Below are 144,179 nucleotides of genomic sequence, written 5' to 3' on the forward strand. Positions count from 1 at the left end.
CGACTTGGGGATTTCCACATTTTGTAGCTATACATATATACTAGAATTCATAAACAGGAACGTCACTCAAGCTGAGGCTATAAAAAGATAGTGGGATTTTCCAAAGGAAAAACCCACAAGTTGGAGCTATAAATAGATAGTGGGATTTCATAGGAATTTCAGCTGATTATAGATACATAGGTATTTATTCACGATCGTCACAGAAGTTGATATTGTAAGTAGTTACTAATTTTATCCATTTTAGTCTAAACCATTGTAACTTAATTTTCGGGGATATGTTTATTTTCCTTTAAATTCTGGGACAATTTCGTCATTTTAGCGTTACTTTTAGTCACATCCATTTTGTCGTTGAGCATTTCCTTGATTATAGCTATTTATAGCATCATTACAATTATGCAAATTTTTGAACACCCCAGCAAGATTTCAGGTCTTCGTAATGCTTTATATATAAATCCCACGCTTGTACTAGTGTATGTATGTTTCTGTCTCTGTTGTGTTTGACCCTCTACCATCATTGTCCCTAGATAGTCCCACCATGTTCAATTCCCCTTGACGCTATACAGATCCACCATGTTCAATTTCCATATGTTAAATTCCCTTGAGGCTATATCCCCCAGGGGTTTCCGTAATGTTAAATTTCCCATTGTCCCTAGACAGTCCCACGATCTATTCCCCATGTTAAATTTCCCATTGTCCCTAGACAGTCCCACGATCTATTCCCCATGTTAAATTCCCATTGTCCCTAGACAGACCCACACTATAGTCCCCTGTTCCATTCCCCTTGTCCCTAGACAAGCCCAAACTCTATTCCTCATGTTAATTTCCCTTGTCCCTAGACAAGCCCAAACTCTATGTTAAATTCCCATTGTCCCTAGAGTGGCCCAGCGTTTTTCTCCATGTTAAATTTCCATTGTCCCTATAGTGGCCCAGGGGGGTCTGTAATGCTAATTCCCATTGTCCCTATGGTGGCCCACTTAACTACTGTAGACCATAATCAATATTTTGATCACGTCCCGTGAATGTCATCAAACGATGATATGCACGTGCTTCATGATTATTCTCAAAATACAATAATATATCTTCGGATGGTTCTTGATGTCCATTTATTCTCAGTGAAACTTCAGTAATACTAAGTTTGTCAAATATTATTATACTGTGTGTTTGTTAATTTATTCGTTCAGTATTTTGGAAAGCAACAAATATATGTCGTGGCGCAGAAACACATTGCTGCCATGGTATTTGCCATGTGAATAAACCATTAGTGGTACTTTGAACACTCTCTGTGGTCATCGACAACCATGATAATGTTGATTTACCACCTGAGTCCATAAAAGAGAATAGCCATTGTTCTTCAGTGAGCGATGGTATCATTATTGCCATCCACAATGAGAGTTTTGTCAGTATTGCTTAACAACATCACCAGCAGTACCACCAGGGTGCCAGACTACATCATCTTTAGTAGCCTTTCGTACAATTACAACTGTATGCTTGGCTCCGAAAACGACTTTTCTGACATTTCTGCAAAATCCAAACATGTGAGACAGTGGAATTGCACATGAAAATCTTGTACACTTATCTTTCAGCATTGATCGACGTGCTGCGAATCCTAAGTTGAAATTTGGATTAGTACCATGAACCACCGGCCACACATCAGCGACAGCACCATCGACGGTGTTTCTTGGTCGTCTTATATTATACGGTCCGTTGTCAGGGTGGTTAGAAGTATCTATCATTGATGGACCAGCTGATCTTGAATGATCATTGGAATATCTTGCTAGACCCAATATCGTCATGGCAACGTCGACGTCTTTCTGAATTGATTCAATATTTCTTCCGTCGATGATATACGGAGCACTGTCGAACAACGCCATAATGCCATTATTAACAAAACCAACACTAACATCATCTCCACATTCAGTATTATCTATTTTTAAAATGTCACCTTCTACTTCAATAAATGCCTCAGCGGGTAAGAAATATCTGCTTGTATCCTGAACTTACAGCTCAAATCGCCCACGCTGATTTGGCTGTCGTGCGTCATAAGAATAATATTGATAATCACGCACAAATTCACCTTTGAGAATTGGTACGTCTATGTCAGATGTTAGATCAGATACACGTTAAAACATTTTATTGTAATTGTTATCGTCTAACACGAAGGCCACTTCCTGCTATCAGACTAGCAGTTATATATTTTTTTTCTGACAGAGGTACACCAGCCAGCTCTGCTAGTGTTTTATTTGCGGCTTGATTTATTATTTTACTGACATTTGAAGGCATACCTTTAGTGCTGGGTAATTTTACTGGCTGCGGTTTTCGTTGTATTAATCGTGCTAGTCTATCCTTGATTGCTGAGAATGCTTTGCTGGCAACAACACCATCAGCAACAATACCCTTATCACGAGCAACATCAATAGCTTTCACTGATAATTGTTTTGCAATCGGTATTGCGTTTGGGGCTATCCTTTTAAATAGACCCTGAACAACATCACCGAGTCCATCGCCGTAGATCCTCCACTTTTTTCTTTCTAACACTGTTTAATCTTATCCTCCTGCCAAACTGATCCATGCACTGTCTGCCATCAGCAGCAAAAAATAAGTGCAATCGCATTTTTAGAAGCAAGTCTCAGTGAAGTGCTACGATGGTTTTTCTTTGACGGCACATGAAATATTTCAAGGTATTATTTACATTTTACATCAACTGAAAGGTTTTTTGAAAAGCAAAAAGTAGCGTTGTCACTATTGCCCGATCCATGAAGGTATGCGCAAATGAGTTTGAAACGTGGTGGAAGTGTATCACCTAAGAGGTCTCATTATTCGTTCTCAGGTTTGATTGGATCATAATACCGAAATTAAAAGAAAAAATCTACTAAGATGTGTCTTTATTCGTTCGCTTTTAAATTAGGATCCTAGAAGAAGAAATTAGCCAAAAGAAGCACAAAATTACAAAGAAGCAAAGTCCAAAACGAAAAAGGAACTTTTTACTTGCCTGAGTTTCAATAAGTTACTAAGAAAGAAGATGGTGTGTTCGAAATCGAAAGCTAGCAAACGCCTAGCTAAAGAGATTAAAAGGCGTTAGGAAGTATATCTATTTACTACCAAAAGTAACAACAACAGTAGGTTAATATAAACGCCAGTCACCACAAAAATTCTTCCAGTGACAACAAGATTAGCTCTCATTTGGTACATTTGGAAAATCATTCTCTTTGACAACTAGTTTTAACATTAACGTATGACATTTCTATAGAGCTTCTTCTCAATAACACTTTATATTATTTCACAACCAAATTACTACAATCTTACAATTGGATCACGATGCTCATTTGGAAGTAGATTTGGTGGAAATCATTCATACTCTTGTCCTGAATATTCACGCGGGTCAAAAACTTCATCATCGATATCTTGAAAGAACTCGCTCAAGAACATTTGGAAGAAATGCTTATAGCTTTACGAATCCAAGCAACCTTCACCAACCAATAGTATATTAATTTAATGCTCAACATCTCTTGGAAATGACTGCAACTATTTTTAAAGGATCTGTATGACAAAGTCAGATGGATTACTATAAAATGTCTCATCGTTTTAAAATATTGATCGCGGTACAGTACCCCTTACCTGGTTTGATTGATATTTTAGGAAAATACCCGGCTCTCATTCCGATCAAAACATTTACAACCGCGATCGATTCACTTCATTGTCGAATGAAATGATGGACTGAATTTAGTATTTGTGTAATAAGATGTGGTCGAGTGCAACGTGGTGGGAAATATAGCTGTTAAATTACTGAACGTCATTTCTTTCAAATTGGATTCCGCCATAGATGCTTAAAATGAGGAAGGAAACATGTATCATGATCACTGAAAATTTAAACAACCTCATTTTATTCCTATCAGTAAAATGTATTTTAACAGTGTCAATAAGAGTATACAAGGAGATCTTAGAAAAAAATTCTTTCCTTCAAAGAAAAGGTCACGTTGAGACTATATTTTCGAAAACGATTCTATAGCGAATTGTAACAAATGTATACAGTGTACCAGTCGACAACGAGGACATGTTTTAAAAGATAAGTTAAAATGAGCTTTTCGTACATCTCAAAACCGATTACACGCTTTAACAGAGGCAGCTCTGGGGGCGCTCATCAGTTATTATGTACTTTCTAGAAAGAGATGTATGTAAGGTGAAGTTGTTTGCATTTAAAACACGCACAGTGGAGAGAATGTTGGCATACCTCTCTGCTACTTTTATGTAATGTGGCTGACATTTCTTGGATATTGTACTTTTGGAAATTATATATGATCTAAACACACTGCTAGCCAAAATGTCTGTTTCCGTGTGCGGAAAAAATCTGACTGAATTAATTTTAAAGGACACTATTTAGCAGCTATAAAAATAAGGAAAATGAATTTGCTAGACTAGGCAATACCAGCCTCTAAAAGAGCGATGAATGAATTATCAAATATATAAAATCTAATAAAAAAGTTAAAGGCTCTTTTTACAATAAAACTCTGAAGTTCAGGCAGTGAAAATGACCAAGTGGAGCTAACCCTTTTTTAAAAAGGTGAACATATGGAGTAAGGCCAAGCTGTATACTCTATATCCCATATTACACCCATCAATCATACACCAAAATAAAGGAAATTAAAGGTTCTTTGAACTATACCAAAGATATACAAGGTCTTTTTTTAAATAACCAGTATAACCAGTGAGAAAACCCAGGGAAATTATTTTTCTTTAAATTTCAAACCCTATGCAAAATACGAAACTGTAGAACGCCATCTTAGAAAGAGTATGGAGACTACCCATTCATGGACCTTCTTGATCGATCGTTTCAAGGAAAACGTCATTTGTGAATTAATGACTTATCACTACCTATGAAACCAATGTATACTTGGGAACTTAATTACCTTCTGACGCACATTTTGTACACATAGTGTTGGAATCCTGTTATAACTAAAATATAAAGGTGTTCAAGCCTATATCACGAACAGAGACAATAGGTATCATCCAGAAACCAACTGGGTAGCCACCTCCTTTCCCTCCAAGGCCATGTGCTGTGGTGAGTTTAATGAACGATAACATCCAGGACCACTCGCCAAGGAAAACGACCTGCCCTTTTGAGGTCTTTCAGATCTCAAACAAATGCTAGCCATTTACCAATGTGTTTGTTTATGTTCTTGCGTATATTTGTGTATGTCTCTGTCTTTATCCCTAAAACTCTAAAACTTTAAACCCCTTTTCTTACAATAATGTGTGTTTATAGGGTACATTGTGTTAGCCTGGGCATAGGTTGTGTTTATAAACGCTCCATTACTCTTGTGTAGTCCCATAAAAGATCTTTATTTCTGCACGGTTTCTTCTCCATTTGTATTCTGTGTGAGGGTTGTATTCATAAGAAGGGGTGTTTTCCTTCAAGTCCGTGTTTAGGCATGTAAAGCAGTGCGTTCGGAAGTCGAACTAGTCAGCTCGTATTAACTAAGAATGACTATCTGGAACATTCAAGTGGGAAAGCTGACAAAAGATAATTTGTTGGAGAGAGTGGAGAACCTCCTGAACTGGGTCGAAGAAATAGACATGTAAAGCAGTGCGTTCGGAAGCCGAACTAGCCAGCTCGTATTAACTAAGAATGACTATCTGGAACATTCAAGTGGGAAAGCTGACAAAAGATAATTTGTTGGAGAGAGTGGAGAACCTCCTGAACTGGGTCGAAGAAATAGACGTATATCTCATAAGCGTCATCTGAAGAGCGAGACAAACGTAATGACTATCAGAATGTTACAAATCCGTACCACAATGATAAATTACCACAAAAAAACCAAGTGTCATATAATTTTTATATATGGGCTAATGTTTATTCCATATAGACCCCAATCGCCATGCATTATTACTCATGAAACATGCCATAAAACTAATAACAAACAAACAAGCAAACAAACAAACAAAAACTTGACAGTATTATCTTTTAAGGCATCATTTGAAAACCACATAATAACAAGCTATGTGGATGCGTTCACGCGTTATTAGCGCGAGTAATCGACTTCTTTCAGGACAAAATGCACAGAAGGATCTTTATAATTTGAATACTAGCCATAAGGCTTTGAATACTAGCCATAATGCTTTGAATAATAGCCATAAAGTTTTGAATACTAGCCATAAGGCTTTGAATACTAGCCATAAAGCTTTGAATATTAGCCATAAAGGTTTGAATACTAGTCATAATGCTTTGAATACTAACCATAAAGCACTGAATACTATCCATAAGGCTTTGAATACTAGCCATATGGCTTTGAATAATAGCCATAAGGCTTGACTACTATCCATAAATGTGTTCAACGCATCTTCTCCCGAAGACCAAAAGTTAGCAATAACGGAGTTCTTATAATAAAACCAGTCATAAAGTTATTTAAATTCAACGAAACAGTTGCTGTTACAAAATACCCATTCACTAAACTGGAATCGATTTTTTTAAAACGAAATTTAAAACTTTATTAAAGCAAAGTTTATGCTGTGAAATGTTCAAATCAAGAACAATCAGTATATATATATATATATATATATATATATATATATATATATATATATATATATATATATATATATATATATATATATATACATACATACATACATACATACATACATACACAGATTAGAGCTGGGTCCCGAGAAAACACTTGTAACATTAAAAATATTTCTGACCATAACAAATACGAATCTCGGTATACCAAAATTACAGCATAGTTCGTGGCTATCAATTTTAATGTTATCGGACAGGATCATGGCACATATTTCGTTTCATATTTTCCTCCATCAATAATAGAAACTATTCTGCTCTGATTCACAGAAAAAAGATCATATTATATTCATTATATTGTTTTGATTAAAATAATTATCTTGAAATAAAGAAGAGAAACTGTATCAGCTCAAAACTAAAGTGCAATACCCACCCTATTGATAAAAAAACGATCAGCACCGTATAGTAGACGAATTTGCTATGTTACTATTAAATGTTGTATAAGCTGCAATCTAAAACTGCAACAAGAGTTTGATGATTAAGCTTATATTATAGTTGACACCCTGTGAAAGACGTGATATATAATATAATAGAGCTTGTTGATAGAAATAGAAAGTGTTGACACTGCATAATACAATTTAATAGCTATACTAGTGATGCCATAAGAATTTTGAGTTGGATGTCATCATCTGGGCAAGATATGTATCACAGAGGGCCAGTAAACATACAACACACTTACTCAACAAAGGGCCAGTAAACATAAAACACGATTACTCAACAGAGCATCAGTAAACAATCAACACACTTACTCAATAAAGGGACAGTAAACATAAAACACACTTACTCAAAAGAGGGCCAGTAAACATAAAATACACTTACTCAACAAAGGGGAAGTAAACATTAAACACACTTACTCAACAAAGGGACAGTAAACATAAAACACAATTACTCAAAAGAGGGCCAGTAAACATAAAATACACTTACTCAACAGAGGGCCAGTAGACATAAAACACACTTTGCAAAAGTGGGCCAGTAAACGTACAACACACTTACTCAACAGACTAGAAATATTTAGCTCACTTAATAAATTATGTAAACTTCAAACAGAAAACAACTGCTCTTCAAAATATCTTAGATGTTTCTCAGTCTTACAAAGGAATGCATGTACATATCATAATGACATTTTTTAAAAATCCGAATTTTTTCTCAAAATTTGGATTTTTGCAAGGATCTCTTTCACATTTCATCTGGCCACCACGCTGGCATATATAACACGTGTCAATAATGTGATTAAAGGATCAATAATTTAATTATGTTTGCAATATTTGAAATAAATTTGTCATAAATACAATTATTTTCTTTAAAACATTTTTTTACTTTTTCGAATTATTTTTGATGAAAAATGAAAACATACTGTTAATATAAATTAATTCATAATAAAATTACTTGGGTTTTTCCGTACATTCCATATTGACGTAAACCACTGAAGTACAGTATTACGTAGCACTGGAAATTTTTTAAAAAATGTGTGTGTGTGTGTGTGTGTAAATATGACGTTCGTGCTCTAATTGACACACGAATGAGCTATTAAAATGTTATTTTCATTCATGACGAACAAGAATCAAACATAAATGTAATTATCGGCATATCTATTGACAGGATCGTTGTTTGATGGTGTAGATAGATCGTTGTTTGATGGTGCAATGAGGTATATATAGTAGACAATTTTCACAGTGAATCGGAAGTTAAATCCATTCATACTTGCAAGATAAACTATTATTTGAATCATTGAAACCTTGTACGTTTTGAGTCACTATCTCGGAATATGTCCTTCATGTACGAAAGACATAAGTCGAATGGCTTCGGTTCTAGACATTCCAAATTCCCTAACTAGAATTTCTTCATTTAACTTGGACAAAATTCTTCCATCAACCATCTGTTGATCAAATGTTTTAAAGTGCTTCTGAAGTCTTAACTCTTTCAATATCTGTTCGACTTCCTTCATTGTATAGGAGGAGACGGAAGACTTCGTCTTTGATAAAATTGCTGTACCATTCGGGTCAGTAGAAACTTGGTATTCTGATAATTTTGGGAGCGGTCTATTGCGGCTTTCTTTGAAATCGTTCTGTTGAGATGAATATTTTACTCCTTCCTTTTTGAAAGATTTCGGTGGAATTGGTGGAGGTGATGTATTTTGCAATGTCCTATCGGTTGTGGTTTCCGATACTGTTTGCAGCGGGTGATTTGAGATTTCTTTGTAATCACTAGGTTGAGACGGAGATTTTACTTCGTTCTTAACAACACTTGGCGAAGCATTTAGCATTTTCTGATCGGTTGTGGTTTTCAATAATTCATTTCGCTTATTGTTGCCGATGCTAAAAGCTTCATCGATAGTATGGAATGACATCGGTTGTGTTATTAAATAATCTGCGCCAATACGTTCATATTCTGGATTGCCCACAGCTACAACTGCAACAATTGAGGCAATGCATGGTAAAAGAAGAATGGAATAACAAATTGAATGTGTTATATAATGTAAATAATTTATAATATGAATAATGTAAACTCACTAATTTTGACTAGAAGAACAGGCTTAAATACTTAATAATGTTTTCTTTCTTAATTATTGTGAGCATTTTATTTTGTTTTGTAATTACATGCTGTTTATTATTGTAAGCTTGTCATTGTAAACGTTTTTATGTGTTATCTAATATAAGCCCTTAGAACTTATAGCTTCTAAACATTATGTTCTTTACTAAGTCTACATTATTATTATTATTATTATTACTCTGGAATTGAACCTCCAAGAGTCTGGATTTTGATAGCAAAACGTTTCTTTACTTGGATGAAAGATCCGAACAAGTTTATCTGGTAAATTTTAAAGGCAATACGATATATGTATAGTAAGTATGGTTTATCTTTAATATACCAATATTTGTATAATTTTTCATTAAAATCAGACTCTGCAAGTCTTGTTTTCTTTTAATGAAAAATATGTACATCTCGATCTAAATCAATTATACAGCACGCGCACGCACGCACACACGCACACACACGCAAATACATTGATACATACATACATACATACATACATACATACATACATATACACAGACAGACATACATACATGAGAGAGAGAGAGAGAGAGAGAGAGAGAGAAAGAGACCTCTGTGTCTGTCTCGGACAGTTTTTAGTGATGGCGTTATGTCAAGTCCTTCGCAGTATACCTCGAACTCATCTTTGGAGTGATTTTTGAGCCCCGTTATCGGCATCAACCTCAGGCCATTCAGGTACAATGGCACTTCGATTTCTTTGGAATCAAGTTTGCCTAGAGCGCAAACAAGAGATTTTGACTTTTAATAAATGAACTACAACAATACAAATTATCCTATTTAAACTATTTAAACTATTTAGTAGTATACGGAGAGATGAACAAACGACATATAAATGTGTGTACGCTCATGTGTTTTCTATTTTGTATTCAACCTCTGTAATTTTAAAAGTTCATCTTACCGCAATTTACGTAGTTTCCTATCATGTAGACCACGTGGTGCACAGATGTAAGATTCATGAATCTGCAGTGACGATATTCTGGAACTAAGAACTTGCTTGGAAACTCTACAACAACTGGCGGTTTATAACAACTTAGAATGCCTGTCAGAGGAATTTCGTCTCCAGCTATAGGTAGGATATGGAATAGAAAATATCAGCATGTTCAGAAAGAAAGACAGGCCACGATTTAATGAGATTTGTTTTTGTTGTTTTTTTAATTTGAAAAAGACACATTGCACTTTCATAAATAAATAGATGTCTTTTTGCAGTGTTGCAGACATCTTTATTTTTATTCCCTCCATCTCCACGTAATTCACACTGTATACAATTTAAATATATAAGAGTAGATACAATGTAGACATCTTAGTATCAAGCAAATTTGTGCTATTTTCATACGGGTTGTCAAAAGTGGGGTTTGATACATGAACTCTTTTATGCAATACAAGTCACTGTGTAAGTTACAAAACAGCGCCTGCAAATTATAAACAAATTCTTTGACTTCTGTCTTCATGGAAATATTATGAGCATCGGAAGGAATTCGTGTTTATTCTAGTTTATCCTAATTATATTTGTTTACATTTTTAAGGATACAAATACAGGTTTTGTACCCTGAGTAAGCTTGGTCTCGTCCAGTATGTTCTTAGGGTGTAAAACGATTGGATACAATGACGGATTCCCAATATGCTTAAAATTTACATTTAATCACGTGACGTGTTGATGAGACCAAGGGATTCTTTAAATGATAATTGCTATAATAACAGCAATATAATATTGAACAAATAGCCCAATCCTGACATAAAATGTGTAACTCCAATTATGAAACCTGCTTGGTGTGATGGTAGAAAATAAACCCAGAAAATAATACATAAATATGAAGTACATAACGCAGCACAAAGCCGTGAGTAAAATAGTCTACATGGTGCTGGACGATCCTACCAGTACTTTAGCTACTGTGTCAGTATAGTATAATTTACTTGTAGACTCCATTTACCCTGAGCATAATGCGCACCCATCTCCGAAAAGCGTAAACCAGAACTGTCGGCATATAATACCGCATCGCTTGATAAGACTGGAGTCGATCTCTTTAATAGGACTAAATCTGCTGTGTTAGTCCATTTGTCAGTCACATTATGCCGTCTTCGCCAACACGATCACGTCAGGCTATTCCAGATACCATGCTGCTGACCAATCGTCTGCTCTCACGTGACTTCCATGATATTTTCAAACGCATTCCACTAGCAGCATTTATTCCGTATTCTGGACAGTGGCTGCTTTACAGAAAATGATGCGATTCTTAAAAAGGGTCCAAAACATGAGGAGAATAGTGTATTCTGGATCAAGAAGAAGAATATAATATTTAAGAATTTTTTTGTGTGTCTAGGATGAGATGAGTTCATATATTCTGTTTTTCTTCTTGATCCAGAATACGCATTCGACTGAATAAATGCTGCTACTGGTAAGCTTTTGATAAATCATGCAAACCACGTGAGAGTGAATGATTGGTCAGTATCGCGTTGTCTTGAATAGCCTGACACGATCGTTTGCGTGAGGAGGGTGAAACGTGCCAACTAAAAACAGCCTCACGTGATCGTTTACGTGAGGATGGTGTAGCGTGCAAACTGATAAATAGAGCGGCACAGTAGACTAAGTTCGTATCGAAGACACTGGCGCCAGTAATATCGGGTGGCATCTTTAAGCGTTAGCTGCGTATTGGTGCGCGCATGTACATGGGGATATAAAGCCCTAATGTATTAGGCTGGCAATTTACCCACACAATCCCCACTTGCAGTGTTTCGATTTTGAGAGTATTGAAGGACTTATCATAAAAGATTTTGTTTTCTTCTGAAAAGATCCTGTCTAAACGTTATCCAAGAAAACTGCCAAATGTGTGCAAACGTATTCAATATGCGACACCAGTCCACCATTTGTATTACAGCAGGACAAGAAAATCCCATCTGAGGATCACATATTGTGCACAGATCGAGGACTTGGGGTATAAAAACTTCTATCTGAGGATCAAATAATGTGCACAGACCGAGGACTTGGAGTATAAAAACTCCCATCTGAGGACCACATATTGTGCACGGATCGGGGACTTGGGGTATAAAAAGTCCTATCTGAGGATCAAGAAGATTTTAAAGGGAACGCGGCTTTTTCGATTCCACATCAACGCATAATGATGGATTATTTTCCACTTTTTTCTTACAACAGTACGAACAATGTGAGCTTTATACGAGGCGTTGACTTACCTATATTCCTAAATTGTTTTCTTGAACGTTGTGTATTATTTTACATTAGCAAACATATGCTCTTAAACAATTTATAGACGTCGAATGGAATTTACACTTAACAAAAATTACAAATATAAAATAAGAACTGCAGTAAAGGTGCACGAAATAAATGGGCATGTAAAAGAAAAAGCGTTACCTGTTTTCAAGTTGATGTCGACAGGAACAACTCTGATATCTTTGTCCAACGGGATACTCCAGCATTCCTGGGAATGTTCTGCGTCCAGACTCACTGGATATCCAACTACACGTTTCTTCACTATGCTGGATGTCAGACGCAAAACCTGTGAAGAAAGGCCAGATTTATGTTAGCCTGATTTATTTTACAGGAAATATCTATGGAAATAAAACCTGGCACTTATGATCCCATTCTTTTATTTTCCCTTGCTCTATGAGTCTCTCTATTGTAAACAGAGCACAAATAAAAGAACCTGTCAGAAAAGTGAAATACTCATCACTATTTGAAATTTTTTCACACACACACACACACACACACACACACACACTGGATTTCTAAGTTGAATAAATTTGTTTTGAGAGTATGAACTGGAGAGTGTTTAATTTTCAGATATATTTAAATGCGATATCGTGGAATTCAAAATCATTATTGACTATACCACACGTGTCCTACGGCAACTCTGGACAGGACATCTTTTAGCGGAAATAGATTACCAGATGTTAAAACTTATACCATAATAACAATATTACTCATCATACGGTACACCGTGTAACGAGTTATAGGAATCGCATGTCGAGGGACACAAAGCGGCACTCCCAAGACGCGTATGTCAATATACATATATTTTCATTGCGCATGCTTAAAAAATTCTTCCGTTGATATTTAATAGCAAAATCAAAACAAAGTTGAGCGTAGGGAAAATATTGTATGACAACTTTCAGATTTTCAGACTCAAGAAATTGTCACATTTTTACCAAAGGAAGATAAAGGCAGAAGACACATTCAGCATTGGAGATAATGTTAATCGCGAGCTATTTGCAGTTACGATTTGAAATGTTGTTCCATCAAACATCAATTATACTCAGAAGAGAACTATGAAGGGTATATTCAGTGGAGAAACATCGTGTTATTATACAATATCATGGATAAAATAGAGGGCAAAAATATATATGGTTTACAGATGACAGTAGACCTTGAAAAAAAAAACGCTCCGGTGGCCTAAGTGGTTACGGATTCTGCCTCAGATAGGGGAGGTCGAGGGATTCGTACCCTGCCGAGTCATACGAAAGACTTATACAAATTGTACTTGCAGCTGCCTCGCTTGGCTCTCAGCATTAAGAGTTAGTGTTAGGACTAGTCGACCTGGTGTCAGGATAATGTGACTAGGTGGGACATGATTCTACAAGTCTGCGGCATGATGTTATGGTGTCCCAGTGCTAGACATCACGATAATCTGCCACAATGCATACATCGCAGCGATATGACTGGAAACGTTTTTAAAGCTCCTTTAGACTCCAAATCACACTCACACACAGACCTTGAAAAAAAGTCTTTGACTCAAATAACAGAAGCGTTTAGGACCAATTTTGCAATCTTTCTTTGACTCCAATAACTGAAGCGTTTAGGACAAATTTTTACAATCTTTTAAATTTGGTGATCCTGTTTGTAAGTAGGTTAAATTGTTTTGTATTTAAATGCGAAAGCTGTGGCATCAATAATCAAAATATGTCATTTTTGGGGGATTTGAGAAAGGATATCGGCAGGGATATTCCCATGAGTCTTATCAGTGGTTAAGATTTTAGAGGAAACTTTAAATCATAATATGATGTAAGGGGACTGATTGTTGAGGTTGGTGAGTATGTATTGTATTATCATTCTGATGACACTTTTATCCTTTTTGATGGACCTCAGTGGTTTTTTTTTTTGGTTTTTTTACAGTAATTTTTTTTACAGTAACCAGACAGCAACTGTAAGTATATTGCATTTTTGGTCTTGCTTTCAGTTACCTGGACTTAAATACAAGATAACAAACCAATTGCTATTTGGAATGGAAATAATAAAGGATATGTCCCGATGTGTACCTAATTTCCTATTTTTTTCTGACTTTACGCTCATTGTCATTGATTTTCTCTACATTTACAATATACGTGGAAATTAATTATAGGAGGAAGTTACTAAATGAAAAAAGCAACAACCCCCCCCCAAACCCCCCCCCCCAAAAAAAAACCCCCGACAACCTGGAAGGAAAGACGTGTTCCAATAGTTTGTAAGGTAATTTGCAGTATTTATTGTCCTGCTGATATTAAACGTCTTTTTCGGCACTTTGAAATCAAATAGAAACAGCTGAAGCAAAACATATTCGTCCCTTATTTCAGCTTGTCTGGGGTTGTTAAGGCGAGAGATGTAAGCGTGACATCCTAGTATCTCCTGACAAGAATAAGGGCTAAATGTAATTAATTAATATTTATTCAAGCATTAGGTACATACAGGTAAAATAGGTTGAAGCGTTTCTCGAGTATGAGGATGGTTGTACCATTATTTAATCAATACAACCGTTTTAAGAAATATAAAGGAGATTTTAAATATAAAAAGTTCATTAAAAACAATTTTTCGAGATATCATTTTTACAATATCTAACTGGGAAGGGGAACTGCATAGTACAAATGAGTATTTATCCCATAGTATTTTAAACTTTGTCATACTAGAAGGTTCTTTCAATACAAATCCCTGAGAGAAGACAATACTGAAATTCTTAATGATTTAGTAGATGATCACAGTAATTTAATACCTTTTGATTTGATGAAACGAACAAAAAGAAACAAAGTTTTCTTGAAATACTCTTCCTTAATATCCGAAATAATAAAATCATGACAAAGCGTCAACAAACATCATATGAACAAAATGCATTGCAATTTGTGAGTAAAAGGACATTTATTAAACGGTGAGAAGTGGTCTGAGATTTATATTCGGGCAGAAATTAGTACTAAGGAATAAACATTTACTAATATTTGTCACAATCACATATTCAATAATGCCAAACGTGCTTTCTGTAAGTGGGAATACAAAAGTATTGAACATCTGTGACTGGGATATTGAACATCTGTGACTGGGATATTTCTTAAAAGTTTTGGTAGTGTTTTATTAAAATTTTGCACATTTTTTGACTGAATATTATACATTTATCAAAGAATAGGAAACATTTTAGGAAGTGGATAATTGGAAATAATTATAATTTCTTTCTTATTTGAGCAAATATTTTTTATATACATTTTTAGATTTAATATGAAAAATCCTTCCAAGTATGCTTTGAAACAAATAGTTGAAATGCACACTAACGTTAAAATTTTCACTGCTAAATTAAATTTAAAAAAAGAATAAAAATTTTCATCAAATATGTATATAATCATAAACATATGACTTGAGTAAGAATCCTTTATCTTCTTTCAATTAGTTACTTTTGTTTATATTTGACAATAAGACCAGAACAAAGTACTGTAATGTCACCTAGGTCGATACCATCTAGACACCGTATACTTGTGTTTGCATATCTAAACTGAATATCTAGAGACTGCATGCTATATGTATGTGTGTGAGAGCTTTTTCCTTTTCTCTCTCTCTGTGTGTGTGTGTGTGTGATTTGGATTTTTAACGTAGCTTTAACAATTGTTCAGTCATATCGCTACAATGTCTGCAGTATGACAGTTTATAGTGATGTCTAGCACTGGAGCATCATGTCGCAGACATTTACCTTCATGCACCCCCCACCCCCACATTATCCTGACACCAGGCCAACCAGTCTTGACACTAACCTCCTAACGCTGGGCGCCAAGCGAGGCATCATCTGTTGGTACCATTTTTGTAAGCCTTTGGTATGACTCGGCTCCTTTCCTGTTATACATATAATATTTATTCTTCCTAGATTATCTGAAAACCAGAAATTTTATATTGTAAGGTGGCTTTGGGTAAATGTTTCCGATGAGTGTGATCATCTATTATGATAATTTAAAAAAGTAACAACTTTTCGATAGATCGAATGAACACGAGACACAGAGGTTTCACATACTTGGCCTTTGTCGAATGTTGTTTCCAGGAGAGATCCATGCCAGCCTTGTGTTACAACGACTAGAACTGGAAACTGGGAAGAATATCTTGTGTAAAAGTCACTCACACTGAAGTCATTATGTGAAACTATGAACTCCATTCCTAACGAGAGCAATTATTTTCTCAAAATAGCTTACTATATGCTTTATTTTAATGTCATGCTTGGTTTTCTTGAACAAGGAAGTTATTAACCGTTAACTATAAATTATATGTATTGATTTTCCCCCTTGTCGAAAGAATCACATATAACATTGATATACATGCATCTATCCACAGGTTTCTACCTAGTATAGATAACGGGTAAGTATTGATTTTGTGCACATTTATCGTGGTATGGATAACCCTAGTCCTACATGTAAGACCTGACACTGATATTTATGTTGTGCACCTAAACCAAATGAACATGTGCTATGTCTTACATGTTGGACTAGGAAAACCCGGGACTTTCCCCAAAGGTGACGTTCTCTATCTCTCCCTCTCAAATGCACACACTCATTCGCACGTAGGCAACCAAAACAAATGCCTTCACACTGAGAGACAGTAGATAACGACATTTTGTCTCTTATAGTCTGCATATACTTCCCAGTTTGTTAGTAACCCCTACCGATTTCAATAACGGAAATCACTGAATGCGACAATAGGTGCACAAGACTTAGTTAATTAATTCATTTGTATATATAATTTCTAACCTCACTGTGACCAGAGTAGTCCAAGCATTGCCATCATATGCGTCTTTCATGCTAAACGGACTCTCCATACTGACAAGGCGCCAAATTGCATGCACTATGGTCAAGTTTATTTTCCTTGGACAACAAATTGGCGTATTTCATCCTATTCGGTAACTGCCATATATAATTCCGCAAATTACCATAATACTGAGAGTTTAGAGTTGTATCCCTTCCCCCCACGAGCATAGAAATTACACTGTTTGTTAAATCCACTTGAAAGGCAAAGTTGAAGTTGTCAGTCTTTTCCTTTGTTTGATTCGACATTGTAAATACCGGAAACAGACGACGTAGTATCTTCCTTCAATGTACATACATGTATAGTCGTGAATACACCCCTTTCCTGAAAATGGACTTGTCCAGGAAATAGAAATGACTGGCGAACAGGGTCGTCTTTCACACTGAAACCTTCCATTTGGAATGAAACGTGCAGACAATAACGGTGTTAGAGACCACCAGGGCAAATCAGGTTTGAAATTGTAAATCAATAAATGAAGTACATTCTGTTCATCGTTTATCTCATTTGTTCTTTTCTTTTTTTAATCGGTGGTGGTGGGGTTTACAAACAAACAGGGAAGTATATTCAGACTATAGTATAGTTCGACTGGGAATGAATAATACATTGTATTATCCATAAAAAATAAAAACCTATCATATTTTCATTTTTCACTCGCTCCTTACATACATACATACATACATACATACATACATACGACCAATCTAGTGGCCTAATGGTTAGTGCTTCCGCCTCGGATGCGTGAGGTTCGTGGGCTCGAACCCTGACCGAGCCATACCAAAGACTTATACAAATAGTACTAGCAACTTCCTCGCTTAAAGCTCAGCATTAAGTGGTTAGTGTTAGGACTAGCCGGCCTGGTGTCAGGATAATATGACTGGGTGGGACATCATGCTACATGTCTGCGGCATTATGCCCCAGTGCTGGACATTACAATAAACTGCCACACTGAAGACATATGATATGACAAAATATTGTTAAAGCTATGTTAAAGCACACACACACACGTACATACGTACGTGCATACATACATACATACTTTCATACATGCATGCATGCATACATGCATACATACATACATACATACACTGATACATACATCATATTGTCTTGGGATTTTATCAGTATTTATATTTAGAACCCACTTTCGCTAGAGCACAAGAAACAATCACTGGTGAAAGTGATTTACTCTTAGGTCAAGCATGACTGATTGTTTGGTTGATTACTGTTTAACAGACATCAACAAATTCAAAGTTGTATCATTTGAAGCAATTGGAATAAAGTGTCAGCCCAGAGATGCAATGTGGCGGCTGACCCGATTAGGTATGGGCAGGATTCAAACTCGAATCTCTCTAGTTTCCAATCTGGGGAAGCTAACAATTAAGTCACCATGGCATGATTCGTATTTGTATGTTTTAATGGCACTTTAACCACATTATTAGATACATCAGACAAAGGAAATGAGGGATACGTGCCTTTTCCAAGGACACGGGAAGGCAGCTGGCCAGGTCGATACTGGTTGTTTTAAACCCGCAACTACTATATTACGAGTCAGACGCGCTACCAGCTGAGCTACTGCGGCATGATGTAAGGTTAAAAAATAAACCGCTATCTATCGCCTTGTCCAAAACTATGTCAGTTATTTAATTTTGATTAATTGCCAGGTTTAAATCAATCCATTTGTGTTCCTCTTTCCTCCATTTTTGTCGATAGTTTGCATAAAACGTATGCGTATCACTTATTACCAAATATGTCGTGATCTTTTTTCCTAAGTTTAATACATTGTTAAGTTTTTGTCCTTGATTTTTGCCATCTGTAACAGTCTTTACCAGATGTTTAACACTCTTACTTCCCAGTTTGTATTATTTCTTACTTTTTTCACTTCAATGTTGCCAGTTATATCACTCAGTACTTTTAAATAGCTATTACCATGTGTATCACACATTACCAATGTGAGGGATATTATCATTTGTATCACACATTACCAGTGTGACGGATATTACCATTTGTATCACAAATTACCAGTGTGAGGGATATCACTATTTGTATCACACATTACCAGTGTGAGGGATATTACCATTTGTATCACACATTACCAGTGTGAGGACAATTGCCACTTGTATCACACATTACCAGTGTGATGGATATTACCGTTTGTGTCACACATTACCAATTTGAGGTCTATTAACATTTGTATCACACATTACCAGTGTGAGGGCTATCACCATTTGTATCACACATTACAAGTGTGATGGATATTACCATTTGTATCACACATTACCAATTGGAGGTCTATTAACATTTGTATCACACTTTACCAGTGTGAGGGCTATCACCATTTGTATCACATATTACCAGTGAGGGCTATTACCATTCATATCACACATTACCAGTGTTCGGGCAATTATCATTTGTATCACACATTACAAGTTTGAGGGTAATTACCATTTGTATCGCACATTACAAGTGTGAGGGCTATTTCCATTTTTATCTCACATTACCAGTGTTCAAATAAACTATATATTAGGTAAAGAATGTGATTATTCGTCTACCGTTGAATGGTAATTATCGCACTTTTCAAATAATCTATTAGTATGTGTAGTATCTACTGTCGATTTTAAATGGTATAACCCAACGAAAAGAAACATAACAACATTTTTTTCAGTGAATGAGACATTTTTCCATCACTGTTCATGGTAAAGTATTTGGCTACAGTGTCATTGTGCTTTTAATATTCCATCCAGCAAAACAATGGAAAGCAAATCAATACATGGCAGGCAAAAACCATAGATATTAATAGTGGCTGCAATGAGAATTTTTTTCTAAGTAATAATGAATTAGTGTGTTTACTATAATGATACAGTATATAAATCTGAGGTTTCTGTGAAAGATGTATGTTGACGGAGTGGTAGGTTGCTAAATGATTTCAGCGATGCAGTATTTGCCTGATATCGTAATTTTCTTTAGAGGAGTATTTGCCTGATATCAAAATTTTCTTTTGAGGAATATTGGCTGATATCATAATTTTCTTTTGAGGAGTATTTGCCTGATATCATTATTTTCTTTTGAGGAGTATTTGCCTGATATCATAATTTCTTTTGGGGAGTATTTGCCTGATATCATAATTTCTGCTGAGGAGTATTTGCCTGATATCATAATTTGTTTTGAGGAGTAATTGCCTGATATCATAATTTCTTTTGAGGAGTATTTGCCTGATATCATAATTTCTTTTGAGGAGTATTTGTCTGATATCATTTGTTTTTGTTTGCCTGATATCATAATTTTCTTTTGAGGAATATTTGCCTGATATCAAAATTTTCTTTTGAGGAATATTTGCCTGATATCATAATTTTCTTTTGAGGAGTATTTGCCTGATATCATAACTTTCTTTTGAGGACTATTTGCCTAATACCATAATTTCTTTTGAGGAATATTTGCCTGATGTCATAATTTGATTTGAGAAGTATTTGCCTTATAATCATAATTTCTTTTGAGGAATATTTCCTTTATATCATTATTTCTTTTGAGAAGTATTTACCTGATATCATAATTTTAGTATTTGCCTGATATCATAATTTTCTTTTGAGGAGTACTGGACTGATATCATAGGTTTCTTTTGATGACTATTTGCCTGATATCATAATTTGCTTTTGCGGAGTATTTGCCTGATATCATAATTTCTTTTGATGAGTATTTGCCTGATATCATAATTTCTTTTGATGAGTATTTACCTGATATCATAATTTCTTTTGAGGAGTATTTGCCTGATATCATAATTTCTTTTGAGGAGTATTTCCCTTATATCATTATTTCTTTTGAGAAGTATTTGCGTGATATCATAATTTCTTTTGCGGAGTATTTGCCTGATATCATAATTTCTTTTGATGAGTATTTACCTGATATCATAATTTCTTTTGAGGAGTATTTGCCCGATATAATTTTCTTTTGAGGAATATTTGTCTTATATCATAATTTCTTTTGAGAAGTATTTGCCTTATTATCATAATTTCTTTTGAGGAGTATTTCCCTTATATCATTATTTCTTTAGAGAAGTATTTGCCTGATATCATAATTTTCTTTTGAGGAGATTTTGCCTAATATCATAATTTTCTTTAGAGGAGTATTTGCCTGATATCATAATTTCTTTTGGGAGTATTTGCCTGATATCATAATTTTCTTTTGAGGAGTATTTGCCTTATATCATAGTTTCTTTTGAGAAGTATTTGCCTTGTATAATACTTTCTTTTGAGGAGTATTTACCTGATATCATAATTTTCTTTTGAGGAGGTTTTGCCTAATATTATAATTTTCTTTAGAGGAGTATTTGCCTGATATCATAATTTTCTTTTGAGGAGCATTTGCCTGATATCATAATTTTCATTTGAGGAGTATTTGCCTGATATCATTATTTTCTTTTGAGGAGTATTTGCCTGATATCATAATTTTCTTTTGGCGAGTATTTGCCTGATATCATAATTTCTTTTGAGAAGTATTTGCCTTTTTATCATAATTTCTTTTGAGGAGTATTTCCCTTATATCATTATTTCTTTTGAGAAGTATTTGCCTGATATCATAAGTTTCTTTTGAGGAGTATTTGCCTGATATCATAATTTCTTTTGAGGAGTATTTGCCTGATATCATAATTTTCTTTTCAGGAGTATTTGCTTGAAATCATAATTTTCTTTTGAGTAGTATTTGCCTAATATCATAATTTCTTTTAAGAAGTATTTGCCTTGTATAATAATTTCTTTTGAGGAGTATTTACCTGATATCATAATTTTCTTTTGAGGAGGTTTTGCCTAATATCATAATTTTCTTTAGAGGAGTATTTGCCTGATATTATAATTTTCTTTTGAGGAGCATTTGCCTGATATCATAATTTTCATTTGAGGAATATTTGCCTGATATCATTATTTTCTTTTGAGGAGAATTTGCCTGATATCATAATTTTCTTTTGGCGAGTATTTGCCTGATATCATAATTTCTTTTGAGAAGTATTTGCATGATATCATAATTTTCTTGACATCATATGCAAGTACCATCACACTGCAGACATCGTAGCCATATGACTGAAAAATGGTTAAAGCTACGTTAAAAAATCTAAATCTAAATAAAAAAGTTTCATTGTCCAATGTATAACTGTATGTATACAGGTGTGAAACGCCTGAGTCAATGAATAATATATTTGTATGTTCAAATGGAAGCAGGACATTACACCCCTGTCAATTACCCCCTCAGTATATGACCCCAGTTTATTAACCCCTGCCATTACCATCATTTTCAAATACAGATACAAAATCGAACTAAATCAAATTCAGTGATGATGACAAGCGACGATGAATTTAATTGTTAATTGATATTGTGATGGCTTTACCACAATAAGATTCTATCCAGTCAATTCAAGTGTAAGAAATATCGTGACTGCAATGCTCGGATTATGAACACTGTTAATGACTTTGATAACAGAGAGCACTTTGAATAATTGCGAGGGATCGCACATAACATTTAGCTGTTATCAATATAAAATATTTTATGGTACTATAACATTATATGATGAATTCAATATTGAATATTCCAGGACAAGTATATGTTTTCAAGGCTGAGGTTAATTAGCCAAAATAAAATTTACAATAAAATCTTTTGAATATTTTAAAATTTATTATTTATTATGGGGGTATAACAATTATATAGTAATAGACTGGGATGGGTGTGTAACATAATGGGGGGTAATAAACAATGGGGTAATATATGGGTGGGGTGGGGTGGGGTGGGGGTAATAGCAGGGAGGTAGTGACAGGGGGGTAATGTCCTAGACTTGTTCAAATATATCCACTTCTCCAGAGTGAAGGTGTTGGATTAACTCCACACTCTTACTTATTACCAAAGACATATTTAATGGTTGAGATTACTGAATACCATTCTGCATTCAGTGTCTGTTCATACATTTAAAAAATATACTTCCAACCTCGTGATGACTTTCTGGTCACCTAACCCTCGGTGAATTTTTGATAACAGGTTCCAAACAAAAATGACTTGAAACTAAATAATTACTACAAGAAGCTATAAGAAGAATGTAGCAGTGTTTGAGTGTTGAGCTTCCCCAAAAAGTCTGTTACAACGGCAGAGTTATGTGCTGGTGTCTTGTCATGGAGTAGATGAATACGTTGGGTACTGATGCATGAACCATTGGCTCCACGACTTTTGGCAATTCTTTAGGCATGAAAATGTCCACTAACACTATGAGTGCTAAAGTTTGGCTCCCTAAACGACCGCATCTTTTGCACTGAAATAAGTTGTGTATCAAACTATCATGACAGACCGAATATGTCGCTTTGTCCGATCCAAACTTTACTTTGTCCTCCTCGTTCAGGTTCGAAAATGTAAATTCATGTTTCATCACATGTGACCATCTTATTCAAACGTCCCTGATTGCTTTTTTTTTATATCTGCCTAGTAGCTATTTGGCGATTCTAACCCGAGTCAATTTTAAACAATCGTCAACAAATGCAGGTCCTATTTTACACAAAACTTCTGGGCTTCAAATGATTCTTCAATATATTAAAAACAGCTGAGGAACTGATGACCATGATAACAGAACTGGGTATCATTCATCACATTTCCCCTTTACAACAGTTACATTCACCACACCAATCGCAGGCATCGGTCTTCCAGAATGCAAGTCATCTTCCATGCATTAGCGACCATCTTTGGAATGAGAAAACCACTATGTTTTCACAGTCTTTTTTCTTAACTTTGCTGTTGTTGTGAATTTAGCCTGCCACTCATAAAATATAGTTTTAAAAAATTTGATGATTGGGCATAGACACAAAACAATTTGCATTATCAAAGAGATCTGATTATGGGCATAGACATAAAGCAATTTTGCATCATGAAAGGGATCTGACGATTGGGCACATACACAAAGCAGTTTGCATTATCAGAAAGATCTGATGATTGGGCATAGACGCAAAACAATTTGCGTGATCATAGAGATCTGATACCTTGGCATAGACACAAGGCAATTTTGCATTATCACAAAGAGATATGACAACTGAATATAGGTACAAAGTAATCTGCATTATTAAAGACATGGCAATTACGTATAGACACAAATCGAGTTGCATTATCAAAGAGATCTGACAACTGGAAATAGACACAAAGCTAACTGCATTATCAAAGAGTTATGGTGATTAAGCATAAACTCATGCAATTTTGCATGATCAAAGAGATTTTTCTACTGGGTATAGACACAACGTAATCTGCATTATCAAAGAGACCTGGCACAGGCACAAAGGAATCTGCATTAACAAAAGATCTTCATAATGCCTGCACCAGCTAATACGAGGTACTGAATCAATGCTGTCTTATTATTATTACTCGAACTTCTGCCATTCTTTAAGTTTTGGCTGACGTATATATATTCGATTATCAATTCAGGATTTCTATAGATTGCCTCTGTGAAGTCAGATTTAACTTTACTTATTGTCATTTGTAGATAGCGACCGCAATATTATTTAATCAGCCTTGAATGTATCTTCATTGCTGTGTTTATTTGCAGTATATGATGCCAATTTGTATGCGGTATGCAAATTATATGAAGCATGCTTATTGTATGCAGCATATGATGACAATTTGTATGCGGCAAGCAAATTATATGAAGCATGCTTATTGTATGCAGTATAAGACAGCAATTTGTATGCGGTATGCAAATTATATGAAGCATTCTTATTGTATGCAGTATATGACGGCAATTTGTATGCGGCATGCAAATTATATGAAGCATGCTTATTGTATGCAGCATATGATGACAAGGTTCAGTTCCATTTCATTGTAATTTATATGATTAGCAGCATGAGTAGACAGATATAATGCGGTCATGGTGTGGCTCCCGAACTTTCATATACATGTATATTTCTTGTGCACAAAATAAATCTTTTTTAAAAGTATGAAAAAAATGTAAAAACTTTATTATCATCTTGGGGAAGAGATCACGTATGAATAATACAAGACAATTGTGGCGTGGCTCCTGAAATTTTGTGTGTATTTTTCTCATACACGAAAAGGTATTTTTTTCTTCTTAAAATTACGAAAAATGCCGCATAAAAGGTTTATTCGCTAATGTCGCAAATTTGGATGTTTTTTCCTTGTTGGCGGCAAAACATACCATGTGGCAATTTTTTTATTGGCGACATTGATAGCTGTTTTACTTTTATATACAACCATTGGTTTGGAGTGCAGAAATTCAGAGGCCCCATGAAAGGAAGCCGCAAATTGGATATAAAATGCACTGAAATTTATCTATTGTTACATAAACAAATTCTTTGTCCATATTGACAAACCATCTCAACAGTGCATTGTTATATCATAATCTGCTTATGTTGACATCTAGCATGAGTACTTATGTTGTGAAATATCCGCTTTTTTGTTGTTGACATTTCTGGTAACGGAGATCAACAGGACGAGGTATTATCTCATAATCTATCTTTCATCGGATTTTCGGCCGCTCGCTAATAATTAATATATTTGCAATGACTGACATTTGTATGTGGATGGCAAGTAAAATCATCTTCTTTTCACTCAGAATTAAATCCTTCAGAACACTCACATTTTCTGTAATAATCCCTGTCATTAAACCGGAACACCTGCATCTCTATCACCCATTGACCCTTTCTTTTTCAGACGCATGCGTCGAAGGCAGCATCACGCTTCTACCACAAATATTTAAAAAAACTTTATAAAAAAATACATCTTACTTATTGGTTGATTCAATAGGCATGGAGGGACAGTAACTAGAATAGTCCAAACGACGGCGAATTCCTTTATAAAAATTTACCCAGATAAAATAGTTTGCTGAAATTTCAAAGGAAACAAATTACCTTTGAGGTACCGATTGTTATGAAAACATACTCAGCAAATGGAAAGAAAAGATATCGGTCTCAGTCATCAAATACAATTATTTGATGTTGCCACTGCAATAAGAAATGGGCATTTGTTTGCTTCTCCAAAGCTCTCCTTTAGCAGTGACTTCAATAACGCATGCACCCTTCATCAAAGAAAGTTGACTACAATCTTTCAATAAAAACAAAGAACTTTTCATCAAAGGAAGTCAGTACCAAACTTAAATGAAAGTGATGGAATCTGATGGAATTTTGCATCTTCCAACGTGACTAGAACACGTTACCTGTGCCCTGAAAACATTCTTTTTGTAGGGAAGAAGTTTATGCTTACGAAAGGTACTAAAGGCGGCTTAAAACGCAAACTAGGCCCATCTTTTACCGACTTGGGACATACTGAAAAGCAAATGTGCTTCGTCATTCGTTACATGATTGTGCTATATTTTTCCACTGAATTCAGACCAATATGACCTGTGACAAAATTATTGCACATTTTAAAGCTGTGTGTGTGCATATTTTCTTTGGAATCACTTGTATTGTGGATTCAATGTATATGATGAGGTTCGCGGGAGAGTACATGGTGTTGATACTATTTATGCTATACATTAGACATGTATATATAAACAGTATTCACGTATATGTACCAATTAGTGGTTCTCTAAATAAAGTAAACTATTATATGTCTTCTCTGTTTTCACTACAGGTGTATTTTTCATTTAATATGCATGGATTTAAGAAGGTAACTGTGCCGATGAAGCACGTATTTTACCACCCGCATTTATTACCTACACCCCCTCCCCACAATTTTTTGGGGGTACATGCATAATTTTCTGCAGCTAACTGACCTGGTTGCTTATAACACGGTTCGGTCTAAAACACGGTCGGGTTCTATGGCTCCCAACTAACGTGTTATAGCTGGGTCACACTGTATTTATATATTTCTCATATTCATAAACATATCTCATATACATATGTATGTGATACTTATAATTAGCAAACTAAACAGTAAAATGTACACTTCTCAGCTGATGAGCTGATTGGTTGATTAATTAGTTAATATAACTGGCAATTGATCTTACGGCTACGACGAAGCTTACACTGATCATTTCAGTAACATAAATATTAACATGTGAACATAAAATAATGTCCATGCTTTCATTATACATATTTAATTAATCGCCGGGAAAAGAATAAAAATGTAAAGTCTCTTATATCATGGATATACAATACAGGAGGTTTTAGGTAAACCATGCCTTAGGTTTAAAAAAGGCACACACACATACACACACACACACAACTGACTTTTAAAATTCACTAAGCATGAAATACTTTCACAAGGTGTACAGTTTGTTGTTTTGAAGAAAATTGTGAAATATTTCTAATACCATTTGTCGAGAAATGAAGTCTATCTGTGAAATTATTCAGAACAAAAATAAGAAAATGAATAACCTAAAATTACCACCCCCAAAACAGTTCTGAAAAAGTGAATGTAATACCTGAAATTAACATAGGCAAAATAGTTCAGAGCAAAATGAGACATATAAAACAATTAAAATTAGTAGATAAACTGGAAGATCAATAAATATTGGGTTAAAAAGAATGCAATGAAACATGTGCTAAAATCTTCTGTTTCAGATGACCGTACAATCAGATTCTATATTGAATACTGAAATGATTACAAACTGGCATTAAAGTATCACCAGTCTTCAAATATCGTTTATTTTGAGTTCCTGTGATCTCTTTGAAAATGTTCTACAGTGTAACGTATGAAAACTCAGGACCAAGGTTTGTAACAGATACATTCACTTTACGTTTCTTGTTATATTATCGTTAGACCCTACAGAAGTCTACAGGCTTGTAAAGTCTCTAGGTAAGGTTGGTTTGTCTATGTGTTCATCAGATCGACCATACATATCATCAGATACGACAGTATTACTATCTCCAGGTTTGCTACGTTTTGGGTATTCAATCATCACCTTGTCATTTTCCTCGTCCAGCTCTTCTACCTTAAAGCAACATCTCTCCCTCTCTATTTCAATAAAAGTGGGCATAACTGGGATGTACTTGGTCCATCTCCATTTCCGTATGAACCTCATTCCGATTGGAAAATCGTATGTTTTTATGCTTAAAGGAGAATTCTCATCCGGATCAGCGTCATCAATTTTCGTCTTTCGCCATAACAGAATGCCCCTCTCTTCCGCTGTACCTGACAAAGATATAAAAGTGTGTATGTTTAACATGCTTTGGTTAAAAAAGTATAGTTCTTCCAGCAGTCTTATTAGGTGCTATACAAGGGTCTTGGATCTATAACATATCTAGCAATTACTTATCACAAACCAGTGACACAACTGATACAAACTGAACCCTAACTTTTATTTTTTTCACAAATCGTTTACATATTTGTATATTTATCAACCAACACAAAATGCCGTGTTTTAATGTTCATATTTTTTTGTATGCTAATAAGATTTATTTATAGATATGCGACGTATGGAGATTATGGAATATTATAGACAGTATTCTAACAAAATATGTCTTTAAATGTCTCACTAAAGATTAATATGTGTCTTCCATGTACAGGCATGGAAAAGAAACTCGTACGGATGTCCATTATGGGCATATTTTGTGGTCGTATTGTCAAGAACCAATTACTTTAAATCTGAAGGCCTGGCCATTGAGCATGACGAGAAGATAGTTGGCTGGTTGGCATTTAATGGCACGTCCAACACATTCCCCTATGTCCGGGAGCTGATAAATAAGTGTTTTTCCCAAGGACATCCAAAGGCAGCCAGCCTGAGCTGACCATGATGGGTATGAAAACTACGATTCTTGGATTACTAGGCTGACACTCTATCAAGTGAGCCATCATGGCTAAAAAAAGATGACAATGATGCTGCTGCTGTTGATGACAGTTCATCCAGTATAGACAAACATTTTAAATACCAAAATAACATACATACATATATTCATGCATGCAGGCATACATACATGCACACACACACACACACACACACACACACACACACACACACACACACACACACACATACATACATACATACATACAGGCATGCATTCTATCTCGGAGTTAAAGGAAAACTGTGGAGATTGATTAAAAATTCTTTTCGAGAAGTTAAGGCCCTTGTTCTGCTCAACGGGCGTCATTCGAAACCATACTCAGTCAATTAAGGGGTAGAACAAGGAAGAACGCTATCAGCATGGCTATTCTTAGTCATGATAAATGACCTAATATCTTTGCTGGAGTCAACAAAATCTGGAATACAAGTAGGTACCTTAAGTATCCCCTGTGTTTTACTAGCGGATGACACGTCCTTGCTATCTTTGTCATTTAATGGTATGTGTGTTTTACTTCGCAACCTCCATGACTATGCATCGAAGTGGAGACTCCGGTATAATGAGGATAAAAGCAATATTGTCATATTTTCGAAGAAAAAAATCAGGCAAGAATATAAGTTCATGCTCGGAGATAAAAGGATTCCTATAGTCTCTTCTAGAACCTATGCTGGGGTTACTCTCTCCACAGATCTTTCTAATACTGCTGCAGTGAAAAATGCTTGTGATAAAGGAAGATCAGTATTTTATTCCCTTGTTGGGACTGGCTTTGGAAAGGATGGAATGAATCCAATTAATAGTTCTAAAATATGGTCAAAAATAGTACTACCTTCAATGACATATAGATGCGAATTATGGTCCAACTTGAGCCAGTCACAGGTATATGATCTAGAAGTATGTCAAAGAAAAGCTGCAAGAAGAATTATAGGGCTTGATCAGCGCTCTTCTACAGAAGCAACAATTAGCAGTCTTGGACTGTGGTCAGTAGAGGGATATGTAGATAAAATCAAATTATGTTTCTTCAATAAAATCTGCGGAGCTAATGGTTCACTAGCATGGAAAACTATATTCAACAGAAGAATTCTTGACTTCCTGATGCACGAGAACGAGAGCGTAGGTTTTGTTAAAGATATATATCGTGTTCTTTTGAAATACCAGCTTGGCGGTTTTTTCCACCTATACGTAAACACCCTATATTCTGTCACGAAACCAGTCTGGAGGAGGAATACTGAAACGTCAGTTCACTGATGTGAAGAATGATTGTGGAGATCTAAACTTGAAATGAGACCTGAACTTTTACATTATGCAAGTGTCCATACTAGTCTTCAACCACTGGCTGTCTGGAAGCCTGATAAATGTTTTCCTAATAAAACTTGGACTTTCGCTAACATTGCCTATTTAACTATGTTTTCAATTTCAGCAGAGAATGAATATAAATGTAAACTCTGCAAAATATTAACTACAGACAGAGCCAAGCATATGTTACTATACTGCCAAGCCCTAAACAACGAACGTAATACTATGTTTGAAGAACTAATAGATGCAATGGACATTCTAGACTCGCACTGGCTTTTTGGTCAGAACAATGACTCATTACTTCATATCCTTTTGGGCAAGAGAGTGGGCATCTTTGATTCTATGGATGATCAATCATGGCAGGCATTCATGTGTGTGGTGGCTGATGGAATAGACACAATGTACAGAAGAACAAATGACCTTGAAAACGATATATGATACTATGCTTGTTCAGTAAATTAGGGAAATGGACCCATTTCATTTCGATCTTATAAATTATCAACATGTGTTCAAAGTGAGAGAGAACATGATAATCCATTTAAATCGTTACAGTCGAATGTAAATAATTCCAATTCCTTTATTTTCCTCTCTTAATCTATGTTGCATATATATCTTGTTTGCAATGAGTTCTCTCACTCATGTGTTTAGATATTGCGTTTTCTTTACGTTTCTTTACATTTTTATATATATGGGTATGTGTGTATATATATGTGTGTATGTATGTGCATGTATGTATATGTACATATGTGCATGTATATATATATATATATATATATATATATATATATATATATATATATATATATATGTGTATGTGTATGTACATGTATATATATGTATATGTATGTATATATGTATATGTGTATGTATGTCTATATGTGTGTATAAGTGTATATATGTATATATATATATGTATGTGCATGTATGTGTGTATGTATGTGTGTATATATATATGTATGTGTGTATGTGTATAATGTGTATATATGTATATGCATATATGTGTGTATATGCATATGTGTATGCATGTATGTGCGCGTATGTATGTATATATGTGTATGTGTTTACATATGCTTATATTTTTGTATATGTGTATATGTGTTTATATATGTATGTATGTATATATATGTGTGTATGTATGTGCGTATGAATATGTGTTTATATATATGTGTATGTATGTGTGTAGATGTGTGTATGTACTCATATATATGTATAGTGTACTGTAAGTCCATTAATGTCAAGCTATCTTCCTAACATTTCTGTATTAACGAAAAATTAACTGAATGAAATCTCTTCTGAAGAGGAAATAAAGAAAGTCAGTCAGTCAGTCGGTCATACATACATACATACATACATACATACATACATACAGACATGCATACACACATACATACATACAAAGACATACAAACATACATACATGCATACACACATACATACATACAGGCATGCATACACACATACATACATACATGACATACATACACACATACATACATACATACATACATACATACAGGCATGCATACACACATACATACATACATACAAAGACATACATACATACATACAGGCATGCATACACACATACATACATACATGATATACATATATACATACTTACATGCATACATACATACATACATACATACATACATACATACATACATACATACAGGCATGCATACATACATACATACATACATACATACATACATACATACATACATACATACATACACACATGCATACATACATACATACGTACATACATACATACATACAGGCATGCATACACACATACATACATACAAAGACATACATACATACATACATTGATACATACATACATACATACATACATACAGGCATGCATGCATTAACACATTCTTGCAGAAAGACGACAGTTACATCAACAGCTGCATCCTATAACGTATTTTTTAGGCAAAGATTTTTGAGCAAACATTTAAGGACATAACTGCAATATATAGAGCTTTTCAGACAGATTGATTAATTACACAAATACTTTGGTATTTATGTTAATAAAATATTTAAATATTTTTGTGCATAATGTATGCACATATATGTAATAAAACTCTATGACACGGGTAACATCATGGCTTGTACATCGCAAACGCACTATGTCCAGGGAATTAAATATAAAATCTGTGATACTCTAGTGCGATTTTGTGATAAAAATAATCTCAACCAAAACTGCTGAACTGTTCTGTAAATATCTTTTTAAAATGAGCAATTGTGTAAGATATTCTACTTATACCTGGAATCATGTTATCGAGACATCATACCTGGAATCACGTTATCAAGAATTCATACCTGGAATCATTTTATCGAGAAAACATACCTGGAATCGTGTCAACGAGACATCATACATGAAATCACGTTGTCAAGAATTCATACCTGGAACCACACTACTGAGAATTCATACCTGGAATCATGTTATCGAGAATTCATATCTGGAATCATGTTATCGAGACATCATACCTGGAATCACGTTATCAAGAATTCATACCTGGAATCATGTTATCGAGAAATCATACCTGAAATCACGTTATCGAGAATTCATACCTGGAATCAGGTTATCAAGAATTCATACCTGGAATCACACTACTGAGAATTCATACCTGGAATCATGTTATCGAGAATTCATATCTGAAATCATGTTATTAAGAATTCATACCTTGAATCAGGTTATCAAGAATTCATACCTGGAATCAGGTTATCAAAAATTCATACCTGGAATCACACCACTGAGAATTCATACCTTGAATCACATTATCGAGAATTCATACCTGGAATCATGTTATCGAGACATCATACCTGGAATCACGTTATCAAGAATTCATGCCTGGAATCATGTTCTCGAGACATCATACATGGAATCACGTTATCAAGAATTCATACCTGGAATCACACTACTGAGAATTCATACCTGGAATCATGTTATCGAGAATTCATACCTGGAATCATGTTATCGAGAATTCATACCTGGAATCATGTTATCGAGACATCATACATGGAATCACGTTATCAAGAATTCATACCTGGAATCACACTACTGAGAATTCATACCTGGAATCATGTTATCGAGAATTCATATCTGGAATCATGTTATCGAGACATCATACCTGGAATCACGTTATCAAGAATTCATACCTGGAATCATGTTATCGAGAAAACATACCTGGAATCGTGTTATCGAGACATCATACATGAAATCACGTTGTCAAGAATTCATACCTGGAACCACACTACTGAGAATTCATACCTGGAATCATGTTATCGAGAATTCATATCTGGAATCATGTTATCGAGACATCATACCTGGAATCACGTTATCAAGAATTCATACCTGGAATCATGTTATCGAGAAATCATACCTGAAATCACGTTATCGAGAATTCATACCTGGAATCAGGTTATCAAGAATTCATACCTGGAATCACACTACTGAGAATTCATACCTGGAATCATGTTATCGAGAATTCATATCTGGAATCATGTTATCGAGACATCATACCTTGAATCAGGTTATCAAGAATTCATACCTGGAATCAGGTTATCAAAAATTCATACCTGGAATCACACCACTGAGAATTCATACCTTGAATCACATTATCGAGAATTCATACCTGGAATCATGTTATCGAGACATCATACCTGGAATCACGTTATCAAGAATTCATGCCTGGAATCATGTTCTCTTGACATCATACATGGAATCACGTTATCAAGAATTCATACCTGGAATCACACTACTGAGAATTCATACCTGGAATCATGTTATCGAGAATTCATACCTGGAATCATGTTATCGAGAATTCATACCTGGAATCATGTTATCGAGACATCATACATGGAATCACGTTATCAAGAATTCATACCTGGAATCACACTACTGAGAATTCATACCTGGAATCATGTTATCGAGAATTCATATCTGGAATCATGTTATCGAGACATCATACCTGGAATCACGTTATCAAGAATTCATACCTGGAATCATGTTATCGAGAAATCATACCTGAAATCACGTTATCGAGAATTCATACCTGGAATCAGGTTATCAAGAATTCATACCTGGAATCACACTACTGAGAATTCATACCTGGAATCATGTTATCAAGAATTCATACCTTGAATCAGGTTATCAAGAATTCATATCTGGAATCAGGTTATCAAAAATTCATACCTGGAATCACACCACTGAGAATTCATACCTTGAATCACATTATCGAGAATTCATACCTGGAATCACGTTATCAAGAATTCATGCCTGGAATCATGTTCTCGAGACATCATACATGGAATCACGTTATCAAGAATTCATACCTGGAATCACACTACTGAGAATTCATACCTGGAATCATGTTATCGAGACATCATACCTGGAATCATGTTATCGAGAATTCATACCTGGAATCATGTTATCGAGACATCATACATGGAATCACGTTATCAAGAATTCATACCTGGAATCACACTACTGAGAATTCATACCTGGAATCATGTTATCGAGAATTCATACCTGGAATCATGTTATCGAGACATCATACATGGAATCACGTTATCAAGAATTCATTCCTGGAATCATGCTATCGAGAAAATATACTTGGAATCATGTTATCGAGAATTCATACCTGGAATCATGTTATTGCTAATTTCTTCATGGATTTATGTTATCAAGAATTCATTCCTGGAATAATGCTATTGAGAACCCATACCTGGAATCACGCTATCAAGAATTCATACCTGGAATCACGTTATCGAGAATTCATACCGGGAATCACGTTATCGCTAATTCATACCTGGAATCATGTTATCAAGAATTCATTCCTGGAATCATGCTATGGAGAATTCAAAACTGGAATCTTGTTATCAAGAATTCATACCTGGAATCACGTTATCGAGAATTAGGGCCGAAAAGCATCCCATGAACATGTTGTTTCCCAGAAGCGCTGTTATGACCTGGTCTATGTCGTCGTTGCCTTTGAGAGAAAATAGCAGATATTTAATATACTTACTTATCAAAGGATAAAACTGGGGTGGGGGTAGGGTGGCATTTTATTAAATTTATCAAAATTTAGTGGTTGGACTTAATGTTAGGCAAGTATATCTTTAATATATACTTGCAATTTTTTTGTTCAAATATACACTGTTACGTAGATATATGCTAAGCATAGAACTGACTCACACGGCAACATTGTATTTTATCCAATGAAAAGATCTTGCTGAATGAGGGTACACAAAATTTTAAGTTCTTAACCTGGTAGCCGAAACGACATCATCTACAGCCTAAATGAAGAACATAATAGCAAACAATGAACGAAATGCCTGTACACACGTTAACACGAGTTTTAGAAACTTAAATGGACAAGACGTTCAGTTGATGTTCCTTGCTTGTCATGACCACACAGTGAAGCAAAACGTATATTGCTAATTCAGTTTCTTTGTCTGGCAGATTCTACTGCACGGGGTGGGGTGGGGGTGATGGTATTGAAACTTGATATATTTAAGACCCGATTTTAATTGGTCACAAAGCTGTGGTTTAGTAACCTTTATGAATGGATTACGAAATAGGAAACATAGTAAGTCCAGAAAGTTCATGTTATGTAATAACAGCATAGTACATTCGGTTTATTTATTTTGCGTACTGACCCCAAGACAAACTTTAGCATATAAAATTAATGTTACCATCGTTCCAAAGCAGTTTTTCTTTATATGAGATATTATCCAGTGTCGCTTGTAATTTCACGAGACATTATTCATTGTCCATTGTAATTTCATATGACATTATCGATTGACCTTGGAAATTTCATGAAGCAATCTAATGCATTATCCATGTATATCAAATGTTTGGTTTCGAAATGATACTATGATAAATTAATAAATTTTCCAAAGCTAATACATTTTGAAAAATGTAAATGTTTCTCAGTAGGCTGTAAATGACAAGAAAAAAGGTAGAGAAGCTATCGATCGTAATTTACCACTTCTAATTAAATGTTCATTTTTGGCAACCCATCCAGGAAAGCTCAGTCCCAAGAACAGAGACATTCCAAAGCACAAAAGATTCCGCGAAGAGTTTAAATCCACATATTGAAGATTAGAGACGCCAACTGCAGCAAGAACTCCTGAAAAACCCAAAGAATCAAGAAATATTATGCTGTTAGAAAAAAGTGCACACACACGCACACACACACACATGCAAACATGCACATGCGCACACACTAAGAACTGAGAGTATTTTATACAATGTCACACTTGTCGCATTACCATAGAATTTTAACCCAACCTTGCCACAGTAAGAGGATAGTTAATAGTTTTTCTGCTCTTCCATATTGCTAACCTGGTGAATCTTTGGATTTTGATTCAGAGTAGTATTTTTATGTATATTTAATTTGCATTGTTTATTAGTTGGCGTTTTTTAATTTTTTTTAATATATTTCATTATATGCTGTTCTAATGTAACATTGTATGTTGGATGTGGGTATGTGAGAAAGCTTGCCAGTAGCTTCTTGTAGGTCGGTGGTTCTTTCCGGAGTTTTCCAGGGTTCTTCCTAAACCATTAATACTGGTTGCCATGTATAGCCTATCGTGTGCTGAAAAATGGTGTTAAACCCCACAACAACAACAACAACAAAGTGTCCTAATCTTCTACTTGACCTGAATTTATGAAATTTTAATTCTGTAAACAACTACCTAACTAAAATATTCTCTATGTATATGGGGTTAATTTCAGGGCTATTATTAACAGAATTAAACATGTTTATTTGGGTCTGGATCTAGACAATTGGAATTCCACTACAATCTACCTTGTGTTTCTGGTATAGTCCAGGTTATATATTAATTTTAAGAACAAAATTTTAAATAATAATTAACATTTCATATTGTAATCATTAAGAACTTTCAAGAAGGTTATTTTTCATCAGGTAATGGGTTTTTACTTTGAAAAAGGTTAATTGTGCCCTGGGTCAAGTAGAAGACTATAATCTTGTTACTGGAAAGATTATTCATTCATGCTTTAAGATTAAGCAGAATCAGTTTTGTGATATTGTCGTGTCCAAAAGTTCATTTGAGCCAGAATTTATTTATTTCTGCAAATTATTTATTTCAGTGTTTATTTTCATTGGAAATACAGAGTGCTCATAAAACATAATATTCTTGGACAGAGACATTCATGGGGGCTTTCATGAATTCAATCCTGGAATTATATTACCGTGTTTTAACAAAAGACTGTTGGTACAACAACACGATACATTTTTGACAGAGTTACTGGAAAAAAGAATACGTAATATTGTCCATATATTCTGACAAGGTCATGAAAGGTTATACAAGGCTCTAAAATATAATGTGGAAATGAGTAGAATGTATTGACTAAACATATCATGGATACAATACCACCTGTCTAAACATATTATGAATACAATACCACCTGTCTAAACATATAATAGATACAATACCACCTGTCTAAACATATAATGGATACAATATCACCTGTCTAAACATATCATGGATACAATACCACCTGTCTAAACATATTATGGATACAATACCACTAGTCTAAACATATGGATACAATACCACCTGTCTAAACATATTATGGATACAATACCACCTGTCTAAACATATAATGGATACAATACCACCTCTCTAAACATATAATGGATACAATACCACTAGTCTAAACATATAATGAATACAATACCACCTGTGTAAACATATAATGGATACAATACCACCTGTCTAAACATATAATGAATACAATGCCACCTGTCTAAACATATAAAGAATACAATACCACTTGTCTAACATATTATGGATACAATATCACCTGTCCAGAGCCAGAAGCAGGACACTTAAGGAAAAGATAGTTTTCAAATCTGTATGAACATTTTTCTTTATTTGAGAACTGAATTATTTGGAACAACTAAATCAAAAATAGGTCAAACAGTTCATGTCTCAAAATGGAAGATTATTATTAAAGTGAAACCAATTTTCCCTAGTAAAATATGTTTCTTCAAGAATACTTACCATAATATCATATAAGAAATACCACGACCTCGCTAATGCAGCCCACCCAGATACTACTTTTAGTTAATGGGAGTTAAAAGTTGCTTGCCAGCCTGTGATAATCAGGCAGAGTGATCTCCCCTAGAGACATGGCGGCAAAAGGTAAAAACTTTTCAGTTACTACTGGAGCAGAAGGCACAATCTCTATGGATGTAACTGTGGGAAGGCTGGAAGAATGTATGTGTATTATGATTGGGCAAGTACTCTTGAAAAAAAAACACCCCACATTTTACTAGGAAAAATTAGTTTCTTCTTCAAATAGTTTACCCAATCATCATACCTTAGAAACATAGGTAAGAGGTGGAGGGAGGTAAATCCCCTTACCCCAGAGATCTCATCTCCAGTCCCCTAAGGTACGTGAGACATCTTCACGGTAACCCAACTAGAGGGGACTCCATCTGTCAGGGTGCAGCTTCGAAATGGCCTCTCCCCTGCAACTTCAGCGGACGTAGCGAAGCCGCGTGTTAAGATGCTGTCAATCGATCCAGAATTGGGCACTGTTGAGCTGTAGACATAAGTCCTACCAGATTGAATTGGGCCCTTTGGGATGACAGATCTTGGAGATAAAAGTTATAAAATGTGGACTCCCTCCCACAGCCTAAATGATGTCAGTTATTGAACAGTTCCGGTCTGATGCTTGGTTTACGGCCCGAACCTCATGAGCCAAAGTGTGTAATAAATTCATTTGAGCTGGGGTTATATAGCTATGTGCTGGCAAATAACCTCCTTACTCGATGATGAGATAGTCTGTTCTGATAAGATCCTCCTGTCCTTTTATGAGAAGATGAAAGAAGCGTGATCTCCCTCGACGCAATGGCTCTGTTCTATTGAGGCACAATATGAAAGCCCAGTCTGCAGAACTGAAGTTTCGTGGCATGAAGGTGGTTCTTGATGATGAAAGATATGCCATCATGAGAAAGACTGACCCATCTTCTCGGAGCTTGCATGTAATTCGTGTCTGCTGATAGCGCATGCATTTCACGAATTCTGCCTGCCATCGCTAATGCCATCTAGAAGCAGGTCTTGTAGGAAAAAGGGAATTAGTTCAAAAGGTCTCTCGTCCAGCCAGTTTAATACCCAGTACAAGTTCCGCTTTGGCCGAAGGGTTAAAGCTTCTGGCCAAGTATGAACAGAGTTGGCGAGAAGGTCAGATTAGTCATGGGTTTGTCAGACATCCTCTCTCCCATGATGACGAAAAGTGTCATATAACATGGAGCGATAACCTTAATTGTACTCGGTGCTAACGTTCTGTCTTCGAAGAGCCAGAGATGGAAATTAGCTAGCTATATATGCCTTGAGAGGCAGGATATGTTCGTTTGCGCACCCCTGGGTGAATATATGTCATTTGCCTTCATATGCTTTCAGAGTGGAAGTGCGTCACACCTAAGCAATTCTCTCCATGACTGGTTGCGAGAATTTTTCAAGTATGTGGATCTGTTTGATATGATCTAGCTGTGCAAGTTAGGAAGGTCTGGAGAAGGATGAAACCACCGCCATTGTGAGTAGATGAAGGAAAATCCAAATTTTACACAGTGTTTCTGAGGCAAGTTTAATGAGGTTGTTGATCCACAACTCGTCCCATTGGAATGCTGTGATGAGGATGAGATGACAAGCTGATTCCCTTGCTTTCTGTAGCACTTTTGGAATCGGAGGTGTTTGGAGGGTAGGTGTATATGTTCAGGTTGGTCCAATTCAATGATAGGGCATCGACTACAGAAGCTTTTGGTTCCAGGACAGGAGAGACAAAGGACAGTAGTATGGCATTCTACCTTGTCGCAAACAGACCCACCAACGGTTGGTCCCATTGGGTACAGATCTGAGAGAAAATGGAGGGAAGGAGAGACCATTCCTTCTGTACTAATTGATTGTTCCATGACAAAGAGTCAGCCAGTATGTTGAGATGTCGCAGGATATGTCGATAATGTATGTGGCTTTGTTGATGACAACACCACTTCAGCAAGTCCTACACCATGATGCAAAGGTCTGGGTACTGGGGTCCTCCTTTTTGCTGGAGATAAATCACCATTGAAGGATTGGGTTCCTCCTTGTTGTTGTAGATAAGTCATCACTACAGAGTTGTCGGACAGAATGAGAACTCCCTTGCCAAGCAAATATTTCTGCCACCGATGAAAGGCTTTCACTATGGCCAACCTCTCCAGAATTACTGATATGAAGATGTTGTTCTTAGGGACAGCATGCACTGCTGGCGTTCTGAACAGATGGTAGTAGGTGGGCTCCCCAGTCTTCCATATTCGCATCGGTAGACACTGTAGTCTCGAGCGGGTGGACGTGTAGATGTATACATGTTGCGAGCAAAGTTAAGTTGCTCCCAATTGCACAGATGGTGACTCAATTGGGTGCCAGTAGTGAGAGGATGGTCCATTGGGCAAACTTGTTGACACCATTTGTGCAGAGGACACAGAAGCAACGCAGTATGAGGCGATCTAGGACCATGAGATCTTCTGTTACATCGAACAAGATTCCTCGAAAGTAAGGTGTACCATGGGTCGTTTCAATGCCCGATCCTGAAGGAGACGAAATATGCTGCCTGTGCATTGAACTCCATATCTAGGTGAACAAACGGATTGGTGGTATTAGGTCAGGTTTGTCCTTGTTGATGAGAAGACCAAAGTGTTAAGAAGGTTTATCATGTCTCATTAAGTCACTGATGCTGCTGCAGGATGTCATCCAGGTAATTTGATGTTTCGGCCAAGAAACGGTCTGGACACGGGCAATTGCTTGATTAGTCAGATGAGTTAAGATCCATGTGCCAACATGGAGTACAATGAACTGGTATAAGATATTGTAAGTGAATCGCTGGAACGAACCTTGTGAACAGAGACATGAAAGTATGTGAATCTAAGTCCACAGTGATAGCAATGTCTTCTTCATGGATAGCGTTCCAAATGCGCTGTGGTTTACCAGTGGAAAACATGGGGCGTGGTTGAATGGATTTGAGGGCGATTAGGCAGATGATCATACATAGAGAGTCATTTGATGTTGGGACCAAGAAAAGGTGTGGAACAAACGCTAAAACTCTCTCGGTCCTATACCACTTGATATGCGAAAAAATGTGACTTTCGATGAGTGGAGCTTCGATAGAACGGTTTTCACAGGTTCGTGTCCTATGAGATACCCTTAGGTCCTTTTTTTGATTCTCCGCACTGTCCCTGTATTGACGCTGTGGTTGTGGGAGGGAGGGAAATATGTCTTCTTGATTTATTTTCTTGTGGACTTCATCCATTGGGACCTTAAACATAATGTTAGAGGATAAAGTATGTGCTCGTAGCTTAGCCGTATAGTGATTCTTCAAGTAAGTGCAAGCAGAGCGCACTGAATTGTGTCCCACCAACAGGAATGGCAGCTGCGTTACGGCATTGGCCAACATGTCTTGAATGGCTCTGTTCAGTACCCAGGCTATTCTTGAGGCTGACATGTATGCATGTTCTGAGGTATTCGGAGTAGGAGAAGATAAGCTGTGTTCTGTCAGCTGGAAGATAGCCAGAGAGAATGAAAGTCCAACAACGAAGTCAAGACAACAATATAGCACACTAACTGCCATGTGTCAACAAAAACCATATGGAGTGTGGCTGTAACATCTGCAAAGCAGCGATATCACTGTCAACTGGTGAGATTCTGAATGAAAGACTGGGGATGGGGGCAAAGGTAGAACCGCCGACAAACTGATGCTGAAAGTGGGTCAGAATGTCCATAACACTCCCAGACTGCGAAAATGACTGAAGTCAGAATCTTCTGTTCCATCATAAAATCAACATATACTGCAGCTCTGATGCAATATTTTTGATGGAGTAGGAGGAGGAGGACAAAGCCCCTCAATAGAGGCTGAGAAGGATGCGCCGTTAGATAGTGAATTCTAGATGACAGTACTGGAGAACAAGCAACATCATCTTGGTTGTGTGGGGTGAGGCTACGGTCCCCTGTAATGCCTAAAACTTACCTGTTGAAAAGTGACGAGGTCTGTTGATCACTAAACTCGTTGAACACCCTGAATTACAAACCGTGACTTCAGAACAGTCACAGAGTAAGAGGCTTTCCTCGTAGCAAAGTGTAGATAAATTGAGAAGCGACATCTGTGGCGTGAGGAACTATTCACGGTATCATGTCGAATGAGTGTGTCCAGGAGGTATGAGCTAGACTGGTCCCTGTACATGTCTGCAAAAGTTGGGTACGGCTTAATGGAAGCCGGGCTGTTACTCATTGAACCCGTAATATTGATGCTTGGCCCTTTGTGTTTCCTAGTACATGGCTTAGGCCAGTCACAATGCGAATATACATCTCTCATGACAGAAAGATAAATTGAGAAGCAACATCTGTGGTATGAGGAACTACTCATGGCCTTTTGTGATCCCTAGTATATAGCTTAGGCCAGTCACAACGCAAATACATAATCATTGTGAGGATATCATTAGGATCATCAGTATGGAACGAGTTATGGTATATTTGATCCATCTAACCTGTCTGTATGTGTGTCGAATGAGAGGGACTTAACTGTTTGTTAGCTCTGTCCCTTGCTGTTCCGTAAGAGGAATCAAGTTGGACCCCAAGGACGCAAAGTAAATGGAGTTCCAAAAAATGATGAGTCCTGTGGTTTTGACTTTGCTGCCGGAGATGTTTCCATTCGTGTGAACGTCTGGCGTTTCGTGGCTGAACGGAAAGTTGATTTATCTCCCTTGTTTCCATGAAGATCCCACACCGCTCCGGTGGCCTAGTGGTTAGAGTGTCCGCCTCGGATGCGGGAGGTCGTGGGTTCGATCCCCGGCTGAGTCATACCAAAGACTTACAAAAATGGTACTAACAGCTGCCTCACTTGGCGCTCAGCATTAAGAGATTAGTGTTAGGACTGGTCGGCCCGGTGTCAGGATGATGTGACTGGATGGGACATCATGCTACATGTCTGCGGCATGATGCCCCAGTGCTAGACATCACTATAAACTGCCACATTGCAGACATCGTAGCGATATGACTGAAAAATTGTTAAAGCTACATTAAAAATCCAGATCACAACACATCCATGAACATCCACACTGAGGAAGGAGCATGCAGACTGTTGACGTCTTCGTTCTGATCTGTGTGTTGTTTGCTCTTTGCCAATAATTCTAATCTGTAAGACAAAATAGAGCAAATGTATAAAGCTGTAGCCCTGCACCTGTCCTTAGAACACAATGTCCGTGCATAGTGAAAGCATGAAAAGGTTGACCCAGAAATTGAAAACAGTCTAATAATGCACTGAAGCATATAGGTGAAATTATAATGACAATACTGCCTGCACGAGGGAGAAGTTATAACCTTGTGGGCCTGCACACGAAGTTTGAATACTGTGTGGGCACCGAGCTATAACAGATGAAAGTAGTATCTGGGAGAGCTGGATTTGCGAGTTAGTAGTAGTTCTCCTAAGGCATTATGATTCGGAAACGTATTTGAAGATAAAATAAGTGATAATAGATGACCTTGTTTTCTACAAATTGGAATATTTAAAGGAGAAAATATTGAAAGTATATTTTAAGAGGGAAATTTGTCCCTCTCTACACCAAGAAAGATGACATGTACAAAGTTAAGTTGATTTTAAAGACTAAAATCTGAAACGGTAAAAATATATGATGGAGAAATTCAAATGGACCATGATTCTTTTAACAGCTGAGAACCTTATGAAAACATTGCATAGCCTAAATAAGTGGAAAAACCACTAGGTCAGAGAGAAGATACACAAACGATACAAATTTTAAAGAACCACCTAAAACAAAGTAAAGTCCATCACTATAGTAGATAAGTATTTCAATATTTTGTATGAATAAATTTAAACAATCAATCACCATTCTTAAAATACTTGTTGTTATTGCTAATATCACTATCTTTCAAATCGTGACCAATAACCAAAACATGCTGTGTTCTCTTTTTCTTCTATGTTCTGATATTTGTAAACAGATTTGATAGGTTTTGGAAAAATATAATGAATAATGTTGAAGAAAACAGATTTAACCATTTTCCACTGTATTTATTTAACAATTATGAAGGGACAAATATAACAAGAATCACTGATGACTTTAAGAAAAAGAGACTCAGTGATACTGATGGTACGTTCATTTTAGAAAATAACTTCAACTTAACATTATCTGTATAAGTTACGGGCAACACAAATGAGTACAATTAAAAACCAATAGGTCAATAACAATCAACATTTATAGAACGAGGATAAACATTTACAGAGTTCTGAAATAGTTTCCTTTCGGTAAAAGTGCATACAATATTCCTAAGAACAATAAATATTAAATAATACATAATGAGATGGATATTATGCCTAAAATATGGCTCCAAAGTACAATATTGAAACTAGCACCATATGTTAACAGTTGCCTTTCTAATTTATTGTCACTTTGAAAGCAATGGTAGGTTTTTACTAATCATTTCCAGGCTATAACTGTAACCAAACAGATAACAACAGAAATTTCATCTATATAGCGGTGCTGTTCATAATTAATGTGATTTAAATTGCAAGCATAGTAAGGCCGTACACATTGATGATATAATTTACAGTGTTAGTTTAATGAAAGACTGGATCAGTGAACGTTAATGAAATCATTTTTCCAAAAGAAGATTAAACATTATAATTCAAACACCATTGTCATTGTTTGTGAAATGGAGACACATTCATAGAAGACTACAATGCCATTAATAACAACAAACAACAACAAAGAGATAACTGCTAAATATAGAGGTCCTGCTTATAATGAAAGTAATATAAAACACAGATATTCACAGAATCAATAATGTATTATTGATTTCAGCTACTCACCAAATAGCACTAGAAATGATGCCCCGATGATAGGATCCGGCATACTGACCACGAGGGCACTAAATTTACCAAGACAACCGAATACGGTCATGAAGGCACCTGCTACCAACAGTACACGTCTGCTGCCAACCTTAATATCGTGAAGAAATTTACAACAATCGACATTTATTTTTCTTTATAATAATAATAATAATAATAATAATAATAATAATAATAATAATAATAAAGCCACCCCTGATAAGGAAATCTTTAATGTGATTAAAAAATGCATAATACTTATTAATTTCATTCATTGATTTATAATTTCTAACCTGACTGTGACCAGAGTGACCCTAACACAGTCTTAGTCTATGCTTTTCATAATGAATGAAGTTTCCATACTAACAAACATACAATGGATGTACATACCTGACCTTGTGGTATACATACAATGGGTTTGCATACCTGACCTTGACCCCATTCATTCATTTTCAAGTCAGCAGATCAAGTAAGATCATTATCTAAACACTTGTGTTGACCAAACTAAATTCACCAGAAGTGGTTAAAGTAGACGTTTTAAGGAACAGCAGCAGAGAGGGTGAACCGACTCTAACTGGTTCACTCTCCGTTTCGCAAAATAAGCCTTCTTGAAATCGCAAAAAAAAAATCTCGATATCCAGTACAAGACGACCCTGTCAACGAATTGACTTACCCAGCCTATCGCTGATCGCGAAAAATCGCAGCGATCACGTCGGTGCCAAGTTTGAGACAGCACCCTCTCTGCTCCTATTATACAAAAATTGTATCAAGACCGACTCTGTATCGTGTTCGAGGAATGTGTAGGTTTATTGTTATAAAACCATGCGGTGTTAACTGAGCCTGACTAAATAAATTTCTAAACTTGATTACGTCACCGCTACACCAGGTCTGATGAATATTTTTTCAGCGTGTGTGTATCAACTCAGTTAAACACAGCAAGAATATTACAATTATCCCTGATCACTTTAGGAATTTGTGTATATCGCTGGGTTACATAAATCACATTAGTGTTTTTGTGTCTACCTCGAGAAAATATTCTAGCTGGATTGGACTGTTTGTCCAGCATTACATCATCGTACACGACTAAACTGGTAATAATCCTGTCAATATCATTAACACGCTTCATCGATATCAGTGATAAATTCAACATCGTCTTCGTTTTCATTTTAACGATTTTGCATTTTCATTAAAATTCTTGAGTACATCATAGCACCGCTGGTCATCTACAGACGGAACAATCAAATACAACTTATCCCACCTGAGCCATCTCATTATCAAATTAAGTAACAGTTGCGTCTTCCAGATGGAATTATGATAATCATACGGACAGAATTTGATAGCGCTGCATAATGCTTGACCGGTTCTTGTTTTCTTGTTGCAGAAAAATCAATTACTTTCATGTTATATAAATAAATTATGGATATATATTGTGTGAAATGCAGGACGCGTACCTCAACAGGTGATTTAACAACTATTGCAACAAAAAATAACAAATCGGCAGTTACGGGTAAGTGTGAACGATGAGGTACAAAGAAATTTAAATTTATTCCCGCACAGTCGGGTTTTTAAAAAAACGAGGAGATGATATTGCAGCAAAATTAACAAAGTTACCCGGGACTCCGTGGGCTAAATACCCAGGAGAAAAACACCTCCCAGGATATAATTATTGTGGCCCTGGAACCAGACTTGATATGAGGCTTGATAACGAAGACCAGTCAAAACCAGGTGAGTATCCAATAAACGCTATTGATAAAGCGTGTCATGCTCATGATGTAGCTTATAAAAGTAAAGATCTACAGCATAGGGATATCGCAGATGTAAAATTAATTCATGCGCTAAATTCCATTACAAATAAATCTTTCAAGGAATCATTGCTAATTGGTTGGTGAGATCTGTAATGAAAGGTAAACTAGTGCTTGGAAGTGGAACTTCCAGCGCTGGTAATTAATCAACCGATTATTATTATAACGGAATCGATTTAATATTCCCCAAGAGGATATTGGAAAGGTAACGCAGCGATTAGTAAACTCGCCGAAGCAGCAATAGTTACACGTGCCACTGCTGAAGCGTGGTTAGCACGACAAGCAATATGGCCAATTTATCTACCACCAACTAAGCGAATTCACTTTGCACATTTTGATGTTGGAGTTCCTAATGAAGTTCATCAAGCTGATTTATTATTTTTACTACATGATACTATTAACATCCGAAGACGTCAAATAACATATAAATACGCGTTAACTGTCGTTGATGTTGCAAGTAGATATAAAGAAGTAGAGCCGTTGTCAACAAAGACAGCAACTGAAGTTGCTTCTGTGTTTAAAGGAATTTATCAACGTGGACCCTTGCAATGGCCACAGCTGTTACAAGTTGATCCTGGCAAAGAATTTCAGGGTGCAGTATCATCGTTGATGAAGCAACATAATGTCACCATCAGACGAGGACATACTGCAATTCGTCGTGATCAGGCAATTGTTGAACGATTTAGTCAAACACTTGCTGAGCGGTTATTTGGATATCAGCACGCGAAGGAATTCATTCAAGACGAGAGATTACGCGAATGGGTTGCAAGATTACCAGGTGTGATAGCCGCGCTAGATAATGAAATAACTGGAACAACCAACATGAAACCCATTAGCGCAGTCACAAAAAAACATATACCCTTACAACGACGTGATTTTTCAAAACAACCAGTACTGGGCAATGTGACTGTAAAATATTGATATGAGCCCGGGGAACTTGAAGGTGGTAAAAAAAGCAACTGATCCGGTCTGGAGTATAACGTCACACAAAAGTTCCAACGTGGTAAGATCCGCCGGTAGACCCGCAAGCTACAGACTGGATTCAACTGCTCCTCAACGTGGATTCACACGTGAACAATTACAAGTAATTCCCGAAGCCACACAATTACCGCCGCGATCACTTAACTAGCACCAAAGGCGCTAGCACCTCGACGTCGGTTACATTCAAGACAGGTCAGCATCGTATTTTTGCGTGTATGACCACGACTGTTATCTTTTCTATTCACGGTAAATTGTCCTGGATTATTACTCGAATACTGTCATAACATTATACAATTACAACTTGCACAATGATTATTCTGCTGCTGCTTCAGTGTCATGATAAATTCAGCATCAATATCAAAATCTCGATTATTTTTGTTTTCACTTTGTTTATAACCGGTTAATTCTTTTCTTATTATATCGTTGTCAGTATCATCATTAATGGTTTCTGACTCGTGCAAGACAATTCTTGCAGCTGAGATATTTTTCTAACTCGAGATACTGCGAGATAATATAAGTTTGACCATTCGATACGATCATCAACAATCCAAACAACTGTATCAGTAATAGTTAACCCCTGAGATGAGTAAATTTTCATTGCTTATCCTAGCGTCCACGGAGATTCGTCAGGCGATAATGCATTCTCTACAACATTGACATCAACTAAAACAATATCACTCAACACCAGATTTTGTTTCTCGGTTTGTCCCAGTATGACAACGTCGATATTCTGTCGCCGTGTATCAGTTGGTCTATAACACAGCGGTGTTGGTAACGCTGAGAATTTCTCCTTGTGTAACTGAAACAACTTCCGTTGAAGTGTGTCTCTAACTATATTTCTACTTGCCACTATCAAATCATTTGGTTTCCACGTTTCCCAAAAGTCATTCATGGAAGTTCCTGGAATTACCCCGCGCATTATTTCACATTGAATTTTATTCGGTATAGTCTGATTAATTTTTTAAAATTCTCTTAATTCTGCATCAAGTGAAATATGATCATCGGTTATTTCTTCATAGTAATCTACAAAATCCTTTAGCCGGTAATGTGGAGATGGTCCAACAAACGGTGGTGGTTGACCGTGATCGCCGGACATTATCACAGCTGTGTTTTTCAGTAACAGCCAGCCGAGAAACATTTTTAATATATCTAGCGACACTGTGCATATCTCATCCCAAATGATGATACCAGGAATATATTTCTCTACCATTTTACCGGGAGTCCATGCGTCACCCTTCCACCGAAAGAAGTTATGATAAGTACAAGAATTACTCCTCGTTGTTTCATTTCCCTGGCAAGTCTGTGTGTTGGTGTTAGCACAATTATGTCATCGTGTTTCCATCGATATAATACAATAACTCGAGTTGTCATACCAGAACATCCCGGTCCGCTTAAATAAACGGTTTTGTGTCTGGATACTGGATCACATACGGATGGTTCCGACGATAATTCTGATATCTGATTATTTTTATAATAATTATCTTTAACCGAAACATCTGCAGATTTGCAATAATCACGTAAATTTTCTATTTTTAGCTCCATGATGCATCAGTGGTTGTAAAACGAGCCAGTAATTCTAAATATTTTTTATCGATATAAAATGAATCCGTGGCAACTCTGGCTGCGGTGCGAGGAAATTTATTTATCATCGATAACAGGTTTATAGACACATAAGCGAGCATTGAAGATCTTAAATGAGTATACTGAGGAGATTCTCCACTGATAAAACTAACAATTGTACCCAACCGTGTTCCGTCAGATAAGTAAGCGTCTTCCCGATTACAAAATATATTTTTCGCTGCTGCATCAGCGACCACGAATTCATATTCGGCGGGATCCATAATCAATCTTGCACAATGCCGTTGATGATCATATGCACCACCCTGAGTAAATTCACCGATTATTTTACTACCGAGATCCTTTGCTGTTTTTTCACTGTTGCTGAGTTTAATCTTGAGAATATTAGGAGCATCATCAACGATGACATCAATAGGAGTATTTGGACATTTCTGCTTATATTCTTCGATGACCTCATCTACACTGATACGCTCCGGCGTTGGTAACCAAACTTCAGTCTGCGTCCGATACGATATAATTGCCTCGCTGACCGTCAGTGATATTAATACACTACTGTCGAGCATATATCGTAATAACACTATTGGCGCCCAGCGTTTTTCCGAGAAGTGTCTACCAAACCAAACATAACATCACGGATGAAGATCCTTAGCGAATTCGAAAGACAACACATGAGCGAATCCTGTCAGATCAAAATCGGGTAGTGGTCCATTAATTGCCACTCTTGTCATCTCGTGCGTGGGATGTCCAAATCTTTTAAAATATCCAGAACACTCTCCCATCCCTAAAAAACTCCCCGGATAACACGCAATCATATCTACGGATATCATGTCGTTGCGATCATACCTAGTATTACACAAACCGCCATGTCCGTATTCGACACAACTAGCTTGAACATCCTCGAGAAATCGAGTTCGTGTTGGTTTGCACGAATTCTTTTCTCGGGCAAAATGAGCCGCAACTGACGGAACTGTTAAACAATTACTCAGCAAGTTAATGTTTTCCATTGAGAATCTTTCCGCGAGTTTTCTCATCGCGCCATGAAGAGATTCCCGACGATATAAATCACCGTTAGGTCGTACAAATTGATCATATCCTTCATCAGAACTTGAAAATAACCACACTGACACAGGATCTTTTTACTTAACGCGTGGATAGAATCAATCATATTTTCCGACTAGCAAAATCTTTCAGTTCGGTCTCGTGGAAATATTGTGACTGCGCTAGTCCACGCGTGCGCATTGTGATCAATAATTTAAATTGGTGTTCCCATCGACTTATTCGCTGATTCATATAAAACTTATCCGGTTAACGTTTTCTACCATTGGAAATTTTAATTTACTTGATAACTCGGCAACATTATTTATTGTAGCTCTGGTATCCTTAACCGATTCAGCCCATTTGGTTATTTTTTCACGTCGCTGATCAGTCAAATCATTTCCACGCTTCGCATTTGTAAAATATTCCATTACTCGTTCGGCTACACAATTCAACCTTGAAAATCTCATTGGTGCAAGATCATCGATGTTGGATTTATCATTTAGCTGATAAATTCCATAAACAACCGCGGTCACAGGATACGCTCGAGCAAAATATGGTCTGTCAAAACCACTCAGTGTTCCTGGCTTGGAATTGTTACTTAACAAAACGGGTTTTCCACCAGCAAGGACAGGGTCACGTTTGTCACGGATAATCCAATTATCGGAATCTTCTGCTAGCACAATAAACTTTATTCTGAAAAAATATTTCTGATCACTTTGATGAAGGTAATCAATAATCGTTTTCGCTTGTGTATCGTTCATTGTAGCATCAATGACGTCATTGACACCTTTGTCGATGACTTTGTCGACACCTTTGTCGACAGCTTTGGTGTTGCGTATAATTTTAAATGTAGACCACGTGCGAGATGCACCATCATCATGAAATTCTTTTTTTAGCATCCCTGATAATATCAATCAGATCAGTCAGAGCTCGCCTCCGCGAGTCAGTGGTTAGTCTGTCAAGATCGAATCTAGACGTTTTCCAGGGCTTGATTCTGGATAACCTATCAAACTCATCCATGCTATATTTCAGACAAGTATTTAAATAAAAAATATTATATATAATGAATCAGTGTACATGGCTTATGGTAGGATCTTCAACTCCATGTGGCAAATCATGTGTAAATGTATTCTGCGGACAGTATTCGCAAAGTGTGAGGAAAGGCAGTCTTGGTCCACAACCGTGTTTAAGATGTGGTGTCGGAGTTAGAGGTAAAACACAGCTGTGCGCGAGAAGTTGTGGTAAACGGTATAGAGAGTTAAAACGTTATTATGACAAGAAAAATAACAACCTTGACTCGGTCAAGGACAAACTTATAAGAACTCCTGAATAATTTATAGCAAGATTTAAAGATAAATCATAATTTAGACAAACACATTACATATAAATGGAGCAAAAAGAATTTGTTCAACATCCCACCATTAAAAATTATGAAGCATCTCGTGATGGTACAATTAGTGCAACGGTGGAGAAAGGAGCATGTATGAATCTTACATCGAAGAGCAAATAATTACAAGAATATAACAATCATTGACAGATAGCATACTAGTTTAAGTAGTGTTTGTATAGGGAAGCACTACATTTTGTTTCATACCTTGTATTATAGGGTTGTTTACCCTCTTAGAATTAATCCTTTTCTGAGTAGCTAGTGAGTGGTTGAGTACAACTCACTGTATAATTGACACAGTTAACCGCCATTTTTATTTAGTATTTGGCGAATTTTGTTGCACCTTATTTAAATATTTGTGTGAGACCTCACTTCAATACATATAATAGGTGACCAATGCTCAAATAATCAACAAAATGTATCAGGAAATGCCAACTGAGACTGATGGTGTGCATACGCAACCAGCTAGATCCAAGATGAGTACATACTTTCAGACGAGTGTAGAAGAACGTATACTCTTAGCTTTCCACCCCCGGGTTGTCAGATCTTAGACTTCGGAAGCGACATTGTTGCACCGAGACAGTCGGAAATACTTACAGCTCTAAATGCGGCTGGATTAGATCTGGGAAAAATCGATGGGCTACAAAATGCTGGCTTCAATAAACATATATTGTATCCAAAACAGCTAGACAAACCTTTCTTGGAAACACAGACAGTCGAAGTGCAAGGACAACAAGCGATGATAAAAACAGCGCAGCCATTTGCTAGAGAGATAGAGGCCAAAACGGTAGAGGTTTTTGTATCTGGCCTTCCTCTAGAAATAGACACATGCGAACTTGTCACAAAAATAGAAGGGAAACTTAAAACCAAAATCAAGTATTCCAAAATGGTTACAATATGGGGATTTGGGGGAATAAAATCTGGAGTTAGGATTGTTTCAGTGGCCAAAGAGGATGCCAAAAAGGTTGCGACATTCTTCTATGTCTTGGGATTCAGGCTAAAGAGCTGGTACCGGAGAAGTGAATGGGATAGGACATGCCCAAAATGTGGTAAAACAGGACACAGCCCAAAAGAGTGCACAAACCCGCCTGTAACGTCGACTTATGCCAGCATAGCGGCAATTAACCCACAAAATCAAGTCATAAAAGACATACAAACACAAATAGGAAAACGTATTGAAGAAATTAGGAAAGACAGTGAAAGAGCAGATGAAAACAATGAAATGGGAGAAGAGAAAGAGAGAGTGGAATCAAAAGACAGGACTACATTAACAAACCTAGACATAACAGAAATCAGGAAAGACAACTCGCAAATTACCCCTGAATGGGAAAATATACTGAGTCCTAACAAAACGGGCAAATTTCCAACACCGTTCAAACAGGGACATATTATTTTAACAAACAGGTTTTATTCATTACAAGAAGAAGAGAAGAATTTAGAAGAGGGGGTAGGAGAGATAGAATGGAGAACCTTAGATATGTTAGGGCTACAACCGTTAACCTCCACGCCCATGCCCAAGGAAAAACACAAAAAGGAAGGCTTTATCAAGCTCATCACAGGGTAGTGTCATAAATGAGACGGAAACCGACACCCCACAGACGGCACATAACAAAAATGAAGCAAAGATCAGGACAATGAAAAAACTAAGACAAAATCAAGAAAGGGACACTGAGACAGAAAGTGAACATGAAACGACAAATGACAGTAAAGAGGAGAGTGAAGACGAGGGGGGAGACAAGTACGGAACACGAGACAGATACGGAATACGAGAGTGACACCAGACAAACGACGGACATGGAAACGGAAATAGAAACAGAAAACACAACAAACAGAACTGAAAATATCACGACTGACGAAGAAACTCCGACAGAAAGTAGATCCAGTGCCCCCTAAAGGTTATGAAAAATTAACTAAATCAACTTCTGTATAGCCTCTGTTATTGTAAATGGAATAAACAAAGAAAAACTAACTAAATTATTTAGCGAAACTAAATATGACTTAATTTTTATGCAAGAGACCCATAACAAATCTACCAAAGACCTGATAACTCTATGTGAAGAGAAATTAGATGGTATAGTGGTTTTAAATGATTTTAAAGCGAATGATTTAAGGGGGGAGGGGAGTAGCAACTTTTAAACATAAAAAGGGAGTAAATTGGAAAAGGAGAACTGAGAGAGATTTTTTTAGCGGGAGACTTTTACTTATTGTGATAGAAGATACCCATTTTATGAATATATATGTACCAGCAAATAAGTATAAAAAATAACAATTCATGGAAAACATAACCAAATACATTGAAAAATATACAATGGATAACTTTATTCTAGGAGGGGACTTTAATTGGGTGGGAGAAAATATAGATAGGGGTGGGGAATTAACTACTGATGATTTAAGTTTTAAAAAGAAATGGAATGGTTTTTGAAAAACCATAAATTGACATATATATAGGCGTCTAAACATGATAAGAAGAGAGTTTACATATGACTATAAAATAAAAAAGGTAGCAGATTATAAAAATTCTACGGTACAAATATACAAAATGATATCTATAAACTTACAGGGATTTCAAACATAAAATTGTCAGACCATAAACTTATATATTTAGAAATACAATTAAAGGAAAAATACAAATGGGGGAAAGGGAAATGGAAAATGAATAATCAAATTTTTGAAGAACCTGAATTTATAGCAGAAATCAAAACTGATATTAAAAATTTCATAGACAACATGAACATAGACATAATCACAGAATGAGATAAATTAAAAGAGAATTTTCAAAAAAAGCGATAAGATTTTCCAAGATAAGAAGGGAAAAACAGAATAGACAAAAACGAGATAAAAATACAATTTGATAAAGGGACAGGGGGAAAAAAGGACAAATTACTAAATGATAGATTAAATAAACTAATAGAGGAAGAAAAAAGGGGAAGAGAGATAAGAGCTGGGAAATTCACAAAGATATATAAAAAAGGGGAAGGGCTATATAAAAGGGAAGAACTAAGAAGAGGCGGGGGAGTATAGAAAAACAGAAAATTAGAGATAATACAGAAACTAGAGAAAAGAAGGTAATCCTAGAATATATTGAAACATTTTACAGAGATTTATATACATCACAGGAAATAGATAATACAACGATTGAGGAATAATTAAAAGGGACATAATGTGAGATGATCTCACAGGACATAAAACCTTATGTGATGATTTCATCTCGACAGAGGAAGTAATAAACAGCATAAACAAGCAAACAAAAGGAAAATCCCCAGGTGGAGATGGACTCACCACGGACTTCTATATAAAGTTCAGTGGTGAGTTGTCGATCATCCTAGAATGGTTATATAATAACATTTTCTTGAGGAATGACACAATGACAAAAACAATGAGGGAGGGAATAATAACTCTAATATATAAGGAGAAGGGTGATAGAGAAGACTTAGAAAATTGGAGACCCATCTCCCTCCTAAATACTGATTATAAAATTATAAGTAAAATATTAGTGGAGATAATGAAACAAGGAATGGAAAAAATAGTTAATGCAAATCAAACATGCGTGGGTAAAGGAAGGGATATACAGAATAATATACTCAGCATAAAAACAATAATAGATTATATACAAGAATGTGGTCTGAAAGGTGCTATGGTACTTTTTGACCAGGAAAAAGCATTTGACAGATTAGAACACAACTATATACAAAAAGTACTGGAAAAGTTTGGTTTTGGAAACAACTTCCTAAAATGGACCAAAATACTGTACAACACAGTAATTGCAGGCGTACAGGTAAACGGAGCTAACACGGGAAAATTTGAAATTAAAAGATTAGTAAGGCAAGGCTGCTCACTATCTATGCTATCATACGTAATAGCAAATGAAATTCTAAGTATAAGAATAAGACTAAATAGGAAGATTGAAGGTATTAAAGTTCCAAATAGAAAAGTCGAAATAAAAATGCTACAGCATGCAGACGATTGTACGAACTTTATTAAAGACCAAAATTCCTTTAAACACCTAGAGAAGGAATTTGAAAAATTTGGCAAAGCCTCTGGGTCAAAAATAAATCATGAAAAAACTGAAATACTGAAAATAAGGAACTGGAGAGGAAATCACTCAGGATTACCACCACACCTAATTAAAGAAAGAGTGAAAGCATTGGGCATTTATTTTGGGATAAAAGAAGAACAAGAAAACGATAAAAATATCAAACAGAAAATGGAAACGAATGTGAACACCTGGGCACTTACGTCATTATGTGTAATGGAACGGGACCAAGTGGCAAAAACGTACAAGTACGCGAATATAAATTTTATTACCAAGTCTACTGACATAGAAAACAAAAATTTAGAAAAATTAGATAAGGAGATTATTAACTACATATGGGATTTTAAGACCCACTACGTCAGAGGGAAACTTTATATAGAGCACAAGAGAGGGGGGACTAGCACTCCCCAACCCCTTTTGGATAAAGACTGCAAGTATTATAAATAGATTTAAAAAGATTAAAACAATACTAACATCACCGTGGGAGGGAATATACATCTAGTGGTTTGGGTTCACAATGAGAAATAGCGGGGACATTTATAAAATAATAAACTTGTAAAAAAAACTAGAAATACCAAGACAATTTAGACATATCAAAGAAATACTAACCAAATATAGGGATATAAAGTTTATGGCACCAGGAGGAAAAACTAACATATAGATACATTAGAGAGGAAATAACAAAAAAAGACCCTAAAAGTAAAGTAGAACAGGAGAACATAGAGATTAACTGGAAAAGAGCATGGGGGCACTGGACCAAATCACGCTCCCTAAAAATACAAAGCCTCTGCTTCAAATACATGCACAATCCATGGTTGACATGAGAGATAGCAGTCAGACGGCACATGGTCAAAGTACCGCCAAAATGTCCACTGTGTATAAAAAGCCCCTTTTAGTAAACTACACACATTGATACTGTGCGAGAGCAGGAAAACATGTAGATTGAAATTGATAGAAGAAATAAACAAAGGGGGGGGGGAGATTTCAAAATGCAATTATATTATACATGGATGGAGACTTCAATAAAAAAAAAAATTAATACAGAATTTACAGAGTACATAGGAGACACCATGATGGCCTGTGGGCAAATAATTGTGATAAAGAAGTAAAGAGAAGTATAAGGGGGAAAAAGAGGGATTATTAATATATTTTATTTTTTTTAATTTTTTTATTTTTTCTCTCTTTCTCTTTCTCTCCCTCCCTCCCTCTCTCTCTCTCTCTCTCTCTCTCTCTCTCTCTATATATATATATATATATATATATATATGTGTGTGTGTGTGTGTGTATATGTATGTGTATATGTATGTATATGTATATATGTGTGTATATATTTTTAAAAAAATACAATTCTTACCTAACTTAGAACACTTATAGACAAAATATACATACATACAGGGAACCTACATTGGGAAAGTAAAGACTATGACATCATGGGGCTAAGTCACATGGCGCTACGCGAAGTGGACAGGCCCATGAAAGAGTTTTGAAAAAATACTCCATGTAGAACATAAACAGACCAAACACAGACATAAAACACAAACAGGGGCTAATTCATAGTTTAATATTGTACTGACTCTTTATCTATCTTAAAATCATACAGCTCCCGTACTGCACGGTTTTACCAACCCACATGTGGAAAATAAACAATTTTGGATTCTTTCTAATACAATATTTAGATAAATTAATAAAAGGAGGCCTAACTCGACTCAGGAGAAAAACAATGAAAATAAAGAAGTGTGGACCTTGAATCGAGCGTAACCTGCCTATTGATACTCCTAGAACTACCACGAGGAACGACACATATGAGCACTCGATTAAAACAATAGGAAATTTTTTACCCAAAAAAAACCAAAAAACAATTGTAAACCGTTCCATCGTCACAATTAAAAAACCAAAACTATTTAATCGAATATAACTTAATAGAATACATCGGATCCTAAATCCAAATTAGTAGAACAGAAATACAACTGGGAAAAAGAACACTGGAACTAAAAGTGCTGTCTCAAACATATATATATATATATATATATATATATATATATATATATATATATATATATATATATATATATATATATATATATATATATATATATATATATATATATATATAATAGCATACACACAATATAGCACCACTAACTATTGCGTGCACTGAGACCTAGGCGACCTCTAGCAAAGGTCACAAAAAAATACAAGGGAAGGAACTTCGAGCAAGGTGAAAAAACCCAGGCTCGGACGAACAACTTTCTAGATAACACTAAGGAAACATAAATACCCCATCAAAAATTCTAAGACTATATTTTTGATATAAAATTCTATTTTAAATAAAACATACTCCATATCTGAGGGGGAAACACAAAAACATAAAATACCTTTTTATTTTTTGGGAAATGGGAGGGCATCTGTCTGCTACCCCCCCCCCCCGAAAAAAGGAATAATAATTTTTATGTTAACTAAAATTCAGTTGTATTTTGTAATCCAACTGAGAAATGTTACCTGTTAACTCTATAATCCGTTGACGGTTAACTATATAATAATTTTTGAATTATATACCAGTAGATTGGAACCATGGCGCAGTGGTAGAGTGGCTGATTCTCGTTCTGGTAGTAAGGGGTTCGAATCTCGTAACGGGCATATTGTCGACGGTACCGGTAATAGGATTTTTCTATATAGTGGAGCGCCAGCAGCCCAAAAAACGTTCATGTACATCTCTCGCATCACGTCAAACACGTTGTGAGTGCGTTTTGCACTACCAAAACCAAATTATTTTGGGAGCGTCACAAACATACCTCCAGTGAAACGAAATGTTAGAATATTCAGAAGGTTGTCTGTGCATTTCAGTTCACGTACACCCCCCCCCCATCAAACCGGGGTTTGATCTGGGGGGTGTACATGAACTGAAATGCACAGACAACCTTCTGAATATTCTAACATTTCGTTTCGCTGGAGGTATGTTTGTGACGCTTCCAAAATAAACAGTAGCGTGGATATATAAGCTCTAAATCACATGGGTACCACACAAAAAAAAAAAAAACATTCAGAAAGAATGTTGGCCAAAAGAGACGGTCATAGGGTCCGAGAAGACCATAAGAAAGGTTTATAGAAAAGACAAAAGTCTCAAGAAAAAGGAATCCTATGAAAGACACACAGGCCAGTGTTTGTTTTTGGTCTAAAATATTTTTATTTTCTTTTAAATATATAATATAATGAATTACGAAAATATCAATGATATTATTATTTCTCATTTTGATAAAAAGAATATGGAGCATATACTCTGCCGTCTGAATATCGATTCGTAAAGACGATTCAGACAGCAATGTGTCAGTCACTAGCTACAATAGAAGAAACGCGGGTAAAAGAATTTGTCAGTCTCTCTCGTGCAATCGAAAAAATTAGATCAAAATTATCTCGTGAATTTGAGGCAAAAAAAGACAATTAATACTCCTGTGAGGCAACTAAGAAAAATTATTTCAAGTACTGAAAATGATAGTTAGACGCCTTCATGGAAATAAAAGTGAAAGTAGTATGTCAGTCCACCTCGCTGATACAAGGACAAGGACGGAGAATTATTTTTTGGTGCTATTGTCAGTAAAAACAATAAAAATTATATATTTTTTTAAATCCGACGATTTACCATGATTTTGACTACCTTATTACTTTCCGAATTAACAAATCAGTCTGAAAACAAATTTCTTGTGAAATCTAAAGAGTATTTGTCAATCCGCTTGTTGACTTTATCCTTGATTTTATCAAGAGGAGAATGGAGAATTATATTTTGTGTTGTTTTTTTTTGTTTTGAAAATCGTAGATTTGAAGATTGAAAATCTTTGCGATTGAAAATTTCTGAAAATCGTAGATTTTTACCATTTTACATATAATTTTATATTTGCAGTCTTATTTCTTAAATCCAGCAAGTGGCCGGACTGGTCAGTTAGTTTGAAATTTATTCTTGATAACAGACGATTATGACATCGTAGATAGACCGGATTGATCGGTTCTTGTACAATCGAAAATCCGGGTAGTTCTTTCGGTGTGAACCAATACAGAATAAATCCTTGCTGCGCTTGATTTGATATTGTTGTGTCCGTGCTGTAGCTCCCATCAATTACATCACACACAAGATTGACCGCGACCGTCGGAGTTATATTTAAGATTTACGGGGATACATGTCGTCCTTGCCCTTGTGGATCATTATTGTATCGGAGAATAGTTGCCGGTGGTAGTGTTTCTTTGTACCGTGTAAGTATATCAGGAAAGAACTCATCGATGATATTGTTGACGGATTTTCTTAACTCGACTGCGTTATACCCAGGAAATTTAAAATCTGGCAGCGACGCTTCTGTTATCGAATATGCAGTTAAAAATTGTTGTTTATATCTATTTATATCGTTACTGTAATTAACTGTTGCCTGAATTACTCGCTGGTGAAAATATTCCATGTCGGATACAAGCCGATTTAATATTTCTATTTGCTTTTTTTATTTCGCTGCGTGAGCTTGTTATATCAAAAAGATGTTCTTGGAAACTTTGCTGTAGTCGCTGTAGTTGTGTTTTATGTTCTTGATTAATGATTTTAAAATATTCAATAATTCGACTTAGGTCAACAATAACAGATTTAGTTCCTCCTCTTGGAATTTGTTCATAAATAAAAAAAACACCGAATAAAGTCCTTACCGTATAAACCACAATGACTACCCAAAGTTGCATATTTTATGTTAAGTAAATGTTGTTTGTATGGCGGGGTAACATCGTGGTATGATTGTTTGTCCGTTGTATAATCAGACTTTTCTGGTTCAGGTGGTATCGGTTTCTCAGGTGGTGGAATTTCAGGCCATCCCAACACTGTTCTGATCGAACTCTGATATATATCCACGGCGTGGTCGGGAGAGTTTATCTTGATATGAGATGACAGCGTTGGTTCGTGAGCTGTTATTGCTATTTTGGATTCTTTTACTGTGATATTTTTTATTCGACGTTGTAATTCCTCATTGATTTCTTCGATTTGATAGCACCCGGTTGGTATTCCAATAACGTTCCAGTCGGGTGTACCCATCTGGTCGGTTTTTATTTGCAAACACAAACGAATTATTTGCTGGTAATCCACCAAATGATTTTGATCTGATATTTGGCCAGCTGTGGTATACTCGCAACTGTGCTAGCGCGATCTCGCTTACCGGAATCGCAGTTGGAAAATTAATACTGAATTCAGGCTTGGTTGAGCTTATTGTTATCATCGTGGTTTTCACCGGACTTGTATTTGTGGCTATCTGCTGAAGTAGTTCTGTCATTATTTTTTCTTCTTTCAAATGGAAGACTTCATTGTATGTGTTAACCATTAACGCGAATTTGGAATCTGATATGGTTGTATCGTCGATGCTTGATGATATCAGCGACGATAATTTAGAATATGCGCCCATGGCTGTGTTTAATCGCGCAACCGCGTCGTGGTATTTTGTGCTCGCGCACGTGGATATCTTTTTCGCGATAATATTAAAAACACCTGCGATTGCAGTCGATGATGAAACGCATATTGTTACCACGATTGCAGTTGTTACTGTCGTTAACGCTGCCATTAGTACTCCGGTGGACGCAACTACCGCGGATACTGAATAAACTATCGCATCCAGCATGATTACATGGTCGCCGATATTTTTTTACTTTCAACGTATACTCGTTGATGATATTTTTTAACTCTGATTGCCATTCGCGTATTTGATCGTATCTATATTGTTGTGCATCTAACGTTGTTGTTGACGCTGTCAGTCACATTATTATTTTACGCAGTAACCAACTGAGATGTCTCAGCTGAAAATTCTAGACACTACCAGTAAGATGTTGCGGTAAATTTCTTATCAGCTGCTTCCAGCATAAATGTTTCTTCGGTTCTGCTATTTAATATGATAGACACAACTCCAGAAAACTTATCGGTGGAATGCCGCCATGGATACGTTGTAAATATCTCAAATTTTGCAGCACTGAACACAGACAGCCTATACACACCAATAACTGTTGTGGCATGTTTGATAGCATTATTTTGTTTTGACCATGTTGCGAATCCAGATGATACCGTGTATACTATGTTCTTAACATGCCCGGGAGTTACTCCGGGTGGGATTTTAATCAGATTAATTTTGTTAACAATCTCAGGAATCGCACTTACGACATCTTCGAGTGTTTTTTTGATCGTGTTAATGTTAGTTTTGATATCAGAGAATTTTGTGTCAACGGTGCGCGGTGTACCAAAAAATTCCTCTGCGGTTTCATCAATTTTTCTAAAGTTTCTACTGAGATTTGTAAATATGCTGACGTGAACATCATACTCGGCCCGCAATGTAGATAATTTACCATCAACGTTGCTGTAGTTAACGTTAACATATTTTTTTTGTTGCGGCATCTTCGTCGGATGTTGGATCTCTTGACACCACTATTTTATTTCCGTTCATGTTGAGTTCACCCGTCATTGTGTCACTGGTATTTTTTAAACGATTAGCAACTCTCTGTATGATTTCATCTCTGATGGTTATAAACAATATATTTGAGTCTCTGATTTTTCCGCTCTCAGTAAACACAGGGATGTTATCCGTGACAGCACCGAGTACTCGACAAACTATGTCTTTCCATTTGATATTACCTGTTTTTATCTTGCCATATCTGTCTTGAAAAATAACAACCTCATCTGGGTCTATCCCAGATAGGTTTAAAAGATTGTCGACGTCATCTTTAGTCGCATATTTTGATAAATCTACATCGTCGAGTTTTTACTTTTACTCGTGCTGAGAGATCTTCCGTAAATATCAACCATTATTCTTTAGGGAATGTTTATAATGATAAATCTTGCTGCGGTATACTCGTGCACGACTTTGTGAGGTGGTTTGGTTGATTTTGATAACGCGTCAAGGACATTAATTACTTCACGGCCACATATCGGAGGATCAGTTAGTGTTTGTGTTGGTAGCGTTGAGTACCAAACTGGAATTTTCGTGGGAGTGAGAGTGCGTTGTACTCCATGTTCGTATTTTAGAAATTCAACTGGAGGTGCTAACCCGTACGAATCGAAATAAACAATTCCACGTGGATCAGTCGCGTAAGCAACCCAATGAGTTTCTGGACCATCGCTGTTATCAAGATTAATAATTCCAGTTTCGCTGGCATTCGGTTGGCTCGGTAACTGATCTCGCATAAAAACACCTCTAAAATATTTTATATTTAATTGTTTAGCGGCATCGATTAAATCAAAATTTGACATTGGCTTGAGACGCGTTGTCTTTTCTCCGCGGCGTTTGGGGTACCATGAGGGTGGAGTTCCTGGTAGTCTTAGACCCTTTCCGTACCATGAGGGTGGAGTTCCTGGTAGTCTTAGACCCGCTCCTTTTTTAATATCCTTTTCCAGTTGCTTTCTGTAATGTCATTCCAGCAGCGGTTCTAACAGCACCTAATGCGGCTGCTTTTGCAACAGCTGGGGCAGCAGCAGCAATTAATGTTGGCATTGCTGCGAGAAGTGGAAATATACCACCGGTTTTAATCATGTCGCTGATGGCTTTTGGAGCGAAATCAAGTTGAACTCCGGTTTTTGCTTGCTGCGCTTTATTGAAATGTTTTAGTTGAGTTTTAGTCAACGATAGCTTGTTTGGGCCACCATTAGCAATTTGATCCCGCCGTAATGTTATTTTTTCCCCAGTTGCGCTCGCGTTTTTTGATTGTAATTTTTTCATATGACATTCTTATAATTAAAGCGATTAATCTAATTGTCTACATGTTTTCTACTGGTACATCAACAACTCTCATTCGACCACTACCACCTTCAAGTGCCATTGTTTTGTCACTGAGTATGACCGCGATTGCTCTATAACCAGCGTCGGCACCAGCCGGCCGGTCACCAACACGAGCTCGAAAATGTATATCAACGACAGATTGTTCGGATAAATCAAGATGCTCCAGCGGAAAGTAATACATTGGATACAGATTTGTAAAATCTAACTGTGATATTTGCAAACCAGTATCTATATTTAGATTACGCGCCAGGAATGTCAGTAAACGATGATATGCGCGTGCCACATGATTATGTGCGAATTTTAATGATATATCTTCGGATGGTTCTTGTCCGTTTATTCTCAACGAAACCTCAGTAACGTCAAATTGGTCAAATATCATATGTGAACGTTCCTGACTATTCAACCTATTTTTATTTTGCAGCGCAACAAAAATATGTCGTGTTGCCGAAACACCTTGTTGTGATGCTATATGCCAAGTAAATATATCTTTGACAGAACGTTGGACGGTGTCTGTGGTTACTGTAAACCACGATAGCAATGATTTACCACCTTGATCCATAGAAGACAATAATGTTTGTTCTTCTGTGAATGATGGAGTTGATATTGGCATCCACAGTGAGTTTTGTTATATTTACTTTACCAGCATCAGCAACACCAGCCCCTCGCCAGATCGCATCATTGTCATCACCTTTTCTTACGAGTACAACTGTGTGTCTAGTTTCAAAGATAACTTTTCTAACATCTCTGCAAAATCCGAACATGTGAGACAGTGGAATCGCACATGAAAAACTTGTTCTATTTTCTGACAACATTGTTCGGCGTGTTGAAAATCCCAAGTTATAATTTCCATTAATACCTTTTATAATATCAAATGCACCAGCTGGTCTATCTTCGTATCCAGGGTGAGCTGGTTGTGGATCAGCTGCAGTATCTCGTGGTATTTGTAACCTAATATTTTGAATATGATCAGCGTAGTTGGTAATATCCTTAGCAAACATCACTGATGGACCAGCTGATCTTGTGTAATCATTAGAATATCTTGCTAGACCAATTACTGTTGTAGCAACATCGACATCCTTCTGAATCGATTCGATATTTCTTCTATCAATCATGTATTTGGCGCTATCAAACAAGGCCATAATCCCATTATTTACAAAACCAACTCGTGAATTGGCATCGTATGCAGAATTATCCGCCTTTACAAGTTCACCTTCTACTTCAATAAATTCCCACAGGGTAAGAAATATCTACTCGTATCATGAACTTGAAGTTCGATACGTCCCCGTTGATTTGGTTGGTTTGCATCATAGGAATAAAATTGATAATCACTTACTGATTTATCTTTGGAGACCGGTTCATTTATGTCAAATGCTGTGTCGGATATACGTTTGAACATTTTATTATAATTGTTTTTTTTCCAAATGGTGATCTAAATTATCGTCGTCTGACACGAAGACCACATCCTGCTATCAAATTTGCAGTAATATTTCTTTGTATTTGTTCAGATCCCTAATCAATCAAGCTGCTAGTTTTTTATTTGCGGCTTGATTTATTATTTTACTGACGCCTGTAGGCATATCTTCAGTGCTTGGTAATTTTACTGGTGGTGATTTTCGTCCCATTAGTCGTGCTAGTCTTTCTTTGATTGCCGAGAACGCCTTACCAGCAACATCGACGATTGCACCAGGAGCTTTTTCACCAACAACATTAATAGCTTTCATCGATAATTGTTTTGCAAGAGGTCCCGCTTTTGGTGCTAACCCCGCAAATAACCCCTAAACAACGTCACCAAGTCCATCTCCGTAAGTTGCTCTATAGATTGGTAATCGTGAGTTTACTGCTCTGACCTGTACGGGTCTATAATGTCTATTGTACATGATCATTTTATTTTACTTACCATTTATCTAACAACTAGTCACTATGATAATCATCAACGAGCTCATCAATAAATTCTCGGTAAATATTAGTATCCATAAAACCACCTTGAAGTAATCGTCGACAAATATCAGCTGCTTCATTAATTATTTCTGGTGAGTTATTTCCATATCGTTTTCCTCCTATGAGAACTTCTAACCGTAGTACATCATTGAGGATATTATCAGGACAAACAAAATTATTTCCCAAACCAATACCAGTAGCACCAGGCGAATCGTGGAATTCTTCTTCTGGTTCTTCATGTGTTTTCGTTTGTTGCAATGGAGGAGGAAGCTGATAGGAAGGATCTTTCTGGTGTTTTGTCGTCGTTTTTGTTTCTGTTATCGCTTTTCTTGTTCTTTTTGTTTCTGTTCTTGCATAGTTCTAAATATGTGGCATAAAATATTTCTCGTCTGTTTATCTGATCAATATTTCGATTTATTTTAAACACCCAATTAATCCATGTATCACGACTAACATCGTTAACATATTCGGATTTTAAAAAACTTCTTCTTGAAAGATAGCTTCTAGCACCAAACTCACCAAAATCGATTACTTCACCAGATTTCATTGGTTGAATTCTTTTTATTATTTGTATACCGTCTTCAGTAAATTTCTCCATAAAACCAGTTCCTTTTTTCCCTTTTTTGGTTCTTCACCAGCAGCACCTTTAGGTGCTTTTTCTTCTTCTTTAGGTTGAGGTTGTGCGGCGGCTATCTTAGCCGGAAGTTCCTGTAAAATTTGTTCTGTTCGTTTTAATACTGGAAGAATGCCCTCCTTCTTTTCCTCAATATCCCCCATTACAACTTTTTCAGTAATTGTGTAACGGATTTAAATAACTGTTTTGTACCAGTAGCAAATTCAACTTGTGCTTCTTGCCGCGCCTGTAGGTTTTGTCTGAACTTGTATCTGACAGGAATAAAAGTTTTGATTGCTTCTAGTCGTTCTCGAGCTAGCCTAGCTGTGTAGGATTCTAGATAACATAATGATTTAATTTATAGCAGCAACGAGGGCGCTGGTACCAACGCGATCGCTGAGATTTTTCGCGATCAGCGATAGGCTGGGTAAGTCAACTCGCTGACAGGGTTGTCTTGTACTGGATATCGCGATTTTTTTGCGATTTCAAGAAGGCTTATTTTGCTAAACGGAGAGTGAACCAATTAGAGCCGGTTCACCCTCTCTGCTGCTGGAACAAATTCCACGATTTTATAGCTGTAATTTAATTTTAAAACTACGGGTGTTGTTGTGAACATAGGACTACGTATGGTAACGTAGAACAGAACACAAACCTTTGTGAGGCTGATAACTCCTATGTTCTGGCTGCATGAAGTGACTCCAAACCCTGCTCCCACGGCTGCTGCGAGGATACAGTCAATGCCCTCTATGAAAATACCTAAAAGGAGCAAACTCTTGATAATACTCCATATATTATTGAGATCTTTGAGGTTGTTGATTGGTCACTGAAAGAACCACACAAACTTATTTCATTGATTTGTCATTTATAAATCCATACAATCTTCATCAAAATGAGTTGTGAAAAGATGCGTAGGATTGTTGTCAATGATGAAGACTTGATGCTCTGAAGCAACGAAATTCTGACATTAGGTCAATTAAATTAATGTTTGTGAATTTTAATTCTAAATTAGTGATTTATTCATGTAAAGAAGACAGACAGCAAGATCACCAACAAATGTAGCATCCATAAAAGGTGTAGTGGATAAAGCTATAATTAGCTAGACAATTGAGTTGGAAATAAATCGGTGTCATTTGCGACACAAAGGAAAATAGATTTAACAAAAGAGTAGGAAAATTAAATAAATAAAGACTGACCTCTATTGATTGCAGATGGAGGAGGAGGTAATGCTCCCGCCAGTCTTGCGCATGTGTAATAATCCCCGATGCTTTCTATAACTGACGTTACAACTCCAGCTATCATCCCAACAAACATGGCGGAGCTGAATGACGGCATTCCCCAATAACCTTCAAATAGAATTGCATTATAATATGGACCTTGCGTTTTTTTTTTCTGGCACAAGTTTTTGTGTTGAAGATTGAACCTGATGGTCAATGTCAATGCACCCTAAGGGATTCGGCTAACAATCATACAGAATTTTAAAATAATTTTTAAAAGAATTACAGATGCAGTTCAAAGTGTAACCAGTGAAATCGCAGGTTCGGTACATTGCCTTTATAATTGTTTCTTTTCAAGGTCGACATGCTTTTTTTAATTAAATGTTGTAAAATAACAACCTGTCCATGTACATAAAGCTGTTATAGTGTCATTCTATGTGGTTTATATAGACCTAACAGTAAATTGACTTATCTCCCTTGAGAGGGAAGATCTACCGCGGTGACAACCACTTCAAGGGACTATGCAATCAACCATGGCGTTCTTTGATAAAGGAATCTTTGAAACTGATAATGCATATACAGATAAGTCTTCACACGATAGGATGTTATGATGTATGGTTTAATGTCGTGATTAACACAAGCAAGATTGGTTATATGTTGTAGAAAAATCCTCCAAAGGACAAAGTGTTACAATTTATGGGTATTCAACTGGAAGAATATTTTTAAATAATCCATTTTAAAATATACTTAAATGTCTTACAAGTTATGATGTCATACCATAAATTACCTGGTGAAACTTGTCAATGGAATAAAATTTCACATGAAGAAAGAAGTGTATCAAAATTTAAAATAATGTTTTGTGATGAAATCCAATACCTCACTGAGTGTGAATTCTTCAAGGAGGCTAGAGTGAATATGATTAAGAAATAGAATTACATACGAGCGAATATCTTTAAATATCAACATTTAATGAAAATGATAACAAAATACAAGTGAAAAATGTAAGGATATTTGTTAGAAAAATTATGAACAAATCATAAGTGGACTGAACAGCTACCTGTGCTGATTTCACTACTTCACTTTCCAACCATTTGTGATTCTTTTGAATATTAAATGTAACATATCAAAAACGTTTTTATTTAAATCATTGATATTATTTCTTTAGATAAAAGCTTGACTTGTGAGATCTGGAATGTCCATTCTCTCTCTCTCTCTCTCTCTCTCTCTCTCCTGATATAAGGAAGTAAAATGGTAAATGTCTAAAAACTCAGAGTGTTGAGCTTCCTTTAATTTGCGTAAGGTTTTACAAATGATTCATCAACGTCAATTCTTCCCCAGAAGATTGTTAGTTACAAACTAGCATACGAATCATGTACCTGGATAGGGTACTCGGAACCATTCGGCATCTTTAATAGCGTTTGTTCTGATGTCCGTTCGAGCCTGGTATCCGTACCCCGATTTTGGATTGTCTGGCAGTGCGCCAGCCACGGTCAAAATATAGCTCAGAAACCACATGATGCAAACAGATATGATTACCTGTGTGAAAGGACAATAATATGAGACGTGAAGATAACATAGAGAAAGATTGATTTGGGACAGAACAATAGCCATAAAATTGCCTTCAGGATTGTCCCTGGGTAGGGAATATACACTCTAAATGATGTAAAAACGGTGGAACGGGGGGAAGTTTGTTTGAGGCCAGCATCAAATAATGAACAATGCCATACATGTGTTAGACAAAAAATGTACTAACAATAGCCAAACGAGATTACTTACTGTCCTAATGATAATGAGATTACCTACTGTCCTAATGATAACGAGACTTCCTACTGTCCTAAGGTGGCGCTATACAGTTTCGCATTTTGCATAGGTTAGGATTTTAAAGAAAAAGAATTTCCCCGGCTCTCCTCACTGGTTATTCTGGCTATTTAAAAAAGACCTTGTATATCTTAGGTATAATGCAAAGAACCTTTAATTCCCTTTATTTTGGTGTATAATTGATGGGTGTACTATGGGTTATAGAGTATACAGCTTGGCCTTACTTCAAATGTGCACCTTTCAAAAAAGTGCTAGCTCTACTTGGTCATTTTCACTTCCTGAACTTCAGAGGTCATTTGTATAAAAAAGAGCCAATAACTTTTTTTTACATTTTATATATTTGTAATTCATTCATTGCACTTTCAGAAGCTGGTATTGTCTAGTCTGGCAAAATTCATTTTCCCTATTTTAATAGCTGCTATGTATAGTGCACTTTAGACTAATTCAGACTGATTTTTTAACACAAGGGAGCAGTCATTTTAGTTAGCAGTGTGCTTAAATCATGTAAAATTTCCAAAAGTACAATATCCAAAAGAAATATCATCCACATTACATTAATGTAGCATAGAGATATGCCAACATTCTCTCCACTGTGCATGTTTTAAATGCGAACTACTTCACCTTACATACGTCACTCTCTCAAAAGTACATATTATCTGGTGAGCTCCACCTAATGATAACGAGATAACCTATTGTCCTAATGATCACGAGATTTCCTACCATCCCAGTGACATCTGATTTCATAATGTCCTAATGATATCTGACATCCAATTGACCTAACGATACCTGATTCAGCTGGAATTTATTATTTCACTACTCCTTGTTAATGGATGAAAATTAAATTATAATGTAAACACCGAAATCGATGAAAATCATCTGCGCACTAAGTAGAATTTCTATATCCAGCTTTATATACATCTATGTCCAAAGACTTACAGAGAATATTTTGTGAACCACGCACTCGATTCTCCATGACCCCTTTCTGTTGAACGGATTTCTCATCATGAAGGTTGGGATACATTCTGACAATACTACAATCAGAATAATTGTGCTGAAACAAGACAGATATAACAATTTAAATAAAATCAACATGCAATCTATTTCTCTTAGTTACAAAGTGAACATTTTAGAGACACTTTGAACATTTTGTCCAAAAGTATAGAATGTTCCAAATGAATTCCAATAGCCTTAAATGACCTGGTATACCAATATGATGATATCCAGATTGTCTTTGAATAAATTCTCAATGATTACAATGTCAATTAGCATTTGGTAAAGTCCAGTGAATAAATAAATGATTCCTCTCGAATCACAACAAAACTGTAAATCATTCCCATAGATTGATCTTAAAACGTGAATGAATTATTTGTTTATCAATCCCAATTTATATAATTTTCACTTGACCTATAAATAATAGCATGTGAAGATTTCTAACAGAAAATCTAGTCCAACTGTAAATAAAACTGACATTGAACTCTTTTCATGCAAACAAGTAATTGTTTACAACTTACAATTATAGTAAAAATGTAGCTTTGTAAGCAGGTTGTTTACAATAAACAGCAATGTTGTCACTGTCAGATCTACATGTATAACACTGGAGATCTGATTTTAATCAGATTGGAGGATGGGTGTACACAGTTCAATGGTTGAGGATGGGTGTACACAATCCAATATTTGAGGATGGTTGTACACAGTTCAAGGTTTGAGGATGGGTGTACACAATCCAATATTTGAGGATGGTTGTACACAGTTCAAGGTTTGAGGATGGGTTTACACAATCCAATATTTGAGGATGGTTGTACACAGTTCAAGGTTTGAGGATGGGTGTACACATGAATTTGTAGCAGTGCTTAATTTCCCTCCACCTACACAACAGCAACCTTTAACTGTTACAGTAGATCCAACAGAAAATCAGAAATCTAGGATAGAAGCAATGATTGTGACAAAGAAGTGTCTTGGAATAAAAACACATCATCTGTGTGTGGATACAAATCTATTCATAAAATGAAAGCTTAGATTACTGTAAGAAATGAGAAATATACCGGTATCAAGGGTTGATGATCTCCCCTTCCATATATTCATTACTCCTGAATACCATCATAGGTAAATTGTAGGGCTTGGGAATACTTTATGAAGCTATTCGAGCGGCTTGATTCACTCCCATACAGACAGATCGGAAAATTATGCTTCCCACCGTGTATGAACCACTCCTTGGTGCAAAAAGGAGACCAGATAATGGATTGGTCTATCAAACATGTTCTTTTAAAGAAATTGATTGAATAAATCCACCTCCTTTGTACTTGTAAAGGTCACCACACAGTATGCATACTTCACACGATCACGCCGTCATTCCAGCCCGGGACGCCTACCAGAATGGATCGATGAGGAGAACCAGCCGTATGCAGTAAGCCAACAACCTGTTCACAATTTACCGTGACAGCAAAGATGGGACATGCCGAGATGCCGGCAACCGAGACCATTATAAACCCTGGAGTAGGAACACTGGCTTGTGGGGACCACTTAAACTGAAACAAGTCCCAATGTCCTCCGGTAGAGTAATAGCAGTGAAGCCTATAAGGAGATGAGTACTGGAATGAGTACTCATCAGAACAGAGCTGCACTTGGGGAAACACTAAGGATGACTGGCAAAATTTTAATGTCTCGATTTCAGTCTGGTCTGCGAGAACCCAGTTTTGGCTATAACTTTCGCTATTTAGTTTGCCTAATTTATCTGCAGACAGTATGCAAGACAGGAAACAAGACGTAAGTAGTACGTCATCCATACCCGATTAAAGTCACAAATACAAAAGCAATAGGCAACGTTTGCTTCATATTTGTGCACTTTCGGCCGCTTATGTTTTTGATTGGTACAAGACTTGATATAGGCATGGAAAAGGAAAATCAAGATACTGCATACGGCTTACGCATTTTGGCATAATTTTACAAAACACTTTATGGCATCTGTGGCTGATAGCAAAATTTATTGGTGAGCAAAAGCGCACACAGTAGTAGCCATAAATGCCTTATAGGCGAAAACTTCACACAATGACATACGCTCGTACCTAGTATCATGAAGAACGAGATTACACCACAGCATGGGATGTACATTTTCCTATCTTAATTAAAGAGAGCCAGATTATTTTTCATAAAAAATTTTGATTGGCTAATCGATATTTGTATGTCATCTTTAGCATATTTATGTAAAACGAGGTTTTTCCAGCCAAAATACATAGGGCATATGATTAACATATTTTAGTGTCATGGAGAATTGTAACATTATATGAGGTAAATGGACTGCAAACAGCGATAGAAAATATATCGACGTAAATAACTTAAACTTAAAAAGGAGGGATTCTAACTTCGATCTATTGTAGTTGGGAAAAGGAGGGGATAGCGTATTAAGTTTTCCCGACACATGTCATATCTGGGGGGGGGGAGTTCCATCCACACACACACACACACTATATATATATATATATATATATATATATATATATATATATATATATATATATATATATATATATATATACGTGTCGTGTTAATAATACAGAAGCTCGTCGTCGTTGACAGTCTCAACTTAGGTAAGAGAGACATGTTGTGTTTTGCTATTGTTTCACTCGAGGTCTAAAATTAAGTAACAGAAAGAAAATGAAACCAACAATTTTAAATAAAATTAAAAACCAACTTATTTCTCAATGTAAATTTAAGAGTTACATACAGTTTTGTGAAATTAATCCCAAATAATCCTATATGTCTTATCACAAGTCCAAAACTATAGTGTGTTATCTAATGAATTTCAATAATCATGAATGTCATGATTTATCAAAATGATGCAATCCAAAATGCCTTTGAATGAGTTCTCAAAAAATGAAAAAAAAATAATGTGTCAATCCAAAATCAATAAGTACTTAGTAATTCCAATGAATAATTTAAATACATATTAACTCTCGAGCAATATCTGAATACAACTCGAAACTCTGAATATACATTCCCACAGACCGATATAAATAAGGATCATGTAGTTGTGTTCGAGGTTCATATATAAATACATTCCCACAGACCGATATAAATAGGGATCATGTAGTTGTGTTCGAAGTCCATATATAAATACATTTCCACTTGATCTAAATGTGAGTCATTCCTATGGAAAAAAATTTAAAAAGCCTATTGTTAGAATATTTCTAACTAAAAAAAATATCAACATCTCATTTACATCTTGCAATCACTGATAAACGTTAGCTTCGACGGCATGTTCTTTATAAATGACCATTATCTTAAAGTACAATCAACAATTATGGACAAAGATTCAGCACAATATCAATATATATATATATATATATATATATATATATATATATATATATATATATATATATATATATATATATATATATATATGTGTGTATATATATATGTATATATATATATATATATATATATATATATATATATATATATATATATATATATATATATATTCTCAATAAGTGAGAATTTTATTACATATATTATCATAATTTTAAAAGTTTAATAGGCAACTTCTTGTCTGTAGAGGTAACCCATTCTGCGTACCCACCATTGATGGTAGGTAGGAGTTTCTAAACAATGATGTACGAAATTTAACGAGACTGTTATAGTTTCTGTGAATACGGATTACTTTGTCTCGTAAATAGGATGGAATCACATCTTTATTATAAACTGGATGTGACTACAGTTTCGGATTCACTACATCATGACAACACTTTATATTCACTATATCATGGCTACACATTATATTCACTACATCATGACACCGCTCCGGTGGCCTAGTGGTTAGAGCGTCCAACTCGGATGCGGGAGGTCGTGGGTTCGATCCCCGGCCCAGTCATACAAAGACTTATAAAAATGGTACCAACAGCTGGCTCACATGGCGCTCAGCATTAATAGTTAGTGTTAGTTCTGGTCGCCCTGGTGTCAGGATAATGTGACAAGGTGAGACATCATGCTACATGTCTGTGGCATGATTCCCCAGTGCTAGACGTCACTATAAACTGCTACACTGCAGACATCGTAGCGATACGACTGAAAAATTGTTAAAGCTATGTTAAAAATCCAAACCACACACACACACGCACACACACACACACACACTACATCATGGCTACACTTTATATTCACTACATCATGGCACACTTTATACTCACTGCACCATGGCTTCAGTTTATATTCACTATATCGTGGCTATACTACATTCATATTCAAAAACTGGGTTAAAGCAAGTTAAATAAATACTTTCCGAAAGTGTGAGTTAACATTTCTTACGATGACCATTGCAACACAAGTCAAATTTTATTATAGGTTTTAAATATTTCATCGACATAAACGCGTGGCAGATTTTGCTCATATATTGCATTATTTATGGAAAGATGAACGTAGGGAATCAGAGTTCACTGGTCCTTTACATCTAAGGATGAAAATAAAAATGGCATATTTTTAGACAAAAAAGCAAGTGTGTTTATAACAACAAAGAAAGTGAGGAATATAATACTAGTGCATGGTTACCTATTTATTTAAGTTAACCAAAGGCTATAGACTTTACACACATAGTACATGTGGATTGTATATTGGTATCAGTGTAAGAATTTAATAATATAAACCTAAAATGAAAGTATCTAAGGCTTTAATCAACTCAATGTAAACCATTTTATATTTTCCTACCCCACAGCAATTCCCCAGTGCTTTCCAGCTTGCTCAAATCCGGTCTCAGCTACTGAAAGCCCCATAAGCATAATAGTGGGCGCCACCGTCATAGGACCAATGAATCTCATCAGTACGCTGATAATACCACTGGCTCCGATCACAATCTCAAGGATCGCCGCCACCATTATAGAACCTGTCAACTGCATGTAATGTATGGAGTCAAATGACGCATTATGAGTAATCCATAAAAAGGTGTATGCAAGATGAACTTTGAAATACTTGATATTTATATTAAACCAAGACAGTAAACATCAACTCACGATTCTAACAAATAGTTTATCCTTTGTTTATCCTGAATCTGACTTCTGCATTGGACGTTATTCTTGTCCAAAATATCTTTGATATTTTTCAATGGAATGGAAAAAGGTAAACCTCAACTGAAAATGTATAAAAACTAAACACGAAAGGCTACAGTTTGAGTGATACAATATAATGTTTGCAAAACAAGAGTCCCTAGAAAGGGCTGTTTACGAGACAAAAAGAATTTCCATGAATCCAAGGATGTTTCTGTACAATGTCAGAGAACTCACTATCCAACTGATCATTCAAACGCAATGACATACGAACGACTAGTCAAATTTTCTCTGTATATGTATGAATTGCTGTGCATATTAAAGAGGGACAAAAACGCAAGCAATGACCTTTAACATAATTCTAAGTTATGTTAGGTTTAATTTTCAAATCCCTTTACAGACGCTATTGTCACTCAGAGCCACTTACAGAGTAATAAGTGATTTAATAACGTACCGTATCAATTTCAACGCACTTGCAAGAGTAGTGATAATAAGAATCCCGAGATGACCACTGTTGGTCAGTGGTCACTGTTGGCCGTGTTGGTGGTCAGATGAGCAACATTTTCATTCCGAACCAGCTAAATATTTCTACAGTGCTTTAGTGAAAACCCCATGTCGAATCAAACATGCTTCCAGAAGAAGTATCCACATGGAGATCTTCAGCATGGCAGACGATCCAGTCGTATTGAAGGTTCGGTCAGGCTTGCCATTAAAATAGCCATGTTGGAAGTTCGATCAACATGGATGTTTTCAGCAATCATATCGAAAGTTTGGTCAGCATCATTTCAGCAGGGAAACAACTATATATCGCAGAAAAACGTGTTGCTAGTATTAAACAAGTGAATGTCTTCATGGCCGTTCACACTGGAAAGGAAACTTTAGCGAGATCTGTCACGTTTTGGGAAGTCACATTGGCATTAGTTTCATTTAGGACTAGCTACATGTACTCTGAACTGTTCTAGTAACATCGCCATGTCAATACGACCATCCCGTATAAAAAGAGCAGTGATACTAAGATTTTAATGATTTCATTGATGAGTGCCATATACAGCATCGTGGAAGTCTGATCATCAATATTTTCATTTAGGACCAACTAGATATCAAAAGAAGTCTTTCAAAGAGATTGCAATGTCTGTATGACGATCTGTTCCTGAGAAGTTTTAATAATGCTTGTTTCAAGATATCTACCATTTAGACGATATTGGAAGTCCAATAGGCAACGATTTCATTCAGAATGTACTACTTATTATACGAAGACTTCGAGTAAAAACTCCATTACAACACCACCAGCCAGCAGGGATAACACGATTTTCAATGTGGTCGCCAAGACGACCATTTTGAAGATCAAATATTTGTATTTAACACACCAACTAGAGATAAGAAAAATTCTTTAAATGAAATAACCATCCGCTCCTCGGGAGGAATACCGATTGAAATATTCATAAGAAGACCGTTATCGAAGCCATTTGAAAGCTGACTGCTACCTTTTCATTTAGGTCCAGCTAGAACTTTAGTTAGAAATATCTGATTAGTTTCACGGTAATCCTATTATAGCTTAGGAGGACTGCCGATAAGAAACGCGTTCTATAACAACACGATTTTCAAGATGGCCTTGGTGTCATCCATGTTAAGTGTCATACCCGCACCATTTCAATTACAACCAACATGTCTCAAAAAAGGAATATCCGTATATGATGAGTATGATAAAAAGATTTTCAAGATGGTCGCCATGGCTACCATATTGAATGTCTGATGGCCACATTATCATTTATGACTAAATAGTCATTGGAATGAATGTGTTGCTAAAGTTTCATGACAATATTCTCAGTAGTTTGGGAGTAGTGATAACAAAATCAGGGACAGACAGACAAAGGGTCATCAAATAAACTCTCTTTATCTTTGATTATTGCAGCTCATAACATTTTCATAAACTCCTTTGTTCAAAACGCTAGCGAAAAACTAGCCATGACATTTCGACACCTTAATTGGACACAGAATACATACTGATGTCATTGTCCCAATTCTGTATACCTTGTAAAGAATGAGAGAACCAATATACGATTACCATGTTCATGCGTTCAATATAAAGTGCTTCCCGGTCCACAGCCTGTGTAATAGTTGTGTTCAAGGCTGAAAATCAGAAAGCCGTTGTATAAATGTTTTTTTTTTTTTTAAAGGAAACGAGGTATATATATATATATATATATATATATATATATATATATATATATACAATTAAAAGTGTAATACAGCACTTATTAGTGAAATCATTTTTTCGTTTCTGTATTTTCACACACACACACACACACACACACACACACATATATATACCACCATGTCATGCGATGACAGTACTCATACATGAAGCAACAAAAACTTGCAGTTTTTGAGCTAATACAAATAAATGGAAAGTACATTACAATTCAGACATGGAAATCAATTTTGTGCCGAAGAATGTTGACTGTACTGCGTTCGCGACTTTATGAAGTATTTATTGCTTCCTTGGCAACACATAAACCTGTTGTGATGCAGTGCTGAATCGGATATACTTTGTGGTCAGATAGAGTAAAATAGTGCACAAAAATGTCACAAAAAACGTAATGTACTGCGATACATTAGGTCAGTGGCTCACAAGTATTTTTTTCTTTCTTTCTCAGACGACTTAAACATTGCTGAGGATCTCGGCTGGTCACTTAATGATCCTTCCTATTGTTGATTGTACCATTATTGTAAAGCGCTACATACATATAACCATTACTTAAAAAGAATATACATTTTTGTTCTTTAAATAAAAGCACACAACCGATATTTTAATATGATTAGATTTTTTTTCTCCTAATGAGTCTATTTTTTATATAGCAGAGTTCAGGTTCTCAATTGATCCTCAACATTTCCGTTTGATAAACCTCTGCATTCGATCATCCCAATCAAACTACTCTCTTAAGTTAAGCTGATGTTCTTAATTCTCAGTATATGAAAATAAAATGAATTTACGACAGGGAGGTGCTGGGGTATTGTATTGGAAAGTGAATTTAATATTCTGTGTGTCGATTATGTAACAAGTTTTCTTTTCCTCCCTAAACACCGGATATATTTCATATTTTCGTTAGGAAAACTATATATTTATAAATATAATGTGGTAAATACGATGAAAAATATCCGATATTAACGTTAGAAAGAAACTATCCCATATATATATATATATATATATATATATATATATATATATATATATATATATATATATATATATATATATTCTCACAGAGGGGGCCCACTGCCGTAGAGAATTTTTTTTTTAATTCATAGGGTCCCACTGAAGTATTCTTCCTGGAGTCCACAAATCTTATCCACAGCCCTAGATCTACAGGTCATACTATTTGAAGTTCAACAAGAAGGCCAGAGTCTGCACGTCGGACTAGTTGTAACAAAAAGGCCAGGATCTGCATGTTGGACTAGTAGTAGTTCAACAAGAAGGCCAGAGTCTGCATGTCAGACTACTAGTAACAAAAAGGCCAGGATCTGCATGTTGGACTAGTAGTAGTTCAACAAGAAGGCCAGAGTCTGCACGTCGGACTAGTAGTAGTTCAACAAGAAGGTCAGGATCTGCATGTCGGACTACTAGTAACAAAAAGGCCAGGATCTGCATGTTGGACTAGTAGTAGTTCAACAAGAAGGCCAGGATCTGCATGTTGGACTAGTAGTAGTTCAACAAGAAGGTCAGGATCTGCATGTCGGACTACTAGTAACAAAAAGGCCAGGATCTGCATGTTGGACTAGTAGTAGTTCAACAAGAAGGCCAGAGTCTGCATGTCGGACTAGTTGTAGTTCAACCTGGGATCAAATCATTGGTGGAAAACGTGTGATCTTAAACATAAACGGATGAAAAATCATATTGCAGACATAATCGCATTAGCTTCATAATGATGTATCACTAATGTGAAGATAACAACAAAAGGGTTTAGGAAATACAGCTATGTAAAAGCTTTAACCAAAATCTGGAAACACATTTTCTAACAGCGAGACCAGGACCCTATGCCATGCATGATGGGGATTTATCAAGGAGTTTAGGAAATATTAATAAATTACGAAATTGAACCAAAACCTCAACACAAGTATTTTATGACTGGTACCGTTGACATATATTTCCACTGACTTGGTCTATTCGTTCAAGACACGTATGAAAATAAGCTCGTATTCTTAAAAAACTACTAACAAATTAAAAATGTTCCGCATTTCGGATCTACTTATATTGCAGATTATACGTTTCATTTTATTTATGTTCAATCTATTTCCACAATACATATTTATATACTTACTTGGTTGCAATTACTGGATCATGTTTTATTAAATATTCCTGTCAAAAACTAGGAATGAAAGAGCAAGCCAAATATAGACGGATGTGTACAAGTAAATTATATTTTCTAGGGAACTCACCAATCACTCTTTTCAGTTCCTAAATGGCACTAGCATGATATGGCGTTTCAAAATCAGATTTCTGTTCTGAAACTTATGCCCACGAGAGAAGACAAAATGAAAGCACAAAATCGATGGAACACACAGTCTTCCTCACTTATAACGTGTGACTAAGTACTTGAAATTTTAGCATCAACCTTGGAACAGATTTGTTTTTCATAGAATTGACGGCTATATTTTTTGGACGAATCTGCTGCAAAACGTAAAACGGAAGAAAGTATAAGAGTGTTGTTGTTACTACAGCATTTATCGAACCGATTATTTACCAAATTTTCATCAACATAGCAACGATAACAGTTGTAACGTGATATTACAGCAAAGCGTTTAACAATCTGTTCAAAACCATTGTTCATTGTTCATGCCAATGCGTGAACCATAATAAAGAAGTAATTTTAATATATATATATATATATATATATATATATATATATATATATATATATATATATATATATATATATATATATATATATATATATATATATAATAACGAGAGGCATTTAGATTATAATCAATATCTATGCAGATTGTTTCTCCACTGTAAAATAAAGGATCTTATATATTACTATCGGATGTGATATTTCCAGTTGTTTGGGTGGTGTCGGGGCACTTCCATCTATCACTTTTTGATAATGCAAGCATCGGGACGATGTATGCAAAAGCTGGACACTGCACTATAGGCAATCTGAAATAGAGTAAACGCGATATATATATATATATATATATATATATATATATATATATATATATATATATATATATATATATATTTCACCCAATGAAATATATCAGTAACTCACTGTGAATTATATAATAAACTGGTTATATTCTGTAAACTGGATACTTCCTGGAAATCTCTTCACATGTGCAAATGGATGACATCAGTATGAATATCATAAAGGCATCCCAAATAGCCAAGTACTTACTATGATAATCCAGGTAAAATCAAAATACAGGTATCAATAAAACATCGGCACACACCATGCAACTGATAAATTCACTCAATGCTCGAGAAACGGCAAACCTAATTTGTAAAGGTAATTCTTAGAATATTTTGAAATAGCATTCTACAAACAGAACTCTCCATGTGTGTGTGTGTGTGTGTGTGTGTGTGTGATTTCATTGCGAATGAAAATCAAATTTAGAATTAATTGCATAATCGCCTGTCCAGAAATGAGTAAAGAAGGCAAACTTTTGTGGGGGATATTTAAAAAATCTGTTTCTTCAAGAATTCAATTCGTAGAAATCTTTAATTTTGTAACTCATATACAATTAAACAAATGTCAACTGGATTTTAAATTATTTTTCATATGTTCTTCTGAGAAATAATGTCTCACCTAACTCCGATGTAAGTTTGTATTAGAGTACAAATTCCACAGGCAAACAGCATATTTCCGAGAAGAATGGAATTGACATGCGCATTACCCACTGCACATATAATTGACGCCATCATGCCAGGAGTCGCTAGGTTGGAACCAAGAAGCATTAGATAGTGCTGTAAAATGTTATATATATATATATATATATATATATATATATATATATATATATATATATATATATATATATATATATATATACTTTAAAAATAACATGGCATTTAAAGAGTTGGTATAAAGCATATTGATATAACAGTACTATTTGTATATCAAATTGTGATCCGCCCATGGCGCAGTAATACGAATATATAAACGTTCTTTCAACATGAATATATAAACATTCTTTTAACTGCGGGCCTAAAATTCAGTGATGAATTTTCACTCATTAATCAATGATGACGTATGAAAATAATGATAAACAGTAATACTAATCCCCGTTTTCTATTTATTTCACATGGTACACAAATTCATCGCAGTCCTTTCTTTTTTCCGTTACCCTCTCCCCTATCATGCATAAGGGGCAGCATACCCAGAAATATGGAGTGAGAGAGAAAAACAATTTGTGTTGGATTGAAACTTGCATCAAGTAACTGGTACAAGTTCAGTTTTAATGTTTTCGTCCAGTGCAATATGTTTATCTCTCACTCCAGATTCTTGCTTATGTTGTCCCTTACGCACGAGAGGGGAGAGGGGAAGGGAAAAAAGAAAGGATTCCGATGAAATTGTGTACCGTATTAATTTCATTTAGAAAACCGGGGCTATTATTAGTTTTTATCGTTATTTTCATATGTCATTTCTATTTAATGATCATTGATCTATTGGCCTGCAGTTGGCCTGTAGTTGGCCTGCAGTTGGCCTGTAGTTGGCCTGCAGTTGCCTGCAGTTGAAAGATTGCATCATGGGCGGATTACAATTTGCATTCTACCCACACTTTAAAGGCCATGTTATTTTTAATGTCATTTTTTTTACCATCACTGATAGGTACACACACACACACACACACACACACACACAGATATATATATATATATATATATATATATATATATATATATATATATATATATATATATATATATATATAAAGAGAGAGAGAAGTGAATCGTCGCGGTCTCTATTCAATCATTATAATGTATGTGGTCTCAGGTGTGTTTTATCTGGCTAATGGAAAAGAGGTTGTGACCAAACATGTTATAACCTTAATTAGTAATGATTCGATTATTTAACATTGGTTCAGGTATATTTCTTAAATAATAGATTCTCCTTCTACGTTGATCAAGGTCATCGGCACACCTGGAGAAACAATATAAGGAGAAACAATCTTCTGGTTGCATTGCCAAAACACTCCCAACAATTTTTTACTTATCTTACCTGTAGTGAAAATCGACAACCTTTTCAGTAATTGTGCCATTTGGAATAAAATATAAGTAATTATAAATCATCATCCCATCCAAGCAATAATTATTAAATTACTTAGATATTTTATGTAATCTAAACTGTCAGAGCTGGAGATTTTTGGCATCAAAAATAAAATAAAATATGTAGACATTTGATTTCAACTTTTCAAAAAAATGTATTCTAAGTCTTTAAATTGTAAGGAATTCAAACCTCGATCCTTCATTTTGTTACTGAATCAAATTTAACTGTATATACGGTATGCAAACATGTGAGCACGTTAGATATAAGGCATACAACTTGAGACGACATACCCCACATGTTAATTTCTTCTAAAGTATATTAACTAGAATTGGTTCTAAATACAAACATGCTTCAAAGCTCTATGTGGAAAGTGTCAACCTAAAACTCGCAAATATATCATGCAATGAGAACGAATTAGTGCCATAGCTCTTTGATGCGTAAAAATAAAAGGGAAACAACATTGGAAGTTTATTGACAGCACAAGTGGGTCTTACATGTACATGTATTGCTAGATCAACTGAAATGTTGACGACGCTAGTTGAAATAATTTTGTCTTAACAAGCCTTGGGAATCAATGATTGAAATTATTCTACGAGTTTCCTTGATGTCACTAAAGCAGCATGAACGGGTCATGGAACAGATCTCAAACAAAAAAGACCGCCATCAAGGTGACATTTTAAAAACAAGTTTTGTAAAATTCACGCTCAGATGATTCACAGAAGCGGAGGCACGTACTCTGTTATTGAGTGCAGAATAAGAGAGAAGGCAAAGTGTCTGTTGTGTTTGCTTCGGAAATCCGTGCAGGCAAAGATTTGATGAAGAAAAGTAAGTGAAACAGAAAGAAAATATTAGGCCTGACTGACAACAGAAACATTACAAGCGCAATTGTTTTGTTTTTCTTTCAGTTTTTGTTTTTGTTTTGTTTAGTTTTTGTTTTCTTTGTATTTTAAAAAAATAGAAAATACAGGCAAATGGTACACCAGTTATCTACTCGTGTCACGTGCAAAAGAAAGCGAGGGAAATATAAAGCAGGCACGGGACCTGAACTTATTAACCCAGAAGTTGCAAAGGGCTGTGGTTATTTAAGAGAGAATCAACAGAAAGCGGGCGATTTATGTACAAATTGCAAAAATTGAGACCAAGGAGCTGTAAGTAGAGGCAAATGCGCTTGCGCAACAGCAATCAGCAATAAAAAGAAGATAATATTATATATTTTATATATTATAGAAGCAGAGGAGGTGCACAGACCTTTTGCTAGAACGTCATTTTTGAAAAAATAAAGCTTCCTACGAAAACGAAACATATAAGCGTAATCACCCCCAACCGAAGCCTCTAACTTACCGAGAGTTTCTCTAATTGGGTTAGTTTGTTTTTTGTTACTTTATCTTTGTCGTTTGTGTTTTTCTAAATTTATATGTGTGTTTTGTTTACCCGCCAGACGTTTCATTGAGGTCGCACCTCCTCTGCTGCTATAAATGTGTGAGTAATTAAATCATTATTATATCAATAATGGAATCTTACACTAGTAGACTAGCTAGAGAAAGATTAGTTGCAATTAGAAGATATCTTCCTGTTCGTGATGCTCTCAAATTAAACAACAAGAAGCACAAGTTGAAAATGTGGAAGATAAAGAATGATTTTCTAAACCTGTTACAACGGTTACTGAAGGAGTTGGAGAAGCTACCGAAATGCTTCTTCCAACCTTAAAACAAATTGATGAGTAAACTGTAAAAATAGCAAAAAGAACTAAACAAACAAAAAAAATGATTTTAAGAGATCTTCCAACTGAAATAGCTGCTACGCAATCTTCCCCCATAGATGAAAAATATTAAAAGGTATTAGTGAAATAAAAACGATCGTGCACCAAAACCTAAAGTAAAAAAAGAAAATGTTGAATTGATTAAAACATTTAGAGAAGATTTTATTGAACAATTTAAAAATCTTAAAGAAAAAGATTGCCTAGAGAGACATTTGAAGCTATTTTTGAAAAGACAAAATTTTTTAAACTTAATTATGCTACTGTAAGTGATGATAATTTCGTTAAGTGGGTACATCGTATATATTACGACAAAAAAACAAAACAAACAAACCAGGGATAATGATCTAAAATATAGAAGTTTTGTTAATGAAATAAAAAGATTTTATGATAAGACGCTAGAACAAATTTTTCAACAAAAACCTTCCCCATCGTAACATCCTAAGCAAGAACCTTCATATCAACTTTCTCCACCGCAGCAACAAATAGAACCACAATCACAAAAGCCACAATCTTCTTCACAAATTCATCGACCACAACAACAAAACCCACAATCTCCTGAAGAACCTCCAGAACTAATTAATATTAAAAATAGATTTACAAGTAAAGGTAATGATCTTATAAAAAAAATTATGATGATGCAGTAAAAAATTGCCGCATGGGGATATAATGAAACAGCAAAATATGCAAAACATAATTTTGTTGGATCTTGGGAAAATGAAGATGATTGGATTAAAGATGTATATTCTATACTCAAAAATAGACCGTTTAAGGATGACCGTGATTATCGTGAATTTTCCAGTGATGTAAAAGACAAAAAGAAGGTATCCTTGAATCATTATTAACCTAAAAAACCTGTTAAAGAAAAATATGTTCTTGGTCCATTATTAAGCCTATATACTTCTGAAGAAGAATTTTATGACATAAAATCTGACACGTCTTCCGTTGCTAATGTAAGTGGTCTTATTACTTGCCCTGAAAGTGTTCTTGCCGATGTTGAACGATTAGAAGTTTTGATCGGAGGACAACGCGTAGGAAATAATTCTCCAGAAATTATTAATGAAATATCTAATATTTGTCGAAGGCTGTTTACAGGCTGTACTATGGATCGTAATATTTATCATTCTCTCATTAATGAAATTGCTGATGATTATCACAGCGACTGAAAACATTGCATTAATCAGCATGTAATTTAAAAATGATTATACACACTGCTCAACATGGGCCTATAATAGTCAGGGTAGTAAACTCATGATTACCAACTTACAAAGCGATTTACGGAGATGGACTTGGTGGTGTTCAAGGTTTATTTAAGAGAATAGGAACAAAAGCAGTACCGATTGCAAAACAATTACGAATGAAAGCTATTGACGTTATTCGCGATAAAGGTATTAGTGATTTTGGTAATGTTGCCGGTAAAGCATTTTCAGCGATCAGAGAAAGATTAGCTCGATTAGTACGAAGAAAACCACAGCCAGTAAAATTACCCAGCACCGAAGTTATGCCCACAAATATCAGTAAAATAATAAATCAAGCTGCAAAGTTGGCTAATATACCCTAGTCAGAAAAAGAAAACAATATAACGGCAAGTTTAATAGCAGGAAGTGGTCTTCGTGTTAGACGATAACAATTATAGTAAAATGTTCAAACGTGTACCCGATCCATCCTTTGAAATAGACGCACCAATTCTCAAAGATGAATCTATACGCGATTATCAATATTATTCTTATGACGCACGACAACCAGATCAACGTGGTCGAATTGAATTACAAGTTCAAGATACAGGCATATATTTCTTTACATGCTGAAGCGTTTATTGAAGTAGAATGTAGAATTTTGCAAGATGATGGTATTTTAGCGTTGTTTGACAGCGCTACGTACATGATTGATGGAAGAAATATTGAAATAATTCAAAAAGATGTTGCAATAACAATACTTGGTCTTGCAAGATATACAGATGATTATACAAGAACAGCCAGCCCATCAATGATGTTTGCTAAAGATACATCTAATCATCCTGAACAGATAAACTTAAGAATGAATGCAGCTGGATCTCAAGTTGCATCGATGAACGAAAATTTCAACTTTGGCTTTGCTACACGTCGATCATTGTTAAATGATGAAGAAGCTTTTCATGCGCAATTCCACTATTTCATATCATTGGATTTTGTAGAAATGCCAGAAAAGTTATTTTTGGAGCTAAACATACAATTGTACTTGTAAGAAAAACTACTGACAATGATGCAATCTGTCGTCCTGCTGCTATTCACAATCGAATGGTAGGATTAACAAAAACTTTCAATCTGGATGCCAGTAATGACTCCAACAATTGCTGAAGAAGAAAAGTTAATTAGTTTTAAGAATTCAGGTAGAACATGATCGCTATCATGGTTAACAATGACCACAGATAGCACTCAGAGTAATGTTGCTGGGTTATTTACATGCCATATAGCATCACAACAAGGAGTTTCTGCACCGAGGCATATATTTATTGGTTTACAAAATGCTGATCGACTAGATTCACAAGAACGTAATCATATCTTATTTGACACACTTTAGTGAAGTTTCTTTGTTAAAGTTTGACCGTAATCATGTAGCACGTGCATATCATCGTTTAATGACATTTATGGGACGTGATCAAAATATAGATATTGGTTTACAAATATCAGAGCGGGATTTTACAACACTATATCCGATCTATTATTTTTCATTGGAGCATATAGAGTTGTTCAATCCGTTGTTGATATTCACTTTCGAGCTCGTGTAAACCACATTGGTGCTAATTTTAAAGCAAATGCAGTTATACTCGGCGAAAAAGCAATGTTACTTGAAGGCACAAGCGGGAGAATGCGGGTTATTGGCGCACCGATAGAACATATGTAACATTTTCAGTTGAAAATAACATATTACTTATAAAAATATCATTATGTTAGTGTTAGTCTGACAACTGGTCAGATTAAAAAACTTCAATCATGTTCAGAAAAGAACTGCGAAATAGAAATATCACTTAAAAAGTTCAGATCACAGGTGGTCAAAATAAAATATCATTGTCAGAACGTCAACGTAGGCATTTCAATAGCGCCAAAAAATCAAAAGGAGGCGTCAAACTCAATCTTTCTGTCGGTGCGGTTAAAGACTCAATTAAAACAGGCGGCATATTTCCACTCCTTGCAGCTATACCAGCGTTAACAGCCTCTGCAGCCCAAGCTGTTGCAAAAGCAGCTGCACCTGGTGCTCTTGAAACTGCTGCTGGAATGGCATTAAAGAAAGCAACAGGACAAGCATTTAAAAAAGAGGAACGGGTCAAGATTACCAGGAACTCCTTATCGATACAGAAAGGTCTGAGACGTCCAGGAACAGTTCGTTAATCTGTCCAATGTCAAATTTTGATTTACTTGATGCTATTAAAAATTAAAAATAAAAAATTTCAGAGGTGTTTTTATGCGTGATCAATTACCAAATTTGAATTTTTATGCTGTCTTTTTTTAATTATTTAATTGTAGAAATAATATCATTAATATTTTCGTAATTCATTATATATATATATATATATATATATATATATATATATATATATATATATATATATATATATATATATATATATATATATATATATATATATATAATAAAAAATATTTACATATTTATTGCATTAAGCATATTTACAGCAATGTACCCTACTAACAGCGGAATCTCACATTTATAAAACATCCAGAATATAAGAATGGACCAGTAATCATTATTTAGATAAATTCGTCGTATCGCTATTTACACCGTATGTAGTAGCATATTTACAGCATTGTATTAAGCGTATATACAATCTTAATTCTACTGCACAATACATACAGCACATTTACAACATTGTATTAAGCTATTTACAGCGTATATACAATCTTAATTCTACTGCACAATACATACAGCACATTTACAACATTGTATTAAGCTATTTACAGCGTATATACAATCTTAATTCTAAGGACGACACAATACATACAATCCTAATTCTAAGGACGGCACAATACATACAATCTTAATTCTAAGGACGACACAGTACATATAATCTTAATTCTAAGGTCATTCTAAGGACGACACAATACACATAATCTTAATTTTAAGGTCTGCACAATACATATACGGGAGCGTTCTCTACGTTCATCATATTTTTCACACACACACACACACACACACACACACACACACCCAACAGTCAACTCCGGAAGAGTGCAAAAGAGCACCTAGCACGTGGTGACATGGTGAGAAAGTGTATTTTTTTCTGCTGAAGTTCGAGTTTATATATATATCTGCCTTGACAAAGTCAGGGTTGAAATACAGCCATTTACCTAGAGATCTAAAACTAGATTACCTGTATTGATTATAAGCTGGGTGTGTGTGACTTGTTTTGTTCCTTGGTTTTGTCGATAAGCTAGAAAGTACAAATATTCTTCTACTAATTTGAAATATTATATAATTCTGTTACTCCACTGAGGTTAGCTATCACACAGATCGTTAATAATTAATTAAGATGATAAAAAATTAAGCTCTACCGGAGAAAGATATGATGCAGAGTTATCTCTCTTCTTGAGATCAATACATAGTAACAAGCAAGGTAAATACTGAATTACTCTACCGGAGAGAGCTTTAGCTTGACAGAATTATCTCCCTTCAACAATGGAATTCTCAAAATGATAAAATAAACTGTTGTATCTTGATATTTTAAGAGGCGCTCACCAGTTATTCTGCACTTTTGAGCGAATGACGTATGCAAGGTGATGTCGTTTTGTTACGTATATCTGACTGAATATATATTTATTTTAATTTAATTTGTTTGTTCGTCAATTTTAATTTTTTTTTTACATGCTATTTTAATAAAAATTTATTCACTGGAGATGATATTTTTCCAGAAAATTGGCTGACCTGAACCATTCATTTTATAAACACCATGTGTTGTCCTGGATGCTGACCTTGATTCAAAATTAGTAATCACAGTTCTATTTTATTTTAAAATGATTGGTTGTTGTCAAGGTCAGGATAGGGCTTTGGGTTTAAGATGTAAACAACTTTTTTTATTATTTCTTAGAGAAAATTATTGGTCTAATCAAGGCCATATTCTGTGTACGTGATATAAACATGATCACGTGCCCCCCCCCCCAATTTCGCAACTTGGGGGAATTTCGAAACTGCGTCTTATGATACAATATAACCTTTATTTTACAGAGATCTCAGTTTTGGGGCTTTTACACCTGGTATCAAGTTTTTTTTCTTTGTTGTTGCCATATTTTGAGTTAATTATCTTCAGATCGTTCGGATTTCAACAAGAATAATTCTATATTCTCTGAAAATATTTTGAGGAGTGTTCACATATAAATTTTGGAAAGACATTGCTTACAAATTTAACTTGGATTTCCAACACCGGAGTGCCATTATTTGTATTTCTATAAGGAACTGTAGATAAGCACAGTACTGACTACAGCATAAGTTATCGTCATCCATCTTGGATTTTCCATCAGGATTCGAACTTGAAATTATTAGAGCATTTATTACTAGGACTTTCGTAATTTAATTCGTGGTTTATTCTTAGATTATTTTTGGATTTGATTCTTGAAACCGTAAATTATTCTCCTTTTTCATTTTTATAGATTTCTCCAGGAAAATAAATTATTTGTTAAATTTTTAAAAGCTTGTTGTTTTCACTCTTTTTGTTTTACTGTTTATTCGAGCCTAAACACGTAACAGTTTGCATTTAAAATATGCACAATAGAGAGAATGTTGGCATACCTCTATGCTACATTAATATAATGTGGATGATATTTCTTTGGATATTGTACTTTTGGAAATTGTACATGATCTACGAACACTGCTAACTAAAATGACTACTCCCTTGTGCTAAAGAATCAGCCTGAATTAGTCTAAAGTACACTATCTGTAGTAGCTATTAAAATAGTCAAAATTAATTTTGCCAGACTAGACAATACCAGCTTCTGAAAGTGCAATGAATGAATTACCAAATATATAAAATGTAAAAAAGTTATTGGCTCTTTTTTTATACAATTTACCTCTGAGTTTCAGGAAGTGAATATGACCAAATGGAGCTAGCACGTTTTTGAAAGGTGCACATCTGGAGTAAGGCCAAGCTGTATATTCTATAACCCATATTACACCGATCAATCATCCACCAAATTAAAGGTTCTTTGAACAATACCTAACATATACAAGGTCTTTGTTAAATAGCCAGTATAACCAGTGAGGAAAGCAGGGGAAATTCTTTTTAAAAAAAATTCAAACCCTATGCAAAATACAGAACTGTAGAGCGCCACCTTACTTAACATAAAAAAACACCTCACATGTTTCATGACTGGCAAACAGCACTAATATATATGTAAATCCGGTACTTTCACCACCAATGAATAGAAGCCGCAGAATGAATAAATAATTAATCTATCAATAATTATTATAACAATGAGTATAATTATACAAAAAAATTAAATAAATAGTAATATAATATTAGTAGCAACAAGCAAGGTAACTATTTAAATACTCTACCAGAAATAGTTTAGCTTGACAGAGTTACCTCATTTAAATAATATTGAAAAATTATATTTTGTTTATATTTCGTAGACAAAGCAGATCTGATAATATTATCTGAAATATATTTTACCGAAAACACTGAAATCTCAAAATATGTGCCAGCTGCGTTCATTGATTTAAATATTATTTCTTCACCAGTTTCTGTTTTTACAGTCTTATCATTTTTGAATGTTTGCCAGTATTGCCAAATCTGTTGTTCTGGCTTCGTGTAACGGCTCGCAAATTTTCTAAAGAGTTATTGACTTTTTCCCCATCAGTATGATCTGTCACAAGACCGTCTTCGAGTACCCCCCGAAAACACTCGTATGCAAATTTATGACAAAGATGTTTATTCCCCTTTGTATTGATCATGAGATAACCAGTATTAGTGCCATTACCAACTGTTTTTCTTTTAGTCGACAATTTCTAATTACACTATCACGGAATGTTTCATAATCCTTGATGATAGGATGTCTCACTTATTCATTTAGTTCCATTTATAAATAATATTATTTGTTTAAATGATTATTTGTCTAAATTTATATTTTGAAAATCTAGCAAGATGTTCTTTCACATTTCTTAAAACTTCATTATTATTATCAGTGTTATTTTTTATCATAATATCTTTTGAGCTCTCTGTATTTTTTTACCACCACTTTGCACACACATCTGTGTTTTTCCTCTAACCCGAACACCATATTTCAAACACGGTTTAGGTCCTAAACTCCCTCTCTGTACACTTTGTAAAAGATATCCGCAGAATTCGTTTACACAAGCTTTGTTACAAGGAATTGTAGAACCTATCATGAGCCAGCTATATTTATTCTTTGTTTGTCTCATTATATATATATATGTCTTAAGATAATATGGATAAGTTTTTATCAGTTATTAAAATTAAACCTGTATATAGATTAGGTCGTGATAAAAGAACCCCTGACCCATGAAGACGAGCTCTGGTTGATCCGAAGAAAACTCTGATTAAATGTATTCGTGTTGCTAAAAAGGAATTTCGTAGCGATGACGCAACTCATGTGTGGTCAACATTTGAAATCATACGCAACACCGATGCTGTCGACAAAGTCGCCGATAATACAATGAACGACCCACGAGCGGCGACGATTATTAATTATCTTGACAATCAAAGATATTTTTCAGAGTAAAGTTTATTCAGGAAGTAGACGATACTTGGATTATCAGTGACAAACGTGACCATGTCCTTCATAATGAAAAAATTGTCGTATTAAGTAAAAATTATAAACCAGGAGTGTTGACTGGTATTGACAAACCGTATTATGAAAAAGCGTATCCTGTAACCACGGTTGTTTATGGAATTTATCCGATACATGATAAACCCAGCGTCAATAATCTAAAACCGATGAAATTTTCAAAAATAAATTGTGTAGACGAACGAGTAACGGAACATTTTATAAACGTGATACGTGGAAATGGTTTAACGGATAAAAGACGTAAAATAATAAACGAGTGGGGAGAAATAATTAAAGATACTGGAGCGTCTATCAAAGACGTCGCTGAGCTAGGAAAGAAATTAAAATTCTCGATAATAAGAAAAAGAACCGGAGAGATTTTATACGAATCAAAATATAAATCGAAAGGAGCTTCTGTTGAAATTATTGATCATAATGCACATGCGTGGACTAATGCAGTAACAATATTTCCACGAAATCAATGTGTTAAGTTTTACAAAGGAGATATATTTGATTTTATTAGCGAAATAAATAAGAACGAACCTATATCCGTGTGTTTATTTCAGAGTTCTGATAATGGAAATTATGATCAGTTTTTACGGCCTAATGGAGATATTTATCGTACAGAATCTCTCAATGAAGAAATGAAAAAATTTGCGTTGAAATATACCCATGACGATGCTGAACAATTGCCGAGTAATTGTTTTACCGTTCCGTCAGTTGCTGTTTATTTTGTTAGAGAGAAAAATTCGTGGAAACCAACACGATTTGATTTTCTTGAAGAAATACAACGCAGTTATGTCGAATACGGACACGATGGATTATAGAATACCAGATACGACTATAGGGATATTATTTCAGTTGATATGTTTGCATGTTATCCGAGAAGTTTTCTTGGTATGGGAGAGTGTTGTAAGTAATTGTTTTTAGCGATTTGGACATCCAAGACACGAGATGACCAGAGTCTCGATAAACGGACCACCACCAGATTTGATTTGACGGGATTCGCTTGTATCGAGTCATTTAAGTTTGCCGAAGATCTTCATCTGATTTGTTATGTCTGGTTTGGCAAACACTTTCAGAAAAAATGTGGGAACCAACAGTATTATAACGGTATATGCTCAGTGTAAAAATACTATTATTGTTAACAGTAAGTAAAGCAATTATATCGTATCGTCCACAGAAAGAAGTTTGGTTACCACAACAAAAGAAATATTCTGATGATGAAAATCCTGATATAACTGATTTTGAGAATAAAATTGCAAAAGATCTTGGCAGAAAAATAATCGGTAAATTCACCCAAGGAGGATCATATGATCATAAACGACATTTTACGAGATTGATTATAGATGATGCTGAACTCGATTTTATAACTGCCGATACAACGAAAAGAAATAAGTTTATAAGTCGAAGTAATGTTAATTTATCAGATGGAACTAAATTAGGTAGAATTGTCAATTATATTGATCGTGAGTCACCGCAGTTTACTCATTTAAGATATTTAATGCTCGCGCACGTTTCCATAAATCTATTATCAATGATAAATAGAGTTGCTGAGTTTGTTGTCAGAGTCGCTACAGATTCATTCTATATCAATAAAAGGTCTGTTCACCTCCTCTGCTGATTATATGTGTGTGTGTGTGTGTGTGTGTGTGTGTGTGTGTATTTTCAATACCAAATTCAGCCTGAGCCGTTGAATACTAGTTTGACCTGGACATGGTACCACCGGGCCATATTCCCCAAACCATTGGATGTGGAATCGTACAGCAGATTGAGTTTGATGCTTATGAAGCCGTACATATGCTCTCCGCATTTATTTTGAGACCAAAGACCCACTTGGGATTCTTCACGTCAACACCCCTCGTTGGTACCAAGTACGTGGCTAATGCATGATCCTTGACAACCAAACAAATGAACGATGAGCACTCCGACACCATTCTCGCTCCCCTACCTGCTCTGGACAAATGGACCATGGTGGACAAGTGTAGTCTTGCGTGGGAAGAAGAGCGTAAAGGTGGGCGATGAGATTACGAGAGTACGTAGATTACTAAGAATGGGTGGAGTACCATGCCAATAAAGAAATATTTAAAAAATAAGAAAAGAAAATAAACGAAAACGCGCCTCAAAACGGACAACATTCACTATCAAAAGATGCAAAAGATTCTTTATGCTTGCCGAAGCAGAATTTCCTTTGAGAAGCGATGGAGCCCCATATATATTATATTTTCTTCTCTCATCACCTTGCGTGACAAGAACTTTCCAGACATGTAGCCCCTAGGATGGACAACGACAGAACATAAGTGTTACCAAACTTGGGACGAAAAGGTAAACGTTTATGTGAAACGATTATCATTGAGGTAACCCTCGCACTTACCAAGCGTGCTGTGAAAACTAGTGTCCTGGTTACGCCGAAACTGTACACAACTCTCAGGGACTGAAAAAGGGGGGCCCGTAGAGAGTAGGCTTGTTGATGACTTCATTGATTCTATCTCTCGTATCTGGCAGTGTCCAGGGTAGAATAACTGTCTGAAATCGAGCCTACAGCTGCGTCACTGGAGGTGGCGGCCAAAGCAAAATAATAACCAACCGAGCAGGAACTCATATTAGCAGCAGTATAAGACCCTTAATCACGTTTTAGCACTATTTCAACCTGCCACAAGGGTTTTAATATCAACTGAATTTGACGCTAAAGTGTAGATAGCTGCTGATGCTAGTCAAAGAAATCTGGATGAGAAGATCCTCTATTAAATCCCACGCAAGTTGTTTGCAGCTCTCTGTGAGGAAAAACGCGGCTTCCATCTTTCATGACAAGCAGAGTGCTCCAACGAAGCAGTCGTTTTGGCTCCATGTATATCCTCGTGTATTAATTAACATAGTTGTTTTCTACCTTTTCATTGTTTTTCGCCTTGAGGCCACTGATCCTCGTTCCCTTCCCACAGGCATTTTAATATGATCCCCAACAACAGTCATGCTGATATGATCCCTACCCACAGGGCATTTTGAAATGGTCCATAACTACATTCATGTTGGTACGATTCCTACCCACGTACATTTTCATATGGTCCCTAATTACATTCATGTTGGTACGATTCCTACCCACAGACATTTTGATATGATCCCTACCTACAGTCATGTTGGTATGATCCCTGCCACGGGCATTTTGATGTAATCCCTACCCTCCGGCATTTTGACAGAATTTAACAATTTAAAATTAAAAAGAAAAATCTGCGGTATAAAACACACCATTTTAATCATTCACATTTGAAAATCCACAATCATGCTTTCATGTGTTTTCTTTTTCTTCATTTAACTCAGAATCATATTTTCCATGTTTTTCATTCAACTCTTGCCGTTTTGGTAATTGTTTTTTCATTCAACCCATGCCGTTTTTGTATTCGTTTTTTCATTGAACTCATGTTGCTTTTGAATTCATTTTTTCTCATTCAACACATGTTTTTGTATTCGCGTTTTTCATTCAACCCACTGTTTTATTTGTGCGTGTTTTTATTCAGTGCTGTAAATGAAATCGTATTATATATGAAATTTGATAGGACGCTATTAAGGTTTCATTTCAAGCACTCATAACGCGAGCATATTACATCATTAAGTTATGACTTTTGGACGCGACTTGTTACTAGGAAACGTAACAAAATTATGATATGGATTACAGCAACACCTTAATGATGATATACTGTTAGAATATACAATAAAGAACACGTATGCAATCTTACAATACACAACCTGAAATCCGAGAAGAATAGTAGAGATCCATGGTGGGTTGTCATCCACTTTATATTGCAAACCGGACAGAATATGCAGCTTGGAAATGCTTGGTTTGTTTTCCTTCGTAACCTGGAAATAATAATAATAATAATAATAATAATAATGTACAAGTTGAGTTAATTATGAAGTTTACATGCAAATCACTACAGTGTTATTTGACAATACGTGATTGCTCGTGTTCTGTGGACTACATTTTTTGTTTTCATCAGGTATGACCGTAAGTAATTTCTTATTTGCTTCACTTATAACTTTCAATTCAAATTAACTTTAGTTCTTTTATATCAAAGAAATCGAGGAGACTAAGCAGAGATTCACAAGCAGAGTTGCTGCTTATAATTATTCTTAACCAGCCTGGGTTGGTTGCTGTGTTGCGTCTCTGGGCAGAGCAGTCTTTACAGTATTGATTCAATCCATGGTCTAATATACCTTTGAACACATATGGAAATCTTTGCTAATTAAGGGGGTCACTTCATATGGAGAGTAGTTAAACTTCATAATTGTAAAAGCTTAAATAAATATTCAGAAATTTCATGTAATCTTTGTTTATCGCTCTTTTACACATTAGCCGCTGTTAGACAGTATTAATCGCAGTGCGAGTAAATAATTACAAACTAACAGTAATAAATAACGGTCAAGTGGAGATACCATAAAATATGTATTCTTGCCAGTTATCCGATATAGCTTACATTATTACCACACAAATTTCAGTCATACTCATATCTCTGAAGCAAGCCCTATCCCACCCTCATCCACCCAACAAAAATGAACATATCCCAAAGCTTACAAAATATGTTCTCTGGAAACGTGTGTGTTGTGTGAAGCTGGCTATTATATTATACTGGTTATGATATAAAGCAGCCAAAGCTGCCCTTTAGCAAACCACTTCTGAATGGTCGATACAACATTTAGTACTAATATTAGTACCCCTACTCCTACCTCAACCACAACAAATCAAGTTGAGGCTACGACATCGTAGCTGTACAATATTCTCACTTCAAAAAATATTATCTAAAACGGCATACACTTTATGCTTGGCAAAACATGTAGAATACAAAAAGCACAAACAAGCATTGGAACATCAAACAAATCGCCGAGATATGGTGTGAGTGTGCAGCTAGCGCATATTACATTTGTACTTCATCCAATCATAACTCCTGAATGGTGAACCGTACACCTGGACATGCCTAAAATGGTTGCAACAGGTAATGATGAATTCGTTTTCAGATCCGAAGAAAAACGGCTATCAAATACAAACAAGGTGCCACTTCTAAGTTCTAACCAACTATATGTGCTGGGATGGAGCTAAGGAGTGTCAACAAACACATACAAGGAAGGCAGCAGACGCACAAATTATCTACTCTCAAAACGGGGAGATTTTTGACCAAAAAAAGGCATTCAAGTTTCCGTTTTTGGAAATAGTACATGGACAGTAGAGCACATTCGCTTTGTGTGTATCGTTTTCAACCCTGTGAGACAACATTTTTTTCTTTTTGTGCGAACTCGGTTAAAAAGCTTCTAATGATGTACCACCAAAGACTGTCTTGGACCTTTTGAGGAAATATGGTTATGTACAAATTCTTACCTTATATTTTAAGGATTTAAAATGATTGTTTAACCTCTTTTTTCTATTTTATACAACTTTCGAAGATTTGTGACATTTACCTTTAATAGTGTAAGATTTCATGTTTGACTTTATTTGCAAGGGATTAGTTTCCTAGATTCTTTGAATGATTGCATTTACCGTTTTAGAAACTAATGTGTAATCAACGTTTTATACTAAGGACTATACTGACGTGCGGTAAAACCCCTTGTTTGCATGCATACATACATAGGCATATATACGTACGTAGTACGGACAAAGACACGCGCATTATTGTTTTCTATAGTAGTTATTTCAATGACATGTAAGCAAAAAGCTAGTGGTTGATCGAGAGCGTACCTGTTCTCCATTTGTAGATGCGTGAGCCATGTTTTTCATTTCTTCTCCTGTTATCAAGAGGTCATAGTTGTGACTGAACGATGGGCCATCGCGCTGTTTTCCTCTACCTTTATACAGTTGTAACTGAGTGCTGCGTGGAATTTTTGGTGACCTGGTTTCCATGAGTCGAGAGTCCTCAGTGTAACAGTCCAAACCATATACGTTTTCAATATACCACGGATTTACGCTACTGATTTCTCGTCAGTGAAAAAAATATTATTTATACAGTTTTTGCGTCAATGAAAATATTATAGGCACATATATGTGCATAAAATTTTGACCTGTTTGCGGAATACATTACAAGTAATCAGATGTAAAATCACGTACATGTTGATCTAGACATCATATATAAGTCAACTACGTGATTTGCAAGTAATTAAGTGTACGGTGAATAGCTTTTATTTCCATTAGATGTAACTGTAACTAATTTCATATACACTTCACATATCAATTTCAAATCCAAATTAACATTTGTTCTCTTGAGTCGAAGAACCCGTGGAGGTCAAACGGTTCGAGTGAGGAACTAACAATCCGAGGATTGTGTGTTCTAATCCTCCGCACACCATCTTGTGTTGATTGCCATGCTATGTCTTTTTTTAACGCATTATGCTGTCACTTGCTTAAGTAATAAATAATCTGCTTGTGCTATAAGTATAAATAGCAACTAGCAAATGAATATATAAGGTCATTATCGTTGCATGCAGCACTTGCCCAGCAAATGAGGTCACTGCCTACAGTGAGCTGCATCGTTTCGTAAAGAAGAAGTTGTAAAAGACTGTTCAGAAATTTCTTGGTTTTTTTTTGTAAGTGTGTTAGATACACCTGGTGCTTTGTGGTTATAATTACATTTTATTTAACAGCATTCACCGCATATCTTAACGCAAGTAACTAATTGAAGAGGTCACATCGAAATGATCTAAATTTCCTCCGTATACTTTTAACACTTGTTACATCTGTATATAAAAATGTTAAGAGCACTGAATAAAAATGAATATCAGATTTTTAAAAAATACTTGTAATTTGTCAAAATACTGCCTAGGTGAATTTAGTTTAATTTTTTAAAACTTTTCCTACATTCAGTTTCTTTAGGTAGAATTATGTCTATTCAAATAACATTATATCTATTTACATATATGATAATAAAGCCCTCACTATTTATTCCACAAGTACACAAGTATAATGAGGTATATAAAATATTCTCTAAAACTAACATTATTTCACTAGTGTACTGTTCGAAGTCTTGTTTGCCGGGCGGGAGTAAAAACGGTCTGATAGAGGGAAGAAAAGCTGTATGTATGTATGTATGTATGTATGTATGTATGTATGCATCCATGCATGCATGTATGCATGTATGTATGTATGTATGTATGTATGTACACCCTATTTTTATATTAGGGGCTATCTCATGGTCTTTAAATAAGGGTCGCCAATCGAGTTGCTTCCACATGGATCCCTGTTATATGTAACTAGTAGAAACCCCTTTTATAATCAAGTACACGGGGAAAGCACCGTTAAATGGCTGATACCGTTGGAGAAAATGAAGATGACAGAAGTAATATAAAAATGCTTTGCTAATAAAGAAATAGCATTATATCAGTTATTTATAGCTATATAACCAGTTCCGTTTTCGGTGTATTAGTGACACATATGTGTAATGTTCAATCTTTTTATGTATTACTTTGGAGGGAGTAAGGTGAGAGATTGCAATGTTGTGTTTTAAGCGAGTCAGAGATGCTTCATTCCCATTTTGATTTACCTTACTTTACAATGAGTTCCATGATTTTCGAATATACCGACTTTTCTCTCCTTGATCATAAATGTATTATATAATTCATTTATTGAACAAACAATGGGGTCAGAGTGGGTAGGATTAGATTGGTAAATCAATAGATTCCTATTTATGCAAAGTTTGGACCTTTGCATCGTACTGTTTTAATCTATATTGTTTGGAAACATATTAATTTATCAGTTACGATATGGTAGCCGCGACTGGAAATCTGGATAAGTCAAGTATTGACATTAGGGCTACATGAAACATATGCTCAGAGAATAGATCCCTGTCTTAAACCACTAATTCATTTTACTCGGTAATATTTTTATGTAGCCATTAACTGAGTAAAGTTACCATGAAAAAGATGTCCTCTAGTGTGTGGTAGATGCTAGGTTTACATGGTCGTTCTTAAATCAGGATCTCAAGAGATTTTTCGAAAGTTTTGGTTGACATAACTCCTCTTGGAACACCATAATATTTTCTATAATTTAATCATGCATTGATCATTACAGATATTACATGATGTAAGTCATTAAGAAACAGTTTTATGTAATTTTATAAGCGGGAAATATTAAATATTGCAGACAGATGACAGTATACAAAATGTCCCAATAAAGTTACAACTTTCTGAAACTTGAATGAAAACACGCTCCTCGTAGAGCAACTTTATAAACTGCTAACAAGGAAGTTACGACATAACTGTATCGTATATATGAACTCAGTATCCGCAGACTTAAGGTGAAACCTTTATAGAAGTGTCAAGGTTTAAACCTTCTGTTTACTTATATCGTGAAATTTCTAACTGGTTGGGTTTTCTATGGCCTATTAGAAATGATGCGTAAAGTGGGACAATACAGATAATACACATGCAGCTGTAGAGAACTTTGAAAGGTTTGCAACTTTGGACTAACTCTCATTTTACTGGTGTTGGTACTGAGTGTTGTTAAGCATTTAGCATGTCTTTACGGGACTACTGTGTATGTACTAAAAATAGAAGGCTATTCCCACTGGCTAAAAATAGAAGGCAATTCCCATTGGATAAAAATAGAAGGCGATTCCTTATTGGCTATTCCTGTCAAATGAAGCATTTCATCATGATACTTATATCAAATTTTAAATTTTAAGGTTATCAAAATCAGATTTAAAAAAAAAATATGTACAGTTTTTCAGGTGCGATAATTTTGCAAAGGTTTAAACAAACATATCAATATTTAACAATATTTAACTCAAATAAACATAGTTACTACCAAGTGAATCTGTAATGTTTCTTAATTCATTTCATGATATTTGCTCCTTGGAGTACGTCATATTGAAAATAAATGTTTTTGAAACTAAACAGGTGTTAGGTGTCTTAAAGCATTACTACTCTCTTTTTTCTAATTGAATATATACTTGTTAGTTCTTGTCAGCAAAGATTCTGACCAAGCATTCTTCTCCAAAAAAATTGCATTGCGTAAATAGGTATCTGTTGTATTACCAATCTAATTCCTCGCAGCATACCATGTGATATGTTCCATTAATCAGTTCCTTTATTTTAAAATGTTAAAACTTCATGTAATAAAACGGTAAAACACAATCGATCAAACTTTCATTGAAATAAAGCAACACTCTCTCTCTCTCTCTCTCTCTCTCTCTCACACACACACACACACACACACACTCACACACACACACACCGGCTGAAATGACAATACTGCACAGTATTACTTTAAACAAAGTTGGAAATAATTTAACCTATTTCATTAGCGCCTATGCAGTTTTGTATTACTTCCGCCATCCTGAATTCTTATCCCGAATCTGTCATTCTACGGTGCATGCATGGCTTCGTGTTCCGAGCATCATGGGAGACTAGGGCAAAGGGCTAGTATACTGATCAATGAAAAAGATAATTACATTTATTTGGCATTCAGTATGGCTATTGCAATAATCACTTGCGTCGATTCAATAGCAAACGTTTCTGCCAATGATTTAATTTTACAGAGTAAAAGAAGCAATTAACCAAAGAGTAGAATAAAGAGAAATATGTGTTATTCGAACTTTGAGTGGGAAGCCACTAATTTATGAGTGTTCAGACTCGGGTTCGATTCTTTCGTTTCGATCATCTCCTCGCACTTCTTTATGCAGTTTGGAGGAGCTGTGCTACATCACTACTGTGGTGGAGCTGTGCTACATCTCTACTGTGGTGGAGCTGTGCTACATGGCTACTGTGGTGGAGCTGTGCTACATCACTACTGTGGTGGAGCTGTGCTACATCTCTACTGTGGTGGAGCTGTGCTACATGGTAAGTGTGGAGGAGCTGTGCTACATCCCTACTGTGATGGAGCTGTGCTACATCACTACTGTGGTGGAGCTGTGCTACATCACTACTGTGGTGGAGCTGTGCTACATGGCTACTGTGGTGGAGCTGTGCTACATCACTACTGTGGTGGAGCTGTGCTACATGGTAAGTGTGGAGGAGCTGTGCTACATCCCTACTCATGATAACGTATGAACTGTATTGGTTTAAAGAAGAAAAAGCACAAGATTTCTATAGGGAAAAGGACATATGATGTCTTCATATTTTTTCTGTTGTAACGCATATAATATTTATTGTTAAGTCCAATGATTACTTGCAACGCAGAGGCATTTCTGACAGTCTTTTGTTAATGCCAGGTTATTTGTTCTTACAGAAAAGAAACAAAGGTAATGATACAAATAGTTCACATAACTATTATAGTAATTACTAAACAAACAAAAACATAATGCAGAACAAAGTACTAATAGTGATAACCTATTAGCTTCGTCATGTGCAATGTAATAAGGTCACGTGAATGGTCATGGTGCTCTTTACCTGGATTACAGAATAACAATAGTCTTGATGGATCTGAACAGAGAGATATTTGCTTTCTTTTAACGAAACCAATAAAATATGCAAGTTTTCTAATGGTTTATAATAACGCTTAAACTTTCAATTTTTATAGCGTCATCATGTTTATGCATGACACAGCTTTCAGATTACTTTGATTTATTCGTCACTGTCCTTCGCATAACCCATATGACTATTAATCCCATCTTCAAATCGTAATGGTATCAAGGGGTGACAGGCTTGTTTCATTTATTTTTATATACCCTAACTCTTTGATTAATACTTTTTCATAAATATGCTGGTTTCTAGGGGTGGCAAGTTTGTTTCATTGACGTTGACATACCCTCTCTCGATGATTAGTGCCTTGTCATAAACATTTTTGCATCTAGGAGTGAAACGTTTGTTTCATTTGCGTTTGTATACTCTCATTCGCTGATTAGTACTTCTTCATGAACATTTTGGTATCTAGGGGTGACAAGCTTGTTTCATGTATGTTTGCATACTCCCATTCGATGACTAGTACCTTTTTAATTGGCTACATATTATGCATCGTCTCTACTGTTGCATATACGGATTTTCTTTTGGTGAAGTGCATGACCTAAGACCTGTTCAACCACTAAACATTATACTTCTTTGTCTTTGTTAATTTTATTATGTTTATTAATTTTATTATGTTTATTAATATTATTATCTTTTCTCAAATGTATTAACTATATTAATGTTATTTTCATCGCCAATAAGGTATTACATTTTATCGGTAATACGAATTGACATAAGGGGTTGGTGGGTATGGTATAGTCAGATATCATGTATAGTACATAATAAGTTTTAAAGTTATATATTATTAACTTTATTTAAAAAAAGAAACCGTCTTCTTAACGTTCAGGAGCAAATTGTTTTACAGAAAATGTCTTTATAAGAGTTAAAATAGGCAATTTAATGTAGTATTTTACGTGCAATAAATCACGTCATTGAGATAACATTGTAATTATCTTGTTGCAAGATGACTAATCAAGATGAAACGAGCTTTACATTTTTCTTATACATTGGGCATTGCATACAATACACGTGGCAAAAACACCATGATGCCAGGTAATGGAGGCTGCCATATTAGTCGTCTACCAATCAACCCTGTCCCTTAACTGACAGTCATATTGCACGTATACCTGTAACCCAATGACTATCAAACTTTCCATATTGAAAGTACAACTATGATACAAGGAGGCATTTTAAATATGGCTGATGGCATACATAAAGGGAAAATACTAGACCAAGGTCTTATATTTCGTACATTTTGCCATCAACCCATTCTTAAGATAACAAGAAAGTAGCTACAGATTTAAACTCAAGATTCAATAAAGTTTAGAAAACTGAATTACTAGTTCAGAATGTAAAAAAGACACGTGTGCAATGAAAATAAATATTCTAACTTTCATTTTGTGGAACATCATGATGTTAGGAACTAGAATAATAATAATAATAATAATAATAATAATAATAATAATAATAATAATTATTATTATTATTATTATTATTATTATTATTATTAATATTATTATTATTATACATGGAGAACTGTGTTATTATCTCTCTCAGATAATGATACTTATGGCCGATTCAGGACTTCATACCTTTTATAGGAACAACTGTCAGGGTTGTTCATGACTGACTAGAATACATTTTATTTTCAAACAGTATGTGTAAAAAAAACAACGCTCGTGTTCAATTTCTCCAAGTTTTATTCAAAATCCACTTATCCTTGCAACTACATGGATTATGTATAAGTTTGATATTCACTACATACATACTCCATTTTTATATACACTACATACATACTCCATATTGCAATACACTACATACATACTCCATATTGATATACACTGCATACATACTCCATATTGCTGTACACTACATACATACTCCATACTGATATACACTACATACATACTCCATATTGATATACACTACATACATACTCCATATTTATATACACTACATACATACTCCATATTGCTGTACACTACATACATACTCCATACTGATATTCACTGCATACATACTCCATATTGATATACACTACATACATACTCCATATTGCAATACACTACATACATACTCCATATTGATATACACTGCATACATACTCCATATTGCTGTACACTACATACATACTCCATACTGATATACACTACATACATGCTCCATATTGCAGTACACTACATACATACTCCATATTGCTATACACTACATACATACTCCATAGTTATATACACTGCATGCATACTCCATATTGCTGTACACTACATACATACTCCATATTGCTATACACTACATACATACTCCATATTGCTATACACTACATACATTACATACCTACTCCACATTGATATACACTGCATACATACTCCATATTGATATACACTACATACATACTCCATATTGCTATACACTACATACATACTCCATATTGATATGCACTACATACATACTCCATATTGATATACACTGCATACATACTCCATATTGCCGTACACTACATACACACTCCATATTGCTATACACTGCATCAAAGTCTTTCAACAGACAGGTATGGGATATTTTTTATTATAAGCTATTTTGTTCACGCACTCACTGCTGAATGGTGCGTGATACTTAACTGAAATAACATTATATCACTGTTACCATGATTTGTAGCCATTTTATCACAATCAGAGTACCATCCACACCCACCTGTGTTGAATTGTACATTACCAATAACCATTTAGGTATGACATTTTTTTAAATTTCTTTTAGCGGTTTGAGCAATATCGAGAAACGTGTTAAAACTGCATACACTTTAGAATTTTACTTTTGGGAGGAAACATTAGTTTGTTTGTTGGGGGTGTAGTGGTATATAGAATAGAATATGTTCTGGAGGATTCTATTCTATTCCTTACAAGTCATTCTGGCCGATTGTATTTTCACTACTTACGTATTTATTATACTTAAGTCATTGCGTATACCCTACGGACTATTACGTTTATCCAATGTATTGATTGCAGTTCATATTCAAGTATGAAACGTCAGTACGCTGATTATGATATGTTGTTACGTTGCAACCGATTTGTATAGATCAGCTGCCACGTAAATATTTCATAGTTTCATTATTTTGCACTCATAACGTTTAGATTTCTGTAATTTAGTATAGTAAGAGACGTGAACTACTTGTAGACGTGACGTAAAGGGAGAACTTGTACAGAAAAGAGCACGTATAGTGTAAATATATTTGCTGTATGACTCAATTCGACTTTCATTTTGTGGCCGCTTCCAGCCCTGAACAGTTAAGGCCGGGTTGTGAGACTGCAATAAAGAGACTGCTAGCCAGAGAAGTCTGCCACAAGGGAGGACAAACATGGGCTGTCCTAACAACGTCGGGACATAGGAGCCGCAATCACAAGTAGTACACTATAATTCATTATACGGTGAGGAAGCCATTAGATGGCGTACATATACAGAAAAGAAACCATTAGATGGCGTACATGTACAGTGAAGAAACCATTAGATAGCATACATATACAGTGAAGAGGCCTTTAGAGGGCATGCATATAGAGTGAGGAAGCCATTAGAGGGCATGCATATAGAGTGAGGAAGCCATTATAGTGCATGCATATAGAGCGAGGAAGTCATTAGCGGGCATGCATAAAGATTGAGGAAGCCATTAAAGGGCATGCATATAGAGTGAGGAAGACATTAGAGGGTATGCATATAGAGTGAGAAAGCCATTAGAGGGCATGCATATAGTGTGAGGAAGCCATTAGAGGGCATGCATATAGTGTGAGGAAGTTATTAGAGGGCATGCATATAGAGTGAGGAAGCCATTAGAGGGTATGCATATAGTGTGAGGAAGCCATTAGAGGGCATGCATATAGTGTGAGGAAGTTATTAGAGGGCATGCATATAGTGTGAGGAAGTTATTAGAGGGCATGCATATAGAGTGAGGAAGCCATTAGAGGGCATGCATATAGAGTCAGGAAGCCATTAGAGGTCATGCATATTGAGCGAGGACGCCTTTAGCGGGCATGCATATAAGGTGAGGAAGCCATTAGAGAGCATGCATAAAGAGTGAGGAAGCCATTAGAGGGCATGTATATAGAGCGAGGAAGCCATTAGCGAGCGTGCATACGATGTGAAGAAGCCATTATGGGGTATGCAAAATAGTGTGAAGAAGCCATTACAGTGAAGAGGCCATTAGAGGGCATGCATATAGAGTGAAGAGGCCATTAGAGGGCATGCATATAGAGCGAGGAAGCCATTACAGGGCATGCATATAGTGTGAGGAAGCCATTAGAGGGCATGCATATAGTGTGGTGAAGAAGCCATTAGAGGGTATGCATATAGTGTGTGTCACGAAATTGTGTAGGAGTTATATCAATATGTATATGTTGTCAAAAATGTACTCGAGTTTCGTTGCCGCGTACAGCGTCACCCGAGGGTGGTATATTTTTTCGGCTCTAGTTATTTCGAAATCCTGAGCGAAACTCGGACCCCTGCACGTGCAAATTGCCGGCAGCGGGAAACCTAAGTACCTAGTTGCGCATATCTGTTACAGCTAGTGTACAGATAGAGCAAATTCTCTATAACCAAATCACATTACGCCGAGTCTTGTCAGGAAGCTTACCCCTTTACGGAAGCAAATCTTCAGCTGTAGAGCTGCCTAAATGCCATGCTTTGTATATGGTTTGATGTGGAGTCACCAGCTGTAGAACTGCTTTATACATGCCTGCCATGCCTTATACATCGTTTGATGTGGAGTCACATAACTCTGGGGGGTTTCGTGTGACGTATACGCTGTGTTTTGGTGACGTTGGATCGGAAAAGTGGACTGGTTTTCTCGATGCGAGGGACCAGGTCTTCGCGACCATCGAGTCTGTGATGTGAGGGATCCTTCAGCAGACTGAGAGGAGCGGACCATGCGTGGGTGCTTCTCTGGACATTTACTAGAGCGCGTGGAACCGGTGTTAACATCTTGGTCGTCAAATGGGCGCCACGATAGTTATAGTGTTCCATGTTATTTCCACAATTGCATTTCATAATTTCATTCATTTCTATTGTTATATCGTTATGTAAACGATCGATAGGTTCGTAATTTCATTTATTCCTATTGCTATATCGTTATATGAACAATCGATAGGTTCATAATTTCATTCATTCCTGTCGTTATATAAACGATCGATAGGTTCATAATGTCATTCATTCCTATTGTTAGGTCGTTATATGAACGATCGATAGGTTCATAATGTCATTCATTCCTATTGTTATGTCGTTATATGAACGATCGATAGGTTCATCATTTCATTCATTCCTATTCCTATTTCAATAACGGTTTACGATCAATAGGTTCATAATTACACGTATTGCTATATCGTTATGTGAACGATCGATAGGTTCATAATTTCATTCATTCCTATCGTTATGTGAACGATCGATAGGTTCGTAATTTCATTCATTCCTTTCGTTATATGAACGATCGATAGGTTCGTAATTTACACTGCTTTTCAATATCGTTTTAAGAACGATACATTAAAATTTACCTGCTTTTCTAAATCGTTATTTGAATGATACATTCATAATTACATTCTTTTCTAAATCGTTATTTGAACGATACATTCATAATTACATTCTTTTATAAATCGTTATTTGAACGATACACTCAAGACTCTTTATATTGGGGTGTATGTCACTTTTATTTTGTTGATCGGTGATAGGATTTCACGTTTGTTTTGAAATTCCATTCGTTAAATTAATGTTGAGTTTTTCTCTCATTGAGTTATTTGTTGATAGTTCCATGTTACGAACTTTATAATTTTCCTTATCTTTTTGTTTATAATGGTGTCAGATTTGTTTATATTTAAACTGCGTTTATAAATAAACATCTTGTAAACGCAGTTGCTTTTGGTGTCTTCCCTAATCCAGTCCCAACCCGGTTTCATCCTGTGACAGTGTGAAGAAGCCATTAGAGGGCATGCATATAGTGTGAGGAAGCCATTAGAGGGCATGCATATAGTGTGAGGAAGCCATTAGAGGGCATGCATATAGTGTGAGGAAGCCATTAGAGGGCATGCATATAGAGTGAGGAAGCCATTACAGGGCATGCATATAGAGTGAGGAAGCCATTAGAGGGCATGCATATAGTGTGAGGAAGCCATTAGAGGGCATGCATATAGTGTGAGGAAGCCTGTAGAGGGCATGCATATAGTGTGGTGAATAAGCCATTAGAGGGTATGCATATAGTGTGAAGAAGCCATTAGAGGGTATGCATATAGTGTGAAGAAGCCAGCTCTGATTTTATTAATCATGAAAACAAAATCCTTTTAAGATAGCTTATTTTATCTGAGGTTTTCAAAACCATCAACATAATCGTAAGGCTAAACACCCTTTCTATTTAGTAACACATTTTTAACTTTATCAGTAAATAATTAATTTATCTTTAAATAACATCAAGGTTCTTTATTCCAAGTAGGGTGATAGGCTTATTAGAAAAATATCGGTCAATTTAATTTCTTCCAGAGGTTGTTTTCTCTTTCTTCAAGTCGTATTTTAAATACATTTTTATATTTTATTCAATTATTTAAAAAAATGATCCATTCTTGAGAATATTTAAAATCTGAGCTTTTATGTCTTGAAAGAAAACGTTAAGTATCATTTTATAGTGGGTTATGCACGGACTTATCAGCAATAGAATCAGCCAACAGAATAACAGCTATTTTTGTCCCATTCAAATTTTGGTATCTCGAACAGCAGTTTAGTTTTAGATATCCTTTAGCTACCTTAAAAGCTTGTGTGCTTTAGCAGTCCATCTACATATTTTGGCCGATAAGATATTTAATTTGTTATATAAAATATGGCTATTTGTCAGAATAAAAAATATTCTATAAGCTCAATGAAATTGTTGATTGGGAAAAGCTTTAAACTGGCAATAATTTCATAGCAGAGACAATGATTCCTGATGTTAAAAAATGTATTGCATTAGATATTGTATGTTGATATGTTTACTTAAAATGGAGCAGTCACCATTGATAATAAATTTTATACGAATACGCTGGTTATTTTGTAGATTACAACAAGAACAAAATATAATAAAAATATCATATGAAATGTTTAATCGGATAATTACGAAATCGAAAATCGAATCATTTTGAACTACAAAATAGGAACAAAATACAAAAGGTGTTGATAATGTATTTACTTTACATAAAATTATTTATAAAGTAAATAAAGATACTAAATTTTGCCACTCTAATATTAAACATATTGAAGCTTTATAATATCAACATTATTATACCTAAAATAAAACGGTTTTAAAATGTACCGTTCCTTAAGGAACAATATGAATATCTTTCATTAAAATGTTGCTAAATTTTCATCAATAAAACATTATGCATCTTTGTCCAACATGTCCTTGCTATATTCAATCTCAATTTCATCATCAAAATTCAGTTGCATTTATTCTTCTTCAGTTAATAAAATATTTTTTTTTTCATTTTCGCTATTTTGGGTTAATATATTAATTGTAGGTCCTTAACTTGCTCCTTGTACTACTTTTTGGTAACATTGGTATGATGTTTGTTTCTTTTTACAGATGTATTATATGTATCAAATATTTCGTCCTTTTGATAAAAATGTGCTTTCGGGTTTTGGGGACACTAAAAATAGCACCAATGATACAGGATTGACTACTACTAAATATACTACAAGAGATGAAGTGAAATATATTATCAATGAATTGGATGAATACTTCCACCGTGGAGAGGATTACAGCCGGAAATGTTAAACAATTTTAGACATGAACATTAATTTGAGTGTAATATTAGGCTCACTTGTAGGTGCCAATTACGCAAAAGAAAAACAGGTGCATAGATAACATTAGGAACACTCTTATAATTAATATCACTGACGACCAATATCAATGAGATGACGAAAAAATTAGAGAAAATGTATGTTATTCATTTGTTAATAACAGGTCATTATGACTAGATATTTTGAATCTATATCAACAAAGATGCAGACTTTGGTTGCTCTGATGGGGGCGGGGGCCTCGTTTAAGATAACAACGTAACGACTTTTTTTCTCTAATGTAAATAAAGATAACAACTCTGAAGAAGTTAATAGTCGACGTAGATTGCGTATCAATTCAGATATGGAAACAGGTTTGTTAAAAGAAAAATGACGATACATTAAAATAATTAAAAATGGGTATAAACAAGATCGCTTGATATTATTTAGCAAAGGATGACTACTCATATGTTATCGATAACCAAGTCGAATAATATTCTATTGTGGACAAATTATTTGATACTACAGAAGAAGAAACAGACCTAAAAGTCTTCGCTAAATTCGTACCTGAAGATGAGATGCTGCCAATGAAAATATGGAATAAAAATAATTATGGGCGAGGAATCCTTAAAGAGTTTAGAATAATTATATATATTGTGTGGCTTAGCAACAAGGATTGTACAGTTTAGAAAAATTACAGGGCATCAAAAAGGCATAAAATATACGATATGATATGGACCTGAATTAATTAGTAAAGAGATTGCAAGTATCATGTAGTAGGAAAATAAGGGATATAAAAAAAAAAATATTGATAATGAGATTGTTGAAATCCTCAATAGATTGTATAAGTATGACGTAACAATTACGAGTGGGTATACAAATATTTTGAGAACAACTGATGATATTGTATAATTATATCATATAACAATTTCATTTAAAACTACACGGTTTTTGTATTATAAGAAAACAACCAATGGTGTAAGTCGCAGTTTGAATGCGAATGTTAGCACTAAAATACAAACAGTAATATAAAAAGACGTAAAATATTGCATAGATAAACTCTGAGGGAGGGTATTCGTGGTTGATTATAACAGCATCAAATAATCATGTTCAGTTCTGTAGTGGTATAGAACAGCTTAATGTATTAGTACTACGAGGGGCATATAGTGTTGTTGATATAAATAATTATACAAAAAGTATAAATCAATAAGCCAAATGAGTGGATGATAACTGAAATCACAATTGCCAGCAAAGCAGCTATATAATGAGCTAAATACCAAGTTGATCAGCAACCAAACAGTGTGGTTCAATATTATGGAGAAAACGATTAGCAACATTAGAAACTATTGCAATTTTATATAACAGTTAAACTTACACAAAATGGCAAAAGCTATTTTCCCATATTTAGATTTCTTTTCTTGAACACCATTAGACGATTTAATGAAAGAAAACAATCCGGAATATACTGAATATTTAACGTGTGATACCAAAATAACTAACATCCTAACTGGAAACTACGTTTACATAGAGATTACAATGTAAAATTAATACATTCAAAACAGGGCTTATGTTCTCCCATTCGCGACCATTGCAGTTGGCTATTCCTGTACGATTGGATGTATTTTCAGACTTGTTCTGTCTCGCATAAGAAACTATTTATAACACCGGTTTTACAAACAGGCGTTCTCTAAGAACAGGTTACAAACAAATAAGTTAACCTTTCACGAAAGCGTAAGGTATTCACCATTATCCATCGATTTTGGTTGGTGTAGAGATATAGATAAAATAACAAGATGGGTGAAACAAACACTATTATTAGATCGTTCACTTACCATGATACTATTTTTAAAGATGCCGTTATTGTTGCTGACGATACCTTTCAAATTCAGCATATTTCATTGTGAAAAAGGAAAGGATAACCCAATATAAAAATACAAGCGGATATAGATTTACTATTGGTATCTGGATACGCAAAAGGATTTTGCTCTGAGCAATGCGTATTTACGGATAAGAGTATAGCGCAAACGAGATCTCGCCAACATGAAAAGTCACAATAAAATGCAATTAACCAAGTTCCATTACACACACACACACACACACATCACTTCAAGCTGCAACTAATGATCGAGCAAAAAACTATGATATTTGAGTGCAACCGTACAATGTGTTTTTGAATCTTAATAATTTACATCTAAGCTGTGCATAAATAATGTTACAAAGAAACCACTGAATAAATATCAGGACAGTAACACAGTTGATTCAATAAATACAGCTGATTGTTTCAACAGTGTATTAGATAACTCATTATGACATATAAAAAACGGACAATAAATGATACTGAAATATTGCAGTTAGAAGGTAATCTGCAGCTTTTTACTTGAATAGATGCACCATAAAATGTATGCACTGTGTTGAGTGACAAATCTGTAAGAATGAATGCTGTTGCGTTGAGTGACAGATCTGTAAGCATGAATATTGTTGTGGTGAGTGAAAGATCTGTGAGAATGGACGCGGTTGTGCTGCGTGACAGATATGTGAGAATTAATAATGTGTTGTGTTGAGTGACAGACCCGTGATAATGAATAATGTATTGTGTTTAGTGACAGATCTATGAAAATGAATAATGGACTTTGCTGATTGACAAGTCTGTGAGAATGAATGTGTTGCGTTGAGTGACAGATCTGTGAGAAGAAATAATGTGTTGTGTTGAGTGACAGAACTGTGAGAATGAACAATGTGTTGTGTTGAGTGACAGATATGTAAAAATGAATCCTGCAGATGGCAAGATGAATATTTCTACCCAACGATATAAGATCGTGAATAAAGTCACGGGTTTAAATTTAAAACAACAAAGCGATATTATTGCACGAGCTTCTAGCAAACATGAACTAATAGAAATACAATTAAAATCAAGACATTTTTTATGGTGGTACATATGAATAACTTATGAATAAACATCAGTTTTATGAATTCCTTGTAGGAAAATGAAAGCAATCTGATTTTGCATGCAAGCAACAAAACCCCAATTAACCAAGCTGATAAATCGAAAAGGTTTATTAGTGCTTTTTTACCATTTAAAAAATCACTTATACTAAAGATATTACCTACATGACGGAACGTAGTTCATACATTAAATACGGCTAGTGATTCTATCACTGGGGCAACATAACAAAAACATAGTTGAGTCTGGTATTGGAAAGAAACTAGGGAGGACTTAAAACGCGTTGTATTTAATAGTATATAATATTAATGGATAACATACAAAATATTTGTATTAGGTTTAATTTCAGCATCAACAAATCGATTACTAGTGTTTGCAAACCAATCCCCGTCTCAACAAACTGCTTTTAGATCCGAGTCTTCTTGTTTCTTCTCAAGCGACAAACTGAAATTACCACAAATGCCAAAAATGTATTACGAATGCAAACTTAAAAAAATCACGGTCTTGATCTAAAATTGATACGTTCACAATTAAAACAGAAGAAATGGGGTGAGTTTATCAGCCAGTTACATGCTGGTAAATTAGGTGGACTGATTCCTAGCCTCTTTGGTAAAGGATTAACATAACCAGAGACGCTTGTTAGAATATTACAAATGACGGCCAAAGGGTTTATTCTTAACCAGGGACAAAAGCTACTTAAAAAATTAAATAGAGGCTAAAATTTTACAGATTGGAAGAATTATGAAACAGAATATGATTTTAGAGGACATATTAGCAAAGACATGATACCAAAATATATATATCCAACTAAAAGCACGATTGTTAAAAGTGAAGACTATTTTGAAGCAAATGACACGTTGGGTTGTTTTATATAATGGTCGTAAAAATGAAAATGATGACTATATTTATTCATTTGTCATGCAGCCTAAAAGTGATATTTAAAAGCATATGATTAAAAGTAAAGAGCTAATTATTAAAACTACGGCGCATATACAACTCTTTTGATTCATGTATGTGTAGACATTATGGTGTGTTTCACATAAGTCATTATTATAACGGTGAGCGACCAAGTATTATAATAGTTTAGTTCAGTTATTTTTTAATGAAAGTTTATTAAACAGTATGCAAAACATTATATAGTAGAATTATATAATGAAATCATATTGTTTAAAATCCAGGAAACAAACAGACACAAACAATAAAATTAAACAAAAACGATAGCGGGAAGACGTAGTGAACGGAGTGTGAATTGTGCTAGAAAGAAAACAAAATATCTGCCCCAAACCATGTAATATAATTATATACGTATAAGATAATATTGTTGAGATATAGAAAGGAAACCAACACAAATAATGAAGTTCTAATATGAACAAAATCTGGCATGAACATCATGAAGGCAATATTGTAGAATATAATGCTAGATAAACAAGTTTATTACAGTACAAAAATGAGGAAAAGGTAAACGGAACATGCATAAGGCAACGATGACATTGTTGGCAAAGGGTGAACTCGCACTATCTTCTTAAAAACATCGTGGTTTTGGAAATCGGTTAGAAAGAGGATCGTCAGTCAGTCGACTTGAAAGCACATAAATAGCTTTGATCATGTTGAATATTCAGTCACGAATCACTAACACAATTGATTGTGAGGCCTATTATTAGCGCTCAACATGTGTTAAGCAAATCTAAACTCGGACAAAGGCACAGAATGAGCAAAAACAGACTTCAAACTAACTGATAAGTTCCTGGGCCAATCACAATCGAGATACACACATGTCCTGTATTAACTAATAACATAGATTATCTAGGGTCTTCTGATTTACCTGAAATACAAACAGTAAGTAAAAGGGAATAAAGATATAAATATTTCATTAGTGTTATTGATATAAACAAATCGATAAAACTGAAATTGTTGTAACCAATACTTTTCAAACATTCATTAACACGAGGAATAATGAGAAATTAAAAGTTGACCATAGTAATGAATGTTATAAATAAATATTGCAAACGCGTTTCATGAAAACAATATTGAAAAACATGCCAAGCTTACAATAAAGGAAAATCTGTGATAGTTGAAAAATTTAATCTAACATTAAAATATGATTTTTAAGTATTCCACAGTAACAACAATATAAGAATCTCAGGTTAAAAAACAACATTCTAAAAAGGATATATTCCTAAATGCAGCCAAGATTTGTTTAGAAATAACAAACATGACGTTTATAAATCTAGTTGTGCATTAAATAAAATATATTTAGCCAATGAAAAAAGTTGAAGGAACGTTTTATGAAAACAAAAAAACACCCAACAAAATAAACAGCATTTAGAATTCAAAAACAGAAGCAAAAAAAAAATTAAAAGAAAATAAAGCTTAAAGGGCGATTTTAAACAGAAAAAATCTTTTGTAAAATGGAAACGTTACGGACCAGGATTTAAATCATGGGTTGCCCAATAAATATTTTAAACTATTTTAAATCAATTTGTTGTAACCTAACGAGTTATTTTAGTGATCTTAATTTAATTATATACTAGTTTATTTCTGCACAATTAAAATCAAATGGAACTTTAATTTTAGATTACCATTTTATTTTGCTGTGCTTGAGTAAAACAAAAGTACGTATTACAAGATTCCATTTGTAGAAAATCTGTAAATGGGAAACAATGACACACACACACACACACACACACACACACACACACACATATATATATATATATATATATATATATATATATATAAAAAGTCTGTAGAATAATGAATACAAAAATATACAGAACACTAAAATGTAAAAGGATATATAAATATTGTTTTACATTGTGTTAATCTCTTCATAAATAACCTAAAATAAGAAATGTATGATAATATCAGAAGACAAACTACTTTAGTATGTACCAGTCTTAGATAATTAAATGGTTTTAAAAGGAAAATCACCACAACTAAAAAGGAATAATCTCCAGAAGTATAATTTGTTAACCAACCTCTTTCCAGAACATTTTAACGGAAAATTTCAAAACCTAAATGTATAGACGCTTTTAATTTTTTTCAAAATTTAGGAAATAAATCCATATAAGAAAATAATTGTAAAATATTTGTTTAAATTGTGGAGTGTATATCTATGGGTTATTTTTGTAACTCCTGGTACATGCTTGTGTCTAAGTTTTGTAATGTTTATAAATGGCCGCAAATTGTAGTGATTTTCTGAAACTGGATTTTGGTGAACATACATAGGGTCTATTTTAAGATAGTAAAGAACGTAAAATTGCATGGGATCTATAAAGTGATGCTTACTTGCCTGTTGACAATTACTAATGATATAATTATTAGTAAATATGTGTACATGTTTCGGGCTTTTTCCCATCGGACAGGTCGATTGGGTGGTATCTCAGAAGAATTAAATTCCCATTGAACGGGTAAATCCTGTGATTTATTATACGTGTTGGAAATTTGCGATTAGTAACGTAGCAGTAGTGATAATATGCGTGATTTAGCTTTTTCACCTGTACATGCAGTTTTTTCACTCTTATTTCTTATTGTAACAACAAGTCTGCAGACCAATTTATGTAGTATTTAGATATTATTTGAGAGGTAAACCAGTTGTTAGCATTATTCAGTGAAAATAGAAAGTGCTCATTATACTAAAATGTTATTCTAGAACTGTTGTGAATTATCCAAAGATGAGTTCTGGACAACGCCATATTGACAGTCATGCTCCTTGAGAGACCAGAACATTATAAGTTCTGAAATTTATAGAACGTTTTCGTTCCTTTGGACCATAATAGAACTTTTTCAGGATTTATTTGGATTCACCTCATGACACTGTAAGTTCCTCTCGTATTTTCATTCATGAATTTGCAATTATTTTATTTGTTAAATTTTACAAAACTTGTTCATTTTGCTTGTTTCTGTTGCTTAGTTTCTGACCATAGATTCGTAACAATTGGATAAAAATATTTATATAATAAATCGTAGAACAAAAATATAAAACGCTTGAAAACAGTTTTATAGAAACTAATATTGAAATCTCCAAAATCGTTGAATAATGCGTTTCAAACTATATAATTCATGACCGTCTGGAATGCAAAACTGTATTATTCTTTAACTTCCAAAACCCGAAAATATAGTGTTTAACATCTGGTTTATAATCCCCCTCTTACTAGGATGATAATGTATATACTTCACTTCTAGGCAGCTCCATATATTTAAATTAAATTCAGCCAGTGCATTCTAAAACAACAACATCGACTACAAAAGCAATAACAATAAAACAAAACAAAACACGACAACAATGACATTATATATTGCAGATATGTACGTTCGTGCATGAAGACATGCAAGTTAAGACAATGTTTTGGAAACATTTAAAATTTGGACACCCCATCGCCAAACCCTTGACCTGTCTGCACCGAACCCTGAAAAGACAGCCACGCGTTATAACTAATGTGGTGACCTAGCTGTAAATGTCTGCGTTCTTTACGTCGTTACAGTTGATAAGCTTGTTTAACATGAATACAAGCTAGGCAACGTACCTGGTTATATTGCGAGTTATCTTAAACTAAACACTAGCTCTGTAAATACAATATTTACAGACAAATAATTATCTGTATTAGTGAAATGAAAATGCCCTTGTGCTTGCTCGAAGATATTTAGTCATCTTAAAGATATTAATAAACTGCTTTGAAAACCACATACGAATTCGCAAGTCGTGCTTATTGAGAACGCGTTGCAGCGTTTATGTTTTGTTGTTTGAATCTTTGATTTTAAGGTGAATTGTAATTGGCACATATATTTTAAATCATATGCACGGTTTCTAAATATGTTCATCCGTCAAGGTTCACACACTTGAAACCGGCCGCTTATACCCATACTATCATGAAAATGTACATGTTTTATAGTTCATGTATCAAAATGCATCACAAGTCGTCTTCTTTTCTGTTCGTAAAAAAATTAGGTGACAATGACAAAGGAAGCACACATCTATGGGATACAACCTTACACTGATGAGATGCAACATCGTGATAGAGGTCGTGATGACGCAGCTTTCGTTTCTCATCATGACTCTGTGCGTTCAAGCAGAAAGAAGAAAAAAGGACACAAGGCCCTACAAATGGAAAGCATTTATGCACTTGATAAGTCTCTCGTGTATTTTCTGTGTAAGAAATACTACATGTTGCAGGCTAATCTAAAGCGAACAATAATAATTAAAAAATGTAGTTGACGATGTTAGTTGTCGTGGATATGTTATGTTCCTTCTTATGCTTATATATATGCTTTAAAAAACAATGATGGACTGAATGTCAGCAAGGCACACGCTTATAGATCTATGTTGTTATACTGAACACATACCAAATTTGACATGATGTTACATATATAAGAGGACAAATGATGAGTGTCCTTGTTTTAAAGAAATGTCCAGCATTTCGACAAATCTTTAGGATTTGTAAAGATTGTCTTCATTTCATTTCGGAGCTTAAAACCTTTAGGTATACAAAGGTAATAACGGTGAATCATATTAAAAATACTGTCATCCATGTTCACAGGACATATATTTGAATAGCGTTAGATTAGTTACTTGCATGCTGTGAATTCCGTACAGGAAAAAAGAAAGAAAGAAAATCAAAAAGCATGCGCAACTAAGACTGTCATAAACAAGCATCACAAAAAGCTCTTGCCATTCCCTTAAACCTCTTTATTTACTTAGGGCAGCGAGTCTCTCTCTCTCTCTCTCTCTCTCTCTCTCTATATATATATATATATATATATATATATATATATATATATATATATATATATATATATGTGTGTGTGTGTGTGTGTGTGTGTGTGTGTGATTCCACGAGGTAATATATAGCTTTTGACAAAGTTCTTTTTGGTCTGGTCTACTTTAGTGTGTGACGGAGTCACCACCATTTACCTGCCATTTCAACAGAAGTACGTGACTGTTTGACCTCTGATGTCATTGACGTGTAGGTTGCGACATTTGTATAGTTATGTGACTCGGAATGCAAATGCCGAGATCCAGGTCAGATTTCAGCAGCGATGTACTTTCGTCTGGTCTGTCAGCCGATTAAACATATGGCGAATACTATGCTCGCGATTTTTGAGAAAATAAATCATACTGTTATCGCTATCTCGCAGGTATAGCGCGATGAAACGTCGTTTAAGTTTGCTAGGCCGGCTAGAAAGCGTCTACCCTATACCGACACCAAAATGGTGTCGGCAAATTCTAACTTTTCGAAGGCAGTGGGCTCTGACCCTACACCCCAACATAAATGTCCAAATATCAAAAATGATGTGGTATGGGTCAGAGAAAACTCGGACAACACAATGGTCTACTGGTTTTTTATGTTAGGGTGATCCCTATTCTTTCATGAAATATATAAAACAAATACAGTATTTAAACGGATTTTTATTCAGAAATATGACATGCAACATAAAGCTGATATATAATATCAAGTAAGCACGTAAAATATTCATGCTAGCAAGTATAACAAAAACAAGATACATAAAAGTGAAAACTGTACTCGATGCATATTGCACAGCAAATGTTACTTGACAAGACTCTTTAAAAGCCTTTCAAAATCTCGAATGTTGTCAACCTTGTTCTGATTACTTAATACACTTGCAGAACTAGAATTACCAAAACTTAATGACTGTTATATGAAAATAATATATATATATATATATATATATATATATATATATATATATATATATATATGACCTCTCATAAAACATAATTAATGCTATTTTTCCTACATTGTTCACTGCGTATAGGAGAGAACAAACATCAAACAAAAGGAACATATATTGTAAGTAATACATAACATACACTACTGTTTCCAAGAAAGGAACATACTTGCATGGGAGATTTTTTAAACAGAGGAGTGGTAGTTTATATACGTACAAAAATGTTCTTTGTAAAAAAAATTGCTTCTGTGTACAAAACCAGACTGATCATTAAATAAGAAATGCACAATTGTTGATCTACATTTAAAAAATACACAATCTACTGATTGATTGGTTCTGTAACAATCATTTGCAATCCAACATTTCAAATGGAGCTACATGAATGTACATTTATATAATCTATCAGATAGCTAGTATTTTGAAACATCACACTGAATGATTGGGTCAATCACAACCTTCCACAATAAAGTGATTTGAAAACCTCAAGCATAAAGTTATAATTTATGCTAAGCGTATAATTGCATGTCACTAGTACCTGTTAGTATATTTGATTAACAAAAAGGATTATCTTTCTGTAACATTAAAGTACATCTTGAATAATAGTAATAATGCCATATATATATATATATATATATATATATATATATATATATATATATATATATATAGAGAGAGAGAGAGAGAGAGAGAGAGAGAGAGAGAGAGAGATTACAAGCGGCAAAATACTTTACACACTGAATGGACCGTGCCTGCCCTTTGACAACCTAAATCTTTATTAATGTTAGTGGTGCCTAACACTTATAGCTGAAATACATCATAATGTTACACTGAGAGAAGAAAAAAATTGTACATCTTACATCTAGCATATAACATGCTCCCTAAATGAACTGAATTAGCCCAGTAATGGTTTGTACTGAGAAAAGCGGAGCTTAAAGATGTTAGAATGAAGTCTGTTCCACCACACTTTAGGTATTACTTCTCTTGGGTGTACACCATCCAAGTATAAACTGAAATCGTATCTCCATCTCTTCTTCTTATCTTCTCTTTTCCAATACTGGTATATGTTCAGTCTAAATCTAGGTGAAAAATGAATATTGTTGATAATTTAAATGCAGTATTAACTCATTTACTAAATCAATTTGCTCCTTAAGCTGAATTTCCTGCTCCTCGAATATTTTAGGGTCATCATGTCCTTTACTCATTTTCCATTCATAGACTGAGATAGAAGGCACCTCAAGAAATACAATTTTACAATTTTTGTTTCTGCATAATCTAACGAGTATACCATACTGTGATTCAAAATGTTGCACAACGTTTCTAGAGTATTCAATCCTTACAGATAAAAACGTTCCACTTTTATTAGTGAGATCAAATGTCCCTAGCCATATATAAATGCAGTTTCCTATAGTCATGTACATATTTGTCAGTGTTGGGCTGTAACCAGAAAAACTGTTCTGCAATTCTTGCTCCACCTTTATATGCACAAATAACTGATATTCCAAAGTTATTCCAAGTTTTATACTGCTGATCCAAATACCTTCCCTTGTTGTCACTCAAATTACATGAAGACTAAATTTGCTATCCAGTGTTTTCTTTGGGTTTCTCTGCTGCCAGAATTTTAATAGCTTTGGGATACTCATGTGTTATGTATATTTGATTTAATTTATATTTAAGTTCATTTAATTGTCTGATTGTAAGTTTTAATTGTTTTATTTTTAATTGCATTATATGTCAATGTAATGTAATTTTTTTCTACTAAGAATTTTATATTTTCCAGACAATTCCATTTGACCTGAATCTTTTCATAAGCACCTAATAAAATAAATATTGTTTCTATTTTAGTGCCAGACCGTGATTCAGAAATGATTGAGACAGGTAAACAACTTTTTATTTTTATTTTATTCTCGAGCAAAATGGTTGTTTTTTTATCAAGGTCATATTAGGAGTAAGTAATTTTTTATGTGTAAACATCCTCTATTTAGCCATTCTGGGTTTTCCGTAATTGCGCAGTAGTCAGGTTTTATACCGATGTCTATAGATATATTTCTCAGTTGGGCTTTTTTATTTACACTTGAAAGTGTATGTTGTGGCAATTTGGAGTTATAATTTTATTCAAATTATTTGGATTCTGAAAGATTAATTCTTGTTCCTGGAAATATTTGAGTGCTCATACAGAATTCTTGTACAAAGACATTTATTTAAATTTTATTCGGAAATTCCATCACCGAAATATTATTGACTGTGAAATAACAAAGAGCTGTAGAAATAACAGCACAATTCTAGCTACAGTATACGTCACCGCCTTCCTTTCTGGATTTTTCTTCGGGACTCGAACTTGAATTCATTAGAACATTTCAATACTAGGACGTCCAAAATTTAATTCGTGGATTCGTGGATTCTTGGAGTATTTTTGATTTGATCTTTAAAACCGTAAGTTCTTATTTTTTCAATTTTTGCTGTTTTTCCAGGGAAATAAATTATTTGTCAAATTTTTCAAAACTTGTTTTCATTCTTTCTTTTATTACTGTTTATTAGAGGCTAAACACGTTACACATGTTTTTCACCAGAATGGCACTGTGTGGTGATATGGAAATTGATAAGGAATTACAATAGTGACCTTAACACTCCAAAGTTCACAAGCTTCACAAAATATCATAGATGCAGTCACAGTTGCTTCTTCATATATAACAGCCAGTTACAACTTTGTTCGCAACAAAGTTATGAAATGATGTCGTACTATTGCATGTTAAAATACAGAAATGCAGCTGTTATAGTATGTTGATAAAGAAGGATTTATATGAAGATATCTTGAAGGAATCGCTAAAATATCAAACATGAAAAGATTGTGCAAAACTTCTAAGTGCAAAAATTCAATTCACTTTTATAAAAAAAAGCAATATAGTCTTCGATCTTATAATGAGCAAAATCAGACGTTATAACTAGCTAATAAGTTCCTGGACCAATCACAAACGAGATACACACAATGTCCTGTATTAACTAATAAAATAGATTTTGATTTAGCTGACATACAAACAGTTAGTAAAAGGGAATAAAGATATAAATATTTCATTAGTGTTATTGATATAAACAAATCGATAAAACTGATATTGTTGTAACCAATACTTTTCAAACATTCATAAACGAGAAGAATAATGAGAAATTAAGAGTTGACCATTGTAATGAGTGTTATGATAAATTATAGAAAACGCGTTTAATGAAAACAATATTGAAAAAATATACCACAACATGCCAAGCTTACGATAAAGGAAAATCTGGGATTGTTGAAAAATTTAATCTAACATTAAAACATATAGTTTTTAAGTATTTGACAGTAACAATAATATAAAAATTTCAGGTTAAAAACCATTCTAAAAAGGATATATTCCTAACTGTAGAGAAGATTTGTTTAAAAATAACAAATATGACGTGGATAAACCCAGTTGTGCGTTAAATAAAATATAATTAATTAATTGATAGAATTTAAATCATGGGTTGCCCAATAAATATTTCTAAACTATTTTAAATCTCTTGTTGTAACCTAATGAGTTATTTTAACGATCTTAATTTAATTTCATACTAATTTATTTCTAATATAGGGCTTTAATATTAGATTACCATTTTATTTTACAAAATCTGTAGAAGTATAAATAAAAAATATACAGAACACTAAAATGTAAAAGGATATATAAATATTGTTATACATTGTGTTAATCTCTTTATAAATAACCTAAAAAAAGAAACGCATGATGATATCGGAAGACAAACTACTTTAGTATGTATCAGTCTTAGAAAATTAAAGAGTTTAGAAAAGAAAATCACCACAACTAAAAAGGAATAATCTCCAGAAGTATTATAATTTGTTAATCAGCCACTTTCCGCAACATTTTAATGGAAAATTTTAAAACCAAAATATATAGACGCTTTTTAATTTCTTCAAAAGTTAGGAAATAAATACAAATAGGAAAATAATTGTAAAATATTTGTTTAAATTGTGGTATATATATATATATATATATATATATATATATATATATATATATATATATATGGGTTTTGTAACTCCTGGTACATGATTTTGTCTAATTTTTGTAATGTTTATAAATGACTGCAAATTGTAGTGATTGGCTTAAGCTGGATGTTGGTGAACGTGCATAGAGTCTATTTCAAGATATTAAAGATCATAAAATTGCATGGGATCTATAAATTGATGCTTACTTGCGTGCTGACAGTTACTAATAATATAATTATTAGTAAATATGTGTACATGTTTCGGGCTTTTTCCATCGGACAGGTCGTTTGGGTGGTATCTCAGAAGAATTAAATTAATTCCCATTGAACGGGTAAATCATGTGATTTATTATACGTGTTGGAAATTTGCGATTTGTAACGTAGCAGTAGTGATAATGTGCGTGATTTAGCTTTTTCACCTATATATGCAGTTTTTTCACTTATTTCTTATTGTAACATCAAGTCTGCTGATCGTTGTATGTTGTATTTAGATATCATTTGAGAGGAAGAAAAAGAGTTCTTAGCATTATTCAGTGGAAAGAAAGTGACCTTTAGACTAAAATGTTATTTTAGAACTGTTGTGAATTATTCAAAAAGGAGTTCTTGACAACGCCATTTCGAAAGTCACGATTCTTGAGAGACCAGTTCTGAAATATATAGGAAGTACATTTTAAGTTCTGAAGATTTCATTCTTTTGGACCATACTATACCTTTTTCAGGATTAATTTGGATTCACTTCGTAAATTCCTCTCCTATCTTCATTTATGAATTTACAATTATTTTATTTGTTAAGTTTTACAAAACTTGTTGATTTTGCTTCTTTCTTTTACTTAGTTTCTGACCACAGAGTCGTAACAATTGGAAGAAAAAAATTATATAATAAATCCTCGAACAAAAATATAAAACGCTTGTAAAAAGCTTCATATAAAAGTAATGTTAACATCTCCTAAATCGTTGAAAAATGCCTTCCAAACTGTATAATTCATGACCGTCTCAAATGTAAAACTGTATTATTTTTTAACCTCTAAAACGCGAAAATATAATGTTTAAGATCTAGTCTAGAAATCCTCTTTTACTACTACGATGATAATGTATATACTTGGCAGTTCCATATATTTAAATTAAATTGAGCCAGTCCATTCTAACATAACAGCATCGACTACAACAGCAATAACAATAAAGCAAAACAAAACACGACAACAATGACATTAAATATCCCAGATATGTACGCTCGTGCATGAATACATGTAAATTAATACAATTGTTTGGACACTATCAATGCATGCATGTTAATTATTTTATTGATTACGTTTTTAACAGTTCATTTATTTATTTCAGTCGAGAAAGTGAAGATGATTAGGCACATTTCGAACGTAGTTTTCCGAGAGGAATTTAAACCATTGCGCTTTGAAGGACCAGATGCAACTATGAAAGATGGACCTTACAAGACTGCAGTCAAGAAGCTATGTTTCAGGCCAGCATCTTTAACTGTTTAAGATTCGCCATATCAAGAGTTATTGGTACTGCATAGGAAATAAAGTAGACAATTCTGACATTTTTCGTTGAATTACAGTGCTTGGACAATGAACTTTATAGTGCTTGGACAACGAACTTTAACATCTTCCTAGACATATAGTTTGTTGGCTTAAATACTGCAAACTGCTTAAAACCAAATATTACTCTGACAAGAAATTTGAGAAAAAAATAAAACAAATGAAAACGTTAAAAAGCGCATCTGATAACTCGGATATTAGATTGCATAACTCACGTGAAGTCCATGTACAATAAAACTACAGTATACATAACTCACATGAAGCCCATGTACAGTAAAACTACAGTATGCATAAGTCACATGAAGTTCATGTACAGTAAAACTACAGTATGCATAAGTCACATGAAGTTCATGTACAGTAAAACTACAGTATGCATAAGTCACATGAAGTTCATGTACAGTAAAACTACAGTATGCAATAATTCACATGAAGCCCATGTACAGTAAAACTACAGTATGCAATAATTCACATGAAGCCCATGTACACTAAAACTACAGTATACATAAGTCACATGAAGTTCATGTACAGTAAAACTACAGTATGCATAAGTCACATGAAGTTCATGTACAGTAAAACTACAGTATGCATAAGTCACATGAAGTTTATGTACAGTAAAACTACAGTATGCAATAATTCACATGAAGCCCATGTACAGTAAAACTACAGTATGCAATAATTCACATGAAGCCCATGTACACTAAAACTACAGTATACATAAGTCACATGAAGTTCATGTACAGTAAAACTACAGTATGCATAAGTCACATGAAGTTCATGTACAGTAAAACTACGGTATGCATAACACAGATGAAGTCCAAGTAAAGTAAAACTACAGTATGCATAACTCACATGAAGTTCATTTACAGCAAAACTACAGTATGCATAACTCACATGAAGTCCGTGTACAGAAAAACTACAGTATGCATAACTAATATGAAGTTCATGTACAGTAAAACTGCAGTATGCATAATTCAGATGAAGTTTATTAACTGTAAAACTAAAGTAGGCATAACTCAGATGAAGTCCATGTATAGTAAAACTATAGTAAGCATAACTTCTATGAACTCCATGTACAATAAAACTACAGTATGCATCTATCAAATGAAGTCTATATAATGGAAAACTACAGTAAGCATAATTCGGATTAAGTCCATGTACAGTAAAGCTACAGTATGCATAACTCACATGAAGTCCATGTACAGTAAAACGACAGTATGCATAACTCACGTGAAGTCCAAGTAAAGTAAAACTACAGTATGCAATAATTCACATGAAGTCCATGTACAGTAAAACTGCAGTATGCATAACGCACATGAAGTGCATGTACAGTAAAACTACAGTATGCATAACGCACATGAAGTCCATGTACAGAAAAACTACAGTATGCATAATTCACATGAACTCCATGTACAGAAAAACTTCAGTATGCATAACTCGCATGAAGTTCATTTACATTTACCGTCTATTACTGGGTCTCAATGTTTTCAGAATCGGATCTAAATTTTAATTACTGCATGCATTTGCTAGATTTCCATGCTTTATCATCTACAAAAGGTATGTTAAGTTGCATTATTAAGATTGTGTCATGCAAACTAAAATGTGAAATTTTAGAGACGTTTGTTTTCACGACTTTTGCATTATTGTTAAAAATCGCTCAAGTTTAATCACGCGGATATTTAGAGTAGGACAATGATCCCAAGCGATAGAGAAAATTACCAAAAGTTATTTATTTATATTGCTATGACACATCAACCAATGAAGGTTTTGTCATGCTACAGCAGTGGGAGTTAAGTCTCTTGGCCAAGGATACAGAAGTAACTGATACGAGACTGAGCTATGGCAAGTAACGAAACAAAATTAAATACGTAGAAAAGTCTGAATTAGTAGTATACGTGAAATTTTTGCATTATCAAGACCTGTGCCATATGGTTACAGGTTGAAAAGTAAATTACTGGAGTACGTGACAGCTCATTTTGCCAGTCACTTTTGTCAGCCAAGAGAATGGCCGATCCTCTTCCACCAGCGAGCAAACATGGGACTATCCGTGATTTGAAAATACTTAAGTGTCAGGTAAATGACTTTTATTTAGAATAAAGGCATCTGTAACATTATATACTTTACGCACCATTTCCAAATCTAATTAATAGTAGTGCTCTTGGGTCAGATAAGGTAAGAAGGCCAATTGCTACGTCCCGGATTAAGAATCCGTAGTATGATGTAACGTGTTTACAACTTATCTTGTATGGGAAAAAATTACCAAATAATTTAGAAACAGACTATACGCTGGGTAATTTCTTGAGAATCTCGTTCTAGCGTCACGTTGACATTTTGGATAGCAGACGATTTTGTACATGTGGGACAGCTTATTACAAAATTGGAAACTTGGATTCAAATGCAGTATTGTTTTAAGGTATACATTTTCATTTTTTATATTGTATTTATTTGTATAATTCTAAAAGATAAATAGTAAATAGGATGTTCTGGGTTACAAGTTCAAAAAGGCCATGGATCGTTTTTTCTTTCTACAAATTGAATATTATACCAAAAACAACACGTGATCCAATGTTTACAGGAATGTCATATCATTGAGCAGAATTACCCGACGCAGCAGAATTAGCCGACATAGGGGGTATATACCGTTCAGCACCAGTCAATAAATCTCTCATGTCATTATCATCGACTTCAATCAAATCAACTTTACATTTTATCAAGGTGTAGGGCCGGACCAGGTCAAGTGTTTGGTAGCGGGGGGTGGGGTGGGGTGGTGTTCCAAAATTTCAATGTAGCCCTGACTTTCCTGAAAAGGGCACCAAAGGAAAAGTGTGTGTCTCTTTACTCAGTGTGCAATTAACGGGCAATGGTAAAATGATGGTTAAATTTTAAGTGACTAGTAACTGTACGCTTGTGTGTGTAGGTAGGTTTTTGTTTTAGCGGATAAGGTTAAAAAAAACCTGAATCCACACCACCATTCCGAGATGAACATTTGTTGAAATCGCAGGTAAATGGTGGTGACTCAGTCACACACTAAAGCAGGCCAGGCGAAATATAACTATGTCAAAATTAGTATAGATTCTTGTGGAATCACACACACACACACACACGCACGCACGCACACACACACACACACACACATATATATATATATATATAGAGAGAGAGAGAGAGAGAGAGAGAGAGAGACTCGCTGCCCGAAGTAAATAAAGAGTTTTAAGGGAATGGCTAGAATTTTGTATGATGATTGTTTATGACGGTCTTAGTTGCGCATGCTCTTTGATTTTATTTCGTTTCATTTTCCTGTACAGAATTCACAGCATGCAAGTAACTAAACTAACGCTATTAAAATATATGTCCTGTGAACATGGATGAGTATTTTTAATATGATTCACCGTTGTTATCTTTGTATACCAACGTTTTAAGCTCCGAAATGAAATGAAGGCAATCTTTAAAGATTTGTCGAAATGCAGGACTTTTCTTGAAAACAAGGAAACTCATCATTTTGTCCTCTTATATATGTAACATCATGTCAAATTTGGTATGTGTTTAGTATAACAAGATAGAACTATAAGCGTGTGCTTGCTGACATTCAGTCCATCATTGTTATTTTAAAGCATCTATATAAGCATAACAAGGAACATAACATATCCACGACAACTAACATCGTCAACTATATTTTTTAATTATTATTGTTCGCTTTAGATTAGCCTGCAGCATGTAGTATTTCTTACACAGAAAATACACGAGAGACTTATCAAGTGCATAAATGCTTTCCATTTGTAGGGCCTTGTGTCCTTTTTTCTTCTTTCTGCTTGAACGCACGGAGTCATGATGAGAAACGAAAGCTGCGTTATCACGACCTCTATCATGATGTTGCATCTCATCAGTGTAAGGTTGTATCCCATAGATGTGTGCTTCCTTTGTCATTGTCACCTAATTTTTTTATGAACAGAAAAAAACAACTTGTGATGCACTTTGTTACATGTACTTTAAAACATGTACATTTTTATATTGTGGATATAAGCGGCCGGTTTCAAGTGGGTGAACCTTGACGGATGAACATATTTTATATATATAAATATATATGTGCCAATATATATATATATATATATATATATATATATATATATATATATATATATATATATATATATATATATGTGTGTGTGCCAATTACAATTCACCTTAAAGATTCAAACAACAAAACATAAATGCTGCAATGCGCTCTCAACAAGCACGACTTGCGAATTCGCATGTGGTTTTCAAAGCAGTTTATTAATATCTTTAAGATGACTATATATCTTCGAGCAAGCACAAGGGCATTTTCATTTCACTAATACAGATAATTATTTGTCTGTAAATATTATATTTATAGAGCTAGTGTTTAGTTTAAGATAGCGTATTTATAGAGCTATTAGTTTAAGATAACACGCAATATAACCAGGTAGGTTGCCTAGCTTTTATTCATCTTAAACAAGCTTATCAATGACTGTAACGACGTAAAGAACGCAGACATTTACAGCTAGGTCACCATATTAGTTATAACGCGTGGCTGTCTTTTCAGGGTCGGTGCAGACAGGTCAAGGGTTTGTCAAGGGGGTGTCAAAATTAGAAATGAACCCTGACATTCCTAGAAAGAGCGTCAAAAAGCACACATCTGTGTCTATACACTCAAAGTGTACATAATAGCCTATTTACGTGCGCAATAATAAAACCATTGTCAAATTTCAAGTGACAATTGACTGTGCGTTCGTGTTTTTTTTTTTGTGGGGGAGGGGTTTCTTATGAATACATATCTAAACGCATACACTTACAACTAGGTCACTACAATATTTATAACGCGTATCTGTCTTTCCAGGGCCGGATCAGTCAGAACAAGAGTTTGGGGGAGGGGGTCAAAATTTCAAATGGGCCCTGACTTTCCTAGAAAGGGAATCAAAGCAAAAGTCTGTGTCTATTTACTCAAAGTGTGCATAACAGCCCGTTTAGGTGCGCCAGAATAAAACCATGGGCAATTTCAAGTGACAATTGACTGTACGTTTTGTCTTTTGGATTTTATTTTCTTTTTGTTTCTTTGGTTTGTTTAAGCCGGACACACTGCTCCCGCCACCATCCGGCCCTGCTTTTCATATGCAAATGAAGGCATCGACAAAGTGACAATCAGCAGCTAGTCTTCGCATGCCAGTGACAAGAAGTGAGTGGATGTTAACATTCGGTGAATGTGGGTTGGTAACCGATGTCAAATTTGCTACGGCATTAAACCACAGGTGCTGGACGCGAGCTTGATGTTGAGAAGAAAAAAAACAACAATAATCTGGAGGGAAAGAATCATACAGTGACAAAATACTTTAGATTACCCCCATGACCCGTTCGGACATAGGACCTTCTCTATCATACTGCATATGAGAGAAGGTACGTAACTTCCAAATACTTGGTTCCAACCATGACCCTCGATTTCTTTCTGCTATTTTCGTCTTTAAAGGCACATGTCCATACTCAATGGCTTGTTTTACTCCTGAAATATTTTTCTATTCATCAAGCCTTCATTGACTTTTCTGCGTTCTGCGTTGTGCCAAACTGAAGTTACGGGCTCTGAAACTTGCGATCTTTTGCGAAATTTGCCTGCCAGGACGACTCCGAGCTCATGTGACAACCACAGGGGCTTGTATCGTTGCTTATAATTGACCTGTCACACATTTACTATACAATAACTACAAGGGAGGACACTTGTCTCCTTGCTCGCGAGACCTATTTAAGAATAAAGGCTGATATTTGAAGCTACGCTTTGCGTAGTTAATAAATTTGGTACCGATATTTAGCTCAAGCACTCAACTGTGTATCCCTATCAAAAGTTTAACTTAATATCATACCTTTAAGGAATGTGAAATCATTTACCCACGCTACCGGTAGACATGGCCCTGATCGCGGCCGGTTAATATGCAAGTGAGATCCCGTTGAATGAAATACTGTCCTCTCATTGGTTAAAACAAAATGACGTCCTATATTTATTTATAACTTATTTTCAGTTGGCCAATGAGAAGGTAGTATTCCATTCAGAGCGTTTCTTCTTGCCTATTAAGCGGGCGTGCGTGATCAGGGCCATGTCGAGCGGTAGCATGGGAAACGTTTTTGCCAGTTCTCTCTCTCTCTCTCTCTCTCTCTCTATATATATATATATGTGTGTGTGTGTGTGTGTGTGTGTGTGTGTGTGATTCCACAAGGTGCTTTAATGCTTTTGACATAGTTCCATTTCGCCTGGCCTGCTTTATTTTTGTGACTGAGTCACCACCATTTCCTTGCGATTTCAACAAAAGTACATCTCAGAAATGTTTTCACAGAGGGATACACCGCAGGGAAGAATGGTGGTGGGGGTCGAGGGTTTGCGAACCCTATTAGCTAAAAAAACATGTACACACATAAACGTACAGTTACTAGTCACTTGAAATTTCACGTTCGTTTTATTATTGCCTGTTAATTGCACACTGAGTAAAGAGACACAGACTTTTCCTCTGGTGCCGATTTCAGGACAGTCAGGGCTACATTGAAATTTTGGAACAATAACACCCCACCCCCACCCCCGATACCAAACGCTTGATCTGCTCCGGCCCTACACCTTAATAAAATGTAAAGCTGACTTGATTGAAGTCGATGATAATGACCTGAGAGATTTATTAACTGGTGCCGAACGGTATATACCCACCATGTCGGCTAATTCTGCGCGTCAGGTAATTCTGAGCAACGATATGACATTCCTGTAAACATTGGATCACGTGTATTTGGTATAATATCCAATTTGTAGAAAGAAGAAACGATTCATGACCTTCTTGAACTTGTAACCCAGAACATCCTATTTACTATTTATCTTTTAGAATTATATAAATAAATACAATATAAAAAATGGAAATGTATACCTTAAAACAATACTGCATTTGAATCCAAGTTTCCAATTTTGTAATAAGCTGTCCCACATGTACAAAATCGTCTGCTATCCAAAATGTCAACGTGACGCTAGAACGAGATTCTCAAAAAAATTACCCGGCGAATAGTCTGTTTCTAAATTCTTTGGTAATTTTTACCCACGCACGATAAGTTGTAAACACGTTACATCATACAACGGATTCTTAATCCGGGACGTAGCAATTGGCCTTCTTACCTTATCTGACCCAAGAGCACTACTATTAATTAGATTTGGAAATGGTGCGTAAAGTATATAATGTTACAGATGCCTTTATTCTAAATAAAAGTCATTTACCTGACACTTAAGTATTTTCAAATCATGGATAGTCCCATGTTTGCTCGCTGGTGGAAGAGGATCGGCCATTCTCTTGGCTGACAAAAGTGACTGGCAAAATGAGCTGTCACGTACTCCAGTAATTTACTTTCCAACCTGTAACCATTTGGGACAGGTCGTGATAATGCAAAATTTTCACGTGTACTACTAATTCAGACTTTTCTACGTATTTAATTTTGTTTCGTTACTTGCCATAGCTCAGTCTCGTATCAGTTACTTCTGTATCCTTGGCCAAGAGACTTAACTCCCACTGCTGTAGCATGACAAAACCTTCATTGGTTGATGTGTCATAGCAATATAAATAAATAATATTTGGCAATTTTGTCTATCGCTTGGGATCATTTTCTTACTCTAAATATTCGCGTGATTAAACTTGAGCGATTTTTAACAATAATGCAAAAGTCGTGAAAATAAAACGACTCTAAAATTTTCACATTTTAGGATGCATTACAGTCTTGTTAATGCAACTTAACATATCTTTTACAGATGGAAAACATGGAAATCTAGCAAATGCACGCAGTATATAAATTTAGATCTGATTCTGAAAACATTGAAACCCAGTAACAGACGGTAAAGAAAGCAGAACTCTCAACTACAGAAAGTTCAAAGGAAAGCGAATTAGATATTTAATTGGATCATAATATTATCATGCATAAACATTCACATTAAAAGTTTGTATCTACACCTTGTCCTTCGTCATGTCTTGAATCTCCTGGCACATGTGTGGAGATATCAAGATTAAGAAAAACTAAGAAACTTGTGCGAACGATTTAAACTTGAAATGTATACAGACAACCAGTCAGGCAAGTAAGGAGAACTACTGCTTAGAATCCAAACGAAACATACTGTATTTTTAATATGTATCTTGATGTGAGAAAAGCTTACTGTAGTTTAATTGTACATGGACTTCATGTGAATTATACTGTGAACTTCATGTGAGATATGCCTACTGTAGTTTTACTGTACATGGACTTCATGTGAGTTATGCATACTGTAGTTTTACATTAAATGGACTTTTCACATCTGAGTCATGCCTACTGTAGTTTTACTGTACATGGACTTCATTTGAGATATGCATACTGTAGTTTTACTGTACATGGACTTCATGCGAGTTATGCATACTGTAGTCTTACTATACATGGACTTCATCTGAGTTATGCCTACTGTGGTTTTACTGTACATTGACTTCATGTGAGTTATGAATACTGTAGTCTTACTATACATGGACTTCATGTGAGTTATACTGTGAACTTCATGTGAGATATGCCTACTGTAGTTTTACTGTACATGGACTTCATGTGACCTATGCCTACTGTAGTTTTACTGTACATTGACTTCATTTGATTGATGCATACTGTAGTTTTACTGTACATGGACTTCATGCGAGTTATGCATACTGTAGTCTTACTATACATGGACTTCATCTGAGTTATGCCTACTGTAGTTTTACTGTACATTGACTTCATGTGAGTTATGAATACTGTAGTCTTACTATACATGGACTTCATGTGAGTTATACTGTGAACTTCATGTGAGATATGCCTACTGTAGTTTTACTGTACATGGACTTCATGTGACCTATGCCTACTGTAGTTTTACTGTACATTGACTTCATTTGATTGATGCATACTGTAGTTTTACTGGTTTTTTAAGTACTGGAGATCCTTATTCTTATATGAAATATATAAAACAAATATATTATTTAAATGGATTCTTGATCAGAAATATGACATACAACAAATAATAGCATCAATAAAATTTTTAAAAAACTGATTATATAATATCAAGTATGCACATAAAATATTCATGCCAGCAAGTACAACAAAAACAAGAAACACACGAGTGATAAATGTACTCAACGCTACTTGTACAGTAAATGTTACTTGACAAGACTCTTTAAAACCCTTTCAAATCTGAAATGTTGTCAACCTTGTACTGATTAATTAATACACTTGCAGAACTAGAGTTGCCAAAACGTAATGACTGTTATATGACGAAAAGATATATATATATATATATATATATATATATATATATATAACCAGACCAGACGAAAGTACATCTTTGCTGAAATTTTACCTGGATCTCGCTATTTGCATTCCAAGTCACATGACTATAGAAATCTCGCAACCTACATGTCAACGACAGCAGAGGTCAAACAGAGGCGTACTTTTTTTTTAATCGCTGGTAAATGGTGGTGACTCAGTCAAAGTGAAATAGAACTATGCCAAAAGCAGTATAGTACCTTCTGGAATCACACACACACACACACACACACACAGATATATATATATATATATATATATATATATATATATATATATATATATATATATATATATATATATAAACAACGAAACATAATTTATACTATTTGTCCTACATTGTTCATTGCACATAGAAGAGAACATAACATCAAACAAAAGGAACATATATTGTAAGTAATACACAACATACAAGACTTTTTCCCAGATAAGACCAAACTTGCATGGGTGATTTTTTAAACAGGGAAATGGTGGTTTATGTACATACAAAAATGTTCTTTGTAAGAAAAATTGCTTCTTTGTACAAAACCAGACTGATCATTAAATAAGAAATGCAAAGTTGTTGATCTACTATTAATGAATGTACAATTTACTGATTGATTGGTTCTGTAACAATCATTTGCAATCCAACATTTCAAATGGAGCTACATGAATGTACATTTATGTAATCTTCCAGATAGCTAGTATTTTGAAACATCGCACTGAATGATTGGGTCTATCACGACCATCCACAATAAAGTGATTTGAAAACCTAAAGTTATAGTTTATGCTAAGCGTATAATAATTGCATGTCACTAGTACCTGTTAGTATATTTGATTAACAAAAAGAATTATCTCTTTGTAACAGTTAAGGACATCATGAATAATAATAATAATGCCACATCTCTCTCTCTCTCTCACTATATATATATATATATATATATATATATATATATATATATATATATATATATATATATATATATATATAAAGACAGAGACAGAGAGAGGGAGAGAGATTACAAGCGGCATAATACTTTACACGCCGAATGGACCATGCTTGCCCTTTCACAACCTAAATCTTTATCAATGTTAGTGGTGCCTTACACTTGTAGCTGAAATACATGATACTGTTACAATAAAATTGTGCATCTTACATGTAGCACATAACATGCTCCCTAAATGAATTAAATTAGCCCAGTAATGGTTTGTACTGAGAAAAGCGGAGCTTAATGATGTTAGAATGAAATCTGTTCCACCACACTTTAGATATTACTTCTCCTGGGTGTACACCATCCAAGTATAAACTGAAATCGTAGCTCCATCTCTTCTTCTTATCTTCTCTTTTCCAATACTGGTATATGTTCAGTCTAAATCTAGGTGAAAAATGAATATTGTTGACAATTTAAATGCAGTATTAACTCATTTACTAAATCAATTTGCTCCTTAAGCTGAATTTCCTGCTCCTTAAATATTCTAAGGTCATCATGTTCCATTCATAGATTGAGATAGGAGGCACGGCAAGAAATACAATTTTACAATTTTTGTTTCTGCATAATATAATGAGTCTACCATATTGTGATTCAAAATGCTGCACAACTTTTCTGGAGTCTTCAATCCTTAAAGATAAAAATCGTTCACTTTTATTAGTGAGATCACATGTCCCTGGCCAGGAATTTTAATAGCTTTGGGATACTCATATGTTATATATAGTTGATTTAATTTATGTTTGATTTAATTTAATTGTCTGTTTGAAAGTTGTAATTTTTTATTTTTTATTCTTCATTGCATTACATGTCAATGTAATTTAATTTTGTTTTCTAGGAATTTGATATTTTCCAGAAAATTCCGTTTGACCTGAATCTTTTCATAAACACCTAATAATAGAAACACTTTCTATTTTGTACTTAGTGCCCGAGCTTGTTTTTTTTATCAAGGTCATACTAGGAGTACGTGAATTTTTTAAAATATGCAAACAGCTCTATTTCGCAATTCTAGGTTTTCCGAAATTGCGCAGTAGTCATGTTTTATACCGATGTCTATTGAGATATTTCTCAGTTGGGCTTTTTTTTCTTCTTAAAATTGAAAGTGTATGTTGTGGCAGTTTGGAGTTATAATTTTTATTCAAATTATTTGGATTCTTAAAGATTAATTATTTTTCCTGGAAACATTTGAGTGCTCATACAGAATTCTTGCACAAAGACATTTATTTAAATTTTGTTCGGAAATTCCATCACCGGAATATTATTGACTGTGAAACAACAAAGAACTGTAGACATAACAGCAGAATACTAGCTACAGTATACGTCATCGCCTTCCATTTTGGATTTTTTGTCGGGACTCGATATTGAATTCATTAGAACATTTCATTACTATGACTTCCAAAATTTAATTCGTGGATTATTCTTGGATTATTTTTGGATTTGATTTTTAAAACCGTAAGTTCTTATTTTTTTCCAAATTTTACAGTGTTTTTCCAAGGAAATAAGTTATTTGTTAAATTTTTCAAAGCTTGTTGTTTTCACTCTTTCTTTTGTTGCTGTTTATTAGAGCCTAAACACGTAGCACATGTTTTTCACCAGAACGGCACTGTGTGGTGATATGGAAATTGCTAAGGAACTAACATATTGGTCTTAATAGTTCAAGATGGCCGTAATCGCTTAACCGGCTTGAAGCAGCTGTTCCGTTTTTTGTGCCGTTTTCATGATATATTTGCTTGTTGCCTGTCTTCGTCTACGTTATTGTTTCCATCATGTATTGTCTGTTCAGTTCGTATGCGTTTCTTCGTCTCCTTGTTTTGGAAACGAGAACAATTAGACTTTTTCTCAGCTGTTTTGCTCCACTGCTACAACATCCTTTGTTGTTGAATAAACTGCCATCACGTGATACTCGCTAGTCAACCCGTTTATGCTATGATGGACCATCATTAATTGCTTTAAATGACCACTCCTTGGCTCTCCACACTACATTGTGCTCTAGACTAAACGAACTGGGACTACATTCATCATTACTTAAATGTAAACAGAAGCGAAAAAAAAAAGTTTCAAAGCTGGCAGACGTAGAATAGGAATTAGAATTCCAGTTATCTCCCTTATGCCCTTTCCGGCTTAACAATTTTAAAATTCGACCGTTAATTTAGATAACCTAATTCAAATCCCTATTAAATCGACAACCTTTGTGTCAACTATCCAATAGATACCTCTGCTTATTGCATTATTCAATGCCCAATCAGTAAGACCACCAAAAAAGCGCACAGAAATAGTTAATTTTATCAGCGACCAGAATATGGACGTCTTTTTCCTGACAGAAATATGGCTAAAAACATCAGGCGATGAGCCCAAGCGCGCGGATCTAACACCCACTGGTTACTCCATCAAGTCGTTCCCCAGCCACTATCGCGGAGGTGGAATTGCTGTCATCACAAAGACCTCCATGATCAAACGTCTTAACCACACCACAACATTCAATTTCGACCACACATCGTTTGAGCTAGCCCAACCCACACTCACACACTCACACTGGAGCAAAGGTCAGTCCATTTTTTCTGCCTATACCGCCCTCCTACTAGCAGAAAATCAAGCTGACTGAATCTCTCTTTTTGGAGCAGTTTCCGAATCTCCTGGAGTATGGAAATTCAGTAGGTGGCAACCTGATTATTATTATCTGATTATTATTGGAGCTTTCAACTTTCACTTTGACTGTCCCGGAAACCCAAACACATAAAAACTCCTAGATTCCATTAATGTTTTCAGCCTCAAACAGTCAGTTAACCAACCCACCCATAAACATGGTCACATTTTAGACTAGATTCTTCATAGACCTGATGATAACATTCTACGGTCCTCCCTGGTATCCCACGAACTTGCATCAGATCACTTCTGCATTATATGCCATCTTAACGTATCAGTCCCTAACCCTCCACCTTTATTTGCTACTAAGAGAACCAAACTAATGCACGACATCCAAGCAAACCTAACAACTTGCTTACCTCCTACAGCAGAACAACTCGATAACTGCCTGCGTTTATTGCTCGACAGACATGCCCCAGCTACCAAGTGCAGAGTATCAATTCAAAAGTGTTCTCCATGGTATAGCAGTGTTAGGGACCAGCTTTTCAATGCTAAAAGAGACCGTAGTAAAGCTGTGAGGCTTTGGCTTTCCACCAGATTCACTATTCATAACAAAGCTATGACGCCGCTAAAAATAACGTTACAAACCAAGCACATGCAGCGAAATCAGCCCACTACACTACTAAGATCATGGAAAGTTCCAGCTGCAAAGAGCTCTTCGAGATTACTAACAAGAAAATGTAAAGGGACAAATGTACACCACTTCCATCTACCTTCTCTCTATTCGACCTTCCGTACCTGCTGCACATTTCTTCCGTGACAAAGTACAAACCATTAGAGATAAGCTAGACAACACAATTTCAATTGACTCGTCGTCACCAAACAGTTTCTATACAGAATTTCAGCGGCAACCATTATCAGCATTTGAACCTGTCTCTATGGATTTCGTATGTACAATCCTGATGAAGAGTGCACCAAAGTCATGTGAACTTGATCCAATTCCAACATCACTGCTGCTTGAGTGCTTAGATCAAGTATTGCCTTCACTAACGGATGTTATTAATACCTCTCTCTCATTCGGTGAATTCCCATCATTTTTCAAAACTGCCATTGTGAAGCCTCTGCTGAAGAACCCAACACTAGACCATAACGATTTGAAGAACTACCGCCCAGTTTCTAATCTCCCATTCATATAAAACAATCTTAGAAAAAGTTGTTCTATCCCAGCTTGTATATCATCTGAATTCAAACAGTCTTTTTAGCAATGTACAATCTGCATATCTCTCTTGCCACAGTGCTGAAACTACTCTTCTAAAAGTAGTTAATGACATTCTCTCTGCTTTGTATAGCTGAAAGATTACAGTCCTCGCCCTCCTTGATTTGTCTGCAGCATTTGACACAATATACCATAATATATTACTTCACCATCTCCAGCATGTATTTGGCATTCATGATACAGCCTTACTGTGGTTCAAGTCCTACTTGGTCAACAGGACACAAATTTAATCTATGTTGTGGTGTTCCACAGGAGTCTGTTCTTGAACCTATTCTCTTCATTCTATACACTCAGTCGCTCTCAAGTGTCATAGATCATCATCCAGTGTCTTACCAATTGTACGCTGATGACACCCAAATATACAAATCTTGCCACCCTACTGAAGCTGATACTATCATCCAAGGTGTAGAGATGTGCATTTCTGATGTGTAATCATGGATGACATGTAACAAGCTGCAGATGAATGATGATAAAACTGAGGCCATTCTGATCATAACACAAAGACTTTCTCATTCACATCCTTTACCTCAAGCAATAAATATCAGCAACACCAACATTAAATTCACACTGTCAGTACGAAACCTAGTTGTCACTCTGGACAGTACTCTCACATTGCACCAACATGTAATGAAGATATGCAAAGCTGCATATCTTGAGCTGAGACACATCAGCTCAGTTCGCAAATATCTTTCAGTTGATGTCACTAAAACACTTGTGTGTTCATTAGTACTTTTAAGACTGGTCTATTGTAACTCATTTCTGTCTGGTTCATCTCAATATCTACTCCAGAAACATCAAAAAGTTCAAAACACAGGTGATCGGATCATACTTAGAGTACCCTTAATCAGAGCACACCTCCCCGCTGCTTTGTACCCTTTATTGGCTATCAATTCGATCCAGAATCAAACACAACATTTGTTCTCTGTGCTACGTTTCACTGACGGACTCCAGTCCAACATACGTATCCGACCTCACCCATGTGTACACACCAGCAAGACACTTACGCTTTTCTTCTGACAATCGAATACTCATTATTCACACTACGAAAACGAAGTCATATGGACAACGTTCTTTTGCATACCAGGGCCCAGCAACGTGGAATGAATTGCCCACTGAACATAGACACCAAGCCACAGTGATCCCATTCAAGAGTGCTCTTAATACTCACTTATTTTGACTGCAAGAACAAACTTAAAGACCTAATAATGTTCCCTACCTTAAGTATTTTCAGCATGTTTTTTATGTTTTTAATTTCATGGTGTTTGTTTTTGTAATAATATCATTATATATGGGTTTTTATGTTATAGGTGTTGTCTAATGTTGTAAAGCGCTTAGAGCCTCTAAAGAAATTAGGCGCTATACAAAGTCATCATCATCATCATTATTATTATTATTATTATTAACACTCCAAAGTTCACAAGCTTCACAAAATATCATGGATGCAGTAACAGTTGCTTCTTCATGTATAACAGCCAATTACAACTTTGTTCGCAACAAAGTTGTGAAATGATGTCATACTATTGTATGTTAAAATACAGATATGAAGCAATAATAATATGTTGACAAAGAAGGATTTATATGAAGATATCTTGAAAGAATCACTAAAATATCAAACATGAAAAGATTGTGCAAAACTTCTAAGTGCCAAAATTCTATTAACTTTTATAGAAAAGCAGTGTGCTCTTCGATCTAACGTCACAGCACACCTGAAAGTACATGTAATAAAACTTGTTTCAATCATCACTGGTAAAAGTCACATTCCTTAGGTTCACGATACTTGTCACTTAAAACTGTATGATTTTGTTGGTTTTTCCCTCTATGTACATTACAAAATAGTCTAAATAGTCTCACAGTCAAGGACTATACTAACTGATATAACTGTCTCCAACAAAATAAATATGCATGAAGTTTGTTCATAGTATCCTAAAAATAATGACAAAATTGTTCCCACGAAACCCCAAAGGTCAACACACTTGTAAGAACACACAACATGAGCTACATATTGGAACATACAATTATTGTGCAATTCCAATTGTAAGAATAAATGTAATTACTAAAAGAAATGTTCATTGCCAGTGCAATACCCTAATGTTTTACACAGGCTTAAATAATGGGTATAGATTGATCACATGTGATAGGGAGGGTAGGCAGGTCTTTAAATGAAAACCTTGTATAGAAAACAATTCAAGCAGAATTCAATGTCATATGAATGTAAACTCAATACACAGTATGCTAAATAAATCATACTAATCAATATTAGTGAGTGTCCGTGACATAAAATACATACTTATTTACTGACACACCAAACATGTAAATTTTATTCTAGTCTTGCTGAATGTTTGCCATCTCTTAATATTACTTAACCATTCACATGTTCTATGATACCAGCCAGAACAATCATCACAATGTATCCAAAAATTCCCCTTCCACGTATTCCCTTTGGCAGAGTTTGCAAGTTTCATCATTCTTCTCTTCTAACTCCTTTCATCATATTCATTGTCATCTTCTTTGTCTGATTCATATGGTATGGTACTGAACTCATTTTCCTTTTCTTCCTGGCCTTCATGCCTGATATATTTTGTTTCTGCTACAGGCTCACTGATACTTGCTAATGTTTTCTTACACTCATTTCTCAGTGATGCTTGTTTTTTCACTTGCTGCTCAGTTTTATTTTCTGTATCTGTGTCGTCATCTGACTTATGCATGCCATGAACTATATGCACTGACACATTTTCTTGTGCATGCTGTATTTCAACAGATGTGGGTCTTCTAAGGAATTCAGAGTTCGTCATCTTCTCCAACTGGATTATTCCTTCAAACAGCTTTTCGGACATTCTTTTTTTCTTTCCATCAGCAGCGCAACATTTAATCCCATATGCTTTACACACGTTTTTCAGTTCTTCTTTCCTGAAGGACATAAAAACGACTTGTCGTTCAAAATACCAGATTTCAGCAAGTGATGAGAAACTTATTTTTTGACTTATCCTCAGTGATGTTCTTGTAGGAAATAGGTGATAATTTGGTACAAATCTGTTTTGAAATTCTGATTTGTTTTCGGTGTGCTATTTTCGTCTCAAATGACATTGCCAGCAGAAAGTCTTTTCTAAATTGATTTAGCATGACAGCAAATCAATTTTGAATTATCTCTTCGAAAAGTTATTGTATGCATGAGGCTTTTAGTGATGCATCATAAACCAGATCTTCAACTGAATTAGAGGGAGAAATTTCCTCACAACATCTTCTGCATATCATTCCAGACCAGAGATCATACAGTGCACCTGAGCCCAACAATTCACTTATACAAAACTGGTGCAGATTTGACCCATACAAATTAATGTTGTTCATCAATTAATAATCTGAGTCACTGGGAATACAGTTCCATGAAAAATTTAAACAGGTCATCAGAAATATCGGCCAATAATCTTGTGAGACACGGTTTTCTTCTTCCGGTTTCTTTCAAACTTTCGGGGTCATCTGTCGACTCTTTGAGATGATGCTCCATCTGGTTCAATCCATTGGCCTCTGCATAACATTGATTGGCCTTGTTCTGATGTGTTGTAGCAGTTAGATTGTTGGATACCATTATACTTGAATTGCAGCTTGACCAGACAATAACCACCAACATACCGAACCTTATTTCTGGCACTATCTGTATCAGATAAAGAACTCTGCCTTTCTGAAATCTTTCTTGAAGAAATGAGGAAAATTTTCTCCTTTTCCTTCAACAAGTATTTTCTAACATCTATTCTTAAATGAAAACACACATGACACAATGCAGCATGTGAATGTACACGTTTATCAGCAACCAGCAAAAAGCATGAAAGCTTGTACTCATCACTTGTTTGGTACACGTGACACTTTTTGTAGAATTCAGATACGGTATTTATAGCATCATTAATCATCTGCAGGTCTTCAGTTAACTTCATAATAACTTGAAACTGTTTACCGATGAATATCTGGACTCTCTTATAATTTTCATCCTTTCATAGATGCATTGCAAGGTCATTAGTATTTTTCTGCATGGGAGTTTGAACATTGTCCTTCATTAATCCATGAATACATTGCCTTATGTCAAAATCTTTAGAAATCATTGTTAAACCTGTATTATCTTCTTCATGTGGTACGTTATTAGTACTAGTATTTGGAAGCTACGTACCTTCTCTCTTATAAAGTATGATGGAGAGGGTCCTATGTCGGAACGGGTCATGGGAGTAATCTAAGGTATTTTTGTCACTGTATGATTTTTCCCCTTCAGATTATGTTTTTTTCCTCAACATCAAGCTCGCATTGAGCACCTGTGCATTAAACCCGGCGTTACAAGATGGGTCATCGTGTCCGTCTAATCGTCCGTTCGTCCACAATATGTCTCAGTCTTTTTATGGAGTGCAATTAAACTTGGTAAATATTATGGTCCTAAGTTGTATGTATGCGTATCGACAAATCACTATGATCCGTTGATCTGTTCGAGTTATTGGTCTTTTCGTCTTGAGACAATACAAGGTACACTGCTGCAGTGCATGGTA

The 144,179-nt window shown here is 35.1% G+C and overlaps 2 protein-coding genes across 2 annotated transcripts; both read right to left on the reverse strand.

Annotated features, from left to right (window-relative positions):
- Positions 1–5,817: 5,817 nt before the first annotated feature.
- LOC149798692 (uncharacterized) lies at positions 5,818–16,700 on the reverse strand. The gene is made up of 5 exons (XM_089956967.1): positions 16,375–16,700; positions 12,492–12,636; positions 10,026–10,190; positions 9,679–9,840; positions 5,818–8,980 (listed from the first exon to the last, which is right to left on the reverse strand). The coding sequence occupies exons 1-5, from the start codon at positions 16,510–16,512 to the stop codon at positions 8,325–8,327; spliced, it is 1,266 nt and encodes a 421-aa protein (XP_089813093.1). The 5' UTR covers positions 16,513–16,700; the 3' UTR covers positions 5,818–8,324.
- A 10,500-nt stretch (positions 16,701–27,200) lies between these two features.
- On the reverse strand, positions 27,201–98,094 carry LOC149798693 (solute carrier family 23 member 1-like). The gene is made up of 14 exons (XM_089957533.1): positions 97,847–98,094; positions 95,866–95,976; positions 81,136–81,293; positions 80,365–80,483; positions 77,388–77,452; positions 74,988–75,169; positions 70,224–70,338; positions 68,846–69,005; positions 67,449–67,598; positions 66,908–67,011; positions 45,093–45,222; positions 36,199–36,342; positions 35,104–35,199; positions 27,201–28,253 (listed from the first exon to the last, which is right to left on the reverse strand). Exons 1-14 carry the CDS (start codon positions 98,006–98,008, stop codon positions 27,895–27,897), a joined length of 2,055 nt encoding a protein of 684 aa, XP_089813659.1. The 5' UTR covers positions 98,009–98,094; the 3' UTR covers positions 27,201–27,894.
- Between the last annotated feature and the right edge of the window lie 46,085 nt (positions 98,095–144,179).

This window comes from Sinohyriopsis cumingii, chromosome 5 (assembly GCF_028554795.1).
Source record: "Sinohyriopsis cumingii isolate HCF-2022 chromosome 5, ASM2855479v2, whole genome shotgun sequence".
In the NCBI taxonomy this organism is placed as follows: Eukaryota; Metazoa; Mollusca; class Bivalvia; order Unionida; family Unionidae; genus Sinohyriopsis; species Sinohyriopsis cumingii.

Excerpts from the sequence above, each read along its gene's own strand:
- LOC149798693 (XM_089957533.1), bottom strand. The coding sequence starts at position 98,008 with ATGGAAACCAGGTCACCAAAAATTCCACGCAGCACTCAGTTACAACTG. Across the intron at positions 45,223-66,907 it reads GAGTTATCAGCCTCACAAAG|GTTGGCAGCAGACGTGTACT; the intron begins GTTTGTGTTCTG and ends CACGATATTAAG. Across the intron at positions 35,200-36,198 it reads TGAACATTTAATTAGAAGTG|GCAACGACGACATAGACCAG; the intron begins GTAAATTACGAT and ends TTTCTCTCAAAG.
- LOC149798692 (XM_089956967.1), bottom strand. The coding sequence starts at position 16,512 with ATGGAGTTCATAGTTTCACATAATGACTTCAGTGTGAGTGACTTTTAC. Across the intron at positions 12,637-16,374 it reads CAACATTCGACAAAGGCCAA|GTTTTGCGTCTGACATCCAG; the intron begins GTATGTGAAACC and ends CTTTCTTCACAG. Across the intron at positions 8,981-9,678 it reads TGTCCGAGACAGACACAGAG|TTGTAGCTGTGGGCAATCCA; the intron begins GTCTCTTTCTCT and ends CAATTGTTGCAG.